Below are 144,179 nucleotides of genomic sequence, written 5' to 3' on the forward strand. Positions count from 1 at the left end.
CATTTACAGTAAGGGTATAGATTAAACCTCTGTGTGTCCAAACAAGCGAACAACAGTGTTTCCAGATTCAACTAACATTCCTTTTTGCAAACCAATGCCAACATCTGTGGACCGACGCTGCCAACATTTGTTTGTTGATTCTCGGCTGACTAATGGATTACATTTATTGTCATAGTTTTAAAGATTGACCTTAAAATCAAGGGTTTGTCAGGGTAAAAGAATCCTCTGAAAAACAGCAGCATTTGAAAACACACACACATATAAATGCTTGAGTGGATTAAAAAAATAATCAGGTGCATTTCTTCACATAGACAAATAAAGTAGTGCTGATAAATTGGAGCAGCTGTACCCCAGGAAGTAAATCAGGTTGGTTATTAATTGTAGATTACTGATCCGTATGTTCTGAAAATGAATGTATCAGTAATTTAATAGCGTACTAAAGGTGTCAGTGGTGAAATACTGACTAGACCACATCTGATATTTAGCGCAGGATAAACTGCATTCTGACCTGATAGTAAATGTGTATGTGTGTGTGTGTGTGTGTGTGTGTGTGTGTGTGTTTGAGAGAGAGAGAGTTTCTCAGAAGTTCAGACGGTGCTTGAGGCTCGCTGTCTCATGCCGCATGTCATCAGTCTGACAGTTTCTCACTCGCACACAGTGTAAAGGACAGAGAGCAGAAGTGGCACAATGATATGTTTATTGAGAGGCTTTGGATAATAGAAAAGGTGGTGGCTGCTGCTGGAATGTCACAACCACTGACAAAAAACATAGACATAAACTCCCTTATCTAGACACACACATACGCTCACACACTCACACATACGCACACATCACCTCCACTCCCATCGCTCCAAAGAGAGAAAAAACTTACGCCAATGCACAGGACAAGACAGTAATCACAGTTTTTACAAGCTCAGTTCTACATGAAGAATTCACAGTTACACATATATGAGGGAGATTTTCTTCTTAGGCACGGCAAAAGCAATAAGATGTGTATTTCAGAAACAACTAAATAATGATTAAAAAATAAAACATTTAGCACATTTCATACATCCTCCGGGGCCCAGATGGACTGAATGTTTACGCTGGATTTGAGGTGGGAACATCCTCTATATGCAGCCCGTAGGGACTCGAGTGAAAAGGTCGCACTATAGCACCGAGGGAGAAAATAGTATAGGGGGATATGGCAATAAAGGGGAAAGGACAGATAAATATCTCCATATGTTTTCTCTTAACTGGACTGTTACCAGAGTAAGGACCATCTGGTGACCCCGTGTATACATCTTTATATTATCTCTCTTCCTATACATATACACATTTAGGATTTTCAGAACTCGGGACTGAAACATTTAATATAAATGTAATCCCAGGTCAGACAGAAGAATGGCTATTAGAACATGTTCAGTCTACATACACTGGTCAACGCTTTGCAATGATCATATACGAGTAAATCACACAGACGATATCATAGACAGTTACTTGAGCCGTTTTTGCTCTTTTTCTATATTCGCAATTCATGTTCAGAAAGTTCACTGCGTTGGCCTGTCTGTGTAGAACACTTCAGGAGTATGGTAAATATATAACACGGTAATCATTGATCATTTAGCAGCCCTCTTCTACAACAACAACAACAACAACAAGGCAGACCCTCACACTCCTCCTCGCCTCGTCTTTAAACAGCCTTGTGCTCAGATAAGCAAGACAGTGGTCAGTGGCGTTGTCCCTCTCAGGGTTTGATCTGCTGTAGCAGCTGGACTGTGAGAAACACAGTATGTAGCCCACACTGTAGCCTTGTACTTTTTAAATGAGCGCTGCGGAGTAGTAAGCTGGCGTTCCCATTTGTGTGAAGGGAAGCGTTTGTTTAAACGGGCCTATGTTTTGTTGTTTTGTCATTCAGTCAGTACCTTACAGTTGCCTAGGGGAACCACACAGTCAAACAAGGAAGCACTGAAGCAATAAACTGTTTGCTTTTGAGCAAGAAGGAAAGAAACTCAAGAACTGAGGAGTATTGCTGGCATTGAGAGTCAATTTCCACACACCTTTATACCAGAAAAAACATCAAATTTAAGAGATGTTTGTTTTAAATTCAAATGTTGGCCAATCAGGACCAAGTTAAGCAGTTTTGTACATTTTTAGGAGACCAGGCTGCAATAATCCATTACGTGCTTATCGACTGCTCAATGGGGCATTCAGACAATCTTTGTCAACTCATAAATTCACGTGATCATGATATATTTACCAGGTGCCTGTAATTGAGGTGATCTATCACTGGTAATCATATCACATGGAGTGCACTGACAATAGTTCGGCATGAACTCCATTTGCAGCATGGACATGTTAATCACAGGGCATCACAGATAAATGAAAGTAACGTGGATATATATTTACCAATAACCTGGTCCACTATTTAGTTCATTGTGTGCGTTGACGTATAACTCACAGCTGAAAACTTAGTGATTTGACGAGAAGCGCCTGAACACACCGTTAGCTTTTATCTCTGTGCGTTAGTGTGGATTTGATATGATATGATTCAAAACTATGCCCACCAACAACGTCTTCAGTGAACGTTTTTTTTTACATGTTGACAAAGATTTTTTTTATTCCTGATATTATGGGTAACTTGAAGCTGGTATTTTATATCTTTACAATTTCACACTCTTGGGCTCTTTACCTTTTCTGAATGTCTGGCTCTGTGCTACTGGCTGAATCAGCTACCACAGTGATACTATTGCTTCACATACGGCAGATATTAACGGATGCTGGATGCTCAGAGGCAGTATTCAAAGCAACAATATACACATACAACAATGGGATGGCATGTGGGGCAAGATGTTTCGCCAAAACTTGTTCATTTGAGATACAACTTTTCATTTTCACAGCTAAAATGGTTTATCACAGTGGAGATGGCATTATGGCGCAGTGTGTATGTGTGTGTATGAGAGTATTTTCCTGCATGAGTAACAGATGTGTTTGTTTGCTGTGTGCTTGTTTAAATAAGCCTGTGCCTGGATGTACAGCTTCCAATGTTTCTGAATGAGTGTGAGTGTCAGCTAAGCAGATGGAGTTTGCTTCTCACCACTGGGAAATCTCGATCCCACAATGCACTGGGAGCGGAGCCAAATGAGGATGCAGCAGCAGCAGCAATGAGGAACCAATCACAGCTTAAATACTGAAAAAAAAAGAGAAGTGCTTTCCCTCTCTCTCTACTACCCGTCGCTGCTCCGCCAGGAACGGCCATTGTTGTGCTATCCATCGACATAAACTGGGTCTAGAGCACGACTTAATTACTAACTCATGTGCATAAAACACACACACATGTATCACAGACACAGTAAAACCGATTAACATAGATCACAAAGGAAAATAGGGACAGAGTGAAGTGGTGGTTGACTCCCCGTCGTTACCTTTTTGTTTCTGAGCAGACAAAAGCAAACAGTAACGTCTGGAAAACCTGGCTTCAGAAAAACGTCAACAGCAAAACAATTGCCCTGAACAAAACCAAATGTGTGTGTATGTGTGTGTGTGTGTATGCTAAGGCTTGACCAACATGTGATTTTGAAGCCAGTATATTGCGTCAAAATTCAGCTTTTGAATTTGAATATTATTATGCCCAAAAAGCATCAAGCAAGATTTTTTTTTATTTTTTTTATCAGTTTTAAAAGCCTCTGAATCAATATTTAGTTCACTGAAGGACAATTAACGTCTTCACTGAAAGCCAGGCTAATGACATTAAGGCGGAGTGAGGCAGGTGTCATTGCAGGATTTTGAACACGACACTGTGGAACGATTTCTCTGGCCAGACATCAGGTTTGTTATGATCAAAGAATAAACTTAACTATATCGGAGATGAATGAAAACTGATATCTGTATCTATATAACCAAAGGCCAATATCAGCAGCGGCCAGTATCTATGACAGCAAAATCATATATCGATATAACCCTAGTGTGTGTTTGAATATGTTTGCTTGCTCAAAAAATGAATGTCTTTCCTTCCCTGTAGCCCTTCTTTGGCACGTCTGGAACAAAAAGGAGATCTTTACTCCCCTAATAACCCTTCACAGTCCAGCGGTGGATTGTCAGATTGTCAACATAAATCGCTACAAACACCTTGACGTGAGATATGGACAGAGAAACAATACCGAGAAAAAGGGAGAATGTGGCTGGTTGGCAAGAGTTAAGTTTCTTTATCTGATGTTTTCTTCGAGGTTTAGTCCTGTTAGTGGTCCTTTCGTCCCATGCTACTGCAGGCCCAGCAACTGGACACTGGTTTCCCATAGGCTTAGCTGCAGCTGGAGGTCAAAAGTCGTTGGTGTTGTCATCTCCCTGCGCCCGTTGGCCCAGTAGCCTCCTCCACACTCCCCCTCCAGGGCCGGTGACAGAGCGGCAAACAGCACAGTGGCAGCGCCTTCTACAGGAGTCTGAGGAACACACACACGCACACACATAAATATATATAACTAAATGCATATATCATTTCTTTTTTTAATCACTGCATACTAAAGATGCATAAACATCAAAAGGAATTGGAGTGACTGCAGAATGACAAGTTCACCAACAAGTTATAACTGCAAAAAACAAATAACGTGTCTGAGTATATGTGTGAATGCCAGAGGAGGGCTGATGCCACTGTATGTTAGCGTCAGTTAAAAGAAGGCTCAGGGTGTGTGTGTGTGTGTGTGTGTGTGTGTGTGTGTGTGTGTGTCTGCATGCGTAAGTTTGCGAGTGTTAGTGTTGATGCACTTTAACAATAATCTCAGTGTCAGCTGTGAGACCAGGAGCAGGTTTCAGAGCAGAGATGGGATCACATCCTGCGAGCATCAACAGTACACTTGTGCACAACCAGTGTGTGTTTGTGTTTGCTTCTGTGTGTGTGTAGCACCACATAATATTTATAAACATGAATTTTAATTGTCGTTTTGAATGAATTCTTATTTTGCTTGCAGGGCTACATTTTTCAGTACAAGCGACAATACAGGCAAACACAACTCCCTTATTCATGTTGCTGTTCACGTGGGGGAGTTTTAGTGCGGACAATTAACGTTTCTTACTGAGAAGAAAATAAAACAAACAACTCATTTCCATGGCAACAAGCCACTCATTTCATTGGTCATTACGTCTGATTGCTTCTGACTTTAAGTAACTGTCCTTGTAATTGTCTAGTTGGCGGTTTTTCTTGATTAAAAGTCTGGTAGCGTTTAAAAGGGCTATTAATCTTGATTAATTTCTTCATAGACTAATTGAGGTATAGTTCTTTATGTCATTAAATGTAAAGGGTGACTCAAACAAATCAAAGCAATAATTATAATCTCCCATTTAAAGGCATGTGATGTTGCAATGCTTTTTGAACATACAGCTGTTGTGTCATCCTTGTGTTGCCTCTCTCCATATTTACTGGAGATCAGTTGCTTGGTTTGGACGTACAGTATGGTGTTGTGTCAATTATGTCAGGAATAAAGTTTATATTCTAAAGTTCATAACTCCTGTTTGATGACTATTTGCTTTTGTCAAATATCTTAAGCGAGAGTGTCATTAGTTCTGCTGTGATTTCTCTGTTGCCAAAACCATGCAAAGACCATTTGCAGATGAATAAATTCCACTACAATACGTCTTGCGAGCATTGTTTCATTTTTAATTCATGTAGATCAAGTGGGTTTCATTGCTGGCTGCCTCACCTCTTGTAGCTTTTTTAGAAGACTTTTTTATATAATGTCAAGAGCGGCATCCATCCATTATGCTGGATGCTGCTGGAAATATTTGGAATAGGCCCTATTTATTTTATAAAATGTGTCTTTGGTCCAATGTGTATACAGTGGTTTAAGACTCTCCATTCATAGCTAAAGAATTTAGAAGGACATAGACGTCTTTCTATTTCTGGCTTATCCCTGCCTTCGTGTCCAATTTGGAATAACCCACTATTCATAGCTGGAGGGAAACCGATTTTTAATAGGGTTTGGCAGCAGAAAAATATTACTAAATTGTGTCAATTGCTTTCTGATGGAAATATCATTGAATTTAATGAACAGAAAATAAAGTATAATTGAAATGATGCCAACTTATTTCACTGTACAGTTAAGGCACAGCCGTGCAAATGTATCAATTTGTGTTCGTTATAAAGTTGTTCAGCAAGGTAAATGGAACGACATCACGGGTGAAGCAACGACTAATTAATCTAGCAAGTCTCTCGGTGGAGAGGATGACATTGCAAACTGAGAAACTAAAATTGTTTTGACCCGGAGAACTGGCTCACAAATCATTTGTATTTGAAGTCAATGAAACAAGCAGCTACAGCTCTTCAGGAGAGGATTAGCGATCTCACAGACACTTGGACTCTAATCAGGTCATCTCTGAATATTTTTCAAATAAGTTATATCCCTTTGTGAGGGTGCCAGACTGGAAGCACAGCTAACCTGTCCCTTTGGTGGCAGGATTGGACCAGTGGTGTCTACACCTCGACAACCCTCGCTGCCCCAACGCCTCTTCATGAAAAAAGAAAAAAGGAAAGAAAGATTCAGCTCACCTGTTGCTCTGTTGTATCTGACTTTTATGCTTTACTTGCCAAGGATACTGCATTTTTCTTCAACATAATTACAATGACTTCCTCTGAATATTGACTGCGGCATGCTGCCAAAGGTGCTGCTGGTTTCATCGACTTTCTAAGAGCATCACAATTCTGAGTGCCTTTCATCTACTTTATTTTCCGTCTTTTTCTATCCATCTTCTAGCCTTTGGCTCTGCATGCACCTACATTTTATGGCTCTTTATAAAAAGGTGTCGTAACAGGAGAGAATCACAGTTTGCGTGCGTGTTAATGATTACATGCATGAGTTTGTGTGATTAATGTGTTTGCGTATGTGGGGCAGAACCAACCCAAGGGTTGTGCTCGGAGGCAAATGCCTGTGACAGTTGCCGTTTTGGGCTCAAACACGCACACACGTCTCCTTCCATTAAATCCCAGGAACGTTAGCAGCACCCTGCGGCCAGCGCTTTAAGCTAAAGAAATTTATTTAAATATAACACACAGGGAACAGCCTGCCTCGATATTTAGTAGCACTTCCATTTTCAGTGATGTGGATAGACTTTGAAAAAACTGTGTGCTCGTGCGCGCATGCACGAGTGTCTGTGTTTTATCCTGAACATTGTCTGAACCCGAGGTTTGTTGTTTTAGGTCACTGTGGTACACCTTGAACAAAGTTAAACAGTGAAGCAGCAGTTCCTTTCCAGGAGAGCAGACCATTATCATGTTTTTGAAATGTCCATAGTGGCTAACTTGACTATAATTATCACAGTTAAGTTATAAAAATTCAAACTTAAGCTATTCTGGCTACAAACTCTTAATATGTTTTATATATTTTCACCCATAATGATCAAGTGCAACTTTAATATTTATATCAGAACTGCTTTGCTGTCTTGCACGATAACAAAAATCTAAATGAATGTAATATAATGTAATAGTGAATAAAGCAGATGAAAGTCAGGACAGTGTTTTACCCTGAAAAGCAGACGAGCAAAGACGTTCTGTGCCAGGCAGATGGGCGTCCAGAGGTGGCGATAGAGAGCAGTATCCACCATGCCAGGATCCACAGCACATGAACTCAGTAGGAAACCTCCACGCTGCAGCTCCTGGTGGAGGTGGGAGCTAAATAACAGCTGGGCCAGCTTACTGTGACAATATGCATCATGGGCTGAATAACACTGGCTGAAGAGAGAGAAAGCAATAACACCATCAGACTTTAACAATAAAAGCATGAAATGTGGATAAAGGGCAGGTAAACAGCTGTTTTCAGTTTATTCTAATTGCCACAATAGGTAATATTTGTCAATGTCTTGCTGAACAACGCAGACTGTAAGATGTTTTTCTTACAGTGGAAACTTAACAAGACCTCTCAGAGTCCTCGGGCTCAATGGGAAGATCAATCCAACTTGCACCAACTATCTGCAATAAAAGTAACAGCAACAGCAGTTGCAGGTGCACACATGCTGGTGTGCGCCATCGACAGGAAAGAAAAGTATCATCACACCTGCTGGTCAGTCAGCTCGACACTGCAATTTGTTTTCCTTTTTATTATCTACTGTTTGTGTATGTGTGTGCTCGTTAGAGGATTAACATTTTAAATGTTCAACCTGGAAAGTAAGTTTAATATTGCTTTGGTGTCATCTGAATGATTTACATATCTGTTGATTATTGTTTGAATCATTGTTGCAAAGATTCCTTATAATCTTATACTGATATCATATGTGTAAAGCTTGTCCCACTGAAACACAGATCTGTGAAACAAGACTAGACTGTTTTTTAGGCTTTGTTGCCTTTGTTAGAACAGGGTTAGGGTTAGGTTAGGGTTAGGGTTAGGGTTAGGGACGGAAAGAGGGGGGACGACATGCAGCAAAGGGCATCCTTGAGGGCATCACCAAAGCCCTTCCAGCTATCATAACAGCATATAGAACTGAACGAATTATGAATTTAATAGAATATTATACATTACTTTATATTATATAAAATATTGTGAGAGGCTAAGCACACTGGTGTAGGCCATGTGACATGACAATAAAGATATTCAGGCTGCTAATGCCTCTGGACAGCAGTGCCGCTAACTGGAACGATACTGAGCCAACTGGAGCCAACAATTGTCCACTAATGCCAACAGGAAAATTAGACACTTGCTTTGGTGATGCCAGCAAAAAGGAAGTGCTTGGAAATGTGACACGTTGGGATTTGAAATGTTCTTACAACAAATAAAACAAAACAAAACAATTTCAGGTTGAATCCTGTTGAATGCATCTACGGTATTTTTTACATTTACCGGGATTTGTTTACATCTTGTTGTCACAATGTTCCCAGATCCCATCAATTAACTTGGTGAAATGATATTACTAATAGGTAAGAGCCAAAAGTATGACAATATGATTCCAGTTGAAATAAACTTGAATTATCCTTTAAGTACAGAATAAATCTTCCTAAAACGTCCCTTTTTGTAAATGGCCATATCATTTGATATTGTTGTGATTACTAAAGTGTGTGCGGATGCGTTTGTGAGCTTACCAGCTATTTAAATCATTTAGTCTGATCTTGCCAATGCGGTGGGCTGAGGAGGAGACGTTGACCACACGTGAGAAGTAACCACATTTTCCAGAATCCTTCAGTGTGTCCAGAAGCAGCCAGGTCAACAGGAAGTGGCCTAGGTAGTTCACGCCAAAGTGCTGTTCAAATCCATCCTCAGTACGACTCTCAGGAACCAGCATAACACCCGCTTTACACAGACACAAACACACACGTACATACACAAGCTTTTAGAGCACACAAAAATACATATATATTCATAAGTATTGTTTTTTATCGTCATTGCGATATAAACTTGCGCAATAAACACATCCCTTTGAATACAGTAACAACATATTCATTTACATTCTGTCAGTATTTTGTCTGATATGATCCATGCTGTTATTTAATATATTATTTTATTTAACAATATTATTACATATTGCATTATTTTCCTCATATCGGGCAGTCCTAATGCATTTTAAACATAGTGCATGATACCTTTAATAAAAATAATATCCAAATGCTTAGGTAGGCCACAAGATGCAAGTACCGGTACACATATAATGCATTACTGGTTTAAGTGCAAATAGCCATGAATGTCTAATATCCTGTCCAATAGTGGTCTCTATATGTCTGCAGTGTTCAACACGGAGGTAGTTGTGGTAGGTGGTATCAATGAACTTGAGCTCATCAATCAGCGCTGTGGGCTACATCAGCCCTGATTGATGAGCCAGCCTGATGGAGCACATGCAAAACACAGTAACTGCAAAAAAACATCTTAATTCCACCGCTGTGTGGAGTATTTCTACTTTACTAATGAATACTTAATTAACTATTTTACATATGCAGCGTGCTGCCAACACATGGAAAGAACATCTTCATCACTCACCATTATTGACCAGAATGTTTAGCGGTAGGTCCCGCTCCTTGAAGCTCTGGACAAATTGACGGACAGACTGCAAAGAAGCTAGGTCCAGTTTGGTGAACTCCACTGATAGAAGAAGAAGAAGAAGAAGAAGAAGAAGAAGAAGAAGAAGAAGAAGAAGAAGAAGAAGAAGAAGAAGAAGAAGAAGAAGAAGAAGAAGAATTTGGTTGAATATTTCAAACAGATTTTCCAGTTGACTAGTGTATACAGTATGTACAATATACAGGTGATTAACAGGACTGTAGGTCAATTAAAATAGGCGTAGTAGCTGTGTCTGTTTTGTAATGCTATGCTTTGGATATCTATTTTTGTGTACAAGTATTACTAATAGTTGGTGACTGATAAGTATGGACTGCAGGTAGTAAATAGTTTTCCTCCACAGCCACCTATTCAGCCACCCACACACACACACACACACACACACACACACACACACACACACACACACACACACACACACACACACACACACACACACACACACATAGGGAAACACATGAGAGCAATTGTAAACGGATTAATTCATGAAGCCATTTTGGCTGTAAGACATCAAAGAGTGTATTAATCATCTCTTACAGTAGGCTCGGTGGGTTCTTAAACTACAATATTGGCAGCGCTGCGCTTCTGATGCTCCAGCAAATTATTTCAAATCTAATACTTCTTCCTGAGCTCCATCAAAGCTTAACACACCAGTATATCAGGTCTAATGTATGATAAGACAGGTAAAGACAGAAAGGTCCAGGAAATGGTATCATCAGAGTGTGAAAGTGACGACTGTATGCAGAGAAATTTCCAGGAAGGAAATGATATCAACTTAACTGGTCACTAAATTATATGGGATTACTTTAAATGTTAGGGTGTCCGTCCGTCATGTCAGTCACGTCACAGTTTTACTGGTTTAAATGGATTTTTGTGTGTCTAAGAAAGTAGAGATATCATATTCAAAGCCAGCACTAAAGCTTTGTATTTGGACTTTGTCCTTCCCTGTCTCTTTTATTTATTGTTGCAATAACTAAAAGTAAAGATCATCTCTCTTTCCCCAACAGGCTCTCAGTTAGTGGAGTGACCTTCCCAATCACTCCTAATCTTAAAAACTAAATTGAAATCTCATTCCATCAAGAAAGCCTTTACATTTCCATTCTACATTCTCCTATGTGTGCACATAACAACCTTTCATTTAATTTCCTACCACTTCTTCACTAGAAAAATAAATGACAAGAATAAAAGAATACTGCTTGTCCTTTTTGGAACTATTTCTAAGTGAAATTGGCATTAGTTTGCCCCAAACTACAAAAAATCTTTACATAAAAGTAAAATGAATGCAGTGTGATAACATCAACACATCAACAGTATAACATTTTTTAAGGGAATGATGTTACCTTGTTTCATATTTCAAGTTTGCTAATGCGTGCAATATACAAGGTGAGGTGTTTCACGTTATGTTTTTCTTAGGCTGGCAGTGGAAACCATAGAGTTATAATACACAGAGGAGACATTGTTTTCCTCTCATACTCATCATACTCCCGATGGGGAGGTGATAGGTGTAATAGTGTATATCTATGAGGTCTAGGAGGTCATCCATACTGACAATCGTGCCTCAAGATGCACAAAGCCTCAGGATCATTCACTTGTTTGAACTTTTTAAATAGTAATTGCCTAAATCCAACTCAAACCCTTAAAATGCGTGTGAAATTAGTGATGAGCCCCAACCAAATATGTAATAAACTTGTTTTTGAGTATTTGATTAAACTTTTTTGGATAAACAGCTGCTGCCTAAGTACTGACACACGAGCACACTGGCAGAAAGAAGACCATGCCTTTCAAACGTCAGGAAAATTATATATTGCTCCTCTCTATAACTCCAGTTATCCTGCAGAGGGTCAAATATAATAGATAAAGACAGGAAGAGGACTGAGGAAGGAGAGTTGATGGAGCTCATAGAGAAAAAAGCCGCCGTGACAGATGAGAGTGCAGCCATTCCTGATGAAGGTCTGATAGCAGCCTTATCTGCGAGCCATGCCACTCACCTCCTGCTGAGTGTATGTGTTTGTGATTTTGTGTGTGAGTGTGTGTTCAAGAGAGAGAGAAAGAAAAAGAAAAGAACGACAGAAGCAGAGAAAGAAAGTGTGTGCATTTGAATGACCGTAAGCTATTCAAATGAGTTTGTTTGTGTGTGTGTATTTGGCTTGTATGTTTGCAAGCAAATGTGTTTGTGTGTGCCTGTCAGTTCTTTCATGTCTTCTTGAGTGGGCTCCCTTGGGGCCCGGCCCTTTCAGACAGGCCAATCATATCTAGAAAGAGGGTGAAATGCCATCGATCTGCCGTGGGCCTGCTGCCACCAGCCCTCAATTAAGACCCCGGGATCTTTTATAAAGCTCAGCTTCCTCGACTTAAACACACTGACTGTGTTTTTATTACAGAGGAGTTATTTTAAGCTGATGACAGGAAATGCCTTTGGACACACACACAAGTAGTTTTAGACCCACCCCACTGGTCTCCATTTCTAATTTAATATTATTATCATTTCAGCTGTTAACTTAAATTAAACTGTGAACTACAAATAAAGCAACCTCTTCTTTTTTAATCATTGCATTTAATTTAGCTGATGCTTTTGTCCAAAGCGACTCACAATAAGTGCAAACAACCATGAGGATACAACTCTGAACAGCAATAATCTTGCAAGTACATTAGCTTCAAAGAGGCCAAATCAATTAAAGTGCTAAATACAGAAATTAGTATTTTTTTATTATTATTGGCCGAGGTGCAGTCGAAACAGATGGATTTTCAGTCTGCGACGGAAGATGTGATGACTTTCTGTTGACCTGATAATAATGGGGAGCTCGTTCCACCATTTTGGAGCCAGAATGGCAAACAGGCGGGTTTTTGTTGAGGGGTATCTGGGTCCCGCTCGCAGTGAGGGAATAGCGAGCCAATTGGCCGATGCAGAGCGAAGTGAGCGAGCTGGGGTGTATGGTTTGACCATGGCCTGGATATAGGAAGGGGCTGATCAATTCACAGCAGAGTAGGCCAGCACCAGAGTCTTGATGCAGATTCGGGCCGCCCCTGGTAACCAGTGAAGGGAGCGGAGGAGCGGTGTAGTGTGGGAGAACTTGGGTAGGAAAAGTTGGGCTGCTGCATTCTGGATAAGCTGTAGAGGTCAGATGGCACATGTAGGTAGTCCAGCCAGGAGGGAGTTACAATAGTCAAGGCTTGAGATGACAAGAACCTGTGTTGCCTTCTGGGTCAGTAGGGGACGTATCCTCCTGAGTGTATCTGCAGGAGCTGGCTGTTGGTCGTCCAGTATCACACCCAAATTCCTTGCAATCCGAGTCGGGGGAAACAACCAAGGTGCCGATATTGATGGTAAGGTCTTGGATGGGAGAGCCCTTCTCCGGAAGGAAAAGCAGTTTGGTCTTGTCGAGGTTGAGCTTTAAGTGCTGTGTGGACATCCACTGAGAGACATCAAACAGACAAGTAGAGATCTGTGCGGCCACCTGGTTTCGGACAGGTGATAAGACATAATTAGTTGTGTGTCATCTGCGTAGCTGTGGTAGGAGGAGCCATGAGAGTAAATGATAGAGCCAAGTGATTTGGTGTACAGAGAAAATAGGAGGGGACCCAGGACGAACCCCTGAGGAACCCCAGTGGTGGTAAGCTGACAGGATTCTGACACAGATCCTCTTTACCCTGTAGGTGCGGTCTTTGAGGCAATTCTGAGTTAATGTAATCGAGGAGATGAGTCTCTTATTATAAGTATATATATGTTAAATATATTATTATAGGTATAAAGCCATGTCAACAACCATAAAAAATGTCACATTTTATTTACTATTATTCGTTATATGGGAGTTTTTGCATAAGTTATCTGAGTTATCTGTCATTTTAATGTTCAAGTTTGACATTAACTTAAAGAAGTTTAATAAATCAGTTTATTCTAGACTGGGATTTTTTTGAATAAACTGCCACTTTTCACTATTTCAAACGGTCTAAAACCTTTTTTACTATTACATATTTAGTCTGTACAATAATGTTCTGTTTAATGCCAAAGCTATCTAAATTAACAACGCAAAGCCTTGAGGAATCCTGATTTCCCCATTGAAGCCAGCATGCCGGGCATAGAGGAAAACCCAACAGAACGCAAACCGATCACCAAGCTGTCTGACGATCCAAATGATTTGGAACCCATTACGCCAAATCATCAGGAAAACCTGCTCTGCCACCTGGATTGTTTGAGCCATCTGACATGTATGTGAAACGTCACTGGAGGCAAGTTTAGTACATCTCGGATCTGTTTTGGAAACGATGGGTTTGGGAATACCTGCCGTTACTACAAGAGAGGCAGAAGTGGAATCAAAGGAAAAGGAGTTTGGTCGCTGAAGATGTTGTACTCATCACGAATCATCTTCAACTCCACGTGGTTCCTGGCCTCTCTGCAAAGTATTGGAGGTTTTTCCTGACAAATGGGGTCTTGTGCGCTCTGTCAAGCTGTAAATCAAGACCAACATTATTGTGAGACCTGTAACTAAACTTTATTTACTACAAGAAGTGTAGATTGTTGAATTTATATGTCTGGAAATTCATGTTTTCACCGTTGGCTCCTTTTATTGTTTGCAGTGAATTGTTTGTTCCACCTGTACTAACAATTAAGGGCTGGTGTTTAGGAGCCAATTAGCGCTCCCGCTATAAGTAGGAACCAATGTTTGTTGACGGTGGTGTTCCGCCAGAAGGTAAACAGTTTTTGACCACATACATACCCGGACACACAAGTTGGCTGAGGTAGCGTTTGCTCCATAGGCTAAGTTATTGTGTGTCTGAATGTCATGTTTTGTTTGCTGGTGAGAAAGCTGATTCAACAAGAAATAAACGGACTGAGTGTTCAATCGAAAGAGTTTGTATCGGAATCTTTATTCAGCAGGCACGACAACAAGTGCGTCAATTAGTAAAACAAAGCGTCACCGAAGTGGCTTAAAGCGTTGGCTTAGCCTCTACAGTGGGTATGCACTGAGATCGTACAGTGGGTCACTGGTTACAAGTTTTCATAATTAAAATATTGACAAGTATTGACACCAGTCTTATTGTTAGAAGGTAACATATGTGATACATATATATTAGTGAAACAGGTGGAGGAGAGGATGACTGCTCAAGGGCAGTGAAAAAACATGATTTTAAATTGTCTTCGACCTTTACTGAGTTCATCGGCACAGGCCGTTTCCAAAACTGAAGAAAAATGTGTGTTGGCCCTGTGATATGAATACCTTGGCAGAGGTAATGAGAAATTAAAAAAATTAATTAATCCCATTAATCTTAATCTTAATTATTAATTGTTTATTTATTCAATTCCATTTTGACACATCACAGTAGGAAAAGTGCAGGTGTAAATAACTAGAATTATTGCCTTGTGGTCATAGGCCTACCCTAACCAGTCATGTTGCAGTTTACATCCATCTCTGTCCAAAATGTCATCACTTCATAATTTTATCCTATAAGACATTAGCGTGAAATTTACATAATTAGCGTATGAATCATTGAGTTATGGGCAAAACAGTTCTTATGTGAGGTCACAGCATAGACATAAGGGTCACAGTGACCTTGACCACCAACATCTACCGGTAATCAGATTATCCTTGATACTAAGTGGAAGTTTGTGCCAAATTTGAAGAAATTCCCTTAAGGCAGTGGTGTCAAACTCATTTTAGTTCAGGGGCCACATACAGCACAATGTGATCTCAAGTGGGCCGAACAAGTAAAATCATATAAATAATAAGCAATAAATAATAACAACTCCAAATGATCCCCTTTGTTTTAGTGTAAAAAAAATCTGAACATTTAAATTTTTATTAACTATCTTTTTACAAAACATTATGAACCTGACATTTCTTAAGAAAAAAAGGTGCAAATTCAACAACATTGTGCCTCAGTTTAGCATTTACACATGTGCATTACAACTTACAGATCACAGTGTATCTACAAAGGCACAAAACATTTCATCACAGGTATCTGGAACAGTATTTTACTTTATGATCAAGACAACTCATTTTTACACTTTGCAAAGTCATCCTGTTTGACACCCCTGCCTTAAGGCGTTCTTCATGTCATACATATCATATGTACAAGAATGCGCGAGACAACCTAAAAGCATAGTGCATCCAGGCTCAGCTGTTGCAGGCACAGAGACATAATAAAAATGAATGATGGCTGAATCCCATTTAGCTGTTTAGCTTTAAGGGGCCTTGTATTGTTCATGCTGGCTCCCTGTCACACTGTCATGGCTGTCTGAATAGAACAGAGCCATCTTTAATGTTATTAGTAACACCTTTGCTCTTCCTTATGTGGCAAGTCAAAGTGAAGGTGACCTTTTTGTTGTTGTTTCGCCATACTACGTTACTGTTGCCTACAAAAAAACATATTTTTGCCAGTGTGCTTTTTGGTATTACTTCCAAACAAAGACACTTGAATGCATCATGTCACATGTATGACTTGCAAAGTCTTGAATGGGTCAGAAGTCAAAGGATGGTTTCATGGAAGAGTAGAGATTTAGACCAACACTTTCCGTTTCCTCTGCCACACAAACAACCCTGTCTTTGCGTCTCAACCAGTTGCTCTGGTTGCAAAAGCAGACAAGAATGTGTTATGCAATTGCGTCTGTAATTTTGAACACTAAATGTGATTAGAAATGGTTCCTGCCACATCAGTGCACAATCAGAGGCACCGTACCACTGAACAAATAAAAGCTTGTTTTTTCCGAAAATCCCTCAACTGTTTATAAAGGGCTTTTAGAGTTTGTTCAGACTTTATGAGAAAAGGTTCCTCTAACGCAGGGGTCTCAAACTCAATTGACCTGGGGGCCGCTGGAGGTAGAGTCTGGGTGAGGCTGGGCCACATCAAATATTCCACAAAAAAAGGTTTCTATTATTCAAAAAAAAAGTACAACTGATCCAATCTTCTCAATCTTTAGTAATAACAGTTCAGAACATGAACGGTTCTTCAGAACATACGCTTCTCTAACCTACTCGCTCCTCACCTACTTGCTGCCAGAGACCTGGCAGCGCTTCCTCTTACACAGCAGAGCCACATTTGGCTTGAGGGATAAAGCAATTGAGACCCTCAGTATGGCTTGAAGATGTTCATCAGTAAGTTTGGACCTGTACTTTGACTTATTAAAGTTCATGGTGGAGCTTTTCACACAGATATGTGCTCCCAAAAAGGCACATGGTCCTCTTGAACATCCTGGAAAGCTCAGGGAAGGTGGGGGGCAATTCTCTCAAAAATTGTCCAAGCTTGTCTGCTTTTCCACTCACCTCCCTGAACTTGGCTTTGAGTTCAGAATTGCACTGCAGGTCAATGAGCTCCATTTGAAGCACAAGAGGGGCATCTTGCACATCGAAGGAGAAGGGGTCAGCAAAAATTTGAAAATTGGCTCTGTGTGTCTTGAAGTCTGCAAACCTGTGATCAAATTCCTCCTGTAGCTTTACAATGGCATCAGCATACTTCTCACCACTGAATGGTGTGCCCATATCCATGAGTGCCTTGCATGCTGGGAAATGGCAGAGGTTTGTCTGAGAGAGCTGGGCTTTCCATAACACAAGTTTTGTGGAGAATGCTCTGACTGTTGTCATAGGCAGCACTGACAAGCTGCCCCTGGCCTTGTAATTTCTTGTTCAGTACATTCTAGCTCCTGTGTGATGTCAACAAGAAAAGCTAAGTCCATGAGCCATTTGGGATCACTTAGCACAGGAACAGCTATCCCATCCTTCTCCATGAAGGCTTTCACTTCTGCTCTCAACTCAAAAAACCTCTTCAAGACGTTTCCCCTGCTGAGCCAACGTACCTCGGTGAAGTAGAGCACATTCCTCATATGCTGACTCTATTTCCTCCAAAAAGGCGCGGAACTGGCGGTGCTTTAAGCCCCTGGATCTGATATGGTTGATGCATTTCACAACGACAGACATCACATTGTCAAACTTCAGGCATTTGCTGCAAAGGGCCTGCTGATGGATAATGCAGTGCAGAGCAATGGCCTCCTCCACACCCTCATCTCCCAGTTTTCTTTGAACAAGTGCCACCAGTCCATTTCTCCTCCCTGTCATTGTTATTCCAGCGGTTGTTATTCCAGCAAACCTCTTCCATGGCAAATCGGCATCCATAATGGCGTCACACAGCTGGCGGAATATTTGCGCAGTGTCAGTATGCACGGAAATGTTTAGCTTTCTCACGCAGTTGATCGTATATGTTACCCGACAGGTCAGAAATGTGCTCTGCCACTGTGTTGGCTGAAAGGCTGATGTTGCTTAACTGAGCCTTCTTTTCCGGACAGACTATACTTGCAGCCTGTCACATGCACTTTTTGATGAACTCGCCGTCTTTGAATGGCTTTCCCGCCTTAGCAATCATCTCACTCACCACGTAGCTAGCTTTGACTGCCGCATCGCTCTCTTTGCTTGCTTTCTTGAAAAGATCTTGTTGCCTCAGTAGACATGTTTTAAGATTGGCGACCCGGTCCTCTCTCTCATCTCCCTGGTATTTTGCATACTCCTCAGCATGTCTAGTTGAGTAATGACGTCTGATATTGTATTCCTTGTGCACCGCAACTTTCTCTGTGCATATAAGACACGTCGGGGTGCCCCTGTGCTCAACAAAAAAATATTCCGTCTCCCACTTTTCCTGAAATTGTCTGTGCTCGTCGCCAACCTTTCTCTTCACGGCAGGTTTTGAGAAAGACATGACGGGCTGGGTGACAAAAAAAAAACGTTGCCGTCACGAGCCTGAGCTATGGTAGCCTATAAGTGATTAAAACAAATATAAAACGGCCAAGGCAACGACGCGTGCAACGACACTCTTGCAACGACTCGTGCAACGACTCGTGCAACGACTCGGCAAAAAGGTGCATGTGAGAAAAACGCAGCGGGCCGCACTAACACTAAACTTCAAGCGTCAAGTAGGGGGCCACAAAATAACGTCCAGCGGGCCGCAATTGGCCGCGAGTCTGAGACCCCTGCTCTAACGACAGAAGAGATAGTAAAGGTGGTCAAACAAATAATAAAACTAAAACTACATGTGTTTATTAATTATTAAGACAATAAGTGTTTCATAATAAGAAGCAAGCGCTCCATTTTTACAGTGTGTGCACTAATGTTTGAGCCTGAAAAATGCAATGGAAAGTCACTGAACAGCTTTTAAAGTAGAATCTTTCTTTAACTAAATATTTATAGTTAATTCCTGTTTCATCCGGCCTGGTGCTAGGCTTCAGCATGCAACAGTTAACTCTGTCAAATCTTACTTTTCCATGCCCTGGTGCCCTGCTACACTAAAAAAATGAACAGCAGGTAATTAATATGTAAGTCGGCTAATGCCCATGTCTCATACTAACATCAAGTACAAGAGTTCAATGTCTGGCCTTCATCCTGTACCGTCTTCGTCTGCTCTATTTAGTGTTTCTTTGCAAAAAGAAATAACTTAAAAAAGAAAATGATGAGGGAGGCCTGCCTTCTTCTCTTACCATGAAATCCTCTCTTTCCACCTGGTGTTAACATGCATCTAGCGCCCTGATTGTGACTACAGTAGATATGATTGAGCTGGATTACACCTAAAACCTATATTTATATGCATCGCCGCCAAAAGGCGAAATTCTTAATGTGGTCAAATGTGACTGAAAATCTTCAGATGTGTTTGGATGATCAGTTTTATTAATTTTGCTGTAAACACAACACTGTAAAACATGATTGTCAAATCCTAATTTAACCTGAATCTGAAGCCAGTAGTAATTTCCTGGCATCACATCCTGCTATAGCTTTTCACCTCTATACAATACTCCAAACATAGTGATATGCACAAGGATGAATGGACTAAAACAACATCTTATGAAGTGACAAGGAAGTATAAATAGTTTCACTTTGAACTTCCTGATAAACAGCAGTGATATCTAAGAATATGAAGCCTGGGCATATTGCCAGTGTAAGCTCCTCCGAAGACCTTTTCATTCAGCTGATGTGGGAGAGAGGAGGCTGGTGCCCCAGTCAATTCCAGCATGTAGTGTTAAAGTGATAATAAAGTCAAGACAGCTGTAAATCTAAATCTGCGTATATAGTAAGGTTATTTTACACACAAATAATATAGCACTAATATAAACACACACAATCACTCAGAAGTAATACACACAACATTTGCAACACTTTATGAAACAGGGTCAGTCTTTTATACATTTTCAACTTAGAAATGGATGGTTCAATAAGTTTAATAAATTAAATGAATAAAAACAAAGGTGACTAAAGTTATATGTATTGGAGTGAAAGAGCTTAGGTAAAATGATAAGAGTTTTTGTAGGAAGGTAGCAGCTGGGTTATCTAAGCGAGAGGAAGACAAACACACACACACACACACACACACACACACACACACACACACACACACACAGGTTGTCTTGCTTCACAGTGTTAATGTAGGCTCATGGTTTGAGGCACAAAGTGTTACTTCCAAGTGCACCGTGACTAAAGTTAGTGGACAGATAGCACAGCCTGTGGCAAAAATACAGAAATACCCAGTGTGTGTGTGTGTGTGTGTGTGTGTGTGTGTGTGTGTGTGTGTGTGTGTGTGTGTTTATGATTATGATTAAAAATAAAAAGCTTTAAGCCTCATTGACTAAAGCCCACTTGCAGTCTAAAGTCATTAGCAAATTTCCACAGGATTGTACTCAGGGTTTTCCAGGGACAGGATCTTTGATACTGAATGATATAAAAACACATTTACATATAAAAAGACATAAATACAGTATATCCATACATACATGTGCTAAGAATTGCACAACAACACAAATGCCTGTAATATTGCTACTTGTTAGAAAGCCCACATGTTTGTGTAATCGGTGTGCCCGTTTATTGCATTATAAGTTTCATTTCTTTAATCCTGATGAATGTACTTTGCCTCATCTAAGTGACGTCATCAAAGCTGCTGTGTTAACGAGGCGGCAACATGAGTTTACTTTCAATTTCGTTTGTTTAATGCGCTGCGTAAATGATTAAAGGTGAATGTGTTAATATTTATAACTGCAAACCAGGTAGTAGTAGTAGTAATAGTAGTAGTAGTAGTAGTAGTAGTAGTAGTAGTAGTAGTAGTAGTAGTAGTAGTAGTAGTAGTAGTAGTAGTAGTAGTAGTAGTAGTAGTAGTAGTAGTAGTAGTAGTAGTAGTAGTAGTAGTAGTAGTAGTAGTAGTAGTAGTAGTAGTAGTAGTAGTAGTGGGATTATTTGGTAACTTTGCACATACTTTACATCTCTGCCAGAAGTGTCTCTATCTTAAAGGCCTCTTGGGGGGCAGTATGCTAGCCGAAAATTGGTTTTGATACATTTTGATTTGAAATGATGGTCTTTATCTGCATATGAGTATTTACTTAATTGTGTAAAGTTAATTGTATTTTAATTGTTTGTTGTAATAATATAATTTCCTTTGTGTGTATCATTGTTACAGACCACAGCCTAAATAAATCAACATAACTGGGAAAGTCTGTTTCCACATATTCAGCCAGCTCTAACCACCTGATTCCCTGGAGACCCCGTCTCCTTTATACTACTGCATTGTGAGTAGCTATGCTAAACTGTTAACTCAGAAGTAGATCTCTTTGCAGCTACAATAGATAGTTCAGGGGGCTAATTTCAGTGCTTTCCTTTGGTTAGACGTAGAGATAAGAAACCCCCATCCAGCCGATATACGTTGTCTTGCCGTAATTGCATTTCCTGAATCTCTACAATGGAAGTGGCAAAATTAGCATGGCCGTTACGATGCGTCAGAATTATGAGAATATTGAAAAGTTCAAGTGACCCTAATATGGTTTTCATTCGTAAGTGGACATTTTTTTAAATCTCAGAATTCACGAGTTGTGACATGTTTGCTGGTGTTAATAGAAATGGCGGAGGGTATGGAAGTAATTTGTCGGTGCATAATAAGTAAATATATTTTTATTTTAGTTATATACAGCTTTTCTTCATTATTTTTGGATATGTCTCAGGAAAATGTGGATATTCCTAACGGCCTCATCTTTTTCCTCTCTCATTATGTCTTCGCTTTTTCTGCATTACACTAAATTGTCAGCCTCGGTGACAGTTACGTTAAAATTATCGTTGCTAAGCGGTGTTTTCATGACTTAAGCACTTGAACGCCGAGCATATTGTGTACATAACTTCCCGTGTCGTAACCACAAGCTAACAAGTTCCATTTGAAGGCAGCATAAGACCAAGTTTGAAAAATACCAGAATGTTCCTTTAATAGTGTTCAAAGTGACTCCAATGAACACTATAATTTATATTCTATAAAAAATATCAAGAAGCTTTCTAGTGAAATGACATTCTTTGTCATTGGTGACACTTTGAAATCCTCTAAAAAACCTCTACAGTTGTCCACAGGTTCCCAGTTTGAGAACCACCTCTGCAGGCGACATGTTTATCATGAGCTCTCTCTCATTTCTCATAACAGACAAATGTGCAAGCACTAGGAAGGATGCCAAAGGGCGTAAGGACAGAGATGTTTAAAGTGCCTGCCTCACATACTAATGAGAATCCATTACCATCTCATTCAAACACACACACACACACACACATTCAACACATTCTCATTCAGTGCACAAGCATCTGGCTACAGACACCCCCCTTGTCCCCTATGCCTCAGTGCCTGCCAATTACAAAAGAAGTAATCAATTCCACCACGGCCCTGTGCAGGGAAATCGACTTCAATGACACAAGCTACATGGCCGCTGTCTCTGTACCTGACAGCCACTTACACACAAGCAGGGACCCAGCCAGACGGCTTTCTGCTGCTCTGCACTGCAAGTCCAAGCAAGACAAACCACGGCTTGTTTTCCAATAGGCAGCTTGATTGATTCACTACAACTTGTAGCCAGCTCCACCAGTGAGCACAAAGTACTAACCGACACCGTTACAGCAGGTTTGCTATAATCTGATGATCAGTGTTTTACTCAGTGAATTTAACTTCACATACATGTATTCAATAAATGAGTGGGAAACCTTCAGTGGTAAGTTAATGCTTAACATGTGATATGATTGTCTTTATCTTTTGAAATGATCTGGTTATGATCAATTTGCATCACAAAACCCTGTTTTTTGTAGGATGATATTTGCTTTAATCACAAGGTTGGAGGTCAGGAGTTCATTTGTTTTTAATTCCTGATTCAGCAAAGCAAAATTTGAAGACTCAGTTAATGATCCTTCCTTCCTCTAGTGATGTAACATTTGATTCATTTTCAATCACAAGAGAAGGAAATTGTGTATTTAGGAGAGGAAGATATCAAATACACACCAAAACCAAATTAGGGCAGAACTAAACAGTAAGACAGGTTGAACCAACGACTGTATTGTAAGCTTGGGTATATCAATTACGCATTCCTGATAGTCTGGTCCTTTGTCAGTGCTAAAATAGGTTATTTGGCTCTCGTCTGGTTATTGTTTGGAGCATCTTTTGCTTAAAGTGGACTTTCCTCCGTAGCACCGCTGGGTACCTTTTAAATCTCTGTAACTCAGCGGGCGAAACGTGCTGTAACGCTTGGTCCCATTCACAGTGTGTAGCAGTCTATTGCTCTCCAGGCTATGTGTAAGAGGCCCGTTATGGAACAACTGAGGCTCAGGGTTTAGACGCTATTTCTATAAATATGTCTGACCACGGTTGTATACTCTTCTAAAAAGGGAAAGATATGTGTATGTATGCCAAAGGGAAGAGAACTCTAATTTCAGTTTATCTTCAAGTAAAGTAGATTGTTTTGTATTTGTACTTGAAAAAATCCTTTAAAAATTGTTTATTTTTCTGGCAACTTTTCACTTGTATCCCCTACATTGCGTGCCTTCCCAACATGCAACGTGATAAAGACTCAAGGCTGATGGTAAACTTATGAGTCTCCTTAGCCATGAGACTATGGTGGAATTTATGGCGCTGAGAAGGTCAGCCGAAGCAATTTCTCAACATGGGAGTTTATAGAGAACACTGTAAGCGTTAGTCAATGGAGTAATAAATCTCTGCACTGCTATCGTTTGTCTCTTCTCATCACCATCACCTCCTCTGCACTTCCATTTTCCCTCCACCTCGTCTTATTTTCCTATATTTGCCCATTTGTCATGTTCTCCTCCCCTCTGGCTCCTTCAAGGTCCGCCTCTGCCCCTCCCCTTTCACATTTCGCTTGACTTATCTCCCCTCGCCGCCTTCTGACAGCGTTTTCCTTTGTATTCTCCTCTTCCTCACGTTGCATCAACAACACTCCTGATATTGTACAGCCAGCGTGGAAGCTCTGTGTGTCTCTGTACGACTGTATACCTGCAAGTGTGCAATTATGTGTGTGCGCCTAGTAAGAACTGTACAAACAAGCCTGAGGGACACTTTGCCGAAGCTTTGCCCTTTATCTCTAACACTGACATATGAAAAGAAGTACACATGCATTTGTTTGTGTGTGTGTGTGTGTGTGTTTGTGCATGTGTTCTCCGTCATTGTTTGCAATGTTACCTTTGGCCTCTTTGTACTCTTCACAGATCCTTCTGACGGCCGCCAGACCCTCCTGCTCATCCCTCCCGCCTGAAAGAGAAGGAGAAACACAGATTAATACAATGTCTGACAAGCCCTGAGGGGCTTTTAAAGACAACAACATGGATTGTCCTTTTTTTTCTCAGTCCCGTGTTCTTTCATCTTGTAAAAACATATTTCCAAGAAGGGTTCTTCAAATGAAGAGTTCTTGATACAACCCTTTAGCCCTTAAGGAAGAACTCTGATTTCAAAGACTTTACTTTCAAAATACAATTAATTATACCATCAATTATGTATAAGATATGGAGAAAAGAAGCAAGCCTGGCGTTCTGCAGAAAGAGCAACATGTTTTAAATAGCTGTTTGTTGAATCTGACCAGATATTGAGACACAAACTAGTGAATAAAAGGTGTTCCTGGTTGCTATATATAATATTGTTGTCCTTAAAACTAGAGCATTCACACAGAACTCCAAATAGCATCTATTGACAAGAAATAGAAAACATGTACTGCACCAAATATCAATCAAAGCAGCACTAACTAGTGTCGGGTAGACAAGCAGGATTTCCACTCTACTAGTAAAGTAACATAGTTAAACTTACAATGGGTGTACTGTATTAATAAAACCCTGACAACACCCAACCCGTTTATTACTTTAACATTAGATATTTTAATATCTTGAACACACTCAGATGCCAGATGAACAATCACAGACTCTCTGACTCAGGCAGGAGTTCCTGTTTACAGAGGATGTGTGCATACAGATGAACCCTGCGTCTGTGAAAGAGAGGAGATAATATTTGGAAACAGAGGCTGAAAATATGAGAAAGACACATGGAGATGAAAGAAACTGAGAGCTGGGGTCTAATTTCCTGACCCCCCGTTTAAAAAAAGAATGACTCACAGACGCACAAACTTCATAAACTCACCTCCTACAAATTAGTGCCGACAATAAGTTAATTAAGCTAGTCGAACATAGCTTGTTCCCATTTCTCAAAGATTTGCTGTTTACTGACATACACGTTATAAATAAACACACATATGCAAACTCTCTTTTTACCCAAACTCATACACAAAAATATCCTGCACGTACGCACGCACACACACACACACACACACACACACACACACACACACACACACACACACACACACACACACACACACACACACACACACACACACACACACACACACACACACACACACACACAAACAAACTAATCATGGATTATCACGCAGGCCTTTTCAAGGACACAGCATCATTTACCCCAATGCACCACGGTTCATGCTGGACTGAAGGATGTGGGTCTTCTGGTTAACGTTTCAAAAAGGTCACACAAACAGGATGGACGCACAGTGATCTCACACAAGTGAAGACATTTAGACAAAGAGTCGTTCTTCAACAGGCTTCTCTGCTTATGGACCAACATTCACTGAGGTCGCTGCATGTCATTAAATACACATTTCTGCTTTTGGTAAATACTCTCTACTTAAATAATCTTACTGCAGCTGAACAATTGAATAAACTAAGCGTGACACAGAGTAAGAAAAGTCCTAATGTACACCTTGGAAAAATATATCACACCTGTAATAAGTACAAGTCTGGTTTACTTAACCTGTAAATGCAACATCTGAGTTACGTGTTGGAGCTATTTCTAAAAGTGTATTCATACGTCCAGGCAGCACTGATGGTATTCTGAGCTGCCTCTCCAGTGACATACGATTGTATAGAGGCTACCGCTATTGAGGGTGGTGTGTGTGCCCTGCTGTCCATTCTTGGTGTGGGACAGTGTAAGAAGCTGGCAATTTCTCCCCACATACAAGACCTGGCTTAGGAGGTGCACATTGTCCAAGTGAAATCTGTACACTTTGTGGTTTAATGGGACTGGAAAACACTCATCACAGCAACGTGACGTACTGTTCATCGATACATTTCATCAAGTGTCAGGTAACAAATCTGGCCTCCAGAGATTTGTTCTTCCGCTACAGCAAAAGTAGATTTTCAAAAAGCAAAGATGATTTCCTTTGTGAGTCCAATTCATTAAGCCCACATTTTAATGTGTTATTCAAACCTAATTTAATGGCACTTTTTAGATTAAAGTAATGCATTTAGATATTATGCTGCACAAACTGAAGAACTGTTTCTGTCGTTGGCATCAGGAGAGTCCCTCACCAAAGTGCTTTGTCAGGAAATTAAAAACTGTATGTGCAATTAAATTTGTGTAAATCACTTGTTTTAAAATGAAGATGAGTAACTTTTTAAACCATGACAAGGCTGATGCATCAAGGTAGCCTGTTTCCTTGTTACATCATTATGGTAGTTTTGCTGATTATATTCAATTACTCAAAAAGAAAGGCATTCATACTGCATGTATGTTGCTATTTGAGTACAGTTTGACATTTTACACGTTTTTCATTCATTTATTTTCATTATTTTTCTTGGAAGGATCTACTGGTGCTGCTTTGCACAACATGCATGCTGTAATTCATATCATTCTTTCTATTCATACCATTCCATTCATAGTTTGCAGCTGCAAAGACTTCATTCTCCAACACAAATACATTTATATTGTGTTATCTTATCTTAAAAACATTTCAAAAGGCACCATTTTAATTCAAAATCTACTCAAAAACACTTCAAGCACAGTTGCACCCTTGTTAATATCCGACTGGTATTTGACGGTGCAGAGGCTCAAACCAGAAACTCTCCTCACACAAAGCACTATGCTACCACTCCACCTGAAATATGCATCCACTCCATTACCAGAGAGGGATCCACTTTACCATAAATATTCTCACTTTATGAATTATCTCAAGAGTTGAGAAGATTTGAAATGAAGATACACTCAAACTCCTGTGGGATCAGCTTCAATACAGCTTGTACAACATGCACCAAGTTTGTCATGGCTTGATTTTGTGTGTGTAATCATAGGTAGTGCTCAAGCCTTCTTATTTATGTTCAACCCAAACCATCTGCAAGGATACTCTGACATTGACTTTGCAGTATATACAATGAATAAATTAAGTAAAGCAGAGTTTACTTCAAAGTTTAGAAGCTCGTGAACTGAATGTAAAACGCAGTTTCACCCTGGAAACCAAGAGCATGAAACATATTACTGTTCTGTGCACGGCATCATGGAGGTCTTTCAATTCTGCAGTGGAAGAGGGCTTTTTTTAAAAAAAAAACACTTTTTGGAAGAAAAATGATTCAAAGAATTGAATAATTTCACGTTATATCACAAGATTTGAATTGGTCCTTGTCAGTTATCTTCTTTGTCACCCCAAATGTCTGCTATTTATTGTGGCTGTGGTCTAATTGGAATGCGTAGCACCACGTCTCCTCCTCATACTCCTCTCTCATACTGACTCTATGCAGTCAAGCAACTACAGTATATACAGATATACATATTATTACCAGACTACGTTACGTACGCCGTTCAGCTGATTATTTCCTCAATTGATTGAATTAAATGATTAAATATCAGAAAAGAGTTTTAAATGATCAGCCGTTTTTTTATGCACAAGGTGATGTCATCAAATTGCTTGTTATGCCAGACTAACACTTCAAAACTTATAATAAATATTCAAAAAAGAAAAATTCAGTTTCCATTTTAGTGTTTTGTGCAGTGGTGTGAAAGCTTTTATCATACACCATGCAATCAATTTCTTTAAATACATGTGTGGATAATGTCAAAAATAGTTCGACTGTATTGCAGTTGCATTGAGTTGCGTGAATCTGCTTAGGATTTATATACTGTTTATTCTTCTGTGTTGACAATGTATGCCTCAACGCACTACTGTCTTATCTTTGGGGGAAATAATACAGAAGAAAATCATTAGTTGAGGCCATTATGTCATGCTCAAAGAAATTGAAAATATAAAGGTTGTTTGACCAATTAAGAGTTTACTGTGCATGGTGCTTTCACCTGAGCCCTTTAACCTGAAACTTCTCTGTATTCTTTTAATCAGGTGGTATTTCTTCAGAATGTTACAAGTAAAATACTCAACAAATATATCTACAAGTCTTCCAGAGAGAGGTCTGTGGTTTATTCTGATGGTTGACTTAAGTTGAAAACAAACGCAGTAACTGTAGACTACAAACTGAGAATAAAGAGCAAAACTTGATTCTGTTAGTTTAATGGGAGCCGCAGAATTGACATCAAACCCCACGGGAGTGTACATTTGAGGAGATGCTAATGGCAGTTAGCTCAGCTGCAAGTTGCAGAGTGTGGCTGGGAGAAATCATAGATGAAAAGGAAAATGCACTTCCTCAAAACCTAAATCCCCAGCAAAACCCTCCAGACAAAAGAACAAAGCACAACAATACAATTAAACAGGATGCCGTCCTTCCACTCCCCGGTCTCTACCACAGAGAAAACTACAGATGTAACCGATCAGAATATTTACAGCTTCAGAAGCTGTGGAGCAGTTTATGATAAAGCCTGTCTCTACTACAGATCAGAAACAGAATGGTTGCTGTGCAGCTGTTTTGCTTGACAAATCACTATTTGTTTGTTTGTTTTTTTTTGTCATTTATTCACACTTACATTTGTGCAAAATCACACACTTGGCGCGCCCTTGTGACCTAGGGGTTAGGGTAAATTGTAAAGTCCCCGGTTGGGGATCTTTGTTGCATGTCATTGCAACTCTGCCCTTGTTTCCTGTCATCTAGTAATTAATAGAGGTGTGAAATGCAAAAAAGCACATCACAATCAGAAAGGTGTCTGAAAAAGCAAAAAAGTCTTGGTTTCTGTAGGCCAGATTATACTGTCTGCATCTGCGAAGCTGAGAGAGTCCAAGTGGCGCATATTTCGTGACTTGCTTATGACTGTAGACGTCCAAGCATAAAACTGTGTCAGTTTTGGATAATCAGGAACTTCAGGTTATAAAAGGTATTTATGTGTAACCATAGGTTGCAGAGGATCCAATGTGCACACCCCCTATAACTTAACGTGTCGTGAGTTGCTCCAGGGAAACCTCTTTACCATCGCTAACAGACTACAACACCCAGAATACAAAACTCTGTTACAGCAAGAGACTGTGACAATCATCAACACAACAGCGAGCACAGATACAAGAGAAAAACATGTTCTTTGGTGAAGAAGAAGCCTGTTTACAGATTCAATAATGTGCACCAAACGATTCACTTCCAAACCGAGAGTCAGGGGGCTCAACACAATACTGAAGTGTGTGAAGGAGTTGAACCGTTAATCACAGCCTTGAACTGCACAACATTAAGGAAAAAGACAGGGAAGACTTCAGAGGTGGAGTGATCAACATATTTTAGCAAGTGGCTCCAGGGATACAGGATGAGTGAGTAGATGTAGTATATCACCTTGGTAAGTCACTACTTGATGGCACTTCAAGGAAGGAACGGAGATATATAGATAGATAAATGGGCAATGAAAGTTCCTTCAGTTGACTCTATATACAGTACACACACACACGCTCTTGGTTTTATCTGTTTTCCGTATCAAACTTTTGATGGTTGCAGCTATAAATTCTGATATTGTGTTATTTTAACTATTTACACAGTTCCTTTAACAGGTCATTAATGTCCTCAGTTTGGTTTTTTTTGCATGCATTTGCATCTGTGCACAGTCAAATGATGGGAGTTTCACATAGATACTAAAGGAAGCCATGGCATGAAGCAGCCACTTCCTTCATAAGACTTGGTTGTACTGCATTTATCTGCCAACAGTAGATATTACTAAATAATTAATGAAACAATACCAGACCTTGTTTTATGCAAGAAAAAAAGCCTCTGATAATCCTAAATTTGCATTTAACACTCGGTTTGCCAACAGCCTTTTAATCCCAGCAGAGCTCAAAAAGTCTTTACATCATCGCACATTATTTCTAATGATGAAAACAAACAGTTTGATGTTAATCTGAAACTTTAGTGTTTCATCTGTGGCATCTGAATGTGTTGTTGACCGTCTGATACTAATTTAGGACTTTTTAAGAGGAACAGAGAGAATGTCTTTAATATGATTGGCACTGCAGGACCGTGGTTTTGTTGACGGTACTATAAACTTTACTTTATTATGAGAACATACATCTGTAGCCAAGTATCTCAGTAACCCAACCAATATGGATCCCACTCTTTTCAGCGAAGAGATTTACTGTGTTTTCTAGAGATGGCCAATTTTCAAAATAAATGTGTTTTTCTACAAAATAACCTAAATATTGCTACTGATGGACTGTAATCGTACTCCAAGTCAAAGTTGTGTCAAGAATGAATGAATGAATTTTTTATTTTGTGTACCATTTATTTTTTTAATTGCCAATAAAGAAGCAGCTAGCCTAAGCCGACCACTTTTGTTTATGTAACAGGCAGCACTTTTATTTTTCAGATAACTTAAACGTGTTATTCTTGAAGTCACTGAGAGTTGAGAAGTACAAAAAACTATTTGGGAAAAAGTGTTAATTTAATAAAAGGCATTAATAAATGTTACCTTTTGTCTTAGGTTTGCCTTTGCGTGTTACACTTGTTTCAATATAAAAACTTTCATGCCATAATTTGCCTTTCTTAGTGCACAGCGGACCGGAGTAGATCCTAAAGATTAGCACCCCTATGTACTGAATCCAGAATCGATTTTAGAATAGAATCCTGAGATAAAGAAAGATCCCTTGTGTGTTTTCCCACTTAACTCTTTTGGATTTCAGCCATGCAGATAGTTTGTATTTTCATCATCCAGAAAGTGAGATATCTAACATTTAAGATTTCCACAGACCTCACTGGCATCTGTTTCTAGGTAGAAAATAGTGTAATAATAATTTACAAAGAAATAGTGAAACCCATCCACAGCCAGTTTTGTAGAGTATCCTGTGAAATCGGGATCAGTGTATGGAATTAATTAGAATTTTAATTCAATAATGATTGCTCATTGCTCTCCTAAAGTTGTCGTAATTACATCCCATTACAGGTCATTCAGCGGACAGGGACAGTCCCCCGGGAGCAACGTGAGGTTAAGTGCCTTGCTCAGGGGTACAATGGTGGCAGCCCTGGTCTTGAACGCACAACCATCTGGTGTTGTATTTGGAAACCGTACCACGAGACCACCAGGCCACCACCACCCTGTCACCTAACCAATAGGGTAATGTTACCTAACAAGAAAAGAAATCCCTTTATTCATTATCATACTTTTGTGTAACCTTCTAAAAGTGATACTATCAGTTAGCTGTCCTCTACTCAGTCTGAAAAGTCTTTTCACCTCTCCCTATATTACTGCTGCACAACAGGGCAAAACTAATCTCAGCCTGTTTAGCAGTGATTGAGGCACCATTATCTGTGATGAGACAAGCCTCATTTCTGCCATCAGTTTCGCGACAGATTGCTTTGTCTGATTTGCAGCTCAGCACAGGTGATTCTGACCGGGTAATAATTTGCCCTTTATGGTGATAATTTCATTTTCATGTGATACAAATTCAAAATAATCACTTCAATTATCACAGCGTCCAGCTTACTGTGTGAAATTGCACATTGTAATTTTGAAAGGCACTACAAATATGAAGATTATTACTATAATTATTATTGTTGAGGTTGTTGTATATTTGCATGCAAACAGGTGGAAGCCAACCTTTATACAACATGCATGTCAGTGTTGCGGTGCTTGATACTGTACCTATGATAACATGCGCCCCCAGCATGGCCATGTAGCGGACTACCTCAAAGCCGATTCCCCTGCCTCCTCCTGTCACTATGGCAACCTTGCCATCTTGTCTGGGCATCACTGGCAGAGGCAGAAGAGGACACGCAGATATCAGGGAGAATGTCATTTGATAAGGAAGCTGCTTCAAGTCGGGCCGCAATTTCAAGACATGAGAAGTCCTTGTAGTAAGACCTGTAGATGGTCTGTGAAACTCAGATGGACTTTATCTGGGTTGTTACATTCTATGGTACTGTATAACCATTTCTCTTCACTTTCTTAAAAAATGTGTTATCTTACAGTTTTACTGTGTTGCTTGTATCCTGTCAAGTACATACAAATTCATGAACTGGCTGACTGATAAGAGTTACAAAGTATTAACTATTTTACATTATATGTCCTTTGTAATGTTATCTAAAATAAGCTTTAAAGAGGACACATTATTGTTTGGATAATACACACACACTTGTGTTTTTCTAAGCCTGATTCCTATTTTTTTCTTTAGGCCTAATCATGGAACCAGGAATTAGTCTTCATCAGGTAACGGAGATCGTTTTGTCTCGTTTATTTTTATGCACGTGCAATGAAGAACATGGATAACTGAGTGTATCAAGGTTTTATATAAGTCAATTTTGCACCACAGTTAATAGCAATTAATGTCAATTAAACACAAGTGCTTTGTAATGCATGTCTGACTGCTGACCTAGCGTTAATTAAGAAACCTCCAATTACAACATCAACACAAAATAGTTTACCTGAATATTCATATAAAATCCATGTACTGATATAACTCCTGCAACAGTATCTATTGAGTGCACAACTGGAGCACAATTCTGAGTTATTTTAGCAATGTGCTGTAATTAATGCTCATTAATGGTCGGTTGTACTCTCAGTCAAGTGCCTTCATTGACCTGTAGCCAACACACGTTCTGAATCCGTTTACCAAATTGCGTTATAAAAAGTGGACATTTAAACCTACAATAATTGGCGTTATATTTTACTGCTTTCCAGAGCACACTTTGAGGAGGGGATGAACCGTTAAGCTCTTCTGGTGAATTCGGCAATTATAATACACAAGACAACACTTTCGTTCACTCAAGTTTCGACTTTCACACTTCTCTCCAACTAGCGTTAGCTAACGTTCACATAGCTAGCATTACATTAACGTTACTACACAACGGGTGAAAGCCCGAAGCGAGATAGAAATAGCTTCTAGATAAATGTACCAATGAACTGTGTATGTTATTAATGTAACATAGCTAGTACATAAGTATCAACGTTCATGACTCACAAGACCATTAGGTTGTCCCGTTACGGAATGTGACACTAGTTAAGGAGTTGCTTCTTGAGAGTGGAACCAACCTGGCAACCTGAAAGGTCTGCTGAACAGCTGAACCAACAGAACCTTCAAACCAAGCAGGTAAAGTTTGATAATTGGTAGAAGATAAAAGCGGATAGCAGACAACATCTCTGCCAGGTGCCGTCACGGAGTGAGCAGTGCAGAGGAGGAGCAGCTCCGGGTAAAAAGGGCAGTTCCGTCTATGGGATACGTTCCAATATGAAGTTGTCCATCCTTGCTTCCCCTCCTTGTCATATCTTTCATTTAGTATTTAGCCTACAACAGACAGATAGTGGAGAACGTTATTTTGAAATCCATTGACACTGAATTAAAAAAGGGCGTTTCTTGACTAATGGCTCTGACAGCTCACTGACTAACTAGTTGACCTTGAAAGAAATGCTCCCCTGCAGTTATCCATCACTTATCTATAGTAGCAGTGGGATTAGTGTATGATGGAGGGGACTTGTCACTGCTGCTTGACTGCCTGATGTGCTGTACGATCCTTCTCTGTAGATCCATCCAGCATATTGCTCCCTTCAGCTAACTGACTATCTTATTAACTGCTACCAGAGAGGTCACACACGACAGAAGCATCAGAGGCATGACACACGAGTTTCATCCATAATTTCAAAGGATAAGCTTTAAGAACATGTTTCTGGAGCAGTGCAACTCCTGTCTGCAGCTCTCCGGCTGCACTGTGGCTGCACTGAGTCCATCACACCAGTCTCCTCTTATTAAAGGCTAGTCAGGCTGCTGTGATCATTAGTCAGATTGGACCTTAGCTGTGAAAATTATGACTTTTGTCTGCCATCTGATCACAGATTCTATGATTTATTCAGCACACAGGATTCCCGATAATATATGCTACATGATGCATGAAATGTTTGTTGCATGTATATCTACATGTATTTTCCATATGTTTTAGATTTAGTAGCCTAAATATAATCTTTATGAGAGCATCCTTGTAAATATATGCTTAATAGTCGGGAATTTATGGCATACCCTCCTACAAAAACTAAGCTGAAAGTAATTACATGACTGCCCCAATGTGTGTAATTGATGACTGTGAAGCAACCAGGGAGTGATTAAAAGAGCAAAGTTGTGATGTTTATTTCGGTCTCTTGGTAGTACTATGAAAGAACACCTGCTGTACTGAGTCACAATGTTAAAACTCTAATGACAAACATTTAGTCAATGCAAGGGGTAACAGATGTGTGGGAGTGGAAATGTTTTTATCTATGTGAAAATATAACGGGTGATTCTGAACTTTTGAATGGTAGTGTATATCTGGTTGCCATTTTATATAGATGTATAATGATTGCCACGGGCACACAGCAGGTGTACAAGTGAAAACATCAATAAATATCATCATCTATAAGATATGCCTTTATTTTGAAATTCCCGTTTGACCATTACTTGTCCATGCGTACCTCCTTCCTGAACATTCAAACAACAACATTTCTATATTATTCTTTTTATGAAAAAGATTAGATGTCTTTCATTTAAATGTCTGAAAGCATAGTAGCCTAGTAATAAAATAGTTAATTAATAATTACAGTTTATTTGAGTTGATATAAATGTAACTGATTGTGTTAAAAAGCCCCTAAATTGAATCAAATCAAAATATCTTTGTGATATCATCAAATATCGTATTGTTGTCCAAAGAATCGAAATAATATCATATTGTGATGAAACTTGTGATTTACATCCCGACAACATAAATCTAAACAGACTGCTGTGATGGATTGAGTTTGGTGAGCAGAGCAGGAGCTGAATTATCACTGGCTCAAAGTACAGTAACCAAACTCTCTAAGTCTTTCTTTTCAACTAAATTACAATAATTTCTGTTAAAGACAAGTCTGGGGCATTCACAATCACTTCCCTTTTTTTTTCTTTTGGCAGGGAAATCATTAGTATTAGTTTGTGTCTTTCCCGCTTTCTAGTCAGGCCTAAAACACCAGCGCCAACATGTAATTGGCTCCAGTTATATAGTCTGCTTCGAAGGCGGTTAAATGAGCAGCAACATAAAGACACTGTCATCACCACGGCCCTGATGGAGGCTGAGCTTTGGAGGCTGTGTGTGTATTTAAAAATGTGCATGTGTTGCTGTTAATGCAAACTGAGAGGACGTGTGTGTGTGTTTGCCAGCACATGCAAGAGGTTGGGGGTCAGCGAGGCGAGCTGGCCTGCTATTGTTTAAAGAAAATCGCGTCTCACGCATGACTATGCGATGATTATTTAGGATGATGGGACATCAGGGAGACAGTCCTTTACACACACACACACACACACACACACACACACACACACACACACACACACACACACACACACACACACACACAAACACTCGCACACACACACAAACGAAGACATGCTGGGAACAGGACATGACAGGAGGGTGTGTGATGTAAATAACATGTGACCAGCATCCAAATAGCTTCAACCAACAGTCACCTAGTTGTTTATGACAACCACTGGCTGGCTGCAAAGCCCAACTTGTCTTATTTTGTAAATCTAGGTTGACAACAGCTCTACGGGATCTGTGTATGTGTATGTGTGCGTCCTGCCAGTTAAAATGTAAGATTTATTTCATGTTTCACATAGATTTATTCCTGGTGAGAAGAGAAGGAGGAGGATGTTGGATATTTTTAGCAGAAAATGCCACCAACAGTTTTCAAATAGAACTGTTTTGACACGCTGTTCCTCAACACTTTACCCCACATTTGTTTTTGTTACTGATCAACTGCCGCCCCGGGGAGACGGCAGGTAAAGTGTCATATTGTGAAGAAAGGGGATTTTCCGGGTGTGTCATTGGCAATTTGGGATCCGAAGTGCTACAGCTAGTGTGAATCGATGCTGTCTTTTTCTCCCAGTTTGAGCTGAGACGTCTCCTCCATCTGAGAGGCAGACAATCAAGGATGGACTCAAAGCTCAGAGACTGAGCCAGAGCTACAGTATGCACAGAGTCCAGACCCTAATGAGACAGTGCATGTGTCATGTGAAAAAGACATCCCATGGGGAGTGCCTTATTTTGCAACCTGCAGCACAAGGGTCTGTGTGACTATATCTGTTGTGTGTAAATAGCAGCATTTGCGTGTCTATATGTACGTGCCAGTTAATGTTAGGCAGGCGAAGATAAGCTTAAAGAAATTATTTCAAGCAAGCCACCACATCTGTATATCACATGTACAGTATGTGTGCCATGTGTTGTTGTGTTGTTTTTAGAGGAGGGAAATCAGATACACTGATGTTACTGGCAAAAGTGGGAAGTAGGAGAGAGTACACTTTTTTTTCTTGCATTAGTTATTACTTTTACTCTTTTACTATTGGGAAGTATTGGACATTTTACTTATTTTCCTACATTTATCTTTTATGCAAACTCACTCACTGACATGGCTTACTGGGACACTTACTGTGATGGAGCCATCATTTATGTTGTCATTTACAACTCTTTTTTTTTCTTGCTTTGACAAGTCAAAATATCTTATATGTGAAATGTATGTGAAAAGGGTCTATTAAAAGTCAGAGGTGCTGGTAGGCTGATTGTTTTAGCTGCAAACATCAGAAATTTCCCCACCCTTTGGGGGCCACAGTTTTTCGCCCGAGGAGGCTGAAAGTGGACATTGAGGTCAAGTGTTTGGGAGGTTGTGTTTGTTTGTGTGTGAATGCATGAATGTGTGGATCCATGCGTGTACGTGGTTGTAGCTATTGTGAATTTGAGCTTGTTTTTTTACTTTGTACAGAGCCAGGCTAGTTGTTTCCCCGTGCTTCCAGCCTTTATGCTAAACTAAGCTAATCTCCTGCTGGCATTTACCACTGTGGTCACATAGCCGACTCGTAATTTGGTCATAAATAACCGAGTCTCTTGCCGTTCGTTCAATTTGTCTGATGATTTACAGACAGAAGTTCCCGAATCTTGTCTTCTCTTCAGTCAGACATTTTTGTTACCGTCTTCGTGTAAATCACCCTTCTTCTTCACAATAGAAACGTTATCAACGGGCCCACTCGCTTGCCATGAATGCTCTGGAGAATGAGCGGTTCTATTCACACATGGGCTCAATCGGACAATACACAGACTTATTTCTAGGAAACTGGCAGGGTAAAGCCTGTTTGATGTCCGTGTGTTCTCACATACAGCTCCACCGGGTAAAATCTAGCAGTGCATGTGTGAAAGGGGCTTCAGTGTCTCAGAGGGCTTTATCGACCAACAACAGCATGGCTTTCTAACCCAGACCCAGCTCTCTATAAAGACAGCCGAAAAACTAACACTAATACTTAGATTGTAAGTAGGAGAAAAATGAGAAGAAACCTCAGGAGAGGCGTTTCAGAGAGCGACCCCCCCTATCCACAGATGGCCGGATGTGCACTACTGTAGGAGCCGATGGTGGGATGAGGCAGTGGACTGTATGTGGACAGATTTGGTAATTGTTGTGTCGCCTCAGCTGCAGTAGCCACAGGCTTTCCATGGGAAGAAGAGCCGCCAAAGGCCAGCTTGTAAACATGAAAGTGAAACCTAAGATGTGTTTGCAGTGGGTGACTGCACACAGCATATAACAACATCCTGCATTCACATCCGGTCTGCGACTGATGCCATCTCTTTTTCACTTGCAGGCATTTGCGACAAACATGCGACAAATGCCCCAAAAAAGTTTGGGACTGGGTAAAAGTAACTCATACTATTGTACATAATTATACCATCATTTAGAAATATGTGTTATTAAGCATATCATAATTGGCTACAAGGTTGTAATAAATAAATCTGAGTTATTTCTTCAGCCATTACAATAGTTGCATTTCTTAAAATACAGTGAGGGTTTCTTCTACCTAATGTAATGTTACTGTGAGCTTCACACAGCTTTACAGAACTCATCAACATTAACTTCCTTCCAGACGACCACTTGAACAAACTATTCCTTTAACTGTTATTGGTCTTTGCTTCCAATTTCCACAATCTCCAAACACTTGAATTACATTCAAGGGAAGGAATAGATAATGGGTATGTGGAATCATGCTTCCTTTTATATATTTAGCACCAAGAGTTTCAAAGCAAAACAAAAGCATATCTAAATACTATGGATAGTTCCAACATTAATAGTGTCAGGCTCAATTGATTGTCTGTGGATGCATTTTAGTAAATAAATCTCTATTTTCACGTGTTTGTGTGTGTATTGTTGTGCAGAAATGTCAGCTGTTAATTCATCATGCGGGGGTCAAAACTCAGTGTGTGTGTGTGTGTGTGTGTGTGTGTGTGTGTGTGTGTGTGTGTGTGTGTGTGCATGTTTGTATGTACATCCCGACACCTCACTGTCTTCAGGGAGAGGATGCCTTGCCATTAGTAGATGTAGAATGAGGAGCAGCGGGAGGGATATTTGCGTGCACCAATTAAGTCTGTCATTAACTCGGTGCAACACACTCACACACACGCTCAAACACAGACACACAGTATTTAACACATTTAATTTAACAGTCTGTGAGTCAGTGTGTGTGCAAACCTGTTGTCACTGAGACAGGACTGTGAAGAGGCTTTCTCATCTCTTGCTCTCTCACTTTCTTTCTCCCTCTGCTTTTTTTCTCTCTCTTTCTGCCTCTCACTACAGGGCTATGAGCACACAGAGAGACTTTAGGATGGTGTGTGTGTTTTGCTTCCTTGGCTTCAAGCCATTCACCTATCTCTCTGTTCAACCCAACAACACCGATGCCTCAGCTCAGTCATGCAGTGGAGTGGCATAAACACACACACACACACACACACACACACACACACACACACACACACACACACAGAAAATTAAATCAGATATCACCTGTCTGAATGTGATGCCACCCCTGATTATTTGCGCTATGACAGCAAGATCATTACAGCATTCAATACAAAGTCTCCACCAATATGACCTTCATCCATCTTAAGCCACAGTAGATGAAGGCTGGTTAGAGGGTGGCAAAAAATACTTTTGGCTAAATTTAGAAAGAAAAAAAAAATCTTCCAATTAATCTAAAACCCTCTGTAATGTTTCCCTAATGCATTTTATGGATGGAAAAGCCTGTACCCAGGTTAATAAGGGGGGAAACATATATAAAATGTTTAATTATCATTAATAAAAGTTAAGGTTTACCAACAGTGCAGATGTCAAATATATATTCAGAACACCCTGCATCAAATCTGTTTTATGAGACGTGGTTGGTAGAGGCAGGACCAGATCAGATGTTTAATAAAGACAACAGAAAGCTAATGGATCAGCCGGGCTCCAGTTTTAAGTTGTGGTTTGCTCAAGTTCACCAGTATTGATTGAACTGTCCACCTCGCCGGAGGGATGGCGGATGTGATTCACGTCTCGAGTGGTGTTTCCCTCCCAGTCAGCACTGAAATGCTAATAATGTGTGCTGTTTGGGCTGGAGGGAGTCCATTAGCTGACTGTATCACATCTTCGTCCATCGGGGGACACACACTGGGGAATGTTGACTTAGAAGAGGAAAAAGAAGGAAGAGTGAGCGGGGGAGAGGCTGGCACGCATATTCTGGGAAAAGTGTGTGCGTATTTGGGGTAAATGTGTGTGAGTGTGTATTGAAACTCGGACACAGCAGACACGTGTCACCTCGGCTTCAGTGCCGTCAAGCTAAACTGACATAAACAGCCCCAGGCGGCCCTATCAGAGATGGACTTTACATAACGGCTGAGTCACTCACAATCTATTTTTATGGCTTTGAGGTGTGCGTGTGTGTGTTCCAGTGCTTCTATCTTTCTGAGAGCCAATTTGAGTTTTAGAATGAGGGCATATTTGTGCCGTCAGGTCATCCTGACCAGGCTTCACTCCTTTAAAGTGCCGTTTAAAGGCTCTGACTTGGTTTTGAGGTTAGAATAGGGATTAGGTTATGGGAGATTAGGGATGTAGTGCTGTTTTAAGTGGGGTTTTTTTTTTGGAATTCATGAGAGTACAGTAGAGAGCTAAGATTTTTAAAACAACAATAAATGATAAGGAACAACAGACCGTAACAAAACAAACAATTGCAAACAGTAGACAACACTAGAGGAGAGAGACAAAGGGGGATGATGTGTTACAAGACGCCCCGGGCATGTAGTGCTGATGGTAGTGAATAAATTAGGGGAAGAAAATCCAAAAAACACTACAAGTGCGCATTGCAGAGAGAAAAAGTGCTCAACCTCAAACATCAGTTATTTTAAATTAGAAAAGGTGGCACACCATGAAAGCAGTTAACGTCTGCCTAGAACACCAGTCTGTCTCGTTACCTGCCACTTTTACGTGAATAAATGTTTGTAAGTAGAGCCCAGGGATGTTTGAGGTTGATACCATATATTTTAGTGATTGTGATCCCTTAAATGTGGTATAATTGTGCCCTAGCTATGTACTGAAAAATACATTTTACTTTATCAGTGCTTTTTTGAAGGCAAACTAATGGCTACACTGTTTTTAAACTAAACTGAATTCAGATGATTTATCATCTGGACTCCAGTAAGTAGCGAGCACAAAATGTGTTATCTTAATGTTAGAAAATATTGAGACATTTAGAATATGGGATTCTTTTCCCAGTGCAGTAGTAAAAAGGTAAAAATGCTCTATTTTAAGAGAGCCTTGTTAAAATTCCTGGACCTGAATCTGTTCCTGATACGAGTCACTTATGTCTTGGCCCATGGTCTCACCCTCTGCAAGATTTAATTTACACTCAGAGCACATTTTTGAGATATCCTGCTCACTAACTGACAAACAAATAAACACAATTTCATTAGGCATGTATATGATCTTTTAATTAATTTAGTCGCTAGAAATTGTAGGTCTATATTTGTTCTTGTTATGTTGATTAATGATGGAAGTATACAACATTTGTAACTAAATTAATCATCAGTATGCTAATTAGTATTTGTAGCTTTTTAATATCACACACCTGGTCCTTATTGTAGCTAAGAACCAGGCCCTCCGGTCAAACCCGGGGACCCACACTTAATGAAAATGGAAATATAAAAAAGTATGAATTATTTGCAGTGAATAACAATAGCATCATTTAATGTGTAGCTTCTGCTCTGTGACCTTAAACTCCACATCTCAGCAACCCAAATAAATAAATCCTGACCTTTGAAGTCACATTTTATAGTTTGATGATGGGAGATTTATCTGATTATAACTATAATTATGAAAGCAGTATTGTATAGGACTGTAGAATGTATCAGCATAGGTGTCTGGCTTTTCTGTCCATTATAAATGATTTGTGATAATGAACGGCTGATGGCAACACACACACGCACACACAGACACTTTGTCAGTTTATGAACATTGTGAGGCCAGAATAGGATAACAAATCCTCTCTCTACTGCCTCAAGCTTCAATAATTTACTTTTATCCGTACATATTTTATGACTTCAATCTCAATTGAACTTGGATCTATCAAGGAGTATTAACATCTGCCTCCCACACAGCTGATCACAGTCTTGTGTTATAATTAAAACCAGAAAATTACAGCAGTAAAAGTTAGAAAAATGTATGTAAAATCTGTACTTAATGTATGTATGAATGCAATTATTGTTCAATTAACTTTTTAGATCACACACACTACATTAACTATTACTTCTGCCGTTACGCAGTAGGTATAAAGAAATATTAACATTTGTATTTAATGAAGGAAAACATTTTCAATATCAATAAACTTGAGTGAATGAGTGATGCTCATATGCATGCAAAGGCACGCACACGCGCACACACACACACACATACACACACACACACACACACAGACTCACACACACATACACACACACACGCAAACACACACGCACGCACCTGTCTCCCATGCTGAATCCCTCTGAGCCTTCCCTGCTCCACTTTTTTTTTTCATCTGTCATTCTGGAGCATGTCAGTGTTTAACCCCCTCCCACGCTGGCACACGCACACACACACACACACACACACACACACACACACACACACACACACACACGCTCACACACAACGCCTTTCTTCTTTAACAAACTGCACAAACATACACAGTTGCTCAAACACAGCTTTTTCCCTTCTTTCTAACTGAACACACACACACACACACACACACACACACACACAGACAATTCAGGGCATCGGTTTAAACAGACAGACACCAAGAGTTTAAGCAGTGGTCTAACCTTTTTGCTCACTTTCTCTCTCTCTTTTTGTCATTACTGGGGCTGATAAAGTCAGGACTGTCATTTACAGTGTGTGTGTGTGTGTGTGTGTGTGTGTGTGTGTGTGTGTGTGTGTGTGTGTGTGTGTGTGTGTGTGTGTGTGTGTGTGTGTGTGTGTTTGTGTGTGTGACACGGGTAGGTTGCATATCTACTCATGGCTGACAGGAATCATTTTGTACTCTGGTCAAAGAGGGCATCTGCCATCCCACCAGACTCGTTCTCCATTTCTCAACGGGAGAAACACAGAACAGTTTAGGAGGCTGCAGGGTTCCTTCCGCGTGGCTGCATCCAGCATTTAGGCTGCTTATGGATTTTAAATATGAGAGTGTGGCGCTCAAAATAAGAAGGCCTAAAGATTTTAAGCCTAAACTTGCACTTTCTTGGGGAGTGAGGGGAGATGCTCGGCTGTTTAAATCCTCCGGGGAGTTTAAGGTGGGATGTGGCATTCCATAAAAAGGTGGCTAAAAGTGTGAGCTGCAGTCATCAGCAGATATCATTCAGCATTTATTAATATTTTACTAGGGATTGAGTCCTGCTTTTCCCCAATAAAAAGGCCATCATCGTTTTACATCAAGATGTGGAATTTATATCTTAAAGATTCACAGGAACCTAAAAAGATGGGTACACTCTTTTGTGCAAATAAAGACATAGATAAACTGGGTGATGGTAGGCGTCCTCCTCTCAACATTCCTAAATAAATGTCCTAAAAAACGTTAAAACGCAAAATGTCCTTGGTGTGTCCTTCACAATATCCACTTTAGAACATGCACAATTTGTTATTTTTCCTGGTTCTGGGTTGCGGGAGATGAAAACTAAATGGTTTGAGACCCAGATGAAAAATGGCATATCATATCTCACATGTGTAATAGCTTTATGGACCATGTGACAGCATGTAGGCATTGGGGGCCAACTTGCTTGCAATATTGAGAAGTCATTCAGAGTGGCCAGGAGATGCTGTGCGCGTGAGTGAGTGAGTGAGTGAGTGTAAAAGTAAATATGAGAGCATCTTTCTAAACTAAGATTGGACATCGTATGTTGTTGAACAAGCTCACTGATGTCATGGAGAATATAAATGCGCTATGCGTAAAAGCATTAGCGGCGTATTCAAGATAAGGACTCAAAAACATGGCACAAAACAGATTAGGAATTAGACACGCAGGAGCCAATATAGATAATCCTGTTATCTCGTTGGATGTAAAATGCCAACGTGGAAGCATCTTCAGAGACCAACATGAACTGAACATGAACTAATGCTGCAGATATGCCGAAGGAGGAAGAAGAGAAGGAGGAGAGGGGGGGGGGGAGAACAAAACAATATTGGCAACCTGCATGTAAACACTGTTGTTCTTGACCTTAAGGGACACCCACGCCGGTTACCGCAATGTCACTGGCGGTCTTCCTACTCCATTAATTGAGAGCCCACACACGTGCACCGTCTTCCGTTTGACACCAGTTCGATATCCTGATGACATTGTATCACCTTTGAGAATCCACTGTCAGTTACAACACTGGCTCTGTAATACATAAACCGGTATCGACAGATGATCGCTGTCAAGTTGAACAGAAAGGAGTGTGGGGCTCTGCTCATTTAGGGTTTGGGATACCGCGTGCCGGTGGAGACGCACTTCGGCCATCACCTATTCTATCCAAAGCGCATTTAACATTACGCACGACAAAAAAGCGCGCGTGTACACACACATGCAAACATCCACATATAACCTAGAAACACATACACATGAAGAAAGACAAGACAAAAAGGAAGACAGCAGACTTACGGGATGACCCTGGGCTCTGCGGGCTCCTCTTTGCGCCCCATTGTGAAATTCCCGTTATTCCCGTTTGGAATATCCTTAAATGCCGTGATCGCAGTCCACGTCTCTGCAAATGTACCAAAGGATCACATATAGGATTAGGAGTATGGCGAAAATGAAGAGCGCTACTAGGATGGCCTTGGTCACCGGAGAGATGATCGACTGCATGTCAGGAACAGAGCCGGGCAGAGCGGCGTGGGGCTCCGCGTCCGTCCGTCCTCAGTCTGCTATCTCTGTCGCTCTCCACCTCTCCTCTTCGCCGCTCTGGTAGCAACTGTTGAGGACGGAGCCCGGGGCTTTGTCGTGCGCGAACACACACATGTATAGCCTGACGCACGTGCACACGAGAATTTCTACCCGCGATCCAGGCGCTCAACGCGTGGGGGGGCTTCCCTTGCTGGAGGCGGCGCAGGAGTGTGCTGTCTGTCCCCAGATCCACTCTCTCTCTCTGGCTGTCTGTCGCACATCAGAAGAGACAGAGACAGGAAAGGAGTGATAACAGCCGCGGATTGTTCAAAGAGGGTTGTACTACTGAAACCCGATGAAATTCAGCAGGTGGAGGTTTAGATAAAAATCCAGCAGAGACAGCTCTAGACACAGAGTTGAGAAGTCTTAAACTGTGTGCCGAGCTTCTGCACTTGACGGCAAACAGGTTGATTAGTATTCCATACGGCAGTGTGTGTGCGTGTGTGTGTGTGTGTGTGTGTGTGTGTGTGTGGGGGGGGTGTGTGTGTTTGATGGCTCGGCATGACAGGCTATCATTTTATCATGACCCTAAACATCCCTTTTTGTGGATAGGCTGTCAGTCGAAGAATTAGTAGATTAATACAGATGGTTATTGCACTAAACCCACAACCCGCTTTCACTTTATCCGCCCTTTACTGCTAATTTACATAGTGTAATTCTTATAAGGTTGCTACTATTGTTGCCTTAACGCGCCCTTTCAAAAAGAACTAATCCCACAATAATCCCATAAAAAGGGCAGATGGTGTAGAAATTTCATAGAAAACTGTTGTCAAGTCATAGTATTAATGCAGCTAGATGCAGGAGATCAACTATTAAATATGACAAGGTCATAACTGAGAAGGTTGTAAGAGGTTGTGTTTTTTTTGTTTTTTTATTGGAAGGGGCATCTGCTAACTATACAAACATATAGGCCTATATATGCCTATGATGAGCCTACAATGGCACTTTTGTAATTTACATGGTCACTCAATAAAATGTGAAATTCTGCGTGGTTTTTGTAGTTTAACTTTGGCAAGAAAATATGCCATTGACTTCATTGACTATTGTTGTAGCCTATACAAACACTTAGACTGCATCATACATATTTTTCATGTTGCTTCTAACCCACTAATAGGGTCGTGCTTAATGTCCGCATGGATTCTAGATAACCACAAATTATATTTAGCCACTGCACAGCCTATTTATAGAATGTATCATCTCTGCTTATAACCATGCGTTAATATAGTCATACATGTTTTTGTAAAGGGTAAGACCAGAAGAACATCCACAGAAGTAGGTCGCCAGATTGAAGCATGAGGGAACATTATCAGCAGCAGTTATCAGGAGCGCACCGTTACATACAGCCGACGTTAACCACTAGGTGGCGACAAATAAAATATGTCAAGCCTTCATGAAATGTGATGGTGTATTTGATTATTCCGCACACCATCATTACATTGTAGTCTTGCATAACAAGCATGACAGCTAAACGGGTTTAAGACGCACAGCAGGTAAGACGAAACAATGCAACTCTAATAGTTGACATATCACTTGTGCGCTACGGAGACGTATGTTTGTTTCGTTTGTCTTAGTAGCGAGCTAGCGAACGTTAGCTTTACTAGCGGGCAATAACATTGTGGCCTAATGAGCGAACTAGCACTGCTGACAAGTTTGGTGAAATGTGCAAACGAAAGTTGTGTTTTTTGTCATGTAGGTCGTTTGATATGAGATAGAATGTATCGTTGAATACTGCACTTGTAATGTTATGAGGATGCGGTGTCAACTGTATATTACAGCTACACAGTCCCATGTTTGCAGCAACTTGCTAGCAGCTAACTAACTAGCTTCCAACAGGCCGTAGACGTTTGTCAAGCTGGTGCAAGTTCAATAGAGCTTCCGGTCACAGCCTTCAAAGTAAAGCATTTAGTCACGCACTTGGTTTAATTTAGTATCTTTTAATGCAGATATAATAATGGTTTTAAATCAAACCTAAACGTCAACCGAAATATTGCCAGTAAGTGTGTTTTTTGCTTAGGACCCTTCATTTATGTTTGTTTGTTTTAAAATGTATTTAGAACACTTTAGAACAATACAGTTTTTCGCAGGAATATTAATTTTTATTCCTCAATAACAAAATAAACAGATTATAAAAACAGCAAGTCAATACTGACCATAAATAAAAATACATAGATTAATAAAAAAAAAAGTAATACGTTTTACACGTACCTAATAAAAATAAATAAACGTAAAGCAATCACAGTCGACCCAGAGCCAATTACATGAATAAAAAACTTTTTTTTTTCCTACTTTTTTTGTATTAGCTGGTGTATGTCAGTTAATATTAGTAGAAACATAATTATTTAATTCATTTTTAAACCAAGCTAGTGAAGGTTTCTGATTTTTAATTAACATGTATGGATGTTATAGTTACCCATAATTATGATGATATATATATATAGATATATATTATTATTTTTTTGGAGAGGTTATCTTCATGTATTTCATGCATTTGGTGTGCTTCTATCAGTGTGACATGTTCTGTCTTAAAACCCTTCGACATGATTAAACTTAATTGATATGGTTGTTATTGTTTATGGCACAGTTAAAGTATCAGTAGTCATATGTTGTATACACAATTTGTATTAATAGCAAGTATTTAAGGTGTAACTTTATTAGTAGTTTGGTTCTAGTTCCATGTGTAGTGGTGAACGAGCTTTAATTTTGAACCCACTTCCGCCTCTCTTCCTACGTTTCCTCAGCAGCTGTCGTCAATGTGATGTAGCAGCCTTGACAAGCGCGGCTAGCTAGCTGGCTAGCAAGAGACTTAACCCACTTAACCTGTGACACAGTGAGTGTGTTTACATATGGGAGTACGTATTTGTTGGTGTGTGTTTAAACCGTGACAGATACTTACTGTTTCCTGGGGTCAGTCTGTATTAGCTAACGTTACATTGTCAAACCTGTTACCAAACGGTCCACAAGTGCTAACGTTACGTTAGCTAGCGTTAACGTTGCCGTTTTCAGATCAAGTGATTGCTAGTTAACTAATTAGGTCTTGTTGAAGTGAGGGCAACACCAGTGTATTGTTGCAGCAGAAACATGGATAGCTGCTGCTACTCTATGGGTTCTGGAAATATCAAGTTGTCAACGTAGATTGACATTTAGCCGTAACATAAATATATAAAAAATGTGCCTGGCTCATGAGTAAAGTACAGTAACCTAAACAAAATGACCGTTTTACGATTTACGCTTATTAAAGCAGCACATTATGTCAATACATTCTCAACTTTCTGAGCTGCTTCACGGTGCTTGGTATCACTTTACACTGTATGGTACATTTTGTAACGTTAAGATAAGAGCACAGAAACAGCAGCTGTCCCAGTTCCAAAAGTGGACACATTACTGAGAAGACGCATTGTATGAGCAATAGATGTGCAACTGAGTGGGATCATACGTCTTAATGCTTTTGTATGATATCAAGTCATATTCATAGAGCTATAGTGTATATGTGTGTTTGAAACCTACTGGGACTAGAATATGCATCACATGTATCTCAACAGAGCCCCTGAGTATCTTACCTTAATATGGTTGGGGAAACTCGTGCCAACCAGGCTGGAGCTAGTTCTCCAGTAAGAATAAAAAACAATGACTGTCCAGTGTGCTTTTAGTGGAAGTCCATAATAATGGATGTTTTTTTATTCTTACTCGACCACTTTCCCTAACCTTTAAGAGGACCTGATCTTTCACTGAAACCAAGTTTCTTGACATAGTGCAGCACTCCCTTTTTTCTCTTCAGTGTCAATAACTTAAAGCTAATGTTGTTGACTTGTTTTGCCGGGGGTTCAGTACCAACATGGGTACCTGTTCTGGTTTTATGGTGCCAGGAGTTGAAAAAAAGTTACATTTGCACATTAAAGTAAGAATTAACTGTTGCAATTTTGAAAAGGTCAATTATGGGCTTATGGGTAACTTGGAAGTGTAAGCATACCACCCTTGTTATGTCGATTTCTCCCTTACCTGCTACTTGGACTCTTACTTATTGGCTTTATCTTCACATCAAGAATCTCAATAGAAATATGTTTTGGACTTTTGTTATTGTGTGTGATTTCCCATCTTCATTCTCATAATGTAATATAAACCTTTGCAGTGAGTATGTTTTGATATTTAGCTTGCCAACATATTCCAGTCATCTCTCTGTATCATTCTTTTTACAGACTTAAGAACTACTCTATGTAAGATGAACACTGAGGACAAGTTGGAGGGTATGCTGCTGAAGTGCAGCAGTGGGGGAATAGATGGAGGAGGGAGAGTCGGGCTGGGCAGCGGAGGAGGACTGGTGGTGATGACCCTTGGGGAACGATCCCTGGCAAACCACCCTCTGTTGGCCGAGGATGACGACGACGAAGATGAGGACGAGGACTTGACTGGGAGCTCGCTGGTTACACATGACCTGGTCCCTCCAGATCAGCTGATGATGCAGGAGGAGATGACAAAGAATGGTAGAGCAGGAGAAGAGGAGGGAGGAGACGAGGTGGGAGTGCATTTCCCCCTAAAACTCACCAATAAGTTGCCCTGCTTGCTTCATATGCCAGTGAGTTCATAAAAAGTAGTTCATGTACTGATGAGATTATTTATGTTGCTTCTGTACCTACACCTCAGGGAGTTTGTCATCACGTGCAATGTCTTTTATGGGATATTAGTTCCTTCAACACTGAAAATTCACCAGTGTTGACCCATAAATGAAAACCCTCCTTGGTCCATTCAACTGCTTTTGACATTCATGAATTGGTTTAGAGCTGCTTTGTAAAACAATGCCAAATTCATTTTCTGAAATGGAAAGCTTCTCAACCCACAAAAAGTCATAGAAAATAACCTTTTTAAACATTAAGGATAATATATTATTGTGAGGGATCACCTCCCTCCCCCTTGTGTATCTGGTTCGCACTGAGATAAAGGCATTAGCTGAAATGTGTGTGCTTTTTAATCTTTTTCATTACAAAAGAATAAAGAGACAGCACATGTGGATTTAAAGACTGTAAACATCGAGGATAACCTGAAGCGATCCACAGAATCAGGCTTGGGGCTGCTTAATGCCTGTTGTACAATTTAGACGTTATATATCTATAGTATTTGGCCGTGGTTTCTGTCGGTAAAAAAAATTGTAATTTGCTAAACATCTTGGCACATAAGATACGATGGAACTTTATTCATCCCAAGGGAAATTGTTGAACATGGCAGCATCATTAAAATAAGTCACATGAGGGGTATGCAGATGCTCCCAGGCCAGATGAAAGCTGTGATTTCTTAGCATATCCTAAGTTTTCTAGGACCTGAGGTTTCCCTCCAGGTTCTCCTCAGAGGATGCTTGAACCACATCAACTGGCCTCTTAGATTGTGGAAGAGAAGCTGCTCCGTGGTGAGGTCCCTTCACAATGGTGGATTATCCTCTGCTTGCCCCGTTGCACCTCCCTGTCCCTGATAAGATGCTGGATGAGTCGGTCGGCTTCAAAGTAGGTTATGTGCCTTGTTAAATGTCTTTCTATCTATGGTTCTACTTCTACAGTTGAGCATCAAGCAGGAACTGAAGCTGTCCGAGACACCTGTCCAGATGAAGAAAAAAGCAGTTAAGGACCTGATGGTGTGTCCCAAGAAGAAAAAAAGGAAGCAGCGTTCACCAGCAAAGGTCAATTTTTATCTCAGAAATGGTATTTATTTAATGGCCTGACCTGCATGTGTGTGACAGTACAATAGTACAATACTAATGTCTTTGTTCCCTTTGCTGTTGTAGATTCTCAGCATCAATGATGATGGATCATTGGGCATACAAAGCCCAAAGTGTCACGTCTGTATTCACTGTAACGCTGCATTCAGAACCAACTACCATCTACAGAGGCATGTCTTCATTCACACTGGTATGAATTACATGGTTATTCAAATTCCATTATATTTATTTGTTGCTTTGAATATCATGTTGACAGTGGATGAAAAGAGGGGCAATGCTAAATTAAAATGTTACCTTGAGCAATATATGAAATATAGTATCTATATTGTTATTTATATACTGATGTTTATTATTCAAACTCCAGGTGAGAAGCCATTTCAGTGCAGTCAGTGTGATATGCGCTTCATTCAGAAATATCTCCTCCAGAGACATGAGAAGATCCACACTGGTGAGTGAAGAATGAATGCAAACACTGCACTAGGACTTTATTAAGTTGCAATTTAGTCTCAAGTAAGTCTTATTCTTTTTGTTGTCTTTTTGTGTAGGTGAAAAGCCTTTTCGCTGTGATGAGTGTGGAATGAGGTTCATCCAGAAGTACCACATGGAGAGACACAAGAGGACTCACAGCGGAGAGAAGCCTTACCAATGTGACTACTGTCACCAGGCAAGCACCGTTTTTATTTGCTAGTGAATTAGTGCACGTGGAAGCAATATGGTGGTAAATCAGTTATTGTATATTGCATAAAATCTGAACTGGTGTGCATATTATTGTACTTAATGTGTGTCGGGCTGCTGGATGTGAACACAGAACGTACAGAGTGAACTGATGGAAATAGTAGCCAGTATAGTTATAGTCTCTGTGTAGTTAGCCCAGTACTTAAATGAGTTGCAACAACAAAAGCAATAGGGCTATACCAAATAGTTTGAAGTTTATTTTATTTGCATTTCTATTCATTGTGTTTTTCAATTAACAAAATATTCTGCTTCAATCGTATTTGTTGGCGTTCAGCCTTTCAAAAATACGTTTACTGTGGTCACACATCAGTTTGCTCTCCTGCTGCCACACAAAGCACGCACAGACTTGTAGTTATACTTCACTTATAGAGACTTCACTTTATTCAAATTGAGGGTTTTGTTTGAGGATTTGTTTTATGATTTTAGTTTGAAGATGTCATAAAATATGACGGCAGACATTTGAAGCTTCATTCGTCAATAGAAGCTTCAAATGTAATAAATAAAAAGACATCCAGTACAGCCCTACACAGCAACGAAACTGTCTGTATTTTCTCACCTAAAGTTTATCTCTGCATTGCGTCTGTTTACTGTTAAAATAAAATGCATATTTTTTGTCTTCTATTCACAGTACTTCTCCAGAACCGACCGGGTTTTAAAGCACAGACGGATGTGTCACGAGAACAGAGAGAGAAAGGCCAACAAAGCAGCTGGTAAAGTTGGGCCTTTGCGTGAAGCAGATTCTGTGAGCCTCCCTTTTCTTGCCAAAGAGTGTTCACTGCCCAAGAAAAAAACGGCAAAAGTGTGCAGACAAAGGTTCAGGAGCTTCCGCTGCTGCCCCGACAGACGGGCACACTGTCGCTGTTGTCGAAACGGAGGAGAAGGAGGAGCAGAGACAGAATAAAATTGAAGATTTACCTCTCTTTGCTGTGTCCTCCAAAGTCAAACATGAGCATGTGATTGCAGATTACTCCGTGGAACTTCCTGAAGAAACTGCTAATCAACACCAAGAGGGAGAAGTGTCATCAGAAGACACGACTCCTCCCAAACTAGTCCTGAAGAAAGTCCCCAAGAGGAGTCTCAAACAGTCCAGTGAACAAACTCCTCCCTGCCTGTCCACTTTGTCTTCCTTTGAGGAGACTACTAAAGTCACACAGTACACCTTTGAAATCGTGGACAAGCAAGGCCTTTTAGAAGTAGAAAGCAACGCTGAACTGGAGTCAGTTGAAACTCTTCAAGGAGGACCGACAAAGCCAGCAGCTAGCAGCACAAACTACGACGACGCAATGCAGTTTCTAAAGAAGAAGCGCTACCTTCAGGCTGCGATGGCCAACAACAGTCGGGATTACGGCCTGAACACCAGCAGCATTTCTTCTCAGCCGCCTGTTACACAGACTGTGGTTTCGGCAGTCATTGACGAGATTGTCCCTGCCACCATTCTGGAGCCCCAGCCCATCAATGCAGAGATTAAAGCGACGCATGACAAGAGTGTGTTGCCAGATGAGGTTCTTCAGACGCTGTTGGACCATTACTCCAACAAAGCCAACGGGCAATCAGACATTTCCTTCAGCGTGGCTGACACAGAGGTGACATCAAGCATATCCATTAATTCCTCTGATGTTTCAGACGGCAACCCTGTGGAAAACCTTGGGGCCTCTAGTGCCCAGGCTCAGCCAGCTACCGAGAAGGTCAGCCTCTTGCAAGAATACTCCAAGTTTCTCCAGCAAGCACTGGAGAGGACCAGCCAGAACGACAGCTACCTGACCAGCCAGAGTCTCAGCTTGGTCTCCGAAAACCCCACCTTAGCCGGACAACCTCTGTTCTCCACCGAGAAACAGTTTCCTTCCCCCAGCAGGTTCAAATCAGGGATGAGCTCTCCGCTGAGGTCCACTTTAGAGAAACCTCACTTTGGATTACTCGTCGGGGACTCCCAGCACTCATTTTCATTTTCAGGTGACGAGACCACCCCTCCCTCCGCTGTGTCCCCGGCTGAGGAGGACTTTCTGGAGGAGGTCCCGCCCTCTAAAAAGACAGACTCTTCACAAGGTATACTGCAAACGTTTCAAATAAGCTCCTTTGATCAGAACTTCAAAACCCATTTCCAGACATCAAGATCTGGATCCTCCTCACAGTTTACTGTTGCCAATGGACAATTGAGTCTCCGAGGACACAGCACAGACTTCTCGGAGTTCCCCTTAGTCAGAGTCACTGAGACCAGGTCTCCACTGACCTCCTCCCCTGATGTTTCATCCAGTGAAACCTTTGGCTGAAGAATTCATTATCTGTTAATAATTTCAGCGGCACTTTATCTCATGTCTCCTGTTTTGCCAAAACAAGTCCCTATGTGCTCTCTCTCAAAGCATTTTGTTATGAAACATTGATTTTTTTTGTTTTTTTAAGTGCAACCTCATCGAATGGAAATATTGAAAATTTATCAATCATAATTAGCATTTCCCCTTTAAAAAAAGAAATAATTGTCATTGTGTTATATTTCTTGCTCCGGAATGTACATTGAGAGATTAAGTGACCAAAGTGTTTTGCGAGAGAGAGTGAAACATTCTCTCGTAGCATTGCCACACAATTTTATGTTTAATGTTTTGTCAATCAGTTTGTCTTGCACAACAAAATCATCAAGTCACTCTTGCTGCTTAATGCAATATTTCCACTTATTAAAACATAGGCCCTATTTATATTTGTCTTTTTGCTCTTACTGTAGCTACCCCCTCTTTCTGGTTATATTTAAATCCACTCCTAACCTTCTTATTCCAGCTGTGTAACTCCTGTAAATTGTCTATGAAATGACACCATGATTAGATCATAACTGATTCTTCACTTTATGTAGTCATCTGGGATGGGTGTGCCCACATGATATGATTGTATTCATTTTTACAGATTAGGCCTAATTTGTTTGTTGTGATGGCCAAAAAAACAACTGATAGTTCTTATTCATCAAATTAATTAATTAATGTATTCCCTTTTGTTGCTGAATTTATTGTACAGTGTAATAAAAAGGCTGGGCTGCGTTAGATTTTAAAAAACAAAACAAAAAGATTTAGGTAATCAAATAGCTGCAATCATGTAATGGTTGCCGGGTCATTATTATTTCCTTCAGCAGTACAAGTGAGTTTTAATGAAATTCCTTTAAAGGATTGTGCTTAATTCTTGCACAACTTGCACAATTACACACTACAGGGAATGTAGTATGTACTTTCAGATTTGGGTTATTTGAAATTACAGATGACGCTTGTTGCTTTCGTCACTTAGTATGTAGCTCTCGTATCTGCAGTTTTATAATACTTTGATTGTTCTTCTTCTTGGAAGATGCACACATTTTGGGGAAACAACAATGGGATTAGACCCCCTTGAAGTTTTATTAAGGCTATATTAAGAAAGACAGTACACATGGCAATGATGTGCTTTGTTTTCCAGTTTTATTAGTTTTGCTTCTGTGCCTTTTCTGTTCTTTTTTTAGTTTTTTGTTACAGGCTTTCCTTTACTCATTCCTCTCTATGTATTTCAGCTTTCTCTTAGTCAGCGCTCTATGGCTACTAATTCCACTTGCACAATAACAACAAACGCATAAGCTATCAACCTATTCAGTCTGTAATGCATTGAGATCTGGGAGCTTTATTTAATTTTGCCCATCATGTTTTATTATTTTAGCAAGAAATGGCACCGAGTTTATTTCCCAACTATTATCTTTTGTTGGAAGGAAATAGCAGTTTTTTCATTGACTGTGCTGCTGTGTGTGTGTTTGTGTGTGTGTGTATCTGAGTAAAGAATCATGTTTCAGATACTTTGATCATTATCACCTTGTTGCTAGTATTCAGTAGTAAACCACATCTGTCCGGGCCTCGTTGAAAAAAAAAAAAGAATGCGATTGAGGTCTCATCTGTACTTCATCACACTATTGATTGTTTTCAATGTGTACATGTATGTGTGAGGTGCTATTGTGTAAAACACTGTTTTTATATGCACCATCAAATTAGGTTTAACAATTGATGTAAAGCTCCCTCGTTACAATTCTACGGACAATCAGGGACAGGCAGCACCCACATTAATCATGAAAAAAATGCTTTATTTTTCCTCATTGAACATTCCCACAAGAATGTACAAAAAAGATCCTGCTGTAAATACATTGTATATTTTTATGTTCTTCTGAGAAGTACTGTCAGATATTTGTGTCAAGAGACCAGGCTTGTGCAAGCAACACTTTTTGTCAGTGGCAGGCACATTAATAAGTTTTCCAAAAGTTATTGCATCCAACAATGAATCCATTTCACTTGCTGACAAGATGTGGCTTTCGGAGGTTTGTATATATCTCACCAGTTATCAAATTAAAATTGCCACTTTTCTTTTTACAGTTTTATGATAACTAGTAAAGTGATTCTTTGTTTGTAAGTTGATGCATTATGATGGGAGTTACTGTATACAACTGTTGGTAATGAAAAGCCCCCCCACCCTCAGAAAATGTTCCACCTGAAATCACTCTTTCTAGTATCAAGTAGCTGTGGTCAGCTTGAATTCATGTCAGTTCAAATAACGGGTGGAGTATAAATGAAAAATAAGTGTTGTGGTTGAAATATTTCACTAGCTACCCATTTCATTGTAAGAAATAATTGAAAGCACAGTGCAGATGAGTAATTCTGCGTCGGTTAATTGTACCCCATGAATTGTTCATGGAGAAGTTTAAATTCAATTAAGCAATTCAAAATGCAGAACTGATGAAGATTCATGAGTTATATCAGCAGTACTTTTCCTTTTAATTAACTTTTGTCAGTAACCTGGCCATAAGTGTCCTTGTATAAGCTAGATGAAAAAATGTTTTGTGTAAAAAGATCTGAATTATTGAATTTTGATAAAAACTATTTTTGAAACATGTCATTTAAGGCACTGATATGTACAGTATATCATATGCAGTCACTATTGCTACCCTCATTTATCTCTGTACAAGTCGTTTGTGTCAAGATCTTTCAATTGCCAATGGGAATCTCCTTTGACGTTGGCATTTTCATACTTTTAAAGAACTTGACGAGGAAGCCCTTCTGCTTCACTGTAAGGTCGATCTTAAGTTAGACGGTAAGGTTTAATTGCATGGTCTCTAACTTGTCGGGTCAAGTGAACTTGTTTTATGAATAATGTGCAGCTTTAATTGTAGCTGATTTATTTCAGTCAAGTAACCCATATGATTAGATTTTTGCAATATATTATGATTTGTAAACAATCTGATTAAATTGTTGTTTTGATTGTTGTGTGTCATGTCCTTATAAATAAAATAATTCACAGTATTTGAACGTGAACTGTTTTTAATATTCAAAGACCATTAAACTGAGATTATCTGTACGTTACATTTATTCTTTGTCTGTGTGGTTGAGTGACAAGTCTTAGTCAGGCGTTTATGGGGGTCCTCAGCAAAATGCGGGAAATGAAGGGCTGCAACAAGCAATTGTTTTTATTAGTGTATCAAAAAAGATTTTAGTCTGGGAAATGTATGAGATTGGAAAAATGTTCATCACAATTTCCCAGAGCACACCTTGAAGTCTTTGCATGTCATGTTTTGTTCGACCAACAGTCCCAAAATCCAAAGACATTCATCTTTACCAGAATTAATTTGGCGTGATATACAATAGAGAAGAGCAGCACATCCTCACAGATGATAGGGTGGAAATAGACACAAAGACATTGTTCATATCACTTACACTTCTTAGATATATTCTCTAGTGTGTTAAATCCACAAATATACACATAAAAAATGTATGATCTCTGTTATTTGTGACTGTAGTCCGTCATAGCAAAATGAGGGCCTACAAACATCCTTACAGCCCACAACATAATCTCCTTTCCCAAAGGCTAGTGTCTAAATCATGTTTTAGGAAATAATTTCATGAATACAAAGATAAGGATATTGAGTGGTAGGTGCATTTTTCAGCTTTAATCATTAGTCAACATGCTGAAGGGCTTGCCAAAACTAACACAAGATCCTGGTGCAAAGCAGCAACACACCCTGGAGGTAGGCTAACTAAAGTTACCTGCGCGCTGCTGACGTTTTCACAACACACGTTAACAGCAGGAGCAGCTGGGAGTCCTGTTCAAGCTGACTGGAGTCATCTGAGGAACAATGAACTGATGTGTCGTTAAGATAGCTGACTATTCCTATGTTCTTCTCAACATGGAAAGATATGGGACTCTGTGAAAGGTAGGTTTCGCTGACTGGTTGAGTTGAGCCGAGACGCTCCATGAATGTAGAGCATCACGCCAAATTAAAAGTTATCATTTCAAGTTAATTTCTTATTTGCCTTGTAAAATGTGAGTGAACACCTTTACTGAATGCATGCTGTTCAATTTGGCACATAGGCTAAAGCCCACCAACCGTAACAAACATTTAAATTATTTGTTTCACTGTCCTGCCACAAAAACGTTTTGGCAAATCAATTAAGTTTCGTATTTTTATGTAAATCAATTGTATTTAATTAAGATGCCGTATTGCGTATTGCCTCATTTAAAAGATATTCCCAGAATCTCGGGGATAGCCTACTGGGGCATATTTAGCTTTTGCCACCGGGAAACATTAAATTTACACGTTTGTTAATTGTGTTTGGCTTTGACATTCTCACTTAATACTGACTATAGTTACCATCAAATATTTACCTTCCGTTATATCACTGTGAACTGCAGCCTGTGGTCTAGACTGTTTCATTGTTTCAGCTACCTGGAGGTAAAGTAGTATCCTGGCTCACTACTGACGTCTATCCAGCTGCAGGAGCCGATGGCCATGAGCACACCCAGCTGTATCCGGGTGTCTCGTGCTGAACCTGTTTGACTGGGATAGGCGGGACCAATTTTAGTTTGTACACAAACTCATTTACATAACTAATGTGGTCATTATTAATGAATTCAAACCATATACTGTATACAATAAAATCCCCATAAACTGAGTTTCTTCCTATTGTCGTTTTAAATGACACCTATGCTTAACTTAGAGAAAATAGGCCCACCTGGAGAAGTGTAACACAGCTGTTTACTCTTGTAGGTTGTAATGGAAACCCTGCCAGTAGGTTGGACTGTGGGAGACGGGGCAAGACTGTTGAAGGGGGGAGTCGCTGAGTCCAAAACACTTGTCCATGATCTGTTTCACGAAGATGCACAGGTATTTGCTACTAATGCAAAAATTAATATAGTAATGACTTGTTGATGTTGACATCTTTAGACCAGACAGTGCTTTAACTTTTGTTTGTGTTTGGTCAGGGCTTCCAGCTGTCCAGCCAGCCGTGGTGGAGGATCAAGCTGTTTGTGTGGGCTCCGGTGCTCTTTGGTACCTGGGATGGAGTTTTCACCACCTGCATGATCAACATCTTTGGTGTGGTGCTGTTCCTACGTACGGGCTACCTGGTGGTAAGTTGCTCTCTCTACGTCTATTTCTATTTTGTCTTTCTATTGTCTGTTTGTATTACGAAAGACTGACAGAAAGACTGCACTCTTACTGTGTTTGTATTTGTCTTCACATACATTAATAGAAGCAAAACATATGAAGAAATGTGTTTATTGAAGAGACAAAATAACAACCCTGAAAGATTTAAATGGATCAATCTAAATGTATGCTAAAGGTCATTATTCTCCTAGAGATGTATCTACTGATGAAGTGTGTCCTCTTGGTCAGCTTAATGCTGTAAACATATTTTTAAATTACCTTCATTAAATATGAATTGGTCATATGTTGGGAGTTTTTGTCAATTAGAGCACCCCCAATGTCCCTCTTTTACTCGGTCTTTTTTGAAAACAAAAAATAATTTTTCCCAAGATCAAACCATTCAATATGCTCTGATTTTGATGGACTTCATATATACAGTATATACAAATATGGAAAAGTGTGCTTGAATGGTACAGTCGTGTGCAGAAAAATAAAATAAATAATCACTTTTCTAATCAGAAATAAAAAATGTTTGCGTGTGGGACGACTGCATATTATGTTTATTTCCCCTTTTATAATATGTATCCTCAGGCTTGGGCATGGCTGTTGCATATATCTGTCTAGCTCTGTTAAAGCTCTTGGTTTTTGTTTTTAGCTGAAACCATCATTAAGCCTGTCAGTTGATCCCAAACACTTTAATGTACGTATGTCATCACAGGACGCAGCTACAAAAACCTGTGATCGTAATTGATACATTTGTTTGGGTTTGAATTGACCGCTAAAACATAGTTCGGTTGACTATTCCTTTAAGATACTGAGATAAACGAAGGAAATAAAAATATGCAGACGTATAAACCGAATAAATATTGAAGAAAAAGACACAAGCATGTATACAGGATGTGCAAAGTGTGCAGTGAATTACATACAAAGCATTCAACATATCTGTTCTTCAATTTCAAATATTAAATGTACAGCTGTAGAGGAGTTGCATGCTGCAGATCTGCACATACTGTATTCACATAGGGGATTTAGTATTTTGTGTCATCTCGTCTCCCATCATCATGCAGGGGAACACAGGCGTGCTGCTCGGGATGTTCCTGGTCTCCTTGGTTGTGCTGGTGGCTTTAGTGACGGTAATGTCCGGGATCGGAGTGTGTGAGCACTGCGGTGTTGGTAGTGGAGGAATCTACTCCATGATCTCCACTGTCCTGGGTGGCAGGGTTGGGGGCACTGTCGGCCTCCTTTACGTGTTTGGACAGGTGAGTAACAAATCCAGACTTTCAGTTTAGACTCAAATGATGTTGTCTTCCCTCTCATGCTGCTTCCCACCTTTGCAGTGTGTAGCTGGAGCCATGTACATCACAGGTTTCTCTGAGTCAGTGGCAGAGCTGCTAAGTCTACAGAACCAGTGGGCGGTGCGCGGCATGTCGGCGGCGGTGCTGCTGGCACTGCTTGGAATCAACCTGGCTGGTGTCAAGTGGATTGTCCGACTCCAGCTGCTGCTGCTGGCTGTGCTGGCCATCTCCACGCTGGACTTTGTCATCGGCACCTTCACACATCTTGACCCAGGTAGGGCTGGTGGTCATGAATACAGATATGAAGGTAATGGGAATCATCAAGTTAAATCAGTACTGATATGTTGTGTCTTCTAATACTCTGTATGTGTATTTTTAAATCATGATTATCCTCAAATTATTCAGACTTTGCCCCAGACTAGTAATGTCAAATCCTCTGGTTAACCATTTAACCAGGTTACAATTATGTAGACATTTAGTGTTCAGAGCCCCTTCCAATAGCACAAGTTGGGACAGAGTTTGTATTTCTCTCTTAAGTTCTGAGGTAATGTAGCAAAAGGAGCTGTGTGTCTTCTTTAACTCATGAGTGAGCTAAAAAAAAATAATATGTCGGTTGTGTTTTGTGAAATTCATCATACTCTATGTCTGTGACCTGTTCAGGCCAGCAGGTGTAGCTGTAGTATCATTTATTATTGTCAGTGTTCGTTTCGTATTGCTCTCTCTACAGTTCACCTCTTCATGAGGCTGGTGTCTGAGTAATGACCTTTATGATACAAATTGTACCCATTTTTGTCAGTTAACCCAACTTGCTTTGCCCTCAGTGGCTCCTCGGTTTAGTTAGAAACGTAGGAACTGTAAAGTGCTGTTTTATTGTGGCTTATGCCAACTCTGACTGGCAGTGTTTTTATTGAAGATTTTTTTATTTTATTTTTTTGTGTTGAGGAAATGTTGCCCTTTTTGAGTAGATTGTATTCTTTTGCTTGCTGTCAGGAAGTCCTTTCCCACATTTCCTGTTCTCACTGATTATCAATGTCCTGTCCAGTGGGAAGAGAAAAGTGTTCCAGGAGTCAAGCCAGTTTTTATGTGAAGAGGACATTATAGGCACAAAATAGTGCACACTATAATGCAACACATTTAACCTGAGGTGCACACCATACAAGTATACTCCGTGTACCTGTCCAGCTGTGGGCAATGGCTAGTTTTTAGTAGAACTTTACAACTACTCGTACCCCAGTGTCAAAAAAAAGAAAACTTACTACTGATTTACTTTTTTTACAGTAGGCAGACACCAGTTTGCAATCCTGAAGAATTGTGGGAGAACCAGCCATAATGGCTTCTCCAGGTTTTTCCAATTAAGAGCTTCTGTGTTTGTTGTGCTGACCTCATGGTTGGCAGAAGACCAGCAAGTCCACTAGCTAGTTGAAACAGCCCAGATTAGCCTGCCCTTACTGAACCCAAAGTTTTAGAACACGTCCCTATATGTACACTTTCAGGTTACCATGGTACATTACTGCCATGAAGGTCATGTCAGCCAAGTGACGTACTATATCAAAACTATAACGGGATGTTGGAATGTTGTCGGTATGCTTGGCAAATATTATCATTTAATACAAAACAGTACATCGGATTGTCTGTGTTCATGATCTGAAATGGTCAACTTTAGAGCTGACGCTGAAGATTAATTAATGGTTGCAGGTATTTTTCCTTCACAGGCCAAAGATTCTGTGGTTCCAGCTTCTCTAACTTGAGCATTTGCTGCTTATCTGTTTTTATATTATTGTAAACTGAATATCTTTTGGGTGTTGGTTGAGGGGGACAAAAATAAGATGAGTTTTATTGATTTAGATTCCCCTGATTTTGATGCAGTTTCAGTGGCTTTTGAACCCCAAAAACAATAATATTTGAAGAGAAAAGACTGCATTACTGGGGTCTTTGATACAAATCAAACAGTAAAGATTATTGTAAAGAAAATCAAAAGCTACAATCCAAAAAGTTTTAATATTTGTGTTGGCCTGTCATGTCATCTAATAGACCCCTACCTTATTCTGTCAAAATACACTGTCAGCCACTATCTTAATGTCTACAATGTGAAGCTGATGACTCGGTGTTAGTATCATGAGTAGAAGTGTTTAGAGGTGTTATTATATATGAACATGAACTCTCACCTGTAGACTGACCTGGCTTCCTCATTTCCCCAGCCTTAAGTGACTGATTGTGACAAGTCCTTCCTGCAGTACTGTGACAGATGTTATTTAAAAACTGCAACATGTAATACAGCTCAGAATAGTGCTTTATCATCCCTGATGGGAGGACAATTATTTTCCCAATTGTAGTCTTTGTGTAGTAAATTAAGTAGCAGTAGCACTGCCAACATATTATCTCTTTAACCGCAAAACCTTGTGACCAGATGATATTCAACCCAAGGCCCAGTCCCTTTTTTAGTTGAAGCCTATTCCCCACAGAACAGGAAGCCATAATGTGCTGCTCTGGTCTGGGGTTTAGGGTGTTAACCAGACTCACCCACATTTTTTGAAAATGACAAAGCGAGAAGGCCGGAACTGAGATCTGAGGCCTGCTGCTACTCCAGAGACCGCCACATCATCTCTCCCTGTGATCCATGCTATAATATATAGCTCTCAATCATCCCAGTGGGACCTGCCCCACCTCTGTAACATCACAGCCTGCCCTGTTCTCCATGCACAACAGTTTATACTGGTTAGTGTGGGAGAGGCCTTATGTAATCTGACTACACATTCCAGTCTGCATCAGAGGAATGCTGAGTTCAGAAAGGAGCCCCACTCTGCCTATACACTTGTTCTTCAGACAATATAATACTATAATAATATGAACGCTGTCACCACAGCTTTATCTGAAATCGTGTTTACTCTGTAGGCCTCCACAAAGCAGAGTGATGTTTTTATATATATATATCACACACAAGTTCTGCCTACATCACTTTACATGTGTCATATCATGTGAGATATGATGGTAAGAAATCTCCATCCTGTAACTAAATAGCCGGTGGATGTATTACTCTCTGTACTCAGGCACAGCAGTGCTTAGAGCTACATGCTAACATAACCAATGATGATACCATGCTGATGTTTATTAGCAGCTAGTGTGTTTACCATGTGCACCATCACCACCATATTCTTAAATAAAGTGTTTCGTCAAATTACTATAACTGACTTGATTTTAAATGGTCTGTGCAAAATATATACTTTAAGGCAATGATTTTGTTTTCAACGTAGTGCTGTTTTGCCATTAGCAGCAAATCCTAATTTACAATGTGATTAGGCATGTAAAATATATGCATGTTAATACATTTATTTGTTTTGCATGGTTATTTTTATTTACCTCCACCAAAGCTCTTGAAAGACATATTTGTTTGCAGTTTTTGACCGCATCAAATACTCTGGCAGTCTGGCTACATTTGTGTTCATGTTTTCCAACAACCTCAGTTGAACACTTAGAAAGTGAAGCATGGTTGGATGCTGGAGTGTCTGTTGTAATATGGGTGGGGAGCCCATGGTGCAGACATGGACGCTGACGACCCTGGATCTGTTAGAGTCTGATTGTTTGGACAGAGGGCGGTCTCGCGAGGTCACAGGGTGAACAAGAGTGTGGGCACCTAGTACCATTTTGATGTCAGTCTTTACAGCCTCTTTAAATAATTATCCTGGAGAACATGTGCACTTGGAGTAACTAGACTATAAAGTCCTTATGGTTTTGGCTTTTGTCTAAAAGAAAAGGGGGGGGGGGGGGAAAGAGCACTCTCACTCTCTCTCTCTCTCTCTCTCTCCTCTCTGTCTCCCTCTCTCGCTCACTCTCATTCTTTCTCTCTAACTTGGAAGCTGTTGAGCTTCTGAAAAGGGTGGTGACTTCCTTTTGGATAAACATGTCATTAATCTGAGAGAACACATTCTTTCCCATCGCAAGATAACCATGGGGGAAATGTCCGGTGTTGTAACATGGGCCTGCCCTTCAGACTGTGGTTTAGATGGCCCCCACCACTGCAGAACAATCTCTCCTCTCTTGCACGTTCAACAAGCAGACCTGAGACTGAACTGGCATAGGCTGCATACTTTTAAGGTGTCACGCTACCTATTGTTAAAAAATACATGCAACAGTCTCTAATTGCAGTGATGAAATCCTTGTTCAGGTAGTGCTGTAATAATAATGTTTCAATATGAATACTCTTACTGATAAAATGTAATCTTTTCAAACCTATGGTATATATTTTTGTAAACGCGTGGTGTCTGGTACCGTAGGTCTTTCCTGGGAAAATCCCCTGGTGCAGACGTGATGCGTTTACATTCCCAGTTAGTCTCAACAGACAGGAAATGCAGTGCAAAAAACTCACCAATAATCACCTAGGAAGGAAAAAGTGAAAGCAAACAAATTAAAACACAGTTAAATCATACTGTAGCTGCAGGTTGCATCATAGCACCCGCCCTGTGGTCTCTAGCAATGTTTATGCTATGCTTTTTTTTTACATATGATTGTTAGGAAGTAAAATCTAAAGTAATTCAATTGTATATGGGCATTATTGTGGATGAGCCTGGACCATCTGCAATGTTTGGATGCATTTATTTAGTCAAAAGGACACTATTGGGAAAAACTATGGCAAAATGTTTTGATCTTTAAAACGCATCTCATGCCCGTTGCCCCATTAATTTCAAAATCAAGAACAATTGTATAGATCTTCAAATCCGACGTCAATGAAGTTATTTAACACGACACAATGTCTGCAGTCAGGCAGTCGACAGGTTTGTACTGTTGATACTTTTGACTGTTTGAAGTGAAGACATTCGGGTAATTCTGGCATAAAGTTCAGAACTGCTGTGTTTTTGTCTCTTCTCAGAACATGGTTTCATTGGTTATTCAGCCGGGCTGCTCAGCAGCAACACAATGCCAGATTACACCTCAGGAGAAAACTTCTTCACCGTCTTTGGGGTCTTCTTCCCTGCTGCTACAGGTGAGGCGCATCATCGCTACATCATCGCTACATCATCGTTACAACATCGCTACATCATCGCTACATCATCGTTACAACATCGCTACATCATCGCTACATCATCGTTACAACATCGCTACATCATCGCCACATCATCGCTTTTTTTTTAACTCTAATATTGTGTGAAAAACCTGCAGGTAACACACTGACAGTTTGCATTGCACATGTGCAGTATGTATTAGGCACTTTAGCACTCCAGCCCACTTTTCAATTCTTGCAGCTACATATGCAGTATGAAAATCCATTTTGTGATGTGCAGTATGAAAATCCATTTTGTGATGTGCAGTATGAAAATACATTTTGTGATGTGCAGTATTTCGTGTACATTTTTGTGGTTTGTGTGTTTGTGCGTGTGTGTGTGTGTGTGTGTTTGTTTGTAGGGGTTATGGCAGGTTTCAACATGAGCTCAGACCTTCAGCGGCCTGAACACAACATCCCTGTGGGAACACTGGCAGCTGTCTTCACCTCGTATGACGACACCCCAACACACACACACGCACAACAATATTGTAAAATAAAAACACCACACGGACACTGCTGTAATAGTACACAGATGGAAATACTGTGGAATCATACAGACTGCGCTACAGTGATGCCCAAATTGGCTATACTTACACAATGTAAAGTTGTAGTACCAACATCAGAAAATACACTTTTCTATTGAACTACACCTCATGCTACAGGGATAGTATTCAAATGTCACTGTGGAGTGTCTCCCCAAGCTATGCATCATCCAAAATGGTACTTTTTTATTTTAGTTTTATTTTACGTTTTACTTTTACTTTTGTTGTCCTATCAGATCACTTTGTGTGGTATCTTCTGTCTAAAGGGCAACCTTTACCGTCTTCATTGGAGAGAACAAAGAAACAAATATTCCCAGCATGGCCCTATCAGACACTCTCATGTGATGACACAATTCTCCTATTAATAGTGAGAGCAGCCGTTGTTAATAATCCTGTGTGATGTACTGTTGGTGACCCACAGGTGGTTCCTGTATCTGGTCTTTGTCTTCCTTCTGGGGGCCATCTGCACCAGAGAAGCTCTGCGCTATGACTTCTTGATAGCAGAAAAGGTAAACTCCCCTTTCTTTTTCCATCCTGCCCCGTCATAGAGGCCCTCTCAACAGAAGGGCTGGGGTGAGGCAATTCCCCATGATGGCTCACTTTGTTGATGTGGTGTCGTCACAGTTCAGGTTCTGACTGTTCTCAGCCTTGAGATGTAAGACCCATTGCTGAATTTATTTTCACTTAAGTAGAAACACTCATAAATGATATTAAATCTTTTAAGTATATGAAACTTACTGTGTCTTTCATAATGCCCACACTTGCAGTCTTGGGCACTTAAGTGCACTTTCACACTCTGCCAGGTAGTCCCACAAAGGAAAGGTTTTTGTCAAGGATGCTCTATCCTTAAAAATGTTTATCCCACAAACCATTCAAACTAATATCATGCTAGGTATTTTAGGCATGAGCTTTATTAGTTGTATAACTCCTCGGTCCTGTGCAGGGCTTTTTTGTTTTTACCACAAATTGTCTGAGCCGGCTTGTGCCATGCACTGTATTTGTGTGGTTGCACGATTTAAGTGTGCTCTGATAAAAGTCCACACGCCTGCGCTCTTAATTGGCACTTGGGCACTGTGGTAATTACTGGAAACACTTCACAAAAGTAAACACTTGACTGCTTGAAAATACCACAAGTGATTTTGGATGGACCGACTGATGACAGACCTTTTGTCAGGCAAATGATTTTCTGGCCTGCTTTGTACTTCTACTTTTCTCACCAATGCACTGGTATTCAATGTGCAGGTATACAAAGACATTTGTTTTAGTTCTTACCAAGTGAAGTTAAATGAGTGAAGGACATATTTAATAAAGGGCAGGTTAAAAGATAAGTTAGTGAATTTAACACTTAAATAAAGTGCATTAACAAACTGACTCGTGCATCAAATTTGATCTGAGATGTATTAATGATTCGCGTTCACCTGCGTCTGTGTAATATATTTAGATCTACACTGTTAAAGTGGCTAATGCTATGCGTTTAGATCGATCACTGACTTTACTTTTCAGTCATAAATTAGCTAGTGTGTCAAACTGATTATGGTGAGCTTGCAGAATCTTATCACACGTGTAATTAGGAAAAGCAGCGCCCCCAAAAGCACAAAATCTCAATATTCTGGCCTCAGTTTATTTTCTTTTTTCTTAACATGACCTTATTCAGCAAACCAGCCTTCATCTTATTTTTAATACAACTCAAATGCTGTGCAAATGAAATTACAAAATGGAAACAAATACTCATAATCATTTAAAGGTATGTTCGTAACTTTAATTAATTTCTCCTCTCTTGCGTATACTTATCATACTGTGAGGGTTGTCTGTTGACTCAAACAGATCATGCTAAAACAGTCGCACAATGTGTATATCATGTCACATGTCAGCTGAATGGAGGTTTGACATTTGAACTCTGAATTCTCGGCCTTGTTGAGCCTGGGTTTGCCCTCCATATGGACAGCTGATGGTAGGAAGACCTGGCGGGGTTAGTTTGTGCAGAGTAGAGCTAAGGTAACACGCAAACTGTTCAGTGTGTCATGAAAAGTGGGAGTAAGTGATCGGGCTGTGGGGAAGAGCAGATCAATCCGATGTCTGATGCAGCAAAACTCCCTTGCAAGTTAGTGTTTTTCTCCATCTAGAGATAAATCTGGGGATTATTTTAATTAAAAAAAATCTCTCTCTCTCATATTAATATGCAAATGAGTTTGAACCAATCACTGACTGTTTTGAGACATCCTTGACTTCTTCATCAGTGGTCAGTTCTCATTGTTTTCATAAGGGTCTGGCTGCAGCGGAACTGAACTGGGTGTAGCTGTTGTGAGCTCTCGACCCCACCCCATCCTCTTCCACCCTCTGTTTGTTTTCCTTCTTCCTCCAGGTCTCCTTGGTGGGCTTCCTCTTTCTGCTGGGCCTCTACATCTCCTCCCTGGCTTCCTGCATGGGCGGGCTGTACGGTGCACCCAGGATCCTCCACTGCATCGCCCAAGAGGGGGTCATCCCTGCTCTGGCCTTCCTGGGAAGAGAGGTGGGTGGATGGATGGATGGATGGATGGATGGATGGATGGATGGAGCCAGAAAGGGAGGGATGTCTGGACATGAATAGTATATTTAAAAAATATTAGCTAGTCACCATGATGTCATTGCAGATTATATAGTGAGGGTGTGTGTTTATGCACCAGTAAATTCACTTATTTGAAGCAATACGTTACCACCACTGCTAATAAGTGTGTGTAGTCTGGATGTACAGGGGGGTGTGGTGGGTGGACTCAACAGGAAACAGTGACAGGACTGCATAACTATAGAGTGCGGACTCCACTCCTTTGAAATGACTGGACTTGCATTACAGTAAATAGTTACAACTAACTTCTGCTACACAACCACACGCACAGTCACTGTGACGTCCTGACCTCGTCCATCCACAGTTTTCCTCAGACTTCCCTGGGTGGCAGCGGTGTCTGACCTCTCTCAGCGTGCTGGAATGAGGCCCTAGACATCTTGGCCCAAATCAAAGCTTCAGAACAAACGCAGGAAGGGCGACGGGCAGGGCCCCGCTCTGCTGTGTGCTCTGGAGGCCCGCCAGGCACACAGCAGTGCTTCTTAAACTGTGTGATAGGACCTGGGATATGTAAGCAAACTGGTTAGCAAACATGTTAAAACAATTACTAACTATCTACTGGTTTGGTTTCATATTACTCAAATATAACTAAGTTCAGTTTTCCCTTCAGCTGGCTGTTTAGGTTTGCCTTCTTGTCCATAAATGACTTTTTGTATTTGGGCAAAAGGTTAAAGTTGTGAAGCTACACAGCCTCAATCAGGAGGAATGGGAAAATCTTCTTTGTCCCATACATAGGACCCAAGGCATGTGTATTTTAACATAGCGTCACTGTCCTATGAAACGCATGTATCTTTAAAACATTAACTTTTAATAACTTTTTAAACGGTCACTTAACCTTCATTTTAATTGTTAATTTAGCTAATTAATATTTTCTCAACTCTTTAATAAGGATCCTTAATTTTATCAGAACATTGTAAATCACTTATGGTTTTATGTATATTTATTTCAATTATATTTGTTTCCTTTTTTACAGACACCAAAAATGCACATTCATACATATAACTATTCACAAAATAATAAAAATGAATGAAGAATAAAAAGAAAAGAAAAAGAAATCAACCAAAAGAAACTAATTATGACACATACTGTATACACATCATGGTGCACTGTAAGTTTGGTTTTGAATACATCAGACTTATCTTAGTTTACGTTCCACCGATCTGTGTTAGAAATGGGTCCCAGATTTCTGTATGGATGTCCGTTATTTTGTCTTTTTTATTGGACGGCAATGCCATTCCATATCGTGACCCTCTCCCTCTCTAACAGAAAGGCCCAAACAGGACTCCAGTGGCAGCTATCTGTCTGACCAGCCTGCTGACCATGGCCTTCGTTTTCATCGGTCAGGTCAACGTGCTGGCCCCCATCGTCTCCATAAACTTCATGCTCACATACAGCTTCATCGACTACTCCTACTTCAGTGTGGCCATGACCTTCCAGCTGCAGACTAAAGAGAAGAGGGGCTCCCTCATCCCGGCCAAAAGAAACCAGCGTGGGTCAACCAGGCAGAGCGCCAGGCCTCTGATCGTGGCAACTCTCCCAAGCTATGGGAGTGGAGGTGGGAGTCCGCAGCAGTGTAAAGGCACTCTTTTGGAGTTCACCAAGGACATGGACCAGATCTTTCCCCCTGTGTCAAATGTTGATGCTGGCGCTGAGAAGACCTCCATGCAAGAGCTGAGCAGTAGATGCAAGGGCAGAAAGGCTAATGTCACTTCTAAGCAGATGCTGATGGACAGCTTTGGCTTGGACCTAAACAGCAATATGTTCTCAGAAGAGAAAGTAGAGGATGTGAGTTTGGCTACACCACATGAGGAGGCTGGAGAAGAACCACAAGTCAAATGCCGCTCTAAAGTAAACGATGCTGATCAGGATTCATCTGCTGACTCTCTCGATCACAGCGCAGGTGATCAGCTCGAACCATCCAGCAGAATTGACTAGAGTAGGGATGATGAGTCATATCTGTTTTAAGTAACCTGACCCTTTTTTTTATTAAATCGTTCAGGTACTGGAGGTAAAACAGAGGACCAGAGTTTTGAAATTAAACCCATGCAGGATTCATTGTATGCAAAGTTCTGCAATCCACTGGGTCGCTCTTATCGGGGTAGGTTACACACTTGTTTTTCTTTTTGTTCTAATGGTTTAGTTTCATATAATACTGACAGAATATTAATGATTATTTTTCTCTTCCAGGCATTGAGCTCCATACTGATTATGTTTGTTATTCAGTGGGTTTATGCCTTAGCAAACATAATCTTTGCCTTGCTGCTCTTCTTCTACATTGGGAAAGCAAGTCCTGGACTACCTATAGGTGATTTCCATCAGTTCATTTCCTGTTTAGACACACTTAGCTTGGCTTCATGGTGTGGTCCTGTCAGGGTGACCAAATGTCCTGACTTGGACAGTCCCACATAAAAAAAAAACGCATTAGGAATGAAAAATACATGAATGAATGAATTACCTATAGCTAATGTTAGCTATAGGTAATGTTGATCAATTAACCTAAACAGACCAGGATCAATACATGTGCATGCTCTAATTGTTGACATTTATTTTTTATGCAAGTTTTAAGGTTTGACTAGGTATAAGTATTTAGCTAATTTTGCAGATTTTGCAGATTTTGGAAAATGGCTTAAAATTCAGGAAACAAGTCCATTAAACTAACAAAAAATTGAATGAATCCTATATTGTTCCTGATATGCATAGAGAATAATTGTGAAATTATTGTGCCTTTTTTAGTAAACAGGAAATTGTTGATAACCGTTCATGCGTTTCACTTTGCATTCTATAAATCATTTGCTTTTAATGAAAAATGTCATCACACATTATGTTTTGATATTAACTCAATTGGTTTACTTTCTAATGACGTCTTCTCTATGCCTGGTGTGTTATTTTAGTCGCACGTTTACATTCCATAAACTTGTGTAATTTTAGGCCTTTTTATTACACTAGGATTAGTCTGCAAGCAATGCCTTTTTTATAGAAGCTAAAGCATGACTCTTATTTTTATGTTTTGTGTTATTAGACCATTTTAGATGATCCTATATGTGTCGGGGGGGGGGGGGCGCCTTGATTCACAGTTACTTTATTTTTATTTTTAAGTATTTAGATTGGGTCACCCCATGCTAAATTGTTATATGACCTGGTATTATACTCTGGCACATTTCTGGGAGTTTCACTTGCAGTCTTTTTGCCTGGCAGGCTGGCAGCTGTTAGGGTTTAGGATTTCTAGAATGGCTGGATGAGACACCCAGCAGCATCTGTGCATAGACTCACCACAGTACAGCTAGCCTTAGCTGTCTGACTCGACACATTTCTGAGCACGAGCTCTGCAAGTGTTAAACACTTGTCCCACAGGTGGTCAATGTGATGCTGTGTGTTACTACACTTCTGTGCACTGTGACAACTTCAATATTGACGCAATGAAAAGGGTCTCCATAGTAAATATAATGTAATAATATGATTAGATATTTTTGAGGTTTTTTCTGTGGCTAGTATTGTAATTAACTAACTCATTGTGCTCATTCTTCTCAAGATAACAGTTGAATTTTGGATTTGGATTTATTTGCAGGTATTGCAGGTCGATTCAGCTTTTTCACGTGGCTCAAATCAACATTGAATAGCATTTGCAGGTATTGTGTGGTTGTACAAAAATACTTTTAATTTTGGATTTAATTTATAAGATAGAGTGACCGATGAATAAGACATTTAAATTTCATTCATCATAGAAATGTTAAATTATCTGTCCAGATCATTGATGAATCACAGGCTGGAACTAAAGTCATTTTTCGGTTATGTGGTCATTTCCCATGTCCCTGAAACCCATCTCTCCGTACTATCTCACTGTCTTTCAGGGGGAAAGTATCACCTCAGGATGAGATCGTAGTCACCCCCTCTCTGTCCGGGTTTGGGGTGAAAACCAAGCAGCTGACGGAGGAAAATGATGACTTTGCCTCTCGTCACCGCTACCACCAATCCTCATTCATCATGGCCGACACGATGGTGCAACCACCACTCGACTGACTGACTTAAGCACTGCCTCTGTGACATGTCATAGCTGTAAGCCTGAAACTACATTTCCTGCCTCAAACAGTGTCTCATGTTGCCCTGTGGGTCACATTCTGCACGCATATTTTATTCAACAGAGACTGCTGGGTCACTTCCAGCCACCATGGTTCTCATGTGGGTTAAATAGCCTGTGTACATGTGACAAAAAGGTTTAATTAAAATGTGTTTGTTCACTTCTACATGTGTACAGTTCATTGAAATGCATCCCCAGGTTGTTATTTGTTTGCTTTTCCTAGTTGGTCGGTGTGTTCTTGCAGATCTAGAATAATTTAGAAATAACAACAAAATACAAGATTGTTAGATTCATCAGTGGCATTTGATTCAAAGACAAGTTCAGGAGGTAAAATATGGTTTTAGAACAGCTGGGTTGAAGTTGTTGTTGAAAAGAAAAAGTGAACGTCTTGCATAAATAATGCCAGTAATTTACCGTAGTTGAAATGGCTCATGGAAAACCATTCAACATCGAACTGAACCACTGGAGTTACTCCTTTTAAAAATCACAGCCAGCGTCCTATTGTCACTGCACAAAATCCCTTTTGATTGAGATACTGAAGTATGAGGAAGAGCGTCTCTGTTATACCAGAAGAGTGGTTAGATTTTTTTAGATTTGTTTTGTTTTAAAACAAATGCTGAATATCCTGTCAGTAATACATTAGGTCATGTTATATGGGTGAATTTGTGTTGCTCAGTTTAAAAAAGTCACTGCAGCTCAACAGCAAAGCTGTGAAAACCACTTCCTCTCAGCTTCGTGTTATCAGACCTGCAAACTGCCAACACTGCACATAGATATCTGTAAAGACACTAGTACCTTGTTCATCAACTGACCTCTAGATGACTCGCTCAGCACTGATAATGGCTTCCTATAGTCAAGAACAAGACAAACCTGGATGGGTGGGCTGAAGAACGGGACAATGCACTAAAACTTTAACATATACATTTTTTGTGATGGCTTGACATGCCAGTATTATCAATATGAAAATGCACTTTTGGGTCAGGCCTGAACAACATACACACGTTGACACAGATAGTTGTGCTTTTTGTCATGCAAGATAGAGATAACGGAAAACGTTCTCTTATGGTCTGAACATTACAGACAATTGGAGTGCACACAAGCTAATGAAGTGGTATTTGGATTCCAGTAACTTAATATACTTATTGTTTATTCACCAGCCATATTTAGATAGTAGCACTAACTACGTCATTCTCTATTGTAAAATTGTCAATATTCTCCATCTTCATTATGTGTAAAAGACCACCATAATGAAGTGCTAAGGGGTGTGTGTGTGTGTGTGTGTGTGTGTGTGTGTGTGTGTGTGTGTGTGTGTGTGTGTGTGTGTGTGTGTGTGTGTGTGTGTGTGTGTGTGTGCCTTTACAAGCCCTTTCCCACCAGGAAAACAAAAAAGGTTATAGGTTAAAAAGGTTTAACATAACTTAATGGCAGAGAGAAAACAAAGGTTTGGCAGATAATTTAGCAGTTAAGCTTTGAGTTTTTGATTTGTCTCAAAACCTTAAGTCTCTGAAGCATCAGTCTTTAATGGCTGAAAAATTAACGTTTGATGTTTTATTTATTTAAATGCTGGACTTCCGATAACACCTGAAGGCAGCAAATACAGCCACGGGGTTGAATAACAGGGCAGAGTAAAAACGACCACAGTGTGTAGCGCGTGCGCGTGCATGTGCGTGTGTGTGTGCAGGAGGAGGAGGAGGAGGAGCCCGCGCTGTGATAACAGGCTGCTGCCTCGGCTCTGTTATCTTCCGTTCCCCGCCGTCCGAGTAGCGGATCTCCTCCGGACCTGCTCCAGGATTTATTTCATTCTTACAAAACTTCACTAACAGCTGAAGCGCTCCTCCCATGGTGTCCCCGGGAGACTCCCCAGCCTCTACTCGACTTTACGGAAACTATCGGCGACCGTTTTGGGGTCTTGAAAATCATGGAAACGTGGTTTTTGAATCACGTCCTCGGTGTGTCTCTGTCTGTCCTCCTATTGGGTTTACCGGGGCCCCTTAGGGCAGGGACCCCCAGTAACAACAGCACGGACCCGGTAACGGCAGGATTTTACTATTCAACCGCCACAGATGAACTCAGCAACATGGAAAACAATGCAACTTCAACTTCATACTCCAGCGAGAGTTTATCACCATCACAGAGGAACATCCTGCTCACACACTCTCCTGAGACACACACTGCTGCTGTTGGAAACTTCGGTAAGATCACTGTCTCTGAGGCCTGCAACGACAAGTGCAACAGTTTAGACACAACGTTAGTTCATTATTCCGTATGAGAACTTATTTCCCATGTAAAGAAAAAGCTCTGTAAGGGTCTACTTTTCATTTCCACCGTATTAAAATGATCTTTATTTGGAGAATACAATTGAAATAATAGTAATAATCTCTTAATTACAATTTTGCATATCCAAAGTGAACATGTGCTGCTAAATCCTGTTTTGTGAATGAAAAAGCAAACTTTCATGGTGCTGCTTTGCAACAGACTGAGTGCCCGAAATGAATTAAACTAATATGCATCCTAGACACTGTCATGAAACAAGTGCATTGCTCTTTTTGCTTCCGTATAGAGCTGTAACTAACAAATATTTTCATTAAATAATCATGTTTATTATTTTCTCCATTGATTGATTCATCGCTTTCTCTATAAATTGTCAGAAATAGTGACAGATCATAAATTTCTTAAGGCCAAATTGACATAATCAAATGTGTCCTACTAAAACCAACAAATAGGCTACTCAGTATAGTATCGTAGAAGCTTGAGAAACAAAACAGAAAATCTTTACATTTGAGAAGCTAGAAGCTGTATGACCAGATATTTAAAATATATTTAAATGAAATAGAATATAAACAATAAAAGAGGCAATACAAATTTAACAAACTATGTAAAAGTAGCACTAGAAATAATTCCGTGACTCATTTTTTTATTTCTACTTCAGTATAAAAAGGTACGAGGCATACTGAATTCTCACGTCTGTGGTTCTGATATAGAGGCGGATAAACCCATCATTTGAGAGTTTACTTTGATTTTTGCAATACAAACAATAAATACTTCCCATCACTTCAAACTGACAGAACGAAGACTGACAGAAGACTGGGAATTATAGTTAAAATGTTAACTGGTCCATAACTGCAGTTTACCATCAAGTCAGACCCTTTCACTTAGTTTGATTTAACCAATGAACATGCAGAGAGCCTCTCATTTTTGTGTAACTCCTATCATGAAATATCAAAACTGATCAGCATCCTCACTTCTTTTGATACATTTGCTGGTTTCCTGTTAGCAATCGAGCTAAAGTGTTGCCATTTATTCACCAGCTCATACAGGTGTTGATAAGGTGCATGGGCAGTTGTGTTTATTGGTCAAGAGCATCTTGTCATATGTGCAGCATGTGGGACAGTAGAGACCACTTTTGAGCTTAATCCATGACATCCATTCAGCAGAGAATATCTCAAAACATTCCTGCACCCTTCTGGTATCGACTCAAAGCAAACTCAGAGAAAACAGTACACGACTCAAGTCCTTTAATTGATCAATTATAGCCAAAGCATGATACCAAAAAGGTATCATAAGACATCAAATAATTGCTGTGACCTGTACCTCATGAACAGAGAGCACCATCCCTTTATTAAACAGGCAGTTAATGAATTTGGGCGATCCACCTGCTCTGTCTAGAATTAAGAGAGAGAGAGAGAGAGAGAGGGGGGTGTGACAAACAAAGGTCTCTAGGTTGGAGTCAGACCTGATGGTTATATAGCGTGCGCTGTAACAGTTGGCTATCGAGGGTCCACTCCTCTCATTATTAACATAATATTGCTATTATAACTACTGTACTACTACTAATGTTACAGTTTGCCAGGTTGTCCCAATACAGTAAACCATTAGCCTACTTATAATAAACAACCTATAATTACTTCTACATCAGCAGTTTTGTAATAAAAACTTAAACACTTTTTGGATTCTACTTGTCTCTGGCAACAATATAAAAAGCATGAAATTGTGCACTACATGTGTCTCTCTCTGATTCTAAATTCATATACAGTTGAGTGATATTCTTATCTAAACTATAAATAGTGTAACAATGTATACTCCTCTAGGGAGAATATTATGATATATTGTGTCACTGGCTTCTGCATTTAAACCCAAAGTGAAGCCGAAGTATACTGCATTTATAAACTATATGTGTTATATATATATATATATATATATATATATATATATATATATATATATATATATATACACATAACTGACTGTTAAACTGATATCAGGAGAAAGCGTCATGAGGTCAAGGAAAGATGTGAAGGACAACTCATAATGACGTAAGGAAAGACACTGCACCTGCACTGGGCTACGTAAATATGCAACAGCAGATGTTATTGACGGGGATCGTTTTAAACGTTGCAGCCGTAAAGAATTTAGGTCGGCATTATTTCCTTTCCTTTTGGAAAGGATGGCTCAGTGTACCTTATAATAAAGGAGACAAGAAAGGAAACATTGAAGCACATTTCCTTAACATTTAAAGAATTCGACCAGCTCTTATCATGGCTGCCACTTACATACTTCCGGGTCATTTCACTCAGTTAGGAACCTCCCTAAGCAAAAAGGAGTATAGGACCGCAGCCATAAGCACAAGCTTTACTTCTTAAATGTCAGTGGTAACTTAAGGTGGACATTATGAAGATTTGTTTTTTTTTGTCCAGTGAGCAACAAATGACATATTGGTTCTGTTTGCATTGAAATATCAAGCCTCCATCCTCATTAATATGCTAACCCTACTGCATAAATTGATATGCAAGCCACAGAGCTTCTGGTATAACAGATGTGAAAAGGCGACACTGACAGCAGTGTTAACAGTTGAGAGCTGAGAGATAAACAGCAGAGAATCTGGGAGTCTCCCTTACTTGTTGCCAACACCACGTTCCAGTCTGAGTTTTGTTGCCCGGACTGGATCCAGGGAGAGAAAATTAAATAATGAGAGAGACACATGCAGAGGAAGTGAGAAGGAAAAAAAAAAAAGTCCAGTGGCCCAGTTGTCCTCACAGACTCCCACTGGATGGCTGTTCTGCAGTTGAACTCTCCCCTCCACTGGTTTTAGACCGTGGCTGCGACGTGTTGGCTGTCAGGATGCCGTCCAGCACCGACGCTCACCCTCAGAGGGCTGTTGTTCCAGTCCTGGGCTGCTGGAGGCTGGCCAGATAACAGGCCAGACAGCACAGATGATGGGCAGAGACAGACAGACAGACACACACACACACACACACACACACACACACACACACACTTGGTGCCCAGCTGACGTGTGTGAGAGTTTCTTTTCCTCTCACATACACACATAGTCACTTTAAAGGCATACTTAACCCCCAGATTGATCATTTGTATATAACTTACCTTGTGTTACCTTTTAATTATTGAAGAAACAAAAGAGTTTTTTTCACTGTTTTGATAAATGAAAATGAACACAATACTTTTAATTACACTAGTGGCCATTAGACAAGGATTAGAACTACACAATGACACACATCATGTCATTTCAACACCTCTACGTTGTTTCCAGCTGGTGACCTTTTGTTTGTTTGTCATCCTTGCTTTATGCATGATCCTGCATACAAAAATATATATCTAAAACAACTATTTGTTTTCTATAGCAACATTCTTTTCCGATACTTTGCTTCTGATAATGTGTTTTTTATGACTTATAAACAATGTTGAGCCAGGCTAAAAAAGACTTGCCACAGCCACTGAACATAAAAACACGCCCAGATCCATGGTGACAGTTTTCTGCCAGTGCCTTGTGCTCACTCAGCTTTAGGAAGGAAATGGCCAATTCCCAACGGAGACAGTCACCGCCATATTTAGGACCTCAAGCCTTTGTTAAAGCAGACGAGCCTGGCTGCCAGTCTTTCTCCACCCCAAAATCATTGCCTCTGCGGCAAGCAACAGTTCTTCTGACAGCATCTCCCCCTTTCTGCAGTCTGTTCATGCCAGACAACAGCCTGGTGAGCGCCCTCTGGTGGCACAGCTGGAAGTGAGCTACAGTGTGTACGCTTTGTAATGGAAAGTACAGAAACAGCCAGCTCATATTGTTTGACGGACTAAATGTCAGATGTAGTACTGGCTCACATGGTTTGGATTCCCTATATTGCCATTAGGGCTGCATCTAACTAACTGACATTTATTTTACTGTCATAAAGAAACCAGAAAATATTCACATTTAAGGAAGCTAAAATCACAGAATCTTTTCTTTTTCTTCAAACATTGATCCTACTGATTAATAAATGATCAAAATAGTTGATACTATCGGTGGAATCAGGAATTGATCACTAGGAGTGAGTTTATCTCCCGCCTGTAACAATGTCTGTATATTTTTGTTTTCAATTGTTCAAAAAAATGTCAGAAAAGATTCAAAGTTCCCACTAATGCATTCAACAAACTGTCCAAAATCAAAATTATTCAATTTACAAGGACAAAAAAATGATAAATGGCTTAAACAACTTGTTTCAGCAGTAATACTGTGAGATGTTGGAAACCACACTCACTAACTAAAACCCAATGGATTAACACGTCATTAGTGTTTGCCTTTTGCCATGTATATATAAAAATGTATAAGAGCAGTTGATTACAATAGAGTGATGATACTGTGTCTGAGAAATAAGTAAAGAGGCCTCATAATGCTTTTCAATGTCTTGTCTTAAATAAAGTAATCGCATAAACTTGATAATATTTTTTCTTTATCCACAGACACGGAGCAAACACAAACCTTCACAGAAACAAGCAGCAGGTTACTAGAGGCCATAAGTCAGTCTACTGAGCCACTCACTGCCACCGTTGTTGTAGCCACCACTGAGGCCAGGAGCAGCAGCAGCAGCAGTGGAAGCAGCATCAGCAGCAGCATCAGTAGCAGCAGCAGCAGCGGAAGCAGAAGCAGCAGTGGAGCCAGCAGCAGCAGCAGCGGAACCAGCAGCAGCAGCGGAACCAGCAGAACCAGCAGCAGTAGCGGAACCAGCAGCAGCAGCAGCGGAACCAGCAGCAGCAGTGGAGCCAGCAGCAGCAGCAGAACCAGCAGCAGCAGTGGAGCCAGCAGCAGCAGCGGAACCAGCAGCAGCAGCGGAACCAGCAGCAGTGGAACCAGCAGCAGAACCAGCAGCAGCAGTGGAGCCAGCAGCAGCAGCGGAACCAGCAGCAGCAGCGGAACCAGCAGCAGTGGAACCAGCAGCAGAACCAGCAGCAGCAGTGGAGGCAGCAGCAGCAGCGGAACCAGCAGCAGTGGAACCAGCAGCAGCAGAACCAGCAGCAGCAGCGGAACCAGCAGCAGCAGCGGAACCAGCAGCAGCAGTGGAACCAGCAGCAGCAGCTTAACCAGCAGCAGCAGCTTAACCAGCAGCAGCAGCGGAAGCAGCAGCAGCAGCAACAGGGACTGGGTGGACTTTACTAACACAGACCAGGTGTCAGACGCCTCCCCTGCTGTGTCCTGGGAGGCTAGTTCCTTGATGTTAAAAGATGAGGCGAGACTCCCCCAGGACAGCCCAGACACCACCCTCCGACTAGGAGATGCCTCATCCTCGACGTCCCACACAGACGTCCACACCGACAGCACCTACACTTCCACCGATATCAGCCGAGCTGGGGAGAGGACCCTGTTGTCCGTCACCTCGTCTTCCAGCAACAGCACCTCCTCTGCCTTTACAGAAGACTCCAAATCCCATCAGCCCCCCTCCACCTGGGGTATTTCTGCTCAGGCTACAGAGACTGAGGACTACACCTACAGTGCTCCGTCAACCAGGACTGACAGCAGGGACACAACTGACATGCAGCACATGACCGGCTCCTCCAAGGGGATATTTCCAGAGACAGGGAGCCCAGGAGGAACCCAAAGTTTGACCGGACAACCTAATGCTACCCATGATCAGTACACCGCGACATCAGAGGAGATATCCGACTCAACACCACCTCTCAGAGTGACCGAGGTCAACACTGAGCAATCTGAAGTGTCAGTTTCCTCCACACCTTCTGTCACCTCACCTGCAGAAGGTCCTACAAACATCTCAGGGACAGAGCAGGGGTCGAGCTTTAGTGTTTCAACCTCCACTGAATCCTCCACCGGAGCTCACAGCTCCAGCACTCAGAACCAAGGCACTGAGGGGGTTTCATCCCAGACCAGGGAGGACATCGTGGGCTTGGGTCTGACCACAGCGCCTCCTACAGTCAGCAGTAGTACATCTGAGGTGGACGACTCTCTAACAGACACTCCAGTGCTGGTAACTGAGGCCTTCCTGACCACCACACCGGTCACTGTTACAGAAAGGTATGTTTTTATTATTGTTAAATAAATGATATGATAATTGTTCAAGGAAAGGTTGTTGCTCAAGGCAGCACAGAGTCGGATTTATCATTATTGCAACATAGTATGTTATGTTACAAAATATTGTTTATTAGAAAACATTATTTTGACGTACAAATTCTTCTTTTTAATCTTTAAAGGGGCAACAGACGACTTCAATTAAATATGAATATTATTCTTAAATGCTTCTCTTATCAGAAGTCTGTTAGAGATTTGATTGATTTGTTTTCTCTTTACAGATCACAGATAACAGAGGAAGACACTTTCAAAGCCACTGCCTCCACCACTGCCTCCACCACTGCCTCCACCACTGCCTCCACCACTACAACCACCACCAGCACCACCACCAGCACCACCACCACCACCGCCGCCACCACCACCACCACCACCACCACCGCCGCCACCCCTCCTCTATCTGCAACCTCATTCTCCAGGTTCAGCAGCACTGTTAGCAGCTCTACTCCAGGGTCACCTACCGAGGCTACCATCACTGACACTACACCCTCCACCACATCCTCCACCCTGGCCCAGCAGTCCTCTGCAGCACCCCCAACTCACCACGTGTCACCCAGCCAAACTCAGGAGCCCTCAACTGGGATGGCTAACCCTACAACCGCCACCACCCTGCAGATAGAAACCAGCACCAGCACGCCGGGAATCACCACGACTCATAGTCAGCACATCACCACCACATACACCCACAGTACCCCCACCCCGAGGAGTACAGAGGCTCTGCAGACGCTCGGGGAACAGACAGACAGAGGAACTACAGAGCTGGCGGGAACAACATCGCCCACTAAGACACCAACTCTACTAAGTCAGTAGTTCACAGTTTTCCTTATTTTAAGTGACTCTCCTTGACATGCAGTTTTCACAGCAAATAGATTCAAACCCGGTATTTCTGCACAGTTGCGGATAAATATTAGTCTACACTAATATCATTCAGAGTTATTTAAAAAAAGATTAATATAATCATTTCCAAATTTCAGATTTAATCCATATTTGTTGCCAATTAGCCTTTCAAAAACAGTTTGCTCTCCCGCTTGTCGCAAACAAAAGGACACTTTCCGGCCTGTATAAACTAAACGGTCGAGCAGCAGTCTAACAGCTCCATTTTCAACAGCAGGATTGTTTTGATGACAAAATGACGATAGACTTTTGAAGCTTCATTCGAAAACTTCAATAAAAGCTTGAAATATATATGACATTCAGTACAGCCCAACTTCAAAAAAGCATCGCACTTCCGGAAAAATATTCAGAGACAGAGATGAGATGTAGGCAGATTAAAGCTTTAGTTGATGTCCTGCATAATGTATGGTGTAAGACCTAAGGAAGAGCTAAACCTTTCAGCTCAAATGTTAGAAGAGTAAAGTCAAATGCAGGTCAGTTTATTCAAATGAACACAGATCTTCTCTCTCCTGTCTGAAGAAGGTGCTTTCCTGTCATTGATGCATTTTCAAATTGCATTAATGTGCAACTTGAATGAATGACTTTGATGCTGGTCATACTGCAGTGATCTTTCTACTCAATTTATGGGTGGAGCACTGAGAAACAATTCAAAAGAAGCACACTAGAAATTAGCATTGTGAACAATTCACTTTATAAGACTGATGAGACCATTGTTTGTGCCAAATGATTACACTGATTTGAACTCTTTTAATGGTTCAATTTCTTCCGTTTAATGGTAAAATGTCTGCTCTCCTCTCTGAACTCTAGGAAACCCTTGTGTGTCAAACCCTTGTATGAACGGAGGGATGTGTGTGAGCTATAAAGGGCATCAATTCACTTGCCACTGTCAGCAGGCCTGGACAGGACTGACCTGCAACCAGGGTGAGCTTCTCTCTCGTATTCCTCACAACAACATTGTCAACATGCATTCCACTTCAACGACGTACCCAAGCATGGAATATCCAGAAAACAATCGAATAAAATCCAAATAGAAAATATTCTTTCTCCATATAGTGCTGAGGGTTACGATTAGTATTCAGGCTTTAAGAAAGGATATTGTAATACCTGCATGTACTTGTGTGTCTAGATGTGGATGAGTGTGAGAAGGACCTCTGCCCCGTTGGCTCCAGGTGTGTGAACACGCGAGGTTCCTTCAGCTGTGAATGTCCACTCGGCTTTGACCTGGAGGACGGACGCACCTGCTCCAGAGGTAAAACCCTTTTAATACATAACAGAATCAGAAATACTTTATTGATCCTCGGAGGAAATTGGGTTATGTTACAGTTGCTCCCATTTTAGAATAGAAATATATATAAACATAGAGAAATGATGAGAACAATATGAATAAGTATGTATGTGCATTATACTACAATATACATAAAGAACTATAAATAAATGGAAAAATCGAATTTGAAAAATGGAGAAATATTTATACTACAATATATAACAACAGTGTAAATAACACTAATAATGCTTTAAAATGGGATCTATGATTAAGTGTGTTAAAACGCAAGAATAGTATAAATTAGAATATTAATTGTAATGTATTGTATTAATGCCAGAATATTACACAGTTGAATTATTGTACTTCCTACTTTTAAGTCAATGTTGCATAGTTGAAGATATATATTATTAATGGGTTAAAGTTGCTAACTAGTTTCAGTTGATGAAAATATGCAAACATAAAATATGTATGAATGCAAAGTTGTTTCCCCAAAAGCCTTCTCTTGATTCACCAAGAGTATTTTTCCGTCCATAGCAAAAGCGTTTCTGGGAACTTTCAGAGTTAACAGGCTGCCACATGACCCTCTTATCTTCAAGAGCGCCACGATGCATGAGATCCAGAGAGAGATCATTCAGCTGGTAAGAGGCAGCCACTGCATTGTCTCTGCTCATTTCATCTCCCTTTAGTGTATTATATCTGCTTAACACTCTCTTCTGTTTTTCACCTCAGCTCAATGCTTCGTTGTCAGTCCTCCGAGGTTACAGCCGCTCAACGCTGAGTAAGAAGTAAGTTCTTGCCATCGTTGAACCATTCTGTTTCTGTAATTCTTCTGTCATTTGTTGGTGTATTCTTTAAATCACAAAAGTTATAATTATATTTGCCCGGCCTTCACCTTCCATAGGCCTGCATTAGAGTACATGTAAACTAAGGATTTTGTTGATCTCTTCCCCACAGAGGAGAGGACGGGGTTCGTATCTCAGCTGTCAACATGTTTTCCATTTCCACCGATGTGACGAGCGCAGAGGTCTACAACATCATCCAGATGTCTCTCAGCAACTGCAACTCCTCATTGGCCCACTGCCGCATGGTTCTGCACCACCAGCTCACTTACCATGGTAAATATAATGGCCTATAATGGAAATGAATATTTCAACCAAGTTCAGTACAGTTTTTAACTAGCTTACTTTATAAGTGATTGAAGACAGACCACCATAAGTAGCTGTGAATGTGTTTAGCCACTAGGGGGCACAATGTAACCGTAAACAGCTACCAGAGTTGCATCAGCTGCTGTATTTCACAACCCTTTACTACAGAAAATCCTACAATAACAGCAAATCAGAAGCATGCAATACCATGAAACACTACAATAATCACTGTGAGCTCACACATGCAGTAGACATTTTTTGTAGGATGGTTGTTGTGAATCAGAACTGCGGGTTAAGAAATTGTGACTTTCTCTTTGAGTTAAACCTTATTGTGAATTGAGGAAAACAAGGGAAGCAGGTTTGGTGTTTTCTGATGACCAGATTCCTGTGTTGTTGTAGAAGTCATGATTAATTGTGTCCACACTGTGTGCCAGTGGATAGTCTGTGTGCAGCCCAGAAGACTCAGTGTGATGCAGAGCGCTCCACCTGCACGGACAGCAGCGGCACAGCCAACTGCCAGTGTCTTCAAGGATACTACAAACACAACCCTGATGACCTGTCCTGCTTAGGTGAGCCTAATGTGTGCATGTTTACTTTACCTGTTGCCCCCTCCCTTTTATTCACCATGTTGTGCATACACATGTAGACAATTTGGAGATACTACAAATAAAAAGGCAACAACAGATGTCATTGAATTACAAAACACAAAAGTCACAGATAAGTAACAGGGGGCAGAATGTGAACAGATTAATACGATAAATACCTGAAGGGCGTGATCTATTTGAGTTTGGATGCATTTCAGGTGATATTTGCAGAATGGGTTTAGTTACTTATTATTAATTCTTATATTATAATAAGAATTACTGTTTACTAACTGTGACTGCTTGTGTTTGTGTTTAATGATAAATACAATAATGACAACAAGTAAATAAAAGGAAAAAGCAAATTAAAAAGTTGAATGTTCCCATGAAATTCATCAAAATGAATTTCAGAAAAACAACGTTATCTTTGGAACTCCTTTTTCTGAACAGAACATGTTTGTTTCAGAATGTGGGGATGGCTACAAGCTGGAAAATGACACATGTGTTCCGTAAGTTCAACTTTATTCATGTTTTCCTTCCAGCACCGATTCTGTTATCAAATCAAATTCTCACGGCAGGTTCTGTGTATACCTTTCAGGTGCATGTTTGGATTTGGAGGATTCAACTGTAGAAATTGTAAGTGGCCTTTAAAATCACAGGCATTAAACAGGCAAAATATAACTGCTTCAATAGACGTAGTGTTTGTGTGAACGAGTCACACAAATGCTCTTGTGCTTCTCACATATAAGCATTTAATGTGTTGTTATTTGACGTTACAGTTTACAAGCTGATTGCAATCGTGGTATCACCTGCAGGGGGCGCTCTGCTCCTCGTCCTCATCATCGCTCTCATTGTCACCTGTTGCAAGTAAGACTGCTGTTATAGTTAGCGCAGTAATCTGCCTTGCTCTACCATATTTTCAAGTTTATGATGACACTCAAGTGATCCTAGACTATAAAACATGTGCAATTATTTGTTTGCCGAATATTTATTAATTTTAAGCATTAGTTTACCAAAATTACTAACAAAGAAAAACTGTTTTTCACTTTCAATAGTTTGGTGAAGTGAATAATCTTGGTAAAATGTGGCAACGGTTTCACTTTAAAACACATGTTTAATCTCCAAGGAAAGACAAGAATGACATCAACAAGATCATCTTCAAAAGTGGAGACCTGCAGATGTCCCCATACGCAGACTTCCCCAAAAATAACCGCATATCCACGGAGTGGGGCAGGGAGACCATAGAGATGCAAGAGAACGGCAGCACCAAGAACCTGCTGCAGATGACTGACATTTACTACTCTGTAAGGAGACATACAACACAACTTTCATTTTGTCTTCATTGTTCAAGTTAATCACAACTCATCACTATATTAGACAAGAAGAAACATCTCATACATGTTCTCTCTTTCTGTACCCTTTCCCTCAGCCTGCGTTGCGTAACTCAGACCTGGAGAGAAACGGCCTGTACCCGTTCACAGGCCTGCCGGGTTCTCGCCACTCGTGCATCTACCCCGCCCAGTGGAACCCCTCCTTCATCAGTGACGATTCACGAAGAAGAGACTACTTCTAATTGCCCCACCTTGAACACACACGCACAGAAACTTTACATGTCTTATACTGACAATTGTGATGTGTTATAATGGGTTTCTGTCACAGTGACATTGCTAATTTGTGAGTTTCAGAGAACCCATTTGACTGTCTGCATTCAGGGTTGCTGTAGTATGTAAATGCAGTGTGTGTGTGTGTGTGTGTGTGTGTGTGTGTGCGTGTGTCTGTGTGTGCACGTGCGTGTGTCTGTGTGCATATTATGGAAGATGTTATGTAAAATGTTTCCTGTGTGAGAGTGTTATTATGTGACCATTTCAGTGTTTTTGCATGTTTTAGCTCATTTCCTTCAACTGACAGATTGTATTGCTGCTGTGTTGTTAAAGACTGTTTAATGTGTTTTTATCTGCCTCCCAGGCAGCCGCTGATTCTCATTTACTTCACTGTATGATGGAAAACAATTTGCAGATGCTTGAAACGTGCTTGAGGTAGGTGATCCATGACAGCAAACAATCATATCCGCCTTGTTGCCACCTGGTAATGCAGTGCAGATTTGCGTGCACTTCCTTAATGCACAATGATAAATAGAAGCCGATTTGAAGTGTTCACTTACTGTGCGCACAGACAGGAGTGTGAATTATTGATTTCAGGAATGTGGGAAAAAAACACATTTAGATGAAACTAAAAAAACAGCAGTAATGTTAAAGTGTATGTGATGTGTAGCAAATAGACTAGAACATGCAAAAACATGGATGTGGTCCTTTAAGTGCTGAAATATGAATATGTGCGTGCCACTGCTGTGATTTGAAAATAATCAGTTTCTTCTTAGATTGTAGTCTGAGAATAAAGTATTGATGGAACAAGACAATAACAAACCACTGAAGGATGCACAAAGGTCTGTTTAATGCCAATAGAAACTGAGGAATGACTTCTGATGCCAACGTTTATTTATTCCTTCTGTGTCCAAGTCGTTGACATGTAGCATAATGGACGTCTCATATACACAATGACAGACTGATAAGGGATAAACGTGTGGCTTTAAGTGTCTGTGTGTCTTAAGTATTGGTATTTGTGAGGTGTGTGTGTGTGAGGAGTAATTAACTGTATACCAAAAGGATCATAACTGTTAAATGAGTGTTTGACTGTAAAGAATGTAAAGATGTATCAAAATTAGTTTGCTATTTCTGACATTGGGTATTATTTTTATGTGACTTTTTTCTTTCTTTTTGTTTTTATATATGATCAGTTGATACTGGCGTTTTAGTCAGACGTGCTTATTTAAATAAAAAAACATTGCACAGCAGTTTTTCTCAGACTCCATTCTAAACTCAAATCCTTTATGTTTTTTTATTTTGTAATTAACACAATTTGTATTATTTATATATGTTGATGGTTGATGGTTCAAACTAACAATACATGTGTTGCAGAAATGGTATTGCACATTTATAATTGTATAGTAACTGTACAAACTATTCAAATGTTCTTTATATTATTAGGATAAAACTATTTCATAACTAGAACAAAGGTGCTTAATGAGTTTGACTGACTTTATTCTTGACCTTGGAAACAGTATAAAAAATAAATCCATTCTTTTGCTTTTTCCAAAACTTTCGATCAAATCGTAAGATTTTCATCAGTTGATGGAGTTTGCTCCAGTTGTCATGGAGATATCTCAGTTATCACATTTACAAAATGTTAATAATATTCATACATAGGCGATGACTCCACCGACTAAGTTAACATTAAGACAATCCATGTACTTTAGAAAGCCCAGTGATGAAGACCTTGTAGTGAAAGCTACATGAAAAGCTAATAAGTGGATCTTTAGTGCAGTGGCGGTTCTAGACCAATATCACTAGGGGGGCCTGGCCGGGGCCAACCCGAGGTGGGGTAGGGTAACTAAAGCCTCCATAGCTGGATCCATTATTAAGTGGAGGTGAATCCAAATTTTATTTTACATTTATTTTATCCCAATTATAACAGTCAACACTGTCAATCAACATTTATACTTGAGACCAGTATTGTTTTTTCTTACACAGGCACATTTCCCGGACTTTGCATCAGTGGAGCTGACTATGTGCTGTTACATTACAAACAACAATTATAGGGAGCCTGACTTCAAATTCCAATGTCTTTTGTGTCTTGTGTTTCTTCTGCACAGCTCTCGAGTTAATATACAGGCAAATACAAGAGATCTATAAAAATAAAAGCAGTGCTTATTTACACAAAACCAAATATGTTCTATGTAGATTATCCTTACTTTGTAGATTACCTTTTTTACATGTACTCCGGTCCATTGAAGTTGGTCTCCTGCAGCGTGATGTATAGCCATGAGCTAGCAACATACGGCTCACCACTACATTTGGATACTTTGATGACCATAGTGCACACTGGGATAAGACCGTCCCCAGTTACCCTGGAAACTTTTTTTTATTGCAGGTTTTTGTTGAATACATGAAAGCAATTTAATTTTTTAATTTTTAAAACTTATAAATAAGTAAAATAAGTGGCGTAAAATAACGTACAACTACAATTATTTGGCAAACCTTTCATATATTTAAACACTGGTCCCCATGTCTTGTCAAACACACTATTTTTTCTAGCCAAGCTGTTTACACATAGGCCTGTTGTATGGATGACATTTTGACTAGTGAAGTACAGTGTAAATAATAAAATGAATGATGGCTGAATTTAATTTAGCTGCTTCAGTTTCAGGGTCCTGGTATTGTGCATGCTGGCTCACTGTCACTCTTACTGGGACACTTGGATAGAACGGCGGCGTCGTTAATGTTATCATTAACACCTGTGCTTTTCCCACTCAAAATGTCAGCTGTGAAAAAAGAAGGCAAACATGCACCTCTGTAAATATCAATGGCCTACCTAAACTGCACATATGCAACTGTCACAACCAAGGTATGTGCAACAATAACCTAAAATACATAATCTAAAAAATCAGTGGGTGAATCCAGCAATGTAAACACTTCCACAAGTGTAGTTCATTACCACAAGACAATGTACGCAGAGAGGTGTCATTGTGACATTTACTTTCACACAGCACTACCATTTTGAAAAAAAATGTTATTTGGTACCTTTTTGAGAGTTAGATGAGGAAGTCAATACTATTTACATCTCTGTGTTTAAAGTGTGGCACTTTCCTTGGGGCAATTAGCTTAGCTGAGCATAAAGACTGGAAACAGGGGGAAACAACTAGCCTAGCTCTCATCAGAGTACACAAAAGAATGACAATTTGTGGTTTTAGAAGGAGTATTGGAAGTATTTCTTGGAGAACAATAGCCAGACACAGAAAGACTTCTCAGAGCCTTAAATCAGGAACCCGAAAGCCCAATACTTTGATTAATGTCCTCTTGGACTGGAATCCCCATAGTCAGTCCATTATCCCAGAAAAACAAAAGCCAATTGCTTAGATGGCCAGTTGCTCTAAAATGACTTAGAGTTAGACACATTGCTCAATTTGACATATAACGATATAAATCATAACATAAGTCATAACCTTATTCAGTCCAATACGACGTATTTAAAATTAATGGGTTTCCGAAATAATGGACCGTCGGACCAATGGCATGGCACTTGGTGATCATGGTGACGTTGCAAGGAAAAAGCTGAATCACTGCATAACAATGAGTTAAACAAAGAACAAAAATGCTCTGACCATTATTATACACTGCCTGTATGCATATCTTGATAAAACCACACATTATGGTGTATTTGTGAAAAAGAGCCAGGCTGGCTGTTTTCCCCTGCTTCTAGTTTTTATGTTTCGTTAAGCTAATCGTTCTAGTTCTGTACATTTTCTAACCCAGCAATGGCACATCAAATCATTGATCTGGGTGAGCAGACCTTCATTTTAATCAATGGTCCTCTCATCGTCCTCAGCCTCACTGTGAATATCTTATATGCATGTTGCTTGATCTTCTGCAACACACAAAGACTCAAGCAGCCTTTAAAGTTGCTCCTGGGATTTCTTGTCTGGTGCTCAATTATTTTTTGTGTCTCTTTGGCAATAATGTATTGTGTCTTAAAGGTACAGAACAGCATTGCAATGTTTTTTCTGGCGTGGGCGATTGTGGTTTGCTACATGCATAATAGCATGACTTTCTGTTTCTGTTCTGTTTTGCTGAACTTCTACTACTATATCCAGATTGTCCCTGAACAGCGAGCTCTTCTGATCTGGGTAAAGAGGAACATCAAGTCTGTCATTTACATGGCTTTGCTTTTTAACTGGATCCTTTTCTTGTTCAGTAATGCCATTTTTACTGCATGTTCAATGTGTTGCACCATCACTTATAACAACGGTACATGGACTAAACAACAGATTGTTGGTCTGTACCTCACAAGGGACGTTTTTTTCATCATCATAAATGTGCATATCTTGTCTGTGTACAATGACGGTTTCTAGCTTTTCCACTGCCTACTACCTGCATAGACACATAAGAAGAGTGGCACAGGGGACCAGCTACTTCGCCACTCCGAAGATTCAAAGCCAGATAAGAGTCACCATCACTGGGATCTTACAAGGAGTGCTCTACTTACTCTATGCCACTTTCAGTTACTTTGAAACATTCACCAACACCTTGTCCCTGCACTTTGTTATTTGTTCTAGGATCTCCTTCACAGTCTCCACACTGTACATAGCAAGCACAACGGTCAACTTGGGCATCGGTCAGACTTTATTCAGGCAAAGGATAGCCGATGTTTGGAAAGCACTCAAAGCACTGTTGGCATGGTAACTAATGATGTGAAAATGCACTCCAAGCAGTTGACATCAGGTGAAATAGTTAATACTGTAACTGTTGATGTCCAAATGTCAATGTGATTCTCAAGTGTATGATATGCTAGTGTTCCTTGAAATCATTATATACAGCGGGAGGTTTAATTTAATGAATAGAATAATAAAAATAATGTGTAAATGTCCCTTTTAAGTCCAGTGGTATGTATTATAAAGCATTTTATAATGACTTATAAGGTCAACAATCCTAATGCTTCTCTATTGCTGGTCACTTTATGATTTCTTTTGCAGGATTATAATGCAAGCATATGATACTTCACCTTATAAGTCATTATAAAATGCTTTATCATGTGTTATGATTATTATTAACACATTATATATATTTATGATGGCTTATAACTATAATTATTCAGTGCTATAAGCAAATTATAACACCTTATAAGTATGTGTATGATGCGTTATAGACACAGGCATCATAGAAAGTGTTATCAATATATGGAGTAATGACTACACACCTATTTTATGTGATTTCACAGTAATATGCTTTATTTGCATATTTTTATTTGCATGTGATGCTTTAAACAAAGTACTGTACTGTTCACTTTATTTAATTGTTGTGTTACATACATATTGATAAATATATCACATGTTTAATAATTGTACACAGTTATAATGAATGTTAATAATGTATTGGTCAAAAAATATAACTCTTCATGTGAGCACAAGTAAGTGGAGGCTGATGTATAAAAAGATAATGAATGACAATACTGTAATAATATAAAAAGAGCCTTTATTGGAGAAATTTAAAGTTTTGCAAAAAACTGTACATTAATTAAAACACAAAAATGTCCTTTATATATGTAAAGCTACACTACATTTATAAACAATGTCTTAAGTATTAATGCTAAATCAGGGGAGTTGAATCATAGTGTTACCGGAATATCTTTGATAAATTATAATCAGTCTTCCGCAATCTGCGCAGCACAGAAATATCACTGCTCATAATGATTCATCGTGACATGTTTATTCTGGCAAATCCTCCAAATCTCATTTAAAGGCACATAAAGGGCAAAACATCAAGAATGATAACAATATCTTTATGTCAATCACATTACTCTTTGATGCGGACTGAGGTCAAATGCTTAAAGATGTCACCTTCATGATCTGTTGGAAATATTGCAATGTAACATGTGTGCATCTATGACATATCTGAGCGCTAATGACATGTCTGATCCATATTTCTCCTCCTCATTCTTTGTAGTTTAAACAATTTCTGTGCTGGATACGCAATAAACCCAAAACTAAAAACTAAAAGCCCTCCTTTATTGTGCCAAAGCCACTCAGACTGAGGCACCATATTTAGATCTTTTTCCTAATGTTGGCCTTTTTTCCTGTTACAGTTTGAGTTGTCAGACACTGTGTAGAGATGTTGCAACTTTCTATCAAATATATGGGTCCAAATTTAAACCATAGTGCTTGGGAAACAAATTTTGTAAACATAATCACAAATAATGTCCGTAAGTAATGTCTGTAATACTTTTTCTTGCCAATTTCACAGTAATCTGCTTTATTTAGCATATTCTGCTTTGCATGATATGCAAATATCTCAGATTTGTTACATTGCATAGAGCCTTACTTACTTTATTTGTGAGCTCACTTCAAGGGAAGAAGACACCAAAATGGAAACAGAAAATAGACTAAAGATGAACTATCAAGTATATGTCCTATTTAATGGATCACTTGTTGTTCTCAACATCCTGGCTAATGCATTTTATGTGTTCTGCATGGTCTGTCCACTTCACAGAGAAAGGATCAAGCAACCTGTGAAGCTTCTCCTGTGGTCCTTGATTTGCTGTACAATAATTTACCTGATGTCAGTTTTTGTGATGGTCTTTTCTCATCGAACTGAAAGCATCGTGGTTTCTGAAATCTCAAATATGGTGGCGCTTTGCAGTCTGTCAAATAGTGTAACCTTCTCTTTTTGGCTGAACTTCTTCTACTACACCCAGATTGTACCTGCGCAGAGAACTCTCTTCATCTGTATTAAGAAGAATATCAAATCACTTATCTACTGCTTTTGGCTTGTTGACAGAATTAACAGTTTGTTTGATTTTAGTGTCCTGTTTTTCAGAATTTCTTATGATGGATTTGGATTAAGCAACAATTTCACAATGGATCATGATGTACAAACGCCTGCGATGGATTTCTCTAAATGGCCGCTGGATACGGTTGTTATTGTGGTTTCTTCACTGAAGGCCTACTTGATTGTCTGTCTGTGTGTTATGGTGATGACCAGTTATTCTACTGTAGTCTACCTGTGTCGACACATGCGTCGTATGGTTACAAACGGACAGTCTCTGTCCTGTCCACAGTTCAGAAGTCAGGTGAGGGTCGCCGTCATCAGCATCCTACAGGGAGTCCTGTACGTGTGCTGTGCTGTGTGGACTATGTATGGGTTTTTCTCTCAGAACACTTCCAGATATTTAATCTACCCAACTACCAATTTCACTGTCATCAACTTGTATATGTTAGGTACTATGTTGAACCTGGGAGCTGGTCAGGCTGTATTCAGGCAGAGAGCAGCAGACATCTGGCTCAGAGCAGCTCGGTGCTGCAAAGTACAGCCGTCTGAACAAGGAGGATGATACTGAAGCTCAAACCAGAAGACCAGGACACTGGTGAGGTGAACCTAAGACACTTATAAATCCACATGGATGCAAGCTGCATCCTTATTGTAGGAGCTCAGAGACAATCACTGCTTTCTTGTTTTAAATGTCAAACCTTGTTGTAAATTTGCTTTTGAATCAACACAATTGTTTACCAATAATTCAGCATGAGCTATCTTTGGTAAAACACAATAACAGAGTGAAACAAAGTACTGTATCGTTTCTATAAATACACACTATGACAATGTATTTATAAGCAGTACCTTCTAGTCTAACTGTTAAAATATTTCCTTATGTTAACTTTTCTTGCAACAAAAAAAGTATGTTGTATATTTTTTGCTCACTTTATTTAATTGTTTGTGTTTGTATCATAACATATGTGTAACACATGTCCTATTTACACCTCAGATGTATATAAGAGATTATGTTTTTCTGTTATATATGGTTAGGTGTCCCCTCAATTGTAAAATATTATATCTTGATTAATGTATATATTTGTACTTAAATGAAGGACCTGAATACTTCTTCCAGTACTGTTGATTTGCAAAGATTCAATCGCAAAATATCAAGAATGATAACAATCTATTTCGATCAAGGATTTTCCCCTTTGATGTTGGTGTCTAATGCTCTAAAATGATACCCTCATGATGTGTCCGAAGGATTGCAATCCAGATTAAACATACAAACAACCCACACAATGTACAAAAACAGCATTGTAAAATACAAGTTACTGTATTGTGGCTGATTTGGAGAACAAGAGGCAAAGGCAGTGTATTTTACTGTTTTATATTATTGTTATATTATGTATTGTACATAGGCTAAGTATTGTAGCTGTATGCTTCTTTTGAAATAAATGTGCTCACGCTTACTGTTTACTATTCATCATTAACATGGAAAATGAATCACATGTTTGCGCCACATTTCTTGTCCTCGTTCTTTGTAGTTATGTCTGTCTTGCAACTGCATACTTTATAAACCTACGATTAAAAACCTAGGCAACCTTTTTTAACCTTTTGTAATATTGTTTTGTTATCCCTGCCATATTACAACTCTATCGTCTTCTAGTAAACCATTGTTTTTTTAGGTAAGGGCAAAAACTATATTTTGGTTAGTGGAGTTTTTCACTTTGCGTTCTGCAAAGTCTGAGCTTTGTGAACAGGTCGTGAAGGCATCATGAGTCTGGTCCAGCCCCTCCTCTCTCCGCTGCGTTTTGTCCTCTCGGCAGTTGATGAGTGAAAGTGAAGGAAGCGAGAAGTCAGTTAGAAGGAGAGGAGCTCTATCGATGTTCCGGACAAAATCACCGTTGGACAGCCAGTTGGTTAGCCAGATTAACATGTCAGATTTAATTTCCTGGAACGATCAGGAACAGGAGAAATAGAAAGATTTAACGTAAAATTCAGCTGTAAATCTTAAAGGAGTAAACGATGTTAAATCAACGGTTTTCCTCCTGTTCAGGTGAGTAATGTTAACCTTATAGACATACTTTTTAAAGTGTTAACGTCCGGTCAAAAGTGGCATGTTGATGTTAATGTTTCAACTAACGTACGTTTAACCCGTTGTGGACGGGTATCTAGCAACTTAACGTATAAAAGCCCTTGTTACATGGCTCCGTTAGTTAACGTTTGTTATTGTTGTGGTAACTTATCGTTCAACACTACTTCCATCCATTTCCTTCATAGCGGTTAAACTTGACTGCAATCAAGACGGGAATCTGCGTTAAAACAACAACGCTTCTAGTTAGTTAACTAGCTAGTTAACGTTATTCCGTTAGTTAAGTAAACGTTAGAGGGATACAGGGTTAACCCAAATAAGATGTGCAACAGGAACAAAATGAGAGATTTATGTTCCAGGTCATCACAAAAATATGTGCCCGATAAAGGGTGGATAGGACGTCATTATTACTAGTGACTTTATCAATCTTACCCGACTACATTTATTGTTTCAGTATTTCAAGAAAAACAGTATTTAGTAAATGTGTTTTGCATTTTTGTTTGTTTTATGACTTATTTCGGGATGGCAGCTACTAACATGTGTTTTTCTTACTGTCAGGTAATTTAAGGTGAAATCTGCTGCCTTGGCTACCTTGACCATCAGGGGTATGGCCCCAGCCCTGACCAAAATCCTGAAAGATGGCCATGGGATCCACCTGTCCTCCCCTCCTGCCTCTGTCAGAATGGACTCAAATGGGAGAGCTATGTGTAGTACTGAGCTGGAGTCTCAGATGAGGTTGACAGATGATAGTGACCTTCAGAAGATGTGGCTGAACCTTTCCCTGTTTCCCTCTCTGGACTCCTGTCTCCCTATGAGTCCCGTGGACGTCCCTGCCAACCCTGTGCTTTCCCCAAGTTTACAGGCGTCTGTCAGCCAGTGTCAGACGGGGCTCCTCCCCAGCCCTGCCTCCCTTCTCAGCCTCCTCTCTTTCACTAAAGGCCTGAGAGATTCTCATCAGGTGGCCTGCGTCTTCCCAGGTGTACCAGACATGTTTTTAGTCCCTGTCCCTGAGCACAATAGCCAAGAGGCTTGTTTGCTGCATAGATGCAGTGCTGCTTCTGAATATGGGCCAGATGGTGGTGATGTGCATCACTCCCCTCTTTTCCTTACCAGTGTTCCTCCTTCATATTCCCCTGGGGAGATACACTCCCATGGCTACACTTCCTACTTTGCACTCCAACCTACACTGACACAGAGGAAAGTGGCTGCAATGGGCTTTCCTCCTCCACCTTCAGGGCAGCCTTGCAGTGGCAGGTTGAACTCTGACCGGCTGGCATCCAGAGCTGTGAAGGAGCAGCTCGACAGGCAGGCAGGGCTGCACAGCCGAGCTCAGGGGTTGCAGAGGAGACTGCAAGCCCTGCTAGGAGAGCACGCTCTGCTACACTGCAGCCAGCAGCTGGAGGGGCTGAAAAGACACTGTCAACTCGGTGGTGTGTCTCTCGACAACTCGGACTCCATAGATTCTGGTATACTACCTCCGCAAGTGGGAAGTAAACCCCATTGTTCTTGGCTAGAGTCGTCCACTGCCTCGTCTTCCTTCATAGAGCTCACAGAGTTCAGCCGCTCTAGCCAGGCGCTGCTGAGAGGCCTGCAGGAGGCTTTGGACTCTGAAGCCACGGCCAGCAGCAGCTCAGAGGAGGAGCAAGAGGAGGATAAGATCCATGGGAAAACCAAGATTATATCTGTGTGAGTAGAAGATGGAGGTAGTTTATATGTAGCTGCATGTGTCATGTGAAAATGTGCACATTAATCAACAAGAATATGTGCGTGTGAAAAATTCTGGCATATTTCACTCAAAGCAAAAATCACTATTAGCTGCTAATCATTAGAAAAAATATAATGTTCATAACACATTAAAGATATTGTTATTATACAGTTCAAATATGAAATGAAGCTATTAACTGGTTTGTTAATGGCTGTAATCAACATATTTGGTTACACATTTTGTACAAACATACTTGTTTATTGGGCTGTATTGCTGGTTAGAAAACACATTTTCCACACGTAGAACATGGAAAGGTTGGTTTCTGTTTTTAACAAGCAGATAGAGTGAGACTAGTTTCCTCGTCTCTTTAGATGTGGGCCGCCTTGAAATCGACGTCTGTTTCTTATTTTGATCTTTGTGTATTTTTAAAAACCACAGTGTGTATCATATGTGTCACAGCTGGTTTTTCCAGCTAAATAAACAAGCTACAAAAGGAGCGACTGTAGAAATCCCCTGAACCACTTATTCTGCTTATCAAGTTAAGATGAACCATATGATTTCACAGTGTCAAATAGGAAGTTACCAGCTAGTGTTGGAGAAAACAATAAGAAACCATTTCATAAACTTAACTCCACTCTCACTGCCAAAAGATTTGTTATGCTCTTCTGGAATTTGGTTGCCAGAAGCCAGCTGTGGTTCACCCTGGAGTCCTAACAGTTTAATAACAGTACACAGAGGTGGACTCTCGCTGTAGGCAAGCTCTCAGTTCAGGACAAAGAAGACACTGATGCACCGCGAGAGGGAACTTGTTTAAAAGAAAACAAAAATGATGAAAATGATAGAGGCAGTATAAGTTTTGGAAAGTAAGCTGTCTGTGTATGAGGTCCACTTTGCCTGTGCAGTATAAGGTGCATATGCACAGGTTCTGTCCTCCCAGCTGCAGAGATTATGATGACATTATTTAGCCATACACACACACATTCCCTCTGAATGCTGCAGTCATAACATGTTCAACAGAAAAGCCAACCTACTTTGCCTACAGGCTAGGAAATAAACACAGCTCTGCCAGAAAGCCACATGCCAGCCATTCTGTGCCATCTCGCTCCTCCTCATCCTAGTGAAAAATGTGTGTGTGTGTGTGTGTGTGTGTGTGTGTGTGTGTGGGGTTTGGATGGGCTGTCCTTGTGTCCTTACTCAAAAGGAGTCATATTGCCCCAGGTGAGGAAAAGTGATGGAAATCCTGTACGATTGTATGTTCTGACATCCTGTAAGGAGTGTTTTTCTGTGGTGCTAACAAGCAAACAAGACAGAATCAACTCGCGGAAAAACTGCACATAAATAAAAGAAATATGTTAATTAGAAACAGTGCGGTATTAATACAGGGAATGGAAGCAAGTGGGCTAAAATATAGGTATAAAAACAACGGAAAATAATTTCTTTGCAAATAACAAATCCAGCATGTTAGTGTCTTGTTTGCAGCATACGCCATGATTTGCACAAAATGCAATGACCATCATGTTAAGCACTTTAAACCAGTACGCTACCAAACTTCTTTATGTTTAGCAGCTATTGTCTATAACGTCTGTCGCATCTTTTCTGAAAAATGAAAAATAATTTTATTAATTGGTTGTCCCACCATCATGTTACCCTAATGATAATACTTTGGAAAACTGAACTAGATACTACTGCACAACATTTTTATTTAGAAAGGAGATTCCTTTGAGAGAGATTTATACTGTGCCAGATGTGTAGGTGGTCAGTTTTTATTGCCATGATACCAACCTCATGTTACCAGGTTAATACTTTTCCTAGTGAGCAATGTGGGGACGTCAGAGTGGCGTCAGGCTTTAGTCTCATTAGACCTTTCTTTTCAGACTCAAGTCATGTCAGATTTAAGAGAATTACCATTTATTTCTTCAGTTAGATGTTCCTCTTCAACCCTTTTGTTTCCTGAATCAGTGTGATAAATAGGAGCTGTTTGAAAAATGGGGGCATGTTTATTAGCACTGAGAGAACAGGAATGAGAAAGGGTGTTTTGTATGTGTGTGTGTGTGTGTGTTTCTTTTTATTTGGCAAGCTTCAGTCATCTTGGAAGAGGCTTGTCTTTTGTACGAGTCTGTTGAACAATGCTCTGTGCTTCGTCAGTAAACCTCCCCTGGGATGCTTTTATGATAGGTTCCTCCTTGAAGAGGATATCTCCTTGCTGGAGACTGGACAGGTCATTGTCCCCCTTTAGAAAATGTGGAAATACTTGGCCTTTAACATTCTTAGTCTGAACTTGTAAAGCATTGACATGGTTGGTTTGACTTTAATTTGAAACCACGTGTCCATGTGGCTGAATGCACTGGCAGCACTCCTTCACACCTGCAGCTGTTGCTCATTTTGAGTTTTCAGTATGTTTGTAATTTTAGATATACTATATGGGAGTATTTTTAAAAGGCTTCATGTTGAAAAGTTTAAGTGCAGGACACACCCAAAAGCCCTAATGCCTCTACAGGAGCCTAGAAACACTATCCAAACAGGAGAATTCATAAAGCCACATGAACTTGCTGGGGCCGGTCTTTTATTCAACCGGGACTTGTCTATGAAAACTCGTACTTTCTCACTTTGGAGGGTAGGCTTTGGGTTGCTAGACCCCACTCTTTATTCAGCAATGTTAACATCTTCATTAAAAATATGTACGTAATACTTGCACACTAACGGGCAACCTTTCCTCTGCTGTCCTCTCCCACTGACTCGCCTACTGCTTGGCAAATATTCCTGGAATTTTCTCATTATACAGTTGGAAAGAGCTGCAAGGCAGCCAGGTCTGGTCATTGTCTGTGGAGAAAAAGAGGGAGCCTGCTCCTGAACAAAAAGATATTAGCTTTGGGTTGAGTAAAACTCAGTTAAGAAGCAGTCATTAACCAGCTTTGATTTCATTTACAAAGTTCTCCTTTATATTCACCACACACTGAGTGTAATTGTGATCAGGTTAAACTACCTCACAATACCAAAGGGTATCCTCATGTCCTGTGTGTAGGCTGCTTGCTGACTGGTCTAACCTTTCTTCGTCCTACATCCGAGTGTTTGAAGTAGGGGGAGTCCCTCCGTGTCCTAGCCAAGGTCCAAGAGCTCTGCCATAGCAACTATTGCCCTGCTGGAACCAGCCAACCACACATACAGAAGATAAATGCTCACTGAACAGGCTAGCGCCATGGAAACATACCATAGATACACACCACACAAATCAACACTGTTTTTTTCTGTGACCTAGATTAGCTTTTGTGCTTCAGCAACAAAGCCCCCCCACCTCCCCTCCCATGTTAGGATGCTAAACAATTTGCACACTACATGGCATGGCAACATGTTTGGTGTAAAATGGGCCATAAGGAAACATTGCTGCAGTACAAATGTGTGAATTGACAAATAGTTTGGTCTGTCTACTTGTGTCTCTTCCTTCTTTGTGTTAATTTTCCCTCTGGTGACACACATTTCCCTGCCAATGATTCTCGTATGCTAACCTCTTCATGCGCTTCCAGTTTAGGACTGCATTCAATATGTTGAATTATACCGCATTCATGGCCAAATTCCAAAGCATTTTCTTCTTGTGAGGTCTTATCATGGTGAGACAGAATAGAACTATAATACCACTACATGGGTCTAAGTGTCCTTCTCTGTCATCCATCACCCTGCCCCTCATGCCAGCAGCAGCAGCAGCAGGAGCAGCTGTGAGAGGTGGTGGCTGGAAGAGAGAGCGGAGCTGGGAAGCAGATGGAGTTGGCTGCAGCTGCGTTTGGCCGAGCTGGAGGGGAGGATACAACAACTGGTGGAGATCCACAAGCACATCCGCTCTCGCAAGGTAAGACAAGAGTCCTCTGTAACCCCCTCAATAAAGGGCAGTTGACATAATGTACCAACTGGCAGCCATAGATTATTTATGGCTTCTACTCAGGCCTTGATACAAGTCAGTTTTGTTTGAAGATAATGTACAGGGTCAGCCAACTTTTACTGTCCTACTCTAATAAATGAATAGCATTTAAGCTAAATAATCTTACAGAGAGGTGGACTACTGTTGTCACATTTTAAAGTTACTTTAAGCAATGCAACAAACTTTCATGGACTTCTATTACTGTGTAACAATAAAGTCTATTGTGTGTATGTGTATCAATAGACTTGTTTTTTTGTTGGTCTATACTAATGCATGGCAGAGTTTACAATTAAAGACTTGAAATATGGTCTCTTTTTTTGATTATTAATCTTTGTCTAAATAAAATCTTTTTTAAAGTAGACCATTAATTTTAATTTCGGTGGACCAACACCAAAGTTGAGTGTTAAAAGGTTAACTTGTGTTATGTGTGTGTGTGTGTGTGTGTGTGTGTGTGTGTGTCTGTGTGTCTGTGTGTGTGTGTTTATCTAAGGGTGGTGTGGTGCTTGCAGAGTCCCAGCCACTGACAGACAGGCAGATTCAGCAGACACTGCTGAGAGAGATGGCAGGGTTATCCTGCACAGCCTCGGATACTGACAATGAACCCTGCAGCCCCACAAGCCTTCTGCACAACATAGAGAGACAGGTAGGAGGAAGTAGTATGCACACCTGTAATACGGGCTGTCTGAAATCACTAGGGTGGTGGCCTAGTGGTCTAGTGGTTTGGATTCCAAACAGAACACTGGATGGTTGTGATTTCAATACCAGGGCTGTCACCATTGTACCCCTGAGCAACCCTGAGTTGCTCCAGGGAGACTGTCCCTGTAGTTAGTTCAGAGACTGTCCCTCTAGTTCAGGGGTGGCCAACCCGCGGCTCTTTGCCCAGTTTCATGCGGCTCTTCAGTTCATATCGAATTTTATTTGTGTATGTGTGCTGTCAGTATGAGAGCATGACAGTGCGTCTAATTTTGATGTGGCCCAAGAGCCAATCACAAAAATGCCTGCGATGCAGTGAACCAATCACCTTCGAGGGGGGAAAAACCTATCGTTGAGTAAACAATATCTGACCATCTGAGTTCGATCCTAAAATGGCAGGAAAAAATGCACAGCTAAGCGAAAATATGACATAATACATAGGACGTTTTATTAGAGTGGGAGAGTTCATATTCATATACAAATGCTGCCTGACCTAGTGCAAAGTGTATTTGCGTTTGTTAACAAACTGACACTTCTTCAAAAGGGAGAATTAGCGCATTTTCCCTTTGCGACCCGGTTCCATGATCTACAACTGAAAAGGTCACAGATTACGTTCCTCGTCGACCCTTTTAATGCTGAGACAGACAGTTTGAAAGCCCCGCTAGTCCATACCTTTCAACATTGGAATTTCAAAATAAGGGACATTTTTTGCCGGACTCCGCCCATATCTTAACAAGCTCTCAGCCACCAATAAATGTAAACGCAGAAAGGAACATTCAGGAAATACATGTTTATTTAAAGTATGTATTACTTGTACAGACATGTTTATAAGATTTATGTATTTTATTTGATGAGTTATTATCATCAATTTATTTGATGATGGATGAGTTGTGTGGCTTTTGTTTTGCCCGACGAGCACTTCCTTGCGATGGCAGAGTCGGGAAACATGTCCGCTACACTGCGACAATCAACGCAGAAGCTGAAGGCTACATTATTTTTGGCGCAAAGCATCGACATCTTTCCCTCAGCTTTGGTCACTTGGTCTGCCTCCGACACAGTACTTATCACACATGAAGTCATTGACAGTATATGTTTTGTGCCTCTTTGCGTGCTTGAACGATTGTTCTTGCTGGCGAACATCGCTTATTCTTTTTGTGTAATCACGTGACAAAACTTTGTAACGTATGCATGCGACGCCATGTTGGATGATATACAAATCAAAAATGCCGTCTAAAGCGAACAACTACAAAAATACAACTCCGACTTCTTCAAATTATTTTGACTCTCTGGAGTCCTCTGCAAAGGCAAGAGAAAAATTCATTCAGAGAAAAAGTCCAAATTTGCGGCCTTGACCCGTACACGCTAAAGCCGTCGGATTATATTGAGGATTTAGATTCATTCCCGCCGATTGAATATCCTGATATTGTGAACTATCTTGTGCTACAAACGTTGTGGGCAACCAACGCACAAATGAAGGCATACAAGAGCTTAGATGCTTATAATTTCTTTGTTTCTGGCTGGGTTGGTAGTCTTCTTACCAAACCACTGAAAGATGACAGGGTGCTCGTCCATGCCCGTGTAAATCACTCGCAAAGATCTCGAGATACACCGCTTAAGCCGTGGTTTGTGAGTGAGAAGAGCGACGATGTTATCCTCGCTAACGTAAACGTAAACATAGCTTTAGCATGAACTCTTACCAGATATAAAGGGGTCGCCACACACACGGGTGAATTGTGCTTTTTCTTCCGTTAAATCCTCACGAGTTATGTTGCTAAACCACAGCTTACGGCGTTCGGTAGACAGCAGTTCATCCCTCTTTTGTGGATCGTTGTTTTTGATGATTGTAGGAAATCTAAAGAACCGTTTCTCTGGGTCACGAGTAGCGCAATTATACACTGCGCACAAGGTTGGCATTTTCTTTCAATCTTAGACGTTTAAATACAAAGAAAATTACGAAGCGTTTCAGCAACTCACATGTGAACGGCCGCAGTCTTGGTTGTGTATTCCAACCAACATGGCTGAATTCCGGGTTGGGAAATAAGTGTGACGAGACATGCCGTGTGCGATGCTAACATCTGAATGGCACACTTTACAAAAAGCACGAGTTTGCCCGACTCTGCTTTTAATAAATAAGGGAAGTCCTCCCATTTGGTGAGGTACTTATATAAAGTTTTAACTTGTTTGGCAGGTACAACTGCGTCTCCATCTATCTCCCGTTCACTGTGACTCTCATCCATCTTCTTCTGTGTTATTGTTCCTGTTTTCTTCTTCTGTGTGTTTACTGGTTGATAACGTTTTTCAGCTAAAGTTAAACATAATACTGCCACCTGCTCTACCGGAGACCACTTTACACTCTTTTTAATTCGGCCTATTTTTTTTTCTGAAAGGTTAAAAATACGGGATAATTACGGGAAAAATATTTAAACGGGAGAAAATCGGGATAGAAGTCAAAACACGGGAGGGTTGACAGGTATGCGCTAGTACAAGAGGCGGTGGCCGAGTTGGAGATGATTGAACTTTCTGAGGAAGACCGACTGAAACCCTGTTCGGTTGTCAAACGGGCTGCGCTCAAGCTACTATCAATGTTTGGGTCAACATACGTCTGTGAGTCGGTGTTTTCTACCCTGAAACACGTGAAATCAAAGTATCCATCTGTTCTGACTGGCACACATGTGAAAGAATTGCTTGGAGTGACCACAACGGAATACAAGCCAGATTTGAGGAGGATTGTTCAAGACCAGGAATGTCAGAAGTCCCACTAATTTAAAGAAGCAACATGCATAGGAAGATAAAACACTTTCACATTTTCTTTACTGAGAGTTTGTGTGTGAGACACAATGTTCATTGTTGATAATAACTGGCCTCTGAATACTGGTAGGAGAGGTTTAATTCAATTTCTCTCAATATTATGGTGTGTGACATTTACAATATATCTGTCTGAGCAGAGCTATGTGTGTCTGTCTGTGTGAGGGTGTGTGTGTCTTTGGGAGGGAGGGTCTTTGTGTGTGTGTGTGTGTGTGTGTGTGTGTGTGTGTGTGTGTGTGTGTGTGTGTGTGTGTGTATAAAGTTTTAGATTTTAATTTTGTCTGTGTGAGAGAGACGGGAGGAAGAGAGTGAGGGAGCACAGAGAAAGGCTGAGAACAAAAGAGAGACGGGGGGGGGGGGGGGGGCGCATTTGTGACTGTGTGTATGATGTGGCTCTTTGTAGTAACATAGTAACATTTTTGGCTCTTAACCTCTGACTGGTTGGCCACCCCTGCTCTAGTTAGTTCACTGTAAGTTGCTTTGGATAAGAGCTTCTGCTAAATGACCTGTAATGTAAAAGGGGAATAGTAAACTGCATCTACAATTTAGTCAAGACATTATCCTTTTAAATCTGTCTGTTGTCTAGAAAATCACAGGAGATTGGGAAGATTAAACAAATGAATTAAGGTATGCAAGCTGCTTGATCTTGTGTTATGCTAAATTAGAGACTGCACATGGAATGCACATGAAATTCCTGCTGCTTCATGAAGCCTAAAGGTATTTAATCGGCTGTAGAGGGTGAGCTGATGTTGAAAATCGTATGTTAATGTAAGTGCAAACTGTCTTAATGGCATTACAAGTTGTAATTAGATGTGCATTTGAATCTGTTCTAGTTTTTACATAAATTTGAAAATGATATTAAAGTATTTTTGTGATTTTTAGGCAAAAGTGTAAGCCTACTAACGTCATTAATGTGTAGCCTGATCAGGCAGATACTTGAGTACAATTTCATTTGGTACCTTGGTAATACGAATAGCCCAGAGGTACCTTATCAAGGGTGCAAGAGAGTCGAACACTATGTTGATTCGTCCATCTTTTCTTGGATGTAGTGCTTACTCACTCACTCCTACTAAAGAGATGAATTGTATTTCACACTAAAGTTTAATTTATCACTTGTGAAAAGCGTAATATGGATGATTTCTTTATTGCAGAGTGCTCAACTTAACCAGATTGTCAACAGTCTGATGCCTCCTCTCAGCTTTTCACCGCTATCTAAACAACCACCACACACCAGGAAAGGCAAGAGAGCCTTCACAAGGTAGAGAACACACGCACACACACGCACACACATGCACACACACACACAAACATAATACTGTAACTGTCTGAACATGGCACTGCGAAGGTTTGTCCCACCTACAATAAGATATTCACTTATATATTCATAATAAATACATTTAATCTAAAATACAAAAATCGGAGAAACTTGTACTGATAGAGGTTTGTCCATTGTCCCGTTTAGGCTTAGGCTATAAACTAAATGATCAAGGTTGAACGCATGCTCCGTGTTTGTAATGCAACCCAGTGAAACAGCCTGGTCGGTCCCCCACCATCTGGCACGACTTGAATCATCCCTTCATGTCTTTCCTTCCTGCTGCCTTTTTAACTCTCTATCTGGCTCTGAAGATAAAAGCCACGTGATAAAAAAAAAAAAAAGACATTCTGCTTGTTTATGCATGTAACAAGGTTTTGTTTGTTTCTGGTTGTTATTGTAAGAGAAGATCTAAAACCAACAACACATTGAAAAACCTGCTTTTTCAGTACTTTAGATCTTAGAATGAATCATATCTTTTCCATGACCTCTACTGATCTCGTCCCTGCAGTGGTCAGAAAGGAGGCGATGTTTTTGTGCCTGGGAGCTCTAAGAGGAGACTGGGGACCAGGAGGCTTTTCAAAGCTGATGTGTCATGCGTGTGTGCCCGGACCCGACCCCTGGTCACCTACCACAAGCCTAAACTGTTCACTTTCAACCCTAGCAGTGCACAGGTAGGCACACATGCAGTCTAGTCCATTTCCCAGTCTGTCAATATGAACCATATGCAACTGTCAGAGCACACATGCAAATTCTCTGTGACATGACGCAGACCATGGACACATTTCTCAATATTTATCTTCCTATAATTAGAATAGAGTTAGGCACGTACACATCCCTGAAGCTGCTATGTCTTAATTTCGTGAGATTATTTGCCGTTTCAATTACAATGTTTCCAGTTAGTATTATTTCTTATTTACTCCATACGCTTATTCTTATTTTAAAAACACTCTGTGCTTCTGAAACAAATCTATTTCCCCACAGGGATACATTAGTGTCTATTCATTAGTGCCACCCATGTCCCTGCACAGTGTAGATAATGGATGGATGCTAAAATACAATTGCATCTGCATTTTCCCCTTCTCTATTCTGAGGACGTGACATCAGCACGATGCCTAATTACTGTGTTGCTGCCCAAATTTACTTCATTACAATACACCTTTTTATAAATCCCAATTTGTAGGCTCACTTTGGGTTTTATATTCAATGCTGATGAGTTGATGAAAGTGTGTCAATGTGCAGAAGTTGTAAAACACATTAATTCATTCGTTTATTTCATTGAAATGATTCACGTATTCATGTCAAATGCAGCTTCAAAGCCGGTGCTCTTAGTCAGGCTTCAGTGTCCGAATGCAATATCACTAAAATAGTTCCTCAAATTAAACTGGAATTAATGTTTAAAGCCGAACACCTGCTTTTAATTAAGCAATAATATCTCTTGGATTTGCTTCAAAAAAAATAGTGAATGTGGTTATTTTAAAGCTCTATTCTTTATTTAGCCAGTGGACATTACTATGTTCTTGCCAAGTCAAGTGTGAAGTGGTTGGCAATGAACTCGTACAGTATTATTGTACAACTAAATACAATATCACATACGCAATGCTTATTGATTTCAGTTTAGTTTTTTAGTGTTTTTGTGATATCATTATTTAAAGCTGTACTAATCAATACTTTATGACTCGTTCCAACATTAATATTGTTGTGACTGAGATGGTGGGCTTCATTTTCTAGTCCCTAACTAGCTCTTCTCTTAGTTCACATACAAATATACACCAGATAAAAGTTTCACTTCTCATGTACTAGTCCAACATCTTAAAATGTTAACATATCATTGTAGTTTACCGTGGAGTTTCAACATCCTGCTGAACACTACTGTTCTAAGCATAGAGCCCAGAGTGATTGTAGCTATTATATAAAGAAGCGGCACCAAGCCACCACCATTGTATTATTACCAGATGACAAAGAAAGTCCTTTAACAACTTAATTACTTTAATCAGTGCACTCAGAGGGCAGCTGTCTTAAATTCCTTATTACTCATACTCTAACAAAGCACAAAGAGAAAGCCAAGTTAATACTGTAGTTAAAAAAACTCTCTGCCCTGAGTTATACACTTGTTAACTATGCTCTCGTTTAGTGACTTCTGAAAAATAATTTTCTCTCTTGTCTTGTCTTGTCTCTTTCTTGTGCTTCAGGACTCGGGGAAGTCCACGTCTACCTTCTCCTCTTCTCTCTCATCATCTTCCTGTTCATGTTGGTCATCCTGTGATCCTGTAGTCCTGTGCTCTGATCCGGACTGCAGCTCCAGCAGTGCCCTGTCCTCCAGGACCCTCAGCTCCACACCTCACCCTGTGTTGTCTCTTTCATTTGGTAGGAGAAACATTAACACAACTCCATAACATTGGCTAGTGTGAAAAGGCTTCAACAATCTTTAACAAGTAGGAAAGGACACTTGAGTATGCTAAGTACCTTTTAGTGGTAATGTCGATTCATCTGCTGTTTGCTGAAAGGTGTAGTTCAAAAGAATCATATTTGACTTGGTAAACTTACTCTGAGGTTCAACACACACCATGTTGGGTCATATGCCAGTTGACGTCTGCACACCGGACGTGGAACACAGAAGTAGTGATGGCTAGGCACATGGACTAGAACAGTGACGTATCCTGATGTGTTGTTATACATCAAGATGCTGCCAGTATGTGGGCTTGCATAGAAAAACAATGGATGTGGGTGCTTTGATTTGTGTCATACACTTCCGGTATGTGATGCCCTTGATTGCATGCTTGCATTTAGAGATGTGCTGAGTAATTGATCAGAAAAATGTTTTAACCGCATACAAATTGTGTCTTCTTCCTAAAGAAACTCCTCCTTCCCACAACCTAAAGAGGGTCCTGGCCAGAGAAGAATGGTCCTTAAGGCCTTTGATTACAAATGTCCAACCATCCAGTCTAGTGCTCAACAACAGACACAGCTCCACACCACTGCACAACAGTAAGATCCTGCCCTACTGCAGTATTGATTACATATCCTATATTGTTCTCTTATGTGATGCTTTGTCTACTCTCTTTTGCTCTACATGTACTTCACTGAACTTTATCATACATGTTTAGTTGCTGCTTGTGAGCAAGACTGTAACTCGCTGTGTTGACGTCATAGTCAACTGATGAGTAAGATAACAGGAAGGCAGAGGTGCTATTTAAAAGACTGTGCCTGCATTCTTTTTCTTCTTGTTATTCATCTCACAGATAGGAGTCTCGCTAGCTTTTGATCCACTTTTCTTTGCTGTGCTGGAGCTGCACTGAAGTGTGTTTTTGAAGTTGATGGTAATTTAATGTTAATGCAAAGTCAACACTACCTGCTGCAGCTTCACAGTCAAAACATTTCAAAGGTGCCTTTTATTAGAATTACTGTAGCTACATTACTGATACCGGCGCTTTGGTCCTAATTTGATAAGGAGTAGCACGGAATAATGCTATTAGAGCTGCAACGATTAGTTGACTAATCGATTAGTTGATCTACACAAAAAATATTCGGCAACTATTTTGAACTGATTAATCATTAAAAGTCATTTTTTTATGCAAAAATGGCAGAAGATGCAGTTTTCAACTTCTCCAATGTGGAGATTTCCTGTTTTTCTTTATATCATATTAAACTGAATATATTTGGGTTTTGGACATCACCTTGAACTTTTAGACACCGGGATGGACATATTTTCACTATTTTATGACATTTTATAGACCAAACAATTAATCGATTAATCTAGAAAAAAATCTGCAAATTAATCAATAATACATTTTTAAAAATCGTTAGTTGCAGCCTTAAAAGTTATACATTTTATTTAAATTATTGGTATCTATTTTTCCATTTAAAGTTATTTTAAACATATATAATTTGGAATAAAACTTGACCAAAATAGAATAGAATATTGTTTTATTAACAAATAGATCAATTTTAATGACTTTTTTAAGTTGACGTTGTTTCTAAACAACCCATTATAAATAACTATAATAATAATAAACTACAAACGACATAATTCTCTATATACTATAAAGTAAATTTGTCTTGTTTAGGACAATTCTCCCATTTGGTTGTAGTGAATGGAAACAATATCACTGTGAATACAATGGCTGCTGTGTCTGCTTTTTATCTTGCTGTGTGGCATCATAAGTTGTTGCTAGCATGTCAGACATCCTACTGGGTCTGTATGAGGCTTCCAACTGAGCCGTAATCATTTGGCATTTCACCTGTGTCAATACATGTCTTTGTATATAAGTCTGAAGCTAATGAACGATTATTTGCCTCCGCACTTACATGCCTCTGGCAGCTCTGCTTTTTAGGGCTTTAAGAAGCTTTAGCTCTCATGGTTGTCCACAATGTAGATTGACTATACAAAACAACCAATGATTGGTTGATTCAAGAATGTTCCCTGTTTATCCAGATAAGGTTAATTAAACATTTTAGATGGACTTTTTTTATTTATTTTTGTGTTAAAAACAAAGGTGAGGTGGAAAAACAGTGATGTAGTAGAAGTAGGGACAGAAAATAGGAGGAGACACAAAGGAAGCTGGTTGGAATGGATTGAAGAGGTCACTCACCCACCACTCTGTCGATTTCCTGTCAGCTTGAATGATCTTATTCTTCATTGTCAATAGCTGAAAAACAAGACGGTCTGTCAAGCAAACATCACCTAAAATAATAGCCTGGCACATGGCAACAAACCTCTTGTCATAGCTGATCGTAGCTAAAGTAGAATGAGATTACAAAAACAGTCAAAGAAGGCAGGAGATGGAGAATACTAACTAATGACGTAAAGGAATTAATAGTTAACTATGGTAGATGTTTGCACAGTGTACGTGTGTTTTGAATTGATCCCAGGCATCAATCCATTTATTCCTTTCTCTTGTTCCTTCATTACCTCTGCTTCTGTCCTTCCTTTCTCCCAATGAGATCGATTAGAGTTCTGTTGCAAAATGGCAGCAGTTTCCAGTGAGTAAATCTATAACTTCGGTAGCCCTGGCAGGCAGTGTTTTATTCAGCAAGGTAACAACAAAATAAAAATGATCTATTCAAGACCCTAAAAACATAAAAGTGTCTTTAGTACAGTTGATTTTTAGCATTTCTTTCACCTAGTTAAGCAAAAAGGAAGAGAATAAACATCTAACATTTGGCATGCAAGTTATCTGCACTATGATAACTGTAAATAAAACTGTTTGTGTGGTGTGAGCAAGGCACGGAAAACTGAGAGGAAGTCACCTGCCAAAGGAATAGGACTAATGGTTAAGGATTAGCTTTTATACACTTCAGCTAAGGCGTAAAATCCCAGAGGAACTGAAGGGAAGATTGGAATGAAGGGAATTGCTCTGTCGCATTAACTCAGAGTGTGTGTGTGTGTGTGTGTGTGTGTGTGTGTGTGTGTGTGTGTGTGTGTGTGTGTGTGTGTGTGTGTGTGTGATTATAGGTCACAAATACAAGCAGCGTGCAAAGCATCATGTAAGCAGAGTTATGGGTCTGTCACCTATCAGGATGGCAGGCTCAGCTCAGAGTCAACACAGAAGAGCCAATCAGAGGAAAAGGAAGAGAAGACGCATCCACAGGCTGATAGAAGGTATGTATATAAGTATATGTTCACCCAGTGTATTCCAGGTTTACAGGAAATCAGTTGGTCCAGAGAAGCAGCATTGGTTAAACAGCCATTTTGAAATAAATGATTATATATATAAACAACCCTTTTTTTTATAATAAAGGTCTTGTTTATGATGTAGTGTCTGTTGCAGCTATACACTCGTTTGATATGCATGTGTGTTATACTCAGATGAGGAAGATGTCCTGTACCAGCTCTGTGACCCAGGACAGTTCAGATGAAGTTATGGAGGCGAGCTACACACAGGTGTCACACAAGCAGGCCTCACAGGTAATGCACACGCATTTTTGAACACTGTATACTCGTGATAACCTCTATTTACATACAGTATTGCCCAAACCAATCCTGAATTACCCTTGAGTCTAAAACTGGGTCAAGATTAGAAGTAGACCAGTAAAAACACATTTAACAAGATAAATTCAAAAGCACCACTTGAGTTAAATACAGAAAAGCTACAGAAAACCTGTATCACAACCATCTGGTGATGTAGAATGACTTAGAATGTGTGAGCATTTCTGAATCATTGGTGTGAACTGTCACACCATGTTTCCTTTTAGGGCTTTGTTCGCAAACGCCAGGGAGAGAGTGTGTACAACATCAACAACATTGTCATCCCCATGTCTCTGGCTAAAGTGGAAAAGCTGCAGTATAAAGACATCCTGACACCCAGGTATGAAACAAAACTGCCTCTAAAGGAGCTGTTTAGAATGATTAAGGTCCTGGTTGGTTGATTTAATTTGATGATTAAAAAAACACATATTACACTGTAGTTATAACTTAAATGGCCGAGGATGCAAACACAATAAAGCCCCGAAGGTTTATTTCTATGGTTGTCCTCTAACACTTAACACACCTCATGACAATATAATCAACATATGAATAAATAGCAGGCTTATTATCTTGGTGGTACAAAATGAATACATTAAAATTAAAATGTTATGTTTCATGATACTTTGTAACCATTTCTCTGAGGACACTTTAAAGGTGCTCTGCGACATATTCAGATTATTCCACTGTACTGCTGGGCTGTAGAGAAATGTGATGTTTGCCCATTAGGCTATTGAATCGAAAAGATATGAAGTCTTTCAAGCTACCTCTTGAGAAGTAGCTATGATTTCCTCTTAGTAGTGAGAAACAATGAAGTACTAAGTGAGCAGCATCTTAATATATAGTATTCTTTTTTTCCACCGTTTTGTATTTTGGCCCATGACAACTTGAAAACTAGTGGTCAGACTAACTGCACATTTGCTGCGGGTTTTCATTTTAATAATGTCTTCATCATGTCTCTCCATAACCTTATTTATTAATTACGTTTTTTTCAAAATTAGTGGTTGATATATTAGGTCTTGCGATTCATTTTCACAATTTCCGGGAATTTCATCTGATGCATACTAATATGGCTGTAATTAAAAAGTCTGTCTTTCTTTGCAGTTGGCGGGTGGTTGACACCTTATCTCTGATGAACAGTGAGGCAGAGAAGGAGGAGGACAATGAGGAGGGGCAGGTAGTGTCTCGTCCCTTTGGACATGATCTGCTTATTGACGATTTGTGAAGAAAATATCATCTTTATTCCTGTGTGTGTGTGTGTGTGTGTGTTTCAGGTGGAGGATATCACTTACAAAGTTGTTGCCCAGACTCACCTGGATTTAGAGCAAAGAGAGAAGTTGCGCTGGCCATCATTGGGAAAAAGAAAATGCTGCAGACGTCCTAAAAGGTACAAACACACACACCCACGTACAAAAATACGTGCTCTTCATGCTTTTATCAGAAGATGAATTAGAGGAAATCCTGAACTCTATGCTGACTGTGCAGTTGCAACCATTGCAGACTTGGTTTGCTCATCTCTGAGATCTAAATATAGCCTGTGTGAAAGGGGAATGTTGAGTCATTTCTTAGTGAGGTTTCATGGGGTATGCTTGTTTTTTCACTCCAGATCTGGCAGCAGGTTGTCAGGCAGTGGGGGCGGGATGTGCACGTCAGGAGAGGAGAGCTCTGTGGAATTGAGTTGTGCTCAGCTGCTGGATACTGATGAACAGCAAAGCTCAGAGGAGTGGCTGGTAAGATCAAAAGCACCACAGCTGAAACCCCGAAGTATAATGATTCAGGTGCCATAAGAGGGAGTCATACGCAGCTATTTTCTATTGGCTAGATCATGATGCCATGTCTCCAACATAAGGGCCAAATCATAATAATATGTAATAATAATAATACACTTTATTTACATAGCACCTTTCAAAACTCGGTTACAAAGTACTTTACAATAAAAACAGAACACATTTAAAATACAAAGATAATGAAACTAAACCCATGTCTAATGGTTATCATTTTATCCCTAAATGTTGCTGAAAGGATATTTTTTGTAACATTCCAGTCAAATATAGGTCCGTTATTTGTGCTTCAGATGAGGGAGGAAGAGTATAGATTGGAAAAAATGTGTTGCAGACAAATCAATACTCTTCCCCAGTCATATTGTTTGGATTATAAAGCCTGGATACATCCTTGAGAGCCTACACAGATACTTATCTCCACTCTGCTCCAGTTGATTATATTCTGATTGCAGTGCTTTGCACCACTTCGCTTTGATTGGACAAGGAATGAGTTGCTACTAAACCAGACTGTCCAAATCAACCATCCCCACACCACAAATATCCCCTACTTAACTGTGTTACATTTCTTATGCACTCCAGCAAACCTTGATTAAAGCAACAGGCATCAGAGCCGTGCACCTCCGTGATACAGTCTTCAAAGACTAAATCTAATGAAGGGACTGATATTGGAAGAGCGATTATCAGGGTTTTGGACATTATTTTAAAATGTAACATATGGAGAACAGTCTTTATGTAGTTTTGAATTTTAAAGCATATGTAAGGCTCAGTACATTATCGATTTATTGATAAATGTGCTATATTTTTATCCTTGTGTTCGTGTTCATAGTAAGTGATGCATATAACACATACTACTAGATTCTAATCTAAACCATGACATCTTGTCAAATATATTAGATTTACAGATATGTATAATATGTGCATAATTGTAGCTCAATTCCATTATATGACCTCTTTCTTCCGGCAGCCTCAGACACCCTGGGAGCCACGAGTGTTTCCTTTAGGAGAGGACGAGGAAGACGCCCTGCTCTCTGATAACCTAGAAGAAGTCCCACCAGGGTGGTCAGAGTGTAGCTCTGCCCCCTCCACATCAAAGAACTCCAACGCCCATCTCTCCCAAGCTCCGTGCTCTGGTGCTACACTGCCATCTGATGGACAAACCCAGAGCAGCTGAGAGAGCAGTGCCTTACTTTTACATGTATGTACGGAAATACAGTGAATTCTCTGTTTGAAAGTTTGTTAATATGAAGCGCTTACTAAGATTGTTTGTGTGTGCCAGAGCTTTTTGCTAAATGTTTTACTTTATTTGTTATTAACACATTTTAAAGTTGGCCATTCATTTGACAAGTTTTTACTAAATAATTTATAAGTCATTAAATAAGTCGGATATAAGGCATTTATTAATAAGACAATTTACAAAAGTAGTCATTTAGTCATGTGTGCCTTCAGTATAGTAAATCATTGTGTTAGTCATTCATTAAATTATTAAATTATCTGTGCATTCATTCATCTACCCAATAAATAATTCATAGCACAAATGGTTTATTAATTTATTAATGGGTTTCTGGTTTAATTTTTCACAACACACATCTGATAATTGATTGATTGATGCAGTAGTCATTAACAAATGCCTAATTCATTAGTTGTTTAGAGGAATTTTAGGTCATTTAGGAAGTTATATCGGTAAGAAAGATTGGAAGGTTCATATCGTCAGTCAATGGGTCTCAATCAAACATTGAGAGTCATCATATAGGAGTGGTTATGACAGTCAAACGGTTAATTAGTGTATTTAATGAATTCACAACTGTTTTATTTGCTCTCCAGATCTCCTCACGTCTGGGACCATGAAGAGAACATGTGCCGTGGTAACCTTGATTGGGATACTTAATACATTCCAGATTTGATGTTGTTTACTTAATACCTTAAAGCAAAAGTGTTTTGTAATTTTATTTTGTGAGTATTGTAGCATGTGCCACAATAGTTTAAATTGATTCCTGTAGCTTCTGCTACACTTTCAGATTTTAATGTACAAGAGGTACTTTATGTAAATAAATATGTACCGGCACAACCCAACTGTAGTCTCAGGTTTGTATACTGTTTGTAGTTGTCACTTAATATTTATTCATTCACCGTTGTCTTAAAAAGTCGCTATAGGAAGACTTTAGTACATGCATATATTTATGTAACTTTTACTTTATTAAGAAGTGCTTTTTTATTTCATGTTTTTTCATGTATATCTTTTTTTGAAAGGTATTATTAAACACTAACTTTAGTAAACATCGTGGTGGTTGTCATACTTTGCCCCGTACATTTTCAAGAGTTTTCAGATGGCTGATTTAAATAGTAACTAACACCGAGACAAGAGTGTTAAAGTTAGTGGGGGGGATCACATCCTTGTTGCTGCTCTTGACTCCGACTGTTGTGTTTTAGGCCCCTGCATGAAGGATCACACACCAACCTTTGTGTATCAGATGAGAAGTTGAATTTCGGCACAAGAATTTGTTCCAAATTCAAATTCAGGACAGAAAAGGTTTCATCTAGCCTCACAAAGCCATGCTACATCTCGCAGCCAGTGAACGTTGAGAATTTCAGCTTAATGCAGAAATGTAAGAATGAAAAAGAGGAAAATTATTTTAGCATGCATGTATGAGCACAGGACATGACATAGAAAATCTAGATCCATAACATTTGATACTATTTTTTAATTTGCCTTAAGTCATGAAGCAAATCTAAAAATGGACACATTAAGTGAAGCATCACAACCTATATAGTTTTTATTTCAGTCACGTATGACATGTCTGCAACTTCTGCCAAGTGTACTTATCCAAGAGGTCATTGATATGAGCTAGTACTGGAAGGTCAAACTAATGGGAGGTCATTTCAGGGATCGGATGATTAATATTAATGGAGGTCCCCGCTTGTTAGGGCCATAGTCCCAGTGCAACAGCTCGTACTTTGAACCCATATGCATAACCCCCTCTTATAATGTCCTTCACAGCTACCAAGAGGCAGATGGTGGTCAAGGTCATCCCTCTCATTTTCATGTATGTGTGCTAGTTGCTTTATACCAGGGATGAGAGACAGTTTGCCCAGAATTAGAAACTAAATCACATGCAATTTATTTAGAGATATTAATGATCTTATTCTAGGTTGGTGGGGGTAAATACAATTTAGCTGTTAATTGAGTTTTCAATTTCAATGGCTGCAGATGTCTGCTGAGGCAAATATGTATCTTGGAAAGCAGCATATTTACAGCCTCATCCCCCCCTTATACAAATACAAAAAGGCTGTCTCACCTCTCCTGTTGGAGATCCAGCTCATCTGTCTGATCCTGACAGCTGGCAAGCAAAACCAGCTTCTGGTGGCCACATGGGGGCTCCTTAGAGGTTTTAGTTAACATTAAAACAGAATCCCTCAAGCATCTTTTAATTGAACTGTAAATGACAGAATAAACTGGTGATAAATAGTTGGTAAATTAGTATCCCTGCAAATTTGCCAAACACACAATTGTGTAAACATGGACACAACTATGAAGAGCAGCACTTTGTTACATTGTATTTCTACATGGTTGTAACTACAGCAGTTGCACTCAGGAGGGTGCTCTTACATGTCGGAGAACAACGCAACATTGGATGCAGTAGGTCGGATACAATGTAATGTAACAATATAATATATATAATATTGCCATACTACAACATTACTGTAATATAACTTATTGTATACTGTTAATTAATTTTACTGGAAGACTGGGATTTTAAAATCTGTCCATGCACGAGCTCCACCTCTACAATTTAAAGCAACAATATATTGATCTCAATCTCACTGTAATGATATCTGATCAAATCAGAATGTCCACATTATCGGGACTATTTCTTTGTTAGAAAGTAGTTCCAATGAAACTGAGCCAAAAAATTTTTTTTACAAAAGAAAATGCGTCGCGGAGGGACCTTATCCAGCTAAAATGTGTATGCTAACGTACCCATGCTAACTAACGTTATCTGCATAACGTTATACGTTTTTATCGCAAAAAAAGCGTTTTGCATCCATTCAAACAGCATGTTTCTCTTGTAATGACCAGCAAGAAGCTAAACAGGACTGCACATTTGTATCATTGTATTTCACAGATTTTGCCACGACGTTAGCTAGCTGTCTCTGCTGCCGAGGTGAGTAATACGTGAGTTACATTTATATTTCTAAAGCATTTAATTCTATCCCAGTTAAAATTAGTGTACACAGTTTTTGTTTCCTGGTTGAATTGTTCACAACATACATTTGTTAACATGCATGTTCTGTCTCTAATATCTAGAAAACGGGGAGAGCTCAATACCGTAATTACTAGTGCACAGTAATAATGTAACTGTGTGACTAGTACGGTCATTACGGTAAATGTAGGCTGTGGAGCCTCTGTGTCCGAGAGAGCCGGTGTTTCACTGAAAGACACTGCGCCTAACAGGTAAAAAAAATCACTTCTTTATTTTTAATAACAGCTTGATAATACAATAGTGTATGTGTGAATAGCAATGACCCGATACAAAAAAAGGTGATATTGGCGATCAGATGGAGCTTTTACACCCGACAGTGAATGACAATTTCAGCAAGCATTGAAGCTGAACTGATGAGGTGCCCCTCTCTGTGTGGCTGGAGAAAGGACGCATTGTTTGTCTACAGGATAACTGGGTCCTGGTTCTTATGAGTCTGTTCTGTCATATATTTGTAAAGCCAGGTCTGGATAAGCAATGTTGCGGAATTTAGTCTAATATGAAATCACAGCAACAGATCTAGGAATCTCCTACATAGGTAAGACGTATTGATTGCCTTATCTTTTATCGGTCTATTTACGCACTAAAATGCTTGTTTGGTTGAAAGGTTAATATCTGCATTGTGCTACATAGAAGCTTTACCTATTGCGGTCACTGCGGGAACTTGCCTTACTGCGGTGGCAGTGCACGACTACCAAGCTGTGGTACGCCTATAACACATTATACAAGCTATAACATGAGGTCACTGTGAAAAATTAGTTGGGAATATGTCCCTTTAGGAATGTAATCGTTATTTCTAATCCGAGCAACGCTGCCTAATGAGAGAGACAGAGAAAGAGGGATGCAAATGCAGGTGCTGAGTCATATTGGCTGGTGCTGCTCTGATTGATCACAGGATTTAAAGCTCATTATGTGCATGTCTGCTATTGTCATCTTTACCCTTCTATACGGTTAAATAATCCGTTTTTTAGCTGCTGTATTATGATGTTGAGGTGATTTTGATTCCATCTGAAATCAAGTAAAGCTGGTTACATAAAGATGTGATCTCTTCATTGAACCCCTGCTTCATCATACACTCAGCACAGCAAATGCAGCTAAAGCAGTCTGGGCTGTTACACCTCAGAGCTCTTTTACCCCATACTGAATGGATATTAAATAGCAAGCTTCAACATGATATGTGTTATTCAGTGCATGTAGGCTTCAGTTCAATTACATTTACATAAAGGGGCTGACTATTGATTTCCCTCTGTCATGTCCAATTGCCCACACTGTGTGCAGATGCATTTAAATGCCTGATGCATTCAGGATGCAGCTGAAGTGCATTGATTCATGAATGGTCAGGCAAGCAGCTCGGAGCTCCTCCTCGCCGAGGTAGTGGGATCATACTCCTGGCTGTTCGTCCATTGGTATCTATCTTTCCACCAAGGTCTGCTTTTTGCCTGCTGTAAGTGTTATGTGCAGGAGCAGATTCAGCTATATACTGACGTGATTCTTTGTCTATTGCATGCTTCTAGCTTGACTATAAGGAAGGACAGAGCAGAGGCTACCGGCAAACATTTTGAGAGATTTGTCACAGTTGGCACCTATAGATTGTTGTGAAATGTATCTGCTTTGTCTTCTTACGTGATTTTGTATGTGATCTACTTATACAGATATATATATATATATATATATATATATATATATATATATATATATATATATATATATAATACTATATAGATTTTATGAAATTCAGTGTAAGTGACACGGTAGGCAGGCTGAGTTTACCAATTGTGTTAGTGTTTTGGTAAGGGCTTAGAGGAGAAGTGGACCTCTGAGATGGGAGGTGCTTGCCAGTCTTTACAATGACGTGCTTGTTCTCTACCAGAAAGTACCAGAACATCATTCTGGAACTCCTTGTTACAGAGCATAGTGAAAATTACAAGCTGATTTGATACTAAGTTAATATTCATCAGATGCGGATAAATCAGCTGAAAGCCAGATATCAAGGTAATGCATGAGCGATGGTCTATACGCGTGCGTGCATGCCAAATGAACTCAACGTGTACAATGGTGGTGTGGATGTATGCAGATGTGTAATTCCTTGTGAATAAATTAAGCATGAGATGAGTACCTGTCATAGTCTGGGGGTTTAGTTTAATTACGAGTGCTCTTTGCTTGATAGTAAATCTCATTTGTTCTGGAAGTATGGATTTACACACAAATATTAACAATTATCATTAAGCTAAAAAAACACCACAACTTATTCACCGTAAGCCTAAAAGATGGATGGAAAGAGGGGATTTAAAACTGTTAATAGAAGGGAAGACCTAATTGTGAGGGTTAAACTATTCTGCAGTCTCAGTACGGAAAATCTGCATTGGCTTATAACTAGCAAGAGTGAGGGAACCTGGAAGTGGAAAAATGTCAGAGGAACTCAGTTAGGGAAAAGATAAGACAGTGCTTCTAAAACAGAGCCTGGAAACCAATTGTTTATTTGAGTGGTAACCAGTTAAGGGACGCTCGTACTGGCAATGTAATTGACTCTCTTCTTGGTGCCAGTTAGGAGCCTGGTGGCAGCGTTTTCGACCACCTGCAGGGGAGACTGGCTGGCTCCCACACAGTTGCAGAAAAATCAGAAAGAAAGGAGATTAAGGCACAGAGTGCGACAGTTTTGGCATTCATTCAGTTATGATAACATTTTACTCACATACTGCATTGCTGAGAAATGGGAAATATAAACATTCAAAGAGAAGGTGTTTTATTTATAATTGTATACTGCACCGAAGCTCTAGTGGACATCGACAGTGGGTAGTTTGGGTAATGTTATGTTCACCTGTTTTCAGCTCATGATAAAATCCTTTGGTTGATTAGATTAAACTGAGGATTTGTTGTCAGACCACATGTGTTGCTTGCCCTAATGGACTCAATGACTGTTCTACAGTAATGCTGTGTCACAGCATTCCTATCTGAGCAAATACATTTACATTATGTGTAAAATGTTGGGAGAATTGAAAATGGCAAAACTGTAAAATATGACTTCTACATTTCTTGGATATGTATCTAAAGGAAACATTCACCGGGTATATTATTTTCATTGTCTTCACTACAGTCTACTATCAGAGTGAGCAGTCCAGGCAGAGGTGCCGGCGAGTTCAGGTAGCGCTGCAGCAGGCCAGTTCACACTCCTGTGGTGCCACATACTGTAGGTCAGCTTTACATAAGCCTTGTGTGTCAGTAATACAACCTAATCCTGATTCCTTCAAAGATACTTAGTCAGCCTGAGCGTGCGCACACACACACACACACACACAGACAGACAGACAGACAGACAGACAGACAGACAGACAGACAGACAGACAGACAGACAGACAGACAGACAGACAGACAGTCCTCGCTTGTCAGATTTACTGATTGACGTAATGCTCCGTGTGCGTTTGTGTGTGAGAGAAAGAATGTGGGAAAGGCTCTTTGTATGGAAGAAGAGAGACACTCAGTGGGAGCTTTGGCAGCAGCATCAACACACACTCAACCCGCCATGTCTGCCAGCTAGCTGCCAAACTCTCCCCCTCTCTCTCTCTCTCTCTCTTTCTCTAAGTGAAGTACTCCAGGTTTTTGGAAGATTAGCCTGTTGGTCAACCCGTTTATGGAGTAGAAAAAAAGATGCTCCTATGCTTTATGCTAACACTTACGTGTCAACTAGTGCTGCAACTAAATATTTATATTTTTGAATTTTCTACAGATTGTTTTTCTTTTAGTAATTGATTTATTTTTTAGTCTCAAATGTCAAGTTTAAAAAGAGAGTAATTCCTCATTTGACAAACTGGAACTAGGTAATGGTGGATCTTTCTGAAACACGGTAATGTACTGTATTTATATTAGTTTATACATATATTTATGTTGCAACTAATTTATATTTTATCAATCCCTTAACAAAACTGTCTTACTGCAACAACATATCTTCTACAATTCTTAATCATGTAGAGTTGCTAATTGTCTAGGCTTGACCAACAACCTTTCAAAACCATGAAACTTATGTTTATATAATTATATAATCTGCTTAATTTCAGGCAAGCCATGCTCTTAGTCAAAGCTAAAGTAAAGTGTGGCAACCCTTAAGGGAAAATCCCCATCTTCATCCAGTGCTTATTTTGAGATTAGATGAGAGAGGTGGAAAGCAGCAGATGTTCAGTGCAGAAATAACTCTCTAATCATGGCTACCAAATGAGACTCTTTCATTTGAGGAGATATGCTTTTTTACACAAGTGTAAATGATGAGAAAAGTTTTGTATTGAACATGCTCTGTTGACAGTTTTGAATATCATTGTGAAAGAATTTTGCACAACCACAATATTTTTCAACTGTTATTAACCGTTTGATTGTTTCGATTTATCTGCCTTGACTCCAGTTCTGACATTCAGGATCACCTCCCTTATCTTTGCGCTTGATGTTGACCTCTCTTTTCAAGGGAAGAAAGAGTAAATATAAATCCATGTACGGGACCATAAACAACTAGCATATTGTTGATCAAGTGCTTGGCATTGTACACGAGCTGGCTGCTTGTATTCAGTGTTACAGTGTAGGGCAGAGGGTCAAGGATACCTGCATGGCAACAGTTAATGCCTCCATTAGCTCAGGCTTTAGGGGCAGTATACGGTATGATAGATTTCTTTGAGTATGTTAAGATTGTGTCTCAAATGCTTGTGTGATAATAGACAGATTTCTTTTGTCAGCGTCAGTTACAGTCAGTTTCTTGCTCCAGGGCACTTCAGCAGACGGCTGTTTTTAAACTAACACAGTTGTTTAAAAGTTTGATGGTTCATAAAGGATTTAATATCACAAAAGAGAAGCGTATTCATGGAATTTGTGTTACTTAATGTTTGTAATGAAGGTCAGAGATCAGGAAAAAAAAGGATTGCCCACTTTTTCTCCAACCCTGTAGGGCTGCACTAATGTCATTTATTGAGGTTTTCGAATGAAGCTTCAAATGTCTGTCGTCATCACCCTGAAACAAATTGCTAAACTCCAACTAATATGAAGTAGTATATTTTGTTAGATAAAAACATGTTTAATTTGGGAAATGATTTCATCTATATATTAAAGACTTTTGGACTTAACAACGCTCTGGAGTTATTAGAAATGTATGGATCACTCGAGTCAGAAACAATCCTACGCAGCCCCCACAAAAATCTAATTATACAAATAGTATAATACTAAATTAATAATATTACTGTAGCCTAATCTTCATCTGCAACTGTGCATAGATATCTGCTTTAAACACATTGAATAGACATGCAGAAAGAGTTTGAATAGCAACGTTAGGAATAAAGTGTCAAACTATCCGGTACAGCCGTACTATTTCCATTGGATAGATTTTAAAATGTAGTGTTTTACCTACTTTTTACTTTTAGTGCCTTTACCATCATTTTATGTCAGTAAAATGAAAAGCTCACCGACCATCAAAGACAATAAAAAGTGTAGGTAGTAATCCTAGATCAGCGTTAAAATGCGGATGGCCTGAAAAACACTGACCTCAGTTGATGTGTTCTTGACAGTCCTGTCAGGGAGTGGGTCGTCACACTGACAAGTCGAAGCTAAGTCATTTTCTTTTTTGTTCAGGACTGGTATGGCTGACCTCTCCTGACCTGCAGCTAACTGATATCCACTTTGTCCTCTGACTGATTTCTACCTGCTACACAGACCAGAGATATGACCAGTTTTTAAATGTCTTGTTGAGCTTCTGCCACGATAATGCTCCTCGTTTGTCCACGATAACAGAACGATATTCAATTATGCAACGCCTGTTGCTTCACCCAGTATTTCCCAAACATAAACTTTACTTGGGCGGGCTGCCCATGTAAATAACTCAAATAGGCAAATTTTGGAGACCTATTTTATCATTTCTTATTTTTATTAATCGTCTGAGAGAACGACGGCATCCACGATCGATTAACTACTGGCGGCATTAAGCAGAAGCAGAGCCCCGCACTGCTTGTACATCCTCGGGTCTTGCTGCCTCAGCTGTCCGGGTTGGACTCGGGCTGGACTCATGGTGAGTCTACGGTGGCGTACGACGTTCCAATGTGCTGCAGCAATCCATCGCCTGGGACTGGATCCTGGTGTGGGTGACTGACTGGTGCACGGGCTGCACAGCATGGAGGATGTTCTCACCGGCTGCTTCACCCCTCGCTTGACTGACAGGCTTTTAGAGACGCATTACGCACACACAAGGTCCGTTCCCATGCAGAGCCAGCAGTGATTGTTTTTAATAAAACTTGTGAGCCTGCTTAATTTTTGTGCCAACATGCGTGCATGAAAAAAGTAGAGATAAGTCAACAAGTGTAAATGATGCGGCGATCAATTCCCTCAGCCCCTCCTGCCTGGGTATTGCAACATATGTGTCCCCATTCCATAGATATAAATATAGCTCTCTTCAGCTTCTTTTTTTTGGACGATAATTCTGTATGTTTTTGTTTTTCTTAAAGCAATATCATCATTAGGGTCATTTCTATATTGCCCATCCTTATTCTCATTGCAGTTACTTAATAAAAAAAAAATCTCAGGTGTTGGTGGACTCTGTTTTCCCAAGCAGCAAGAAAATCCATCCAAATTTTGAGGCAGAGCCTGTTTCAGAAGTGCATGCATTTCAGATGTGTATCACGTCTAATTTTGAATGGGGGATTTATTTTTGGCACCAGTCTGATGTCAGAAGTCTATAGGATGTTTATATATCTATAGATCCACATTATCTGCAGCCAACAGTAAAAAGCAGAGCAGAGCAGATAGAGCTCATAGAAAAACATGTGTGGGCTGAACCAAGAAAAACATAAGGGTGAGTCACAGCTCACCGAACTATTTAGTGTTTCTTCTCCTCTCCTCTAGGAGTGTGTGTGTGTGTGTGTGTGTGTGTGTGTGTGTGTGTGTGTGTGTGTGTGTGTGTGTGTGTGTGTGTGTGTGTGTGTGTGTGTGTGTGTGTGTGTGTGTGTGTGTGTGTGTGTGTGTGTGTGTGTGTGTGTGTGTGTGTGTGTGTGTGTGTGTTTTGGTGTGTTCATGTGCAACACCACTCAGTCTGTGTGTGGGAGTGCATGCTTTTGTTTACGTATCATTTACAATTTTATATTCATGTGTTAAAGGAGAAACACTCACTGCCCACCACTACTGTTCAAAATAATTAAACAATTAAATATCAGTCATGCATCACAAATATCACCGAGCCTTCTCTACATTTTACTCTGCATTTCTCCACCGGGAATTCTTCATGCACTGATGACAGGCCTCACAATCTGATAGCACAGTACAGCTGCCTGAGAGATCTTGTCAAAGTGCAATAATCTATGAAAGAGCTGAGTAGAAATAAGGTTCCTAAAAGGTTCTTGATGGGCTTTCAGGTAGCACCCAGCATAATTAAATGGAAATGTATTAAGCAATGGCTCAAATGGGGTGTTATGGGCTGTACTTTTTTTTTCTGGTATTTCATTTATGTGTAAAAAATGTGTAAAATCCCAAATCTCTTCCTGACCAGAGGATACATACTGTACATGTGGATACTGACTCCAACATAAGGTTATATAATTCGCTTTGTTTTCCAGCCTCTTTCAGGGTAATTGCATCTTGTGACGCCCCTTAAGGTCTGCAACACAGACCAGACATGAGAGCTGCTGAATGACAGCGCTGCAGAGGAAAAAAATATTTGTTTTTCTTTCTTAACTAATTGAGAAAACAGACAGAGATCACTTAAGTGAATGCTGCATACTGTCCTTCTTTCCACCTGCATTCACACACAGCTTTTTGGATGATGACATCTTATTCAGAAAAATACTAAACCCCAACAATTTCAGGTATGAATACACCGAAGATATGTTAAAATTCCATTTATTCACACCAGAGATAGTCAGAGAGGCATTTAGTCACATTAACAGGGGTTAATAAAATGTCACTACGCTCTAGATTAACAAGAAATGTCAGGCTTCTTGCAGCTGTGAAACCAGCGAGAGGAGGATAATACATAGTCTCAATTTATAAGGGTCAATGTCGCCTCAGAAAAAGATGTGTTTAGTAGTAGTCTGCCTTTAGTATGTAATTTAAATCAAGCTATATATATATATATATATATATATATATATATATATATATATATATATATATATATATATATACATTTTAATATTTATAAATACATATATATATATATATATATTTTTTTTTTAAAATATTTATAAATACATATATATATATATATATATATATATATATTTTTTTTTTTAATATTTATAAATAAATATATAATTTCTTCCTCTTTTTTAATATATCAAATTGACAAAATGCTCACCATTTGTCCACAGCTGCTGGCTTTCCCAGTTTCCCACCATATTGCTGGAAGTGTCACCAGACGCTTTGAAAAGTGTGTGATCTGCAGTTCTGAACTTGTTGGAGATCTGTGGGAATTCAGTGTGTAAAAGCTTACAAGTTAGACACGAGAAAGGAACATGAATTATTCCCTCATTGTTTTGAAGTCTTGCGTTTCATCTTTTCAGCAGATGTCTTTGGGGAAGCAAGTATTCCCTTTTTCAGTTATGTCATAAACATTCATGCCTACACTCATGCAGGCCCACACACAGAGCAAAAGCGCACACACACACACATTCACACTTGCATACTGTATGTACAAATACACAGACATCCCTTGGCAGTCCATTACAATTGATAACTAGATGATGTAACTCTTTAGTTGGATGGTTTCTGAACCCTTTTGAACGCTGTGTGTTACTGTATGTGTTAAACTTTTCTCTCCCTGACCTCCTGAATCCTATGAAATAAATTCAGTATGATTGTCACTAATTCCTACTTAGAGCAGGATCCACACTTATCGACTAATCCTCAGTTTATTTTCTAGATGAATCAGTATGTCAATAAAATGTCCATTTCATTTTCTTTAAAGTTTAATATGATGTCTTTTAAATATCTTGTTTTGTCTGTCCAAAACCCGTAGAAATTAACCTTAATATGATATAAAACAGAAAAGCGCTTACTCTCCAAAATTCAGTGGCTGAAAACCGCTTTAATTGTTGCAGCTCAAATCCACTCTACCGAATACCACAGAAGTTTAATCTGAGATATCCACTGTGTAATATTATCAAATGTGCATGCGTGCGTGCTTCCTTCTCTAAAGCAACCTGTTGGGTGACTCTTTACCCAGCAGCTCCCTTCTTTTAGACTTTAATCTTTGACCATCTGCTCTTCCCAATCCCTATTTTGATCAGGCTCTACCTCATACCTGCACCTCACTGTACGTATACTTAACTACCTGTTCAGTCAAACCATCGGAAAATCCAAACATTAGAAAGGGATGTGACTCTTAATTATTGGATATCAATCTAAATTTCTATGGCAAATTATACACGCATATCGAATTTGATTAAAGTTAAACAGGCAGGTTCAGGGAGAGTTGCATAGCAAAAGGTAAAAGGCTTGACCATTTTGTTAAAATAAAATGTGTTTAACCCAGTCACCATCTGCCTCTACTGACCTTCCCTTTTACATGTCTTAAAATACTAACACAATGTGAACGAAAAGTAAGAACATACAAAAGAACCTGCACACAGAGCAGCACAGACAATGGTAATTAGATTACCAGGATTAGGGGCTGGTTTATATATGATTAAGTGTGAATGTGAACCTCCTTAATGCAGGAAATTACAGGATTACACTAAGGGAGTAGAGGATGGGATTACTGTTCAGGCACATCACACACATTCTCTCACACACAGTTGCCTATTGCAGGAAGGTCTTTGAGGTCATTTAAAGATTGGGAAAAGGTTGGAAACAGGGGACAGTAAGAAGAAGAGTGGAGGAGGTTGTGTAAGATGTTACAATCTTAGTAAAGATGTGGGTTCAATTGGACGAAGAGTTAATATCCATCCTTTTTGTTTAGTTTTGCCCTCTGAGTCACTCAGGTCAGACTTACTCTGTTAAACCCCAACACACTCTGAATGGTCCTCATTGATAATAGAAGTCTTAACAACAACATAGTCTTACAACTGCTGCTAAAATCATATATCGTTGCTTTCTCTCAGAGGCAAACCACACACGCACACACACACACACACACACACACACACACACACACACACACACACACACACATACAGTAACGCTTTCTGCTCTTTTACAGTCTCCAATCCACGTGCCTCTTGTCAGTAGGCACGCCTTCTCTTTGATTTGCTCATTGCAGTGTTCTGCCGTGTTGCAGAACATGGGTTTATGTTACTTTCTCTTGTTTTCAGCAGCAGTGGCTGGAGGGATGAAGGAATCCCAGAGAATTAAGTCTTTGCACCCTGCCTGCTCTTTCCTTATATATGTAGTCATTTCTTGCAGGGGATAGCCCCGGAAATGCAAGACTAGATCAGCATGATCATTCTCCCTCTCATTGTTTCTCTCCCCGTGTGTATTTCATAAATGCCAACAATGTGTTTGCTCAGCCGTTGTGTTCCTTTTGCTTCCATGGCAACCTGGCGCCAGTAATTGAATTGTGATGTGGAGATAACATCAATAGTTATTGCTCACTATTGAGTGGTTTGCATGTTATATGTACACAGAGAGAATGAAAGCAGAAAACCCATGATGGCTGACAAGCTGACAAGCATTTATTGAGGCATTTTTATTAGCAGTGGAGACAAGCAAAGTTAAGTTGATTGCCATGGCTCTACTGGAAAAGCAAGACGGATACATGGTACCAAATTGGTAAACAGAAGCAATTATCTGAGCTCTGCATGGCATTCCCTCTCTGGCTCATTAAATGTAGTGGAGGTGGGAGGTCATCAGCTGAGTCATCAGTATTAATTGTTTTATGAGTGTCCTGAACATGTGTGTTCGTACACAGAGCAAGTAATTGTATGTTATGTAAGAAATATATATTTTAATAATGTAATACACATGTTTGTGTATTGTCTGCTTTTGAACATGAGAAAGGGGAGAAGGCACACATTAAATTAGACTGTAGGATAATGCAAAGTATGCACATTGAAGACAACACTATAAAACATAGAGCCACATTGACATACATAACCGACCTTCAGTCACAAACAAGGCTGCAGTCGTGTCATAATGAATTCAGCATTTAAATACCTGATTGTTAATGATCCCATCATCTGCTATGCTACCTCTTCCTGCTTTCCCCTCATTTGCTTATTTCTCCTTTAATCTAATCCCCATCCCACCCAGTCCCCCGTCCTTGTTTTCTTTGCGATGATAAATATGGTGACAGTGAAGGAAAATTAAAACCAAGGTCAAGTTATTGTATTCACCTGATGTGGGTTGTGTTTGTGCTAATTGGTTCATATTTCATGGGGCAAAAGTGCTGCACAAGTTATGCTTCAGTGTCTTAGACCACTGCTTATGGATTCTTCAGATTCACCGGTGTCCCCTCTAAGGATGTGTTCACTCTCAATGTGAAGGGAATTTTAGAGATTTTGCATAACGTTTTTATTTTTGTCTGACAACATACTTGGTATTATTCGATGGAATACCGTTTGGTATACGTTTATGCAAACCGTATTTTAATACAGCCAATCAAATCTTGCATCATGGGTAGAGCAAAAGGTCAAACTGAGCCTTCTACACAACACAAGATTAGAACAACCCACATTAGCTTTCCGATCATTATCTGATTTACAAACATTAACCTGCAACACGTCTTGCACCTTATCTTGTTGAACGAGCCACCACACAAACATTCACCAGGGAAAGGTGATGTGCTAATGTCAGCTTTCAGGCTAGTTAGCTAATTAGCTGCTCAGCTGCAGCACATTAAACAGCATGTGAATGTACCTGGAAATGTCACTTCGGCCTGGTTAGAAGCTAGTGTGGTTCTTACTCTTCAACATCACTGCTAAGCCATGCTGTTTGTCCATGACTTGTTGCTACAGTGGAAGTTTATATACTTTGTCTCTTGTTCCCTACGGCTGTCAATCAAAAACGACACTGACCCGCCCCTCCAGCTGGCTGAGACCAAAAGGAGCATTTCTGATATTTCTCCAGAGACCTGTTTTCTTCCTTACAAAATGATTAACTATACATACACAAAAAACATGTTGACATAATAAATGGAATATGGAATATACTATTCATAACTATGTTTTTATTAGTGTATAACCAACTGAAACTAAGAATCGTTGTGTTTTCATTACCTTAGAATGAGCCCTTCATATCTATATAAGGAGCTGGTCTTCTTCCACAGAGTGACTTTTTGTTACACCACCATGTTTTTCTACAGTAGCCTAGAACGGACAAATCAAACTGACTTTATAAAGGGCCGTTGGAGTTTTTACGTCATCTGAAAGCCACCGTAGTTCTACGACATGTTTGTGAAACTGCGGTAACGTCAGCTGTCGCCTGAATTTATGTTGCTCCTAAAGTAGTGTGATGGTAAGGATGGCCTCTGTGCGAGGTGAAGGTCCTGAAAGATACCACAGCGTTACCACGGATTTGCACTCAGCAGCTTGTTACCACTGTCTCAATAAGGGAGGGGTGTTCAGTTGGTTACAATCTGCAACTGCAAAACTAGTCCCTTTAATGCAAAGATGGTAGTAGACTCACACCGGGTAAATCGAAATGAGGTGAAAAAAGAGGTAAAAATATTTTAACTTCAGCCAAAAAATCTGCACACCTCCACTTATAATATCTTATAATATCTGGCCAAGTCAGACCACGCCTTATGACTGTTCATATTTAGAATTTATGTTCTAACAATTCACCACATTAATCAAAATATTTCCTGTCGTGGGTTGTTTCACTTTATCCCCACAAATGGTCCAGTGGCTTTAGAGGAGCTGGATTGTTTGCTAATCTATCCCAGGAGTCCCCACTCCCCATATCCCCTTGTGAACAGCAGCCATTTTTTAAACCAAAGAAAAGTACCTTTTCTTCCCGGTGATGTGAACCTTCCCTTAGGCTGAATCAGCTAATGCTGTTATCAGTTGCCATGGAGACTGACTGTTGCTGTGGAAACTGAGCGGCTTCTCATTACCGCCCACAGCAGCCCTCCCCACTCCCTCAAGCCATCCAGCACCTCACAAACACACATACTCATGAACACACACACACACACACACACACACACACACACACACCTTAAACCACAGTTGATATGTGTCATGTATCAGCTGTGAATACGAGAGATGTTGTGTTTGTTTTTCTTGGAACATTACAGACGGAGACAGTGTATGTAATTCTGTACAAATGTACGAGGAGCTGCTTTGACAATATTCATGTAACAGTGAGGCCTACATGTAATTGAGAACGAGGATGATTCAGTGGTCGACATAACTGGATGTATTGTTCCTTTCATCCCAAATGTCACAAAGGACAATAGGAGTAGCATGGAAGTTCTGACTTTAGCGATAGTTTGGTCAAATTAAGTGTGTGTGTGTTTCCAATGATGGACAGCCAATTAAAGCTAGATTGAATCCAGCCACCATCCATCCATCGTCTAAGGCTTATCCGGGGTCGGGTCGCAGGGGGCAGCAGGTCCAGTAAGGAACCCCAATCTTCCCTTCTCCGGGCCACATCCTCCAGCTCCGACTGGGGGATCCTGAGGCGTTCCCAGGCCAGTGAGGAGATATAATCTCTCCACCGAGTCCTGGGTCTTCCCCGGGGTCTCCTCCCAGCTGAACGTGCCTGGAACACCTCCCTAGGGAGGCGCCCAGGTGGCATCCTTACTAGATGCCCGAACCACCTCAACTGGCTCCTTTCAACGTAAAGGAGCAGCGGCTCTACTCCGAGTCTCTCACGGATGGCTGAGCTTCTCACCCTATCTCTAAGGGAGACGCCAGCCACCCGCTTGTACCCGTGATCTCGTTCTTTCCACCATTAATTTTATTATTTACACCTGTACTTTTTATACTGTGGCATGACAAAATGTCTGCCATGAAAATGGCCGATGATGAAGGAGACAAGGTTTGTTCATAAATTGATTCTGTCTCGAACACATTCGGAGTTAAATCTGACTAAACCGTGACATGCGAAATCAGCTATTCGGCAAATTTGAATGAGTTAATGGGATTGACCACTCATCCACGAAATAGTGATTGTTTAAATTGTTCTTGAAATAACTTCAAGGCAAAAATAATGCAAATAGCTGAGAAGAAGGAATGCTGCCCTGCTACAGTGATTCCATGTAGTTAATAGTAATGAAATACTGTTAATACCTTAATACATATACTATGAATGATGAAATACAATTCATTTCAATTACTATATTCTCATAGTTAATGGATTTTGATAATGATATAAATGACAATCAGTAAATGTGTGTTGTCATCCCACGGATAACATTGAGATGTTGTTGAAAAACCTGCCTGCAGTTGTTCATTCAACAGTTTTTTTTGTTGCCTGCTGTGGCTCCCTGTTTCACTGCTCCCCTGATAGTCTTCTCTGTAATAGTAATGCACGCACACACGCACACACACTCTGCCCTAAAGGTCCATACAACAGGCTTTGCAGTGAGGCCCATATGGTATTTAACGTAGGACACAATATTGGACTACATTCAAGTGTGTCAGCACAGTTTTCTCAATTATGTTTTAGTGCTAAAATTACCTTTACTGTAATATATGAAGGCCAGAGGACAGACATTATAATAAGGCTGTGATCACTCAGGAGTATGACATGTTTTCAGTTGTATGAAGCCCATTTTTCTAATTGTTTTGCATGGACTGTATGCACGCCTCACTTTCTGCTTGCTTCTTATTTGTCTGGCATTGGATGTATGTCAACTAGGGATCAGAAATAGGTCAGAAATGTAGTAGTCGATAATGATACCTGTAAAATTTCACGATTCTCATTCAATACCAAAAAACAAAATAAAAATAATAAATCCCACGTACTTTAACATACACCCCTTTATTACTGTTTGCATACCCGTTCATAAATCCCTCTCTAATATCTTTAGGTAGCCCACTTTTCTTTATAGAAATAAACCCATTTTGTTCATTTTTATGTAGACTATCAGCGCTCACGTTCATCAAACAAATAAACTGTCATTTGTACGACATGTTATAAATACTATTCAGAATATGGACAAAAGTGTGTGACAGAAATGAAAAGTTACTGTTAAGTGAAGCTGCACAGAGTAGCAGGAGTCAGATTTCACTCAACACGGGACGAGAGTAGGGAGAGTTGACTGACACCTAATCCTCCGCTATTGTCTTGTAGAAGTATTTCAATACAAACCAATGTTAATAGAGAACCTGATAAAGTTAATAAGGCAATTTGTTAACTTTTGGTATGAAGCTGTGCAGAGCAGAGTAGGGAGCGGTCGCAGCTGAAGTGGCGGCGGTAGGAAACCTGCCTGTGTGGTTGGCCTCGAATGCTCGACCGGATAGGCCAACCACACAGCCATCCAACGTTAAAGACCAAAGAAAGCGCTCTGAGCATGACCGACATGGCATCCCTTTGTTGCTGTGAAAACATCTCCTTCAACTCCTACAACTGTATTTATTCAAGTTCCTCGCCAAAAACTAAATTTTACAAGATTACATTTGATCGCATCATGAGAACGTCGAAATTTACCCTTGTCCAACACTCATTTTTAATGAATAAATCTTGAACACATCATAATGTAACCCTTGGACGTGCTGATTGTAAGTTTACTGCGTCCCAAACACATTTCTTATCGCAACGGGACAGTATTATCTCGAGCCCCCCCAATACCTGCCGTACTGAGTGCCTTCACGTGTTCAGAATTTTGGCATCATCTCAGTACCGAAGTATCGCTTCTCGTGACATCCCTAATGATAACATCCAGTTGACATACATGTTTACATACTAATTGTAAGAATGTTAACGTGCTACAATGCACATAAAAGCATTTTAAAAATCATATTGCCAGGCCCTACCAGAACACCTGATAAGGTATTCCTGGTCTCACCCTGTTTCTCATTGCTTCATGTTGGATGGTATGCTTTTTGCCATAACAAATCTGTCCTTGGTGGCATGATAAAGTTAGTTAAGGCATCTTCTGCTGCATGATGTACTTAAATGTAGTGTACTTATGTAGAATAGGGCTGAACAGTCATAAGTAAGGTCACCCTCCACTGAACATGCACAGGGTATTTTACTGTACATGCTCATTTACAGAAGCAAAATATCTCAAAGTGCCATGAGTAGTAATAGTAGGCAGTACAAACTGTCCAAAATGTACTTTAAAGCAGTGAATGCATTATAGTAACTCCGATAGACTTTTTAAACTGTAGAAATGTAAACTTCTTACAAGAGTCATAACATTAAATTGCATTCAGACAGTTGCTGAATCATTGTACTTCACAGTCAAGTACTTGCGTGCTTGCTGTATCAAAGCACAGCAAGATGGCTGAACCCTCCAGAATAAATGAACACACCTTAAGCACTGGTGCTCTTTAAAACTCATGCGGCTCATGTTATAAGTAAAACAATTATAAATCTGAACACTGATTTGAAGAAGTTTGTGCCAGAGATTTTTCAGTGGCAGTAAAAGCTGCATCCACCAACACAGCGAGTGATCACAAGCATAAGCCGTCCATATGTGTCTGCTATTGAGAGTTTGTGCATGTGTGTGTGTGCTTGGACTGTACAATAGGTATGTGTGCACTGGTCTGTTTGTGCGAGATCACAGACTAGGGAATGTTCATTAGCTTGCTCTTGGTATAATTGAGTGGTGCTGTTTATATTGCAGCCCACGCTAACCCATAAAGAAGCTGTGAAAACGCTTGCTCTGTTGTAAAGAGCACCATCTGAAGCTGCACAACGTCTGACGCTGACGGGGAGAGCTTTTTATTTGAGAATACATATGGTGGCTTCTTTTGTCACTGTGGCTATTGAGAAATGCTGCTAAGACAAAGACTGGGGAAGAGATAAGGAGGGAGAGATAATAAGAGGAGTGACAGAGGCAAATGGAGGCGAGAACATATTTTGAATTTTAAGCAAGGTCATTTATTCTTTGTGTAAAGCCTACGTTATTACTTTTACTAGTTTTTTTAAACACAGCAAAGAAATTAAATGCATTAAACTGGAAAAGAACAGGGAGAGGAAATTGACTTCCATAATTTAGAGTAAGGTTGTGTCTATCCTTTCTAATCCCCCAGTCGATTTCTGTTTCTCGGTTTCCATTTACGAATGGAAATGAGGGTTTATTTTGGTCGACTGTGGTGGAAACACTTGTCTGAAAGAGCCACAGTGCTTCAGTAGGATGTTTTTAAACCTCTCCAAAACATACACATTCACACAGTCTGGATACGATAACATGATCACTTTAGTGTTTCACTGCAACATGTTGAACTAGGGCAGCGGATGCTAAATATAAGGGTTGTATGCTGACTAGACACAATGATGTCTCAATGGGGTTTGATATAAATACGAAACAACTGGCTGGATAATGAGCTCCTGTTTTGACTAGGTGGCTGCAGAACTTTTAAAGTTGTGTTTGCACTGCCAAATATATCTTGTTTTCATTTTTGAAAAATTAAAGATGCTACTAACTAGGGTTGTCGATATGACCAAAATCTTCTGTCCTCTGTATCATTTTATATCATGGTAACTGTATATTTCACGATACAGTAATTGTATGTTTTCCTCTTTTGTTTGAAACTTCCATACAAACATGAGACAACATTTGAGTTAACACTTAAAACTTAAAACAGTAAAACTTTATTGCATTATCCTTATGGAAGCTTTAAGGTTCCTGAGAACAATACTTTCAAGTGTTTCAGGTTTGAAGGTTAATAGGTGCAAATAAATGCCAGCCTGACTTTTATTAAAATTCACTCAAATTTGTAAACCAAGAGAAATTGTTTTTGACTTTTCCTGAATAATTTGCTCATCTTTCATACCTTCTTGGCAACAAAATGAGCAGCAATAGAGGCGACTCTCAAACCCTCCTCTGCTGCATTTCCTCTTTACTACTTTTTTTAGAAGGGTGAGAATCACGGATGGTAATCTGATGACCGTTCCCTTTTTTTTTTCCATATTTCTATATCTCATATTTTGCATTTTCAATTTGCACATAAAAAAACCTGCAAAATGCGAAAATATATTGAAATATCGTAAAAAGGTTTTAATCCTGGCAAAGGTGGAAAAGTTGGAGTATCGATAAAAGCAAATTGCAACAAAGTGCAATGGAAACAGATTCAGCAAATAAATGATGACGTACATGAAGCATGTGACTTCAACGTCCACTGAAGCTTCTGCTCCGTTGAAGAGGCATAGCATAGTGACAGGTCTCCTCATCGCTCTACACAGATGTGATGTAACTTTCCTCACATTACTACATGAAACAAACACAAATGTCACATTTCCATTGAGTTTTCTATTTCCACATTGTTTTTCACCCTTTGAGGTTCGACTGGCGTTCTTTTAATGATGTCGTCATCACAGTGACGGTTAGCAGTCATTTTCAATGTGGGCCCTGTGTGTGCTCCAGCTGAACAGTTCAAGGCAGCACCACTCAAACCCCACCCAGCTGAAGAGCGACTGATGTGGGTTCAGAACCGACCACAGAGGCCTTGGAGCAGGGGTGGCCAACCCGCGGCTCTTTTTCCAGTTTCATGCGGCTCTTCAGTTCATATCGAATTTTATTTGTGTGTACATGTGTGTATGTGTGGTGTCGGTATGAGAGCATGACAGTGCGTCTAATTTTGATGTGGCCCAATGCGATGCAGTGAACCAATCACCTTCGAGGGGGGAAATACCTATCGTTGAGTAAACAATATCTGACCATCTGAGTTCGATCCTAAAATGGCAGGGAAAAAATGCACAGCTAAGCGAAAATATGAAGACGAACATAGGACGTTTTATTAGAGTGGGAGAGTTCATATTCCTATAAAAATTCTGCCTGACCTAGTGCATAGTGTATTTGCGTTTGTTAACAAACTGAAACAACTGTTTAAGACACTTCTTCTAAAGGGAGAATTGGCGTATTTTCCCTCTCTGCTAAAAGCAAGCGGACAAGCCACCGGTGCCACCCTGAGAAAGCAAACAGCCCGATATGCAACATTGGTTGAAACCCTGCACGAAAACTTTGCGACCCGGTTCCATGATCTACAGCTGAAAAGGTCACAGATTACGTTCCTCGTCGACCCTTTTAATGCTGAGACGGACTGTTTGAAAGCCCCGCTAGTCACGGGCGAGGCGGTGGCAGAGTTGGAGATGATTGAACTTTCTGAGGAAGACCGACTGAAACCTGTTCTGAGGGAAGGGACTCTTGAGTTCTGGAAAACTGTGCCAATGGAAAAATATCCCAATGTCAAACAGGCTGCTCTCAAGCTACTATCAATGTTTGGGTCAACATACGTCTGTGAGTCGGTGTTTTCTACCCTGAAACACGTGAAATCAAAGTATCCATCTGTTCTGACTGGCACACATGTGAAAGAATTGCTTCGAGTGACCACAACGGAATACAAGCCAGATTTGAGGAGGATTGTTCAAGACCAGGAATGTCAGAAGTCCCACTAATTTAAAGAAGCAACATGCATAGGAAGATAAAACACTTTCACATTTCTTTACTGAGAGTTTGTGTGTGAGACACAATGTTCATTGTTGATAATAACTGGCCTCTGAATTTAATTCAATTTCTCAAAATATAACTGTGTGTGTGTGTGTGTGTGTGTGTGTGTGTGTGTGTGTGTGTGTGTGTGTGTGTGTATGTGTGTGTGTGTGTGTGTGTGTGTGAGAGAGTTTGGATTAGGAGAGAGTGAGGGAGCACAGAGAAGGGCTGAGAACAAAAGACAGAAGGGGAGGGGGGGAGGTGTGCATCTGTGACTGTGTGTATGATGTGGCTCTTTGCAGTAACATAGTAACATTTTTGGCTCTTATATTATCTTATATTGATGCATAAAAACATCTCAAGAATCAAACAGTTTGGACTTTGAGTATGTTAACCATTATGGTATTTATGTTCGGATCTAAAATTGAGACGGAGGAAAAAAAGGAGAGCTTGCCCTGACACCTCATTGACCTCAGTTAGCACAGCACTGGTCTGTGTGCATCTGTAGTCATGAACGTGACACTGGCAGCCACACATCAGTCTACATAAACATACTCGAGGAATATTTTACTTCATGAAGGGTTCAGCTAGTTAGTACATATTTCAAATATGTTGAATAGAAGGTAAAGTAGTCAATCTTAAAAATATTTTCTTCATAACCGATGTATTGTTTTCATTATTACATTTCTGAAAAAAGAGGTAAACTAAAAGCCAAAATATATTCAAATGACAGAACAGACAAAAGCAGTTTTGATCTTTGAGAAATTGACATTTTTTCTTTGAAAATGACTCAAACGATGAATCAGTTATCAACATATTTGCTGACTAACTCTTTGTTGATTGACTCATTAGTTAATACAGCAATTATTTCAGTCAGTTATTTCAGTTTGGTGTCATTACAATACCAACATCTGACTCAACTTTACGTTTCTACTTTGCTTTGGTTCTTTAATACTTACATCCCCAAACTAATAATACCAATCACATGATGAAGCAGTTTGGAAAGGGTTATACTGAATAAGCTGCCATCGTCTCTTCATGACAACCAAATGGGATTCATCTCATATGTGTTGCCCAAGGAGGGAAAGGAAAGTTAGACTACATGTATCCTCAGAGAGAAAAGTACAAATGAATGCCAGCTTTGTTTGTCCTGCTGCCTCCTGGGGTGTACGTATATCCGGTTGGCATAAGGAGCTTTAACTGCTTTTCTAGAAGGACAATCTGATTGAAGCCAAAACACAGGAAGGGACATTACTCCTCTTTGTGAAAAACGTACCTAAGATGATTGAGGGCATAACAAATCCTCCCTTTAAGTGCCAATGACACCTCCAGAAGACTATCAGTGTAGTAATTGTGATCGTTTAAATTATTTGATACCAGTGCTAATACTATAGCTGAGTGTTCTGTACCGATACTAATTGATGAAAGTGGTGGGTCGCTAGAAGTCATGTTTTGTCTTCTGTAAACAAAATGACTTCTTGACTTTCTCTGTCATCATTAGTCAATATAATAAGCATAACGCACCAATTCTTTCTTTCTACAGGCCAGGACTTTTTTTTTGTGCCATTTAAGGACAAAGCAAATCTGCTGCTAACTGCTGTTGGCAATGAATCCGTTTATTCTTCCTCTGGAGGTTGATGTCCTCTGGCGATAGTAGATCATTTGATTTCCAAATCTAATTTCTGGGATTTTGCATACGCAAACATAAACTGGATCAAGTTTTCACATGTCTGTCTTTTTTTTCTTTTTCTTTTTTATTAAATTGCTTTGATTTAACCTCATCAATGTTATGAGTCAAAAAAAAGCTGCTATTTCTTCCAAGTTGAAAAATACCGAACTGTCATCAACTCACTAACGACGCAATATCAAACCTGATATTTGGAAGTTACTGTCTCTTAGCAGCTGATTATAGTCTCCTACACAACTCCTGATTTCCCTTGTTATAGATCGTGCATGATGTTGAACTATAGTTACTTCACATCAGGGAGGTCCCTGAGAGGGCAGAATCTGTGCAATAGGTCCTTTAAATCATGTACACATAAATAAGGAAGTGTTACGCCGCATGCACAACTTTACTCTGTTCTGTCAGATTCTGTCAGATTTTCTAAACTCTGCATTAAAACAGGCCATCAGCACACCGCAAGTAAAGTGGACAAATTCTCTTTAAGTTTTATTAAAATAACAATCACTTTAATTTCTGTTAATACCTGTAATGATTATCATAATTATAAGGTAACATACTTTTTCTTTTCAACCCAGTTCCCCCAAAATTCACTATCACTGTGCTCATTTTGGTTGTGACAACTGTCTGCTATTGGGACAGGGAGGGTTAGGGAGGCACGGATACAGCGACGATTCCTCCATTTTGTTTTGCTGCTTGGTCCAATTCCGTCAAACTAAGAGCACGGCTGAGCTGTTGCGGCAACACAAACAGTCAGCCAATAACAGCAGAGAAATGTGTCCACATGGTGTAATGTTACCACTCATTGCTTCCCTCTATTGGAAATATACTGTATATGTGGTTAAAAAGGAAAGCCCTGTAAAGAGGGGACATTGTTATACTTTCAAATGTATTTATTAGTGTTTTCATTGTGTCAACAGAATACTGTTCCTGCTTTACTTTATTTAGCACTTGAGTCATCGCGGCATGACTGCAGAGTAGTGTTTCTATCAAATTGGCATATGGCGATGGTGAAACATTTGATATCATTGTTTCAGGCTTATGAGATACTCCTATAGGCTAAAGAGTGCCGTCATTTTAACTGATAAAACTGTGATGATGTTTTCAAATTCAAAATTGATTAGGTTATACTCAGGCATCTTGCTCCCTGCGTGCTATATCCACCATTTCAAATAAAAGTCTGTCCGTCAGATCCAATGTCCCCTGTTTGCATCTATTTAGCCATTCAGCACTCCCTGCTGAATCTTTTTTTTTTACTTTTTATACAGCAGATGTAATTTTTCTGACATATTTACCAGGTTCAGTGCTTAAACATTTTCTGTGTCATGTGTGGAATCCAGCGTCTTTGCCAAACATCATTTGATCAGATTAAAAACAGTTCTTGTTAATAACAGCAGGCAGGAAGCTGAGCAGGGCAGCCCGCTGAGGTCTCTGATGACTTGTACGTTTCAATCGATCAGGAGTGAAGTGCAAAGGGCAACCAAGTTGGAATATACACATGTACTGTTATTTGTATGGATGTATGCTATAAGCTGTTCTGTTTCACAAAGAGCATGCGGTGTCGGACTTGTTAATATAAGAACAGTGAGGTCGTACAACAAGCCATTTAATTAAATTAACAATCTTTTGTACTAATGCTTTGTTTCTTTTTCAAACGTAGCCCTTGGAAACAACAACATTCCCAGCATGACATTCCAATCTTGAGAAAATGTGCTTGTTGGAAACACTTCACTTCAAGACATTTTAAATGATGATGGAGATTCAGACAGACACTGCGATAATGGTGCAAAGCCTTAGGAACTGTTGTGTTCCTGAAAAGCTCTTTGTTCTGATTAGATACAGAGTGGCATTAGTCCGATGAAGCTGTGACACAAGCGCTGACCGCTTACTCAGTGGTTGACTGTGTGTTAAAATGTTTGCAAAGGAAGGTAAAAACTAAAACAATGCATAATCATGCCAAAGCATGTCTCCCTTGTGTTTATGACAACTGAACAAATGTAACCACAGCTAACAAGATTTTCATTAATTTATAGTTAAATAGTTGTCAATTATTTTTCTGTTGAATGGCTTAATGGATAATCAACCAATAATTAAAGCTCTAGATCAAATTCAATTGAAATGCTGATAAAAGATTTTATAAACCCTTTCTGGGGAGAACAAATATAAGCAGGTGAGCTGCTCGGATGAATAAAATGTCCTCCATCTCTGTACGTCTGAGTTGTGTCTTGTCCACATGTTGTCTTAAAGCAGGGGTGGGGAACCTCCGGGCCGTATACAGCCCGCGAGACCATTTGATCCGGCCCTCGAGGTAATTCGTAAAACGCACCCAAAACAAATCCACTAGCAAAAAAAACTAGACGGCAATATTTTAAACGGGGGACTGACTGTTTTTCCTAGCCAAGGTCGGGGTCCTTGAACACAACACAAGCGGAACGTGTCATCACGTGGTCACGTCATGTCAAAAGACTTCAGTATTAAACGAGACTGTCACGAGTTTGGCCCAACAAGCAGCTCTCTGCAGAGCGGAACATACAAACATGGACAGATAGATCAGGTAGACCACCACACCAAGAACAGACTGTTCCACCACTGCTGTGCAATTATCACTGCCATGTGCAATATTCACTTATATTATTTTTGATTCTATTTAATTATTGTGTACTGCCTTTTTACTTCATATGTTCTTTTGCTGTGACAAGATACATTTCCCCGTTGTGGGACAAATAAAGGATTTCTGATAAAACAGAAAGATAGATGGATACAAAAGTTGCTTTTTTGCATTTAGCATAAAAGAAAGGTGAAATGAATGGGCTGCGTCTTAAAAACTAGTGCGGCCCTCGAAGGATGTTGTAAAAAAATAAAAATGTAAAAAGGTTCCCCACCCCTGTCTTAAAGAGTAGGTTCACTCCAAAATCCAAAAGACATATTTTTCCTCTTACCTGAAGTGTCATTTATCCATCTAGATTGTTTTGGTGTGAGTTGCAGAGTGTTGCGATATCGGCCGTAGAGATGTTTGCATTCTCTTGAATATATTGGAGCTACATGGTGTTTGGTTTGTGAGGCTCAAAAAAAAGTGTCTCTTTCAGGAAATCATGACCTGATTACTCAAGATCATCCACAGACCTTGTTGTGCGTAGTTTCATGTAGGAACAATTTTCTCTACTGTATCACTGCACAGAAGGAAGCGTGCATCTACGCATGGACGAGAGGCTCGTGACACTCGACTGAACAGTAACATTAGCCATCTCATGTGAGCTCAGGAGGCTCAGGCAGACATCACTCAATTTAGATTGATATTTAGCACTACAGGTAAGAGGAAACAATATGTATTTAGAATTTCTGGGATGAGCTGTCCTTTTAAGTTCATCTGACTGAATACATATATGTGTATTTAAATCATCAGTGTAATATCTGGACTTAATTCATGCTTTATGTTTATACCTGAGACCCAAAGTGTGTTTGTCTTTTTTTTAAATGCTCCCACCTCACCTGCTGGTCCTATGAGGCATTTCTTCTAATCCTATTGCCCTTTCTCTTTAGGGGTACACAATTCTCTCTGATTGGGAAAATAAGCAACATGTTGTGTTCCGACTGAAAAAAAGCTCTGTTAAAAACAGAAGAAACAAAATACAAGCGGCTGTGTTTGTGTGGGCACGTAGCTACAGCTACCAGCGAGAAGACAAAGCTGGACGTCCAGTTTGAAGACACATCGGACACAAACACACTGCACAGCATTCATGACTTTGTCTTCAGTCTCAAAGCCCACTCGTTGAACAGCAGTTACCTAAACATTATTCAAAAAGAAAGAAATTGGACAGAAGCTTGCAACAGACTGTCAAAGCTTGAGCAGGAGGAATACTATTCTGTCCTGTTAATGGAAGAGTAGATGAGCTTTTTATCCTCTTAGAGATAATTGGGAGGCCTTTTATAGGAATTTTCCAATTCTGCTTTGTTCAGAAAGCTGAGGTTTTCCAGATAGAGGTACTACAGGAGTAAAGAACAATGCCCTTGTTCTACGTCTAGCACATATAGGGGCTTTAGACCCGAACTGTGCCTCCGTTTTCCTGCTTTGTCATATTGCTACTCAGAATATCATGGCACAGCAGTTTTAACTTCAAGTATGAGGATAGCGTTTCCACCATGTAATGACATTAGGGCTGCACGGCATTAGAAAAATATTATAATTATGAATTATGATTTTTCACCACAGACCTTTTCAAGCCGACCTACTTTAGCCGGTGCACACAGAGGAAATGTGCACGACTAGGGCCAGCCAGCACCAGGGAGGTGGCGGGCCTACTTAGACTGTAAGTTATTCACGGGAAAAACATTTGACACATTAGTCAAATGGAAAACAAGAACTTGTGGGAGTTTTCCTTTTTTATCAAGCAGCAAAAAAGTTGTAGCTTGACATGTTTGAGTTTATTTGCCGACATCGCACATCCTGCAATGTAACTGCGCAAATCACAATGTCGATGCTGAAACGATAAATCGTGCAGCCCTGGATCACATCCTTCTACATTTATTGGACAATGATCTATGATGAGCTCTGGATAAACCAAGGATGAGGATCCTTCATTTAATGTCTGAGGCCACAAACACATGTGTGACCCATCGGCATTTAACAATCGGTCATGAACAGTATTTTTTTGTTTTACTATAAATGAGGTGAAAGAATTCCGGTGTATTGAGTTCCTGCACAACCACTTGTGTGTAATGGCTGCTTTATTGATGTTACTATGTGTGTGTTGTGTCCATGGTCACATGCCTTGAGTAATGACTTGACGAATGAGATGCAAGCATTCAAGATGAGGTTTTCTCAGAGGTGAATGTCCTTGATGTTCACAACAGAGTAATGAGTAGAACTATGATGAAAGGACCTTGGTTTGGATTTACCGAAATCAGAATGCTTCAGTCAGCAGTTTGATAGGGGAGTGGGGTATCTTTTATAAATACCCCAAATTATCACTGATATTTTTATCCATGACTGCTGCCTCCTACACAATACTATACAGTAACAGCTCACATGTAAAGTTTCACATTTCAGTGCCCTACACATTTGTGTTGAGGCTGCTGCTCCACAATGAGTTTGGTCATTTGTCAGTTTGTGTGGCTGTGACTCCTGGCAGCGATACCCCCCGAGGTGTAATTGTAGAATCAGCATATGTTAGCGACTGTATGTCTCAGCTTTCCCTGGAGTGTGACTATCTTACTCTTACTCTAAAATCTCTTTACTGTCCAAATCGATCATAGGGCAGGGACAGAGTATTGGAAATGTCTGCTGCTCAGTATTTTTGACATGGATGATTTATGTAGTCTATTACTAGATCAGTGCCATTCACATTGACATGAACTCAATGTCCTCTTGCTGAGATACCCACAGTGGCCCACAGTGTCCAAATGTTGTATCAGTATGTTCAGACTGTGACTGTTGGACTAAAGCCAACTAGTGTGTGTCTGCTCTAGTGTATCTGGTAAATGGAGCTGCATTGGTTTTGTTCAAGTTATTAGATATTAATTGCACCGTCTTCCTCTTCTCTCCACAGCGTGTGTCTGAGTTTTTGTGGATGCTGTTGAATAAACGCTGTAGCATCAACAAGCTCACACTGATAAACTCTCCCTTTCTTGCCGTCACTTTATCTCTTTCTCTGTGTCTCTCCTGTGTACTCTGCTACTCCCAGCTGGGCGATAGCACTGGGCTTTCTTTAGATCCACAACTGATTGGAAACCACTCTCAGTCGTACTCTCCCACTTCAGCCGCTCTCACTACTTTCTCACCTCTGCCTCTACTCCTTCCTTTCCATCTGTCTCGAAG

General features: G+C 40.0%; 7 protein-coding genes and 1 long non-coding RNA gene across 10 annotated transcripts in view; 6 read left to right on the forward strand and 2 right to left on the reverse strand.

Annotated features, from left to right (window-relative positions):
* Window positions 1-680: 680 nt before the first annotated feature.
* Window positions 681-44,809, reverse strand: LOC115026273 (dehydrogenase/reductase SDR family member on chromosome X). 3 transcript variants are annotated; one of them, XM_029459029.1, is made up of 7 exons: window positions 44,407-44,809; window positions 32,100-32,207; window positions 24,453-24,521; window positions 9,927-10,028; window positions 9,038-9,245; window positions 7,489-7,696; window positions 681-4,418 (listed from the first exon to the last, which is right to left on the reverse strand). In XM_029459029.1, the coding sequence occupies exons 2-7, from the start codon at window positions 32,203-32,205 to the stop codon at window positions 4,239-4,241; spliced, it is 873 nt and encodes a 290-aa protein (XP_029314889.1). In that variant the 5' UTR covers window positions 32,206-32,207; window positions 44,407-44,809; the 3' UTR covers window positions 681-4,238. The 3 variants fall into 3 exon arrangements, with proteins under 3 accessions (XP_029314889.1, XP_029314888.1, XP_029314890.1); XM_029459028.1 differs by lacking the exon at window positions 44,407-44,809 and adding an exon at window positions 33,486-33,604; XM_029459030.1 differs by lacking the exons at window positions 32,100-32,207; window positions 44,407-44,809 and adding an exon at window positions 33,486-33,599.
* Window positions 44,810-47,351: 2,542 nt separating this feature from the next.
* znf148 (zinc finger protein 148) lies at window positions 47,352-56,409 on the forward strand. The gene is given in 8 exon segments (XM_029459146.1): window positions 47,352-47,515; window positions 48,882-49,258; window positions 50,231-50,350; window positions 50,456-50,579; window positions 50,754-50,837; window positions 50,935-51,053; window positions 51,753-51,908; window positions 51,910-56,409. Coding segments are annotated over 7 exon segments (2,439 nt in total). The 5' UTR covers window positions 47,352-47,515; window positions 48,882-48,904; the 3' UTR covers window positions 53,392-56,409.
* A 49-nt stretch (window positions 56,410-56,458) lies between these two features.
* On the reverse strand, window positions 56,459-57,922 carry LOC115026370 (uncharacterized). The gene is made up of 3 exons (XR_003834293.1): window positions 57,770-57,922; window positions 57,151-57,229; window positions 56,459-56,554 (listed from the first exon to the last, which is right to left on the reverse strand). It is a non-coding gene; the product is annotated as an uncharacterized LOC115026370 (long non-coding RNA).
* Window positions 57,101-72,244, forward strand: slc12a8 (solute carrier family 12 member 8). The gene is given in 16 exon segments (XM_029459180.1): window positions 57,101-57,317; window positions 57,827-57,836; window positions 58,152-58,268; window positions 58,367-58,513; window positions 59,597-59,788; window positions 59,867-60,098; window positions 64,689-64,802; window positions 65,222-65,309; window positions 65,826-65,913; window positions 67,767-67,913; window positions 69,270-69,903; window positions 70,003-70,079; window positions 70,081-70,101; window positions 70,191-70,308; window positions 71,569-71,629; window positions 71,852-72,244. Coding segments are annotated over 16 exon segments (2,256 nt in total). The 5' UTR covers window positions 57,101-57,276; the 3' UTR covers window positions 72,021-72,244.
* A 7,133-nt stretch (window positions 72,245-79,377) lies between these two features.
* Window positions 79,378-87,170, forward strand: heg1 (heart development protein with EGF-like domains 1). The gene is made up of 13 exons (XM_029459759.1): window positions 79,378-80,374; window positions 80,650-81,227; window positions 82,127-82,240; window positions 82,446-82,568; window positions 83,118-83,221; window positions 83,313-83,368; window positions 83,538-83,698; window positions 84,163-84,297; window positions 84,776-84,818; window positions 84,908-84,945; window positions 85,089-85,176; window positions 85,436-85,613; window positions 85,739-87,170. The coding sequence occupies exons 1-13, from the start codon at window positions 79,560-79,562 to the stop codon at window positions 85,880-85,882; spliced, it is 2,577 nt and encodes an 858-aa protein (XP_029315619.1). The 5' UTR covers window positions 79,378-79,559; the 3' UTR covers window positions 85,883-87,170.
* A 3,090-nt stretch (window positions 87,171-90,260) lies between these two features.
* LOC115026516 (uncharacterized) lies at window positions 90,261-93,236 on the forward strand. The gene is made up of 4 exons (XM_029459368.1): window positions 90,261-90,601; window positions 92,559-92,688; window positions 92,860-93,026; window positions 93,137-93,236. Exons 1-4 carry the CDS (start codon window positions 90,261-90,263, stop codon window positions 93,234-93,236), a joined length of 738 nt encoding a protein of 245 aa, XP_029315228.1.
* Window positions 93,237-94,508: 1,272 nt separating this feature from the next.
* kansl1l (KAT8 regulatory NSL complex subunit 1-like) lies at window positions 94,509-115,200 on the forward strand. Its single transcript, XM_029459797.1, is given in 17 exon segments — window positions 94,509-94,725; window positions 95,320-96,447; window positions 100,154-100,307; window positions 100,867-101,019; window positions 105,026-105,132; window positions 105,698-105,860; window positions 107,379-107,553; window positions 108,043-108,174; window positions 110,642-110,788; window positions 110,996-111,026; window positions 111,028-111,094; window positions 111,382-111,494; window positions 112,256-112,328; window positions 112,426-112,538; window positions 112,758-112,881; window positions 113,897-114,127; window positions 114,754-115,200. Coding segments are annotated over 15 exon segments (2,838 nt in total). The 5' UTR covers window positions 94,509-94,725; window positions 95,320-95,368; the 3' UTR covers window positions 114,104-114,127; window positions 114,754-115,200.
* Window positions 115,201-117,334: 2,134 nt separating this feature from the next.
* The window catches only part of map2 (microtubule-associated protein 2), an 89,816-nt gene continuing 62,971 nt past the window's right edge, over window positions 117,335-144,179 (forward strand). The window contains exon 1 of the mRNA XM_029459369.1: window positions 117,335-117,382. The gene's annotated coding sequence lies outside the window, so the exon portion shown is untranslated. The remainder of the gene's footprint in view (window positions 117,383-144,179) is intronic.

Source organism: Cottoperca gobio, chromosome 21 (genome assembly GCF_900634415.1).
Source record: "Cottoperca gobio chromosome 21, fCotGob3.1, whole genome shotgun sequence".
Lineage (NCBI taxonomy): Eukaryota > Metazoa > Chordata > Actinopteri > Perciformes > Bovichtidae > Cottoperca > Cottoperca gobio.

Coding starts and splice junctions, on each gene's coding strand:
- LOC115026273 (XM_029459028.1), bottom strand. CDS start 33,591: ATGTTGTCTGCTATCCGCTTTTATCTTCTACCAATTATCAAACTTTAC. Junction 32,208..33,485: donor CAGACCTTTCAGGTTGCCAG/GTTGGTTCCACT, acceptor TGCCTCTGCCAG/TGATGCCCAGACAAGATGGC. Junction 9,246..9,926: donor AAACATTCTGGTCAATAATG/GTGAGTGATGAA, acceptor GTCTGTGTAAAG/CGGGTGTTATGCTGGTTCCT.
- LOC115026516 (XM_029459368.1), top strand. CDS start 90,261: ATGACGGTTTCTAGCTTTTCCACTGCCTACTACCTGCATAGACACATA. Junction 90,602..92,558: donor CTCAAAGCACTGTTGGCATG/GTAACTAATGAT, acceptor GGCGCTTTGCAG/TCTGTCAAATAGTGTAACCT. Junction 92,689..92,859: donor TTATCTACTGCTTTTGGCTT/GTTGACAGAATT, acceptor TCTTCACTGAAG/GCCTACTTGATTGTCTGTCT.
- heg1 (XM_029459759.1), top strand. CDS start 79,560: ATGTTAAAAGATGAGGCGAGACTCCCCCAGGACAGCCCAGACACCACC. Junction 83,222..83,312: donor AGAGAGAGATCATTCAGCTG/GTAAGAGGCAGC, acceptor TTTTCACCTCAG/CTCAATGCTTCGTTGTCAGT. Junction 85,177..85,435: donor CTCATTGTCACCTGTTGCAA/GTAAGACTGCTG, acceptor TTAATCTCCAAG/GAAAGACAAGAATGACATCA.